Source organism: Macaca thibetana, chromosome 2 (genome assembly GCF_024542745.1).
Source record: "Macaca thibetana thibetana isolate TM-01 chromosome 2, ASM2454274v1, whole genome shotgun sequence".
Classification (NCBI taxonomy): domain Eukaryota; kingdom Metazoa; phylum Chordata; class Mammalia; order Primates; family Cercopithecidae; genus Macaca; species Macaca thibetana.
The window spans coordinates 150,549,113-150,684,963 of NC_065579.1; the positions used below are offsets into that span (position 1 = coordinate 150,549,113).

General features: G+C 39.5%; 2 protein-coding genes across 7 annotated transcripts; both read left to right on the forward strand.

The window, feature by feature from the left end:
- Positions 1–1,233: 1,233 nt before the first annotated feature.
- Positions 1,234–13,144, forward strand: LOC126949158 (ropporin-1-like). The gene is made up of 5 exons (XM_050781783.1): positions 1,234–1,488; positions 4,893–5,007; positions 6,335–6,496; positions 11,707–11,882; positions 12,721–13,144. The coding sequence occupies exons 1-5, from the start codon at positions 1,373–1,375 to the stop codon at positions 12,785–12,787; spliced, it is 636 nt and encodes a 211-aa protein (XP_050637740.1). The 5' UTR covers positions 1,234–1,372; the 3' UTR covers positions 12,788–13,144.
- A 6,803-nt stretch (positions 13,145–19,947) lies between these two features.
- CCDC14 (coiled-coil domain containing 14) lies at positions 19,948–91,593 on the forward strand. Of its 6 annotated transcripts, none has more exons than XR_007723590.1 (14): positions 19,960–20,176; positions 24,496–24,551; positions 24,866–24,938; positions 25,178–25,247; positions 25,333–25,455; positions 38,376–38,612; positions 38,723–38,817; positions 40,222–40,738; positions 43,325–43,466; positions 54,915–54,997; positions 57,486–57,704; positions 57,778–57,910; positions 75,889–75,957; positions 80,140–80,225. XR_007723590.1 is itself a non-coding variant. In XM_050781619.1 (14 exons), the coding sequence occupies exons 1-14, from the start codon at positions 20,003–20,005 to the stop codon at positions 91,302–91,304; spliced, it is 2,142 nt and encodes a 713-aa protein (XP_050637576.1). In that variant the 5' UTR covers positions 19,960–20,002; the 3' UTR covers positions 91,305–91,593. The 6 variants fall into 6 exon arrangements, 4 of the variants coding, with proteins under 4 accessions (XP_050637574.1, XP_050637576.1, XP_050637577.1 ...); XR_007723589.1 differs by having other exon boundaries at positions 75,889–79,862; positions 80,140–80,223; XM_050781619.1 differs by lacking the exon at positions 75,889–75,957 and adding an exon at positions 91,282–91,593 and having other exon boundaries at positions 80,140–80,336.
- Positions 91,594–135,851: the final 44,258 nt, after the last annotated feature.

Here is a 135,851-nt window from a genome sequence, read left to right on the forward strand (position 1 = left end):
TTTCTAATACTTTGCAAAGTCTAAAATTAATCATTATTTTATCCTCTTTTTCCTCCAAATAAAAGAATATAAATAAAGTAAAAGGTCATGAAGTCCCACCAACCTAAGACGACTTTAGTTTCTTGTCTTGGAATTTCCCAGCCGTGCTGGTGCTGGTATACATTGAAAACTTAGAACTAGTCCGCGGCTACAAACTCCTGGGGGACTGTCTCTCTCCTGACTAGAAGCAGCAATGCAGACAGGTTTCTTTGCTGCTTACCCCCGCCTGTAGGCAGATATTTTCAGCCACACCTTTTCCGGCTGAGGGTGGAGTCCCTGGGTGGGTCTCAAGTTTAGGTCAGAAGGGGAGTCCTTAGTCCAGACATTGCCTTTCGTGAGCCCAATCCTTGGTCTCTACCCACCCTCCCTGGCCATTTATCTCAAGGCTTCAAGTTCCTGCCATCTACATTTGCCCAGATGAGCCCTAGGTTCTGCATTTGCCCAGCACTGCGGGTTCCACTTTACTCACCTCATTGGCCACTGGAAGATTTCTCTCACTTCACTGCAAGCCCAGCAAGGCAATGTGAAAGGCTTGTACTGAGATTTGTCTGGCCTCTAGGTGATTTGAAGAGGGACAGCTTTTTAGCATATCTAATCTGTCCCTTTCTCTACTAAAAGCAGACAAAAATCTTTTGATCTGTTGTTTATTTGTGGAGGGAATTGTATACACTTTATGGATTTTCATGTTTTGTTTCAATTTGTCCTGGAACTTTTTAAGAGAAAAATGTACGAATTTTCCGCTTGACAATTAGAGTGGAAAAGAACACTTATATATATATATATATAAAAGCAGTTATAAAGAGAGACGCTCATCAAACGGCTGTTTAATGATAATTTTTATGTGGAAATGGCCTAATGTCAATTCACAGAGGGTTCAGAGTAAATTTTGCTACAATTCTTACCCAGCTAATAAGAGCTGGACGACATGGAAGGATGTTCATTATATAGTTTTGAGTAAATAAGCTGTTTTGTATAATCTTATTTTTTTATTTTACAAACATATATATTTATACTGAAAAATTCTGGAAGGAGACATCCAATATTTTGGGGTGATATCATTAGGGAATTTTTTTGCTGACCTCCACTTTTTAAATGAACAAGGCTGTGTAATTTTTTATGTAAAGGACATAAGTATTTACAACAAAAAGTAGGGGTTAGCAGACGGCTTTCTAACCTTGGCGTTGTGTAAGCATAGAATGCGTTTGTCTTGCAGAGTCCCCAAAATTGAATGTCAAACAGAGGCTGGGTGACCTTCTGTCCAGGATTGCTCTCATCGTATGAGTCGAAGTTTTCATCTTAGGGATTTTTCTTCTGAGAATAGGCCAACCAATCAATGGCTCAGACAGATAAGCCAACATGCATCCCGCCGGAGCTGCCGAAGATGCTGAAGGAGTTTGCCAAAGCCGCCATTCGGGCGCAGCCGCAGGACCTCATCCAGTGGGCAGCCGAGTACGTGCTCCTTTCTCGCCTTCACCCCTTGGAGGACAGCCGGAGAGAGAGGGTCCTGGAAAACCGCAGAGGTTGCCATGGCTGCAGCCAGGGGGTCGGGACTAACTGGCATCATCTTTGTTTTAGCTCTGGCATTGCTTTGATGCTTTAAAATCCACACATAAATATTACATCTAGCGGGGGTGAGGATGGGATGCCTCCCCTAAGCGAGCCAGATTGAGCAGTAGGACGCCAGGTCAATAGCCTGTGTCCTGGGGCAAGCAGCAAGAGTTAAGTGACCGCCTCACACCAGCGTATGCACACCCACCTCCTCCCTGCTCTCCTTTTCCCAGTCCCGGTGGAAAGAAGGGCTGGGAATCTCCGAAGCTTAATCTGCCTTTCTTCGTTCTCCTGTCTCACCTCTAGATGGCAGCAGTGCAGCCGGGGGAGGGACGCGACAGCCCTGGGTGGATGGGGTGGGACCAGTCCAGCTAGTTCACTCCTTTAAGGAGACACTTCATCCCCTGTGTTAAAACTCTTACTTGGACCCAACCAAAGACGCTTTGTATCTTGTCTTTGAGGAAATTGTTATTTTCTTTAGTGTTTCTCTGAACTGATTTGTTCTGCCAACCTAAAGATGTCCGCACAGTACCCATTGCATTCTGGAGAAAGGCCAAGCAGAGTGATGGGGTCCCCAGGCATGGCTGAAAACAGTGTGCCTCAAACACGCGGGCCTTCTTTCAGGAGAGACCTCCAGAGGCTGCTCAGTAGATGGAGCTCACACAACAATCGCTGCGGGCCGGGATTGAAGCAGCTTTGCACAGAAAGCCTCTCAGCTATGAAATTGCTCCTTAGACAAACTTGCCTGCTTGAAACTGGGGAACCAGGACTTGAGACAGGAGCTGGAGGATAACTAGACCTCTCGGACCATTTTCAGGCTATTTTTACTGTTTTATGATTCCCTGCTTAGGAGGCTCTCAGTAGGAAGGGGAGAGAGTGAGAGAGGCCGTTGAGAGACAGCCAGTGAGTTGGGGAAGGGAAGATGTCCTCAGCCTGAGGTTGTGAGCGGGTGTACTGTGCAGATGGTGGGGAGAGTGTGGACACCTTTGAGAAGACACAAAATGTCATCTAAGAGGGGTCTTTCGGAGTCTCTGGGCCAGTGCTGTGCTCCCGGGCTGGATTAGGATGCAGCTTTTACAACTGGAAGGAAAATAGACCAGGGGTGCTCATAAAAAGAAACATAAATGGCGGTTGCTTCGCCTAGTAATGAGCCCTGTTTAGTTTTCCATTCTAAATTTTATATATTGCCTCTAAGATTGAACTTTAGCATCAGAAGACTAATTTATTTTGGCATAGTCAGATAGACAGACTTTATCTTATACATTCGTTTCAAACCAATTTTATTGTCCTTGTGCTGCTGTTTTATAATAAGCAAGATGACATTGCTTAGTACTGTCCCTGAAATTTATGGAAGAAGGCATTCACTATTGTAGCCTGCTCGCTCTCATATTGTATCATGTGCTATAATTTTTTAGACATCCATGAAAACTTAGTTTGTAGTTTAACCACAATGAAAAAGGAGGGCATGACCTAAGAGCCCCCTCCTTTCTATCCAGATGTGAAAAGCACCGCTCAGATGGTTGTATGTGACTTACTTAAAACCTGTACCATTTTAGAGAATAAAACTCTACGAAGTATTTCCAAGACAAAATACGTATTTAATCCATTGCAAGTAAGAATTTCACTATACATGTGTTGTCAACGAAGAAACCTCTTACCAGGCATCGGCAGGACATATACTTATTTGTCCTCTGGTAGGCATGTGTTACAACACAAATTTGCAATCTCTGTGTATAAGTATAACCATGGACCTGATCACTTGCAAATGAAGCTCAATACCCCAAAGAACGAAATCCATGATTACAGCTTTATTTCCATGTTGTCTAACCAACCCCACAAGAAGTCCAGAGAGGTTGGTGCTGAGTGTTACTCTACCTGGGCAGCACTTCTGTAGAATGAGGTGCTGTGTGTCTCTGTCCCTCCCATTTATACCACCCAAGTCTGGTTATAAAGCCTGAGGCCACACCCCGCTCCTGCTGTCACATTGCACCCACACCCCACCCACCCCAACACTGATCTGTGTGCAGAGATTTCTCATGCACGTTGTTAAATGTGGCCTTAACGTTTTTCTTCTGCCCTTCCTGCTGATGACCTCCAAGGGGTGACTGGCAGTTACTGCTTTAGTCCATGTAGCTTTAGCTCTGCCTGGCTATGTGGCTCAGAGACAGGCAATGGTTAGCCCATCATTGTATGGCTTGACCCTAAAATGGACTTTTACTAAATTCCCTTTATATTTATTTACGTACAACCTGGATCTGGAGGAAGTAATGGAGGGAAAAAAGCAGGGAGGGACAGAAATTTGTGGCTCATGGATCATCAATAACCAGGCTTTGATGGAGACAGACGCTGCCATACAGCATTGGTGACCCACATGTCAGCGGCTCATGTCCGTTCCCTGCTGCAGGCAGCCTCTTTTCATCTTATGCCAATCCTGAAACAGAACCCAGTACTTGTTCCACAATGCCCCAGAACAAAGTCCACTCCACAAAATATTGAGGAGCAGGCAGATTTTACTGAAAATTTTGAGGGAAGATGGAGAAACAGTTTTATTTCACAGTCACCATATAGCTTCAGATTGTCTCAAACCTTCTTTGGCTTGTCTTCTCTCCTGAGCCTTGCACGGTGCCCTGACAACCCTCTCTCCCTTCCCTCTTGAAGCTCCAAGCCTCACTACCTCTGGCCAGAAACCCTTCCTGATTCACCCCTAGGACACTTCCATCTCTTCCCCTTCCCTCCTTTTTTGTTTCTTCAGAGATGGGGGTCCCACTCTGTCACCCAGTCTGGAGTGTGGTGGCACAATTATAGTTCACTGCAGCCTCAAACTCCTGGGCTCAAGTGCTCTTCCAGCCTTAGCCTCTGGAGTCGCTGGATTACAGGCCCTAGACACCATTCCTGTGCTGTCTTCCCCTTTCTTTTTAGTTCTCTTCCAACTTCTCTTCCCAAGATTGTATATACATGTGTAATATACATCTGCGTGTATAAAACATTCAGAGATGACTGAAAAAGAAACCTGAACCCAGTATGCTCCAGGGAATTGCATACCCAAACTTTTCTTGGTTCTTCCTCATCCTTAGAGAAGAACAAAGCTTTTTTTCTCTAAGCATTCTCTGTGCCCTAAGTGGAGAGTAACACATTCAGGCTTTTCCCATGTGTAAGTGAACTAAACACAATGACACATAGAAGCCACTTCACAAAGCTTCCTTTCTCTACCTCCTTCCCTCAGAAAAAGGGGGAAGGATTGCTAGAACAGCCAGAGGCCACTGGATATAGGATGCTCCTCCTACTCTCTGACTTTTTTCTTGTAGTTATTTTGAGGCCCTATGTAGAGAGATGCCTCCGGTGAGAGAGCGGTCTGAGCAAGCTGCTTTGTGTAACTGGACAGAGCTAACACCTGAGCTGTTAAAGGTCCTGCATTCTCAGGTAAGGGCCCTGCTGCAGCATTGAGGGGAATGTAGCACAGTGTTGAGGGTGGGTGGGTACAGATGAAAGCCCTCTGTTCTCTTGCCAGTCAGTTGACCACTTAGCACCACCCTAAAATACACTAAACCGTGGACTGAAAGTAAATCTTCCCTTGGGGAAATGGGAATAATTTTGAAATAGGCTGTAGGCTGAGTCATTGGTGGGGTCATCCCAGGTTTCCTTGAAGCTGGCAGAATGTACAGGGGCTCAATGCAATGCTAATCTCGTCTCTCCAGAAAAGTGCAGGTCCTCAGTCACTCGACAGTGTCTCCCTTACTGATCAAGACCATAATATGATGCCAATCACAGTTTGGGGAAGGGCATATTTCAGCTCCCCAGCTATCCCAGGTCCAGACACAGCTTTTAGCTTTTAGGGAGAGGCTGTGAGCCTCTTCACAGCCACATCATCCTGGGAGCTGCCTGGAGAATGAATGCATGAGGAGGGTCCGGTTGGAGAAAGTTTGTGGTTTGGCCAATTCCCAGGAAATACGGTTGAGCACCACCATACCCTGCTTTATGATCCAGGACAGAGAGGTTAGGGGATTTAGGACTGGTGCGGCTGACTACCTTGGTGCCAGAGGCTTAGCATTTCGCTGGAATCAGAGGGTCAGGAAAGGTGGTGGAGCACTTCATCAGGGGCATCTGTGCTCTTGTTGCATTGGTGGCCAACGACCGGTCACCTTCCCTCCTTTTATCCACCAAGTACCTTGTGCAGTGAACATGACAGAGCTCTAACGTACCTGGGATCAAGCAACATAAGGCGTCCAGACCAAATCCCCGTGGGTCAGCCACATACCCCGTATCATTCCGGGGAAAGCATGAGGGATGCGCTTGAGGTCTAGAGCTAAGAACTCAGTGCAATCTGGAAGAAAGAGACCTATGTCTTGTTTTAATTTTACCATTAATTAGTGGTCTGAGGTAAGCCCTCTACCCCCTGGTTTTGTTTTCAGGCTGTTCTATCTGTCATATAAGGAATAAAACAATTTAGGAATACAATAGCAGATAAAAGCTATTGTCACCAGAAATTAAAATGTAATATGAATGTATATCTTTTGCATAATTCTGACACCTAAAGTTTAACAATTAATAAATTATATTTCAGCATGCTCTTCACTAGGATTTGCGAAGATAATTGCCACACAGAGCCATCTTGTACCTTCCTAACACCCCCTCCCGCCCCTTGCCATGTGCTGGGAGATGTGGACCTGGCCTGGGGGCGGGGTGTTTCTCAGGGCCTTGTCTCAACTTCTCCCACATCTCCGTGTTGTGTCTGTCCCCTGCCCTGCAGGTTGCTGGGAGACTGATCGTCCATGCAGAGGAGCTGGCCCAGATGTGGAAAGTGGTGAATCTTCCAGCAGATCTGTTTAATAGTGTGATGAATGTGGGTCGCTTCACGGAGGAGATCGAGTGGCTGAAGTTTTTAGCCCTTGCTTGCAGCGCTCTGGGAGTTGTAAGTTAGCTTGACTGTTTTGTTCCTGAGGGGGCAATCTCCCTCCGGGCCTGGAAGGGCAGTGGATCTATACACGTGGTCAACTCTCCAGGGCTGATGATAAACATGCCTCTTCTCGCCTTGGCCTTCTCCTCTCTAAAGCAAAGTCATTTCTGTGCTCGTCAGGCAGAGGCAGGGGCTGGGAGGGGCAGAGGGAGACACCGTCAGGCTCTGGGGAGAGTTGACTACAGTGTAGCTCTTGGATTATTTATGAATATTGCCCTCAGATTTGTTTTCACTCCACTCCCTCCATTCACATTCCCAGAGACAGCCAAGAGCCGGCTGCAGAAAAAGACTTCCAGACACCTAGAATATATATCAATAGACACTTTTTAAAGGGGGTACAATCTTATAGAAAACTATGTAATAAACAGAATTGGATGCGAAACTCAGACATAAGAAAGCAAAAAAAAAAAAAAAAAAAAAAAAAAGAGAGATGAGGCTGTTTCTGAATTTAGTCATGACATCTCCATGGATGCAGGATGTTCATACAGATTTATGCCTTTTCCAAATTTGACTTGTTTGATATTGGAAAAGCAATTTTACTGGTTTGAAGCCAAAGATGCTGAAAGCAGTTTATATGTATAGATATTTAAAGCTTGGGTATCTTATATTGGACTTACATTGTTAAACATTGTTAAAGTAACTTAAAATGAATCAAAAACATGATTTTTTAAAAGAATCCCTGAGATACATACAAGTTTGAAAATTATTGAGAAAATAATTGCGTCTGCCAAAACCGAATGGTATGAAAAGGTAGTCTGAATCATTCAGCATATCTAAACATAATCTTGTTCTTCTCAAATATGCTTGGAATACATATTTGACAGTTTTATTTCTGAGAAAATTTAGTGGAAATATTGTAGTCCAACTTTTCCTATAGGTTCCCCTACAGCCTTCATCATAATCACTTCTTTAGAGAGAAGCAAACAAGAGGACATTTGTGGCTCTTTTTTTCTTCATTTTCCTTTATAGCATTTATTACTGAATAAATCACTATCCTCCAAGGAGGAAAGAAAAGTAAGCAGCAGAGGCCTATGAGTTGTCAATCAAGACTGGGGAAAATCACAAATGGGAAGATAAAAAATGGACATATTTTATTAAATTCTCATAGGGTTACAGATTTTTTCACACCACATTTTGAGACATTTTGGGGTGAAAATGTACCTTTAAAATTTTATCTGTAGTTAATTCGGATCTTCTTGGTCTATCCCACCCACAAAGGGTCAAATAAGAAAATAAATAAATTCAATCCAATCCTGAAATTTTAGTCTGATGTGGTAACTGAAACAGCCTAAAGATAAATTTCCCAGTATCTCAGGTTTTTCCTCACCACGCTCTCTTCTCCAAGATGGCAGTTGAATGTAGATGGAAAGAAGTGACTCTAGGACCACAGAGCAGTCAAGTGAAGGGTTTCCCACAGCCCTCAGTCTTCTCTGGCATCTCTGGTCTCCATGGCAATGCCTGTCTGTCTGGTTGCTAGCTGCTTGCAGCTTAAGTTTTTGGTCTCGTCTCTCCCAGACTGGTGAAAGGCTGACGATGCCTCCCCCACCGGCTCATTTCAGTTCTCGATGGTGTCGAGGGCCTCCTTGAGTTTCTGCCAGGCCATCCTATCTGCTCCCTGGCTCTGGTGGTCTACTTCACAGCCCCTCACCAGTGTGTGATGTGTCTGAGGCCTTCCCGTATCCCCATACCTCAGAGTAACAAAGAATGACTTTGGAAAGTCAGATTCCAAACCTCCCTCTGTTTGGTCCACTGTGTAGATGCGAAGTTTCCTCTGATGTACCTGCCTCCCAAACTGGAGAAGGGGAAACCACGAGGTGAATTGTATCTTTCTACTTCCCTTCTAAAACAAGGAGGTGGGATTCAGTGTTCCATGAGGTTCATCTACCTCTGACATCCTGTGATTCTATCCCCACTTCTCTGCTTCCTCTGAGACACCCTCAGGCCTACCTCTGAATAACAGTGAGCTCCTCCAATTCTAAGAGGCCTTGACATATCTGATTTTGTTCTGCATCATCCCCATGTCAAAGAACCCCTAGAGGTAAAGTCAGCCTGGAGGTTAAGTCTGTAAATAAGGGGTACCCTATGAAACCAGTAATCAATACCCTTATATTCATTTCTATCATGCTGGACTGTTTCTGGGATCTTAAATGTGGGGCTAGTCAGTGGTATGGTGTGAATGTTTGTGTCCTCCCAAAATTCATAAATTGAAACCTCAACTTCCAAGGTGATGGCCTTAAAAGTAGGGCCTCTGGGAGTTGATTGGGTCACGAGGGTGGAGCCCTCATGAATGGGATTAGTGCCGTTATAAAAGTTGCCCCTCCACCAACTGAGGACACATAGAAAGCATCATTCATGAGGAACACGCCCTCACCAGAGAGCAAATCTGTTGGGTCCTTGGTCTTGGACTTCCCAGACTCCAAAACTGTGAGCAAAAATTTATGTTGTTTATAAATTACCCAGTCTAAGGTATTTTGTTATAGCTGAGACTAAGTCAGGGGTTACCATCTGGTGGAGACCTTGCATCCTAGTTAATTCATATATCCTTAGAGGCAAGCCCAGAATTTCTCTTTCCTTTGCAAATTCAACAGCAAGACAGGATCTCTATGCCATTCAGAAAAGCCAGTTTGTTCCTTGTAGAAGAGTCTAGTAACAGGAATTTTTACTCCAGTAGGTAATAGGTACATTTACTCCATCTTGAGCTCTCTGCGTCTAATACTCATTATTCAGAATGCGATGGCATGCAGACCTGCATTCCTCCTCCCTTCAGCACTCCTTCTTCTGGACTGGCCTATGCCACCTCCTGTTCCACTGAATTTTTAAATATCCACTGATTATTAAAAAAAGAAAGAGATCACGTATGTAGAAAATAATCATGTTCACTGGAAGGAATGACATATTTTGTTAGCAAACGATTTACATTTGAAGGCTTTCACCTCTAACTTTGAAAATGAAGCTCGCAAGATGCTTAAAGATTATGTCTGTGAAGCAGATCCCAAAAAAATATTGTGCAAGAGAATGAAGATCTGTTTACTTTAGATTTATGTCAGTTTACCAAATAGCTCCAGTCCAAAGAGTTATTTATCCACTCATCCATTTATTAAATCTTTAAAAATACTTAAAAATCTTATGAGGCAATAGAATTTGAAGGTTTGTTGTTTGAATAATCAATAAAAAATGATGCATAAGGCTGAAAGACCCTACGTTAGTTTGTTAGGGCTGCCATGACTTGGTGGCTTGAACAACAGAAATTTGTTGTCTCTCAGTTCTGGAGGACAGAGGTTCTGGGAACAAGCTGTCAGCAGGATTGCTTTGTTCTGAGGTGTTTCTCCTTCTCTTAAAAATGGCCAGCTTCTCGAACTGTGTCCCTCTGTGCCTGCATATCTGGTGGCTCTCTCTTTATGTCCTAACTCCTGTTCTTATAGAGACACCCTACTGACTTCATTTTAACTTATCTTTTTGAAGGTCGTATGTTCAAACGGAATCGCATTCTCCAGTTCTGGGGTTAAGGCTTCGACATATGAATTTTAGGGGGAACAATTCAGCCCATACCAGCACCCCATGGGAGAGGGCAACAGAACAAAGCATTAGGGGTGCAGAGGGTTGTTTTTGTTTGCTTGTTTGCTTTTTTACAGAAACGGGTGAGCTGTGGGTGGAAATTATAAAGTTCAGAGTGTGCTCGCAAATCTACCCCAAACCATTCTCTTACTCACATGCATGACTTACCATCCTCCTAGACAGCCTCATGTATACTAGTTAGCCCATGCCTGCCCTCCCACCCACTCTGAATTAAGTGGAAGTGCCTAGAAGATGCAGTGTTTCACAGCGATTTCCATGAGAGGATCCCCAGGGGCAGGGGAGAGGAAAGGAAGGTGGCCTACCTCAAACTCAGTTTTTTTTGACATTGTGTGGTTTATTGAAAATTTTGTTTCAGAAAATAACAATGCTTATTAAATGTAAAGAAACAAATTCTAATATTAACTCAATTAAAATTAATAATTATTACAAATTATGTTTAAATTACTTGCCATCAAGTCAAACTATCACTCAAGGAAGAGTTTATTCACATCCTCAGTACCTCAGTACCTCCTGACATAGATTACACTCCTGGATAACACACACCCTAGTACCTCCTGACATAGATTACACTCCTGGGTAACACACACCACAGTTAGAGAAGCCCCATCTAGGCAATCATTCTGTTCTGGGAGAGGATGAGAGAAGAACAGCAAACATCAACTGCTAAGGCAGGACAAGTCTCCGCTACTAATCATGTGGGAAGAAGCAGCTGCTTTTTCACTCCCCCTAAGGACTCAGGACTGATCATTCACTGATCCCTAGAAGGGTGTGTCAGGATGATCTGTACATCATCAGTTTCAGTAAACCACCAAGATCTGTATGCTGACCTTCATTTCACAACTCTTTCGCTTGTAATATTTATTCAAAGGGTGGGTTTATTTAACGACATGAGATTAGTTCTGAGCATGCTCCTTTAATGTTCAAGTTTCATTGTAAGGATGGTTTGCTTCTGTAGTAACCCCTCTATTAAAATTCCTGGACTCATTGTCAACCAATATTTCCCCTACAATATAAGGGTTAGTATTATGTAATATTAAATAAAGCACTAGGTGATTCTATTTAGATGGGCCCAGATGCTTTAGAGGAGTGTTTATCTTGATGTTCAAGAACATTTTTCCAGTATCTTCCTGGGTCTCTATTTTTATGGGGAAATTACCCTTCTCTCTACTGTGTCATTGCCACAAGTATCTTGCTGGATTATATGGGCTAGACCATTTATCTCAACTGTTTAAAGATTGGAAGGTAATAATAATAATTCTAACTATATAGAAAGCAAATCAACTTCCCTCCTTTAGTGAGGTTTTTTGGGCTAAAGTAATAAATATCTTAAAGTACTCAGGAATTTATAAATTTAATTCCTCGAGTAGTCTTCTAACAAAGAAAGAAAAAAATAAAGATACCCAATACTTAATTTTTTTAGAATGAATTAGTGACATTTGAATGTAAAAATTTCAAGCTTTCTAGAATCTTAAATTGTTCCCACTTCATTTTATAGAGGAATATTTTTGTTTTCTTTCTTGTATCTCAATGGATCTCAGGAATATTGCCTGGAAGAGTAACTTTCTCCTCATTTTATGTAACTTTTATAGACTATTACCAAAACTCTCAAGATATTGTGTGAGGTCTTATCATGTGACCATAATGGCGGGTCGCCCCGGATCCCATTCAGCACCTTCCAGTTTCTCTACACGTATATTGCCGAAGTGGATGGGGAGATCTCTGCATCACACGTCAGCAGGATGCTAAACTACATTGAACAGGAAGTGTAAGTTAACTTTTACCCATTGGAGGTGAAAGAATACCAGGAAAACAAATCTAGCAGGCCAAGATAGAGATTATTGTATTATACTGCTCTGGAAATAGAAAAGTATTTTGAGAAACATGAAATATGGATCTGAAAGAAAAGGGGGAAGGGAAGGAGAAGAGGAAGGAAAAGAATGATATAGGACAATAATTCTTTGAGTCCTTCTGAGACTAGCAGTAGTGGCAGCAGCACCTGAGAACATGTTAGAAATGCAGAATCTCAGGCTACACCCTGGACCTATGGAATCATAAACTCTAGGGGTGGAGCCCAGGAATCTGTGTCTTTATAAGCCCCCCAGTAACTCTGACTCACGCTTAGCTATGACCAGTGGAACCGAAGTGGAGGAGAAGGAGGAGGAGGAGGAGCAGGGTTAAAAGAAAAAGAGGGCTGGGCATGGTGGCTCACACCTGTAATCCTAGGGATGGCTTGAGCTCAGGAATTCAAGACCAGCCTGGGCAATATGGTGAAAACCCATCTTTACTAAAAATACAAAAATTAGCCGAGCATGGTGGTATGTGCCTGCACCAGTTAATTGGGAGAATGGCTTGAGCCCAGGAGGCAGAGGTTGCAGTGAGCCGAGATCGCACCAGTTACTCCAGCCTGAACGACAGAGCCAGACCCTGTCTCAGAAAACACACACACACACACACACACACACACACACACACACACACACACAAAGAGAGAGAGAAAAAGGAGCAACAGCAGAATTAATGTGAAATGAGAGAGTTATTTGTATATTGTCTTTCTAAGATTAACTGTCAGTGAACTAACTGCAGATATACCTTTTTCCAAACAGAATTGGGCCTGATGGTATAATCACGGTGAATGACTTTACCCAAAACCCCAGGGTTCGACTGGAGTAAAAGCACAATTTTTGCAATTTTAAAGGAAGATACAGAGATGATTGTACTTCAGAATGACTGAAACCCATATACCACCCCAAAATCAATTTTCTTGTACAACTGGTACACACTAATAAACAATTAAACATATGAAATCAGAAATGTGAGGAATTAAGATGTGAAATTGTTGGAACAAAACACCTTCGTTACCAGGAGATTAGTATTCTTCCCACGTGGACACTGAGTAAAAGTGGCTGACAAAGCATGGATAGAAAATGTATCTCCAATCAAAGCCAGACTGTCAGACTTTAAAAAGTAGTACGTTAACCAGACACAGTGTTGTTGTTCTGTGATTGTTAGGCATAATTTAGATGAGTGCCTTTTATATGGTCAATTGAAGTTTTTACCAGTTTATTTCTCCATTTGTTGGTACTGTGCTAGTCATTCATTCATCCTCTCACTCATCAATATTTATTGAGGTTAGCTATGTGCCAGGAATAGGGTTGCCAGAAAAAAATACAGGGCACCCAGTTAAATTTGAATCTCAGATAAACAACAAATATGTTTTGTTTTGGTTTTTGCTAAACCTGGCAACGTTCTAGGAACTATGCTGGCTTGTGAGCACATACAAATAAATAATATCAGAATTCTACCTTCAAGGAGCTCACAGTCTAACACTAAGACATGAACATAAATCACTTTCATGCAAATGGCCTTGAGAAGAACTAACAGTATTCCAGAAAGTGTCAATGTCAACGGATTTTTCTGAAACCATACACAGATGTCATAGAACCCACTAGAGAAAATCCCCTACATGAGCCTAAGACCTTCTGACAAGGTCTTAAAGATTTTCCTTTCTCGAAGGAAACAGACGAGATTAACAGGCTGTGATTATGGTTCTTAATATCAGGTGTGTCAAGGTCGCTGGGTCAGTCCCTTCTATTTGTAATACTATCCCCTCTTAAAAGTTGCTTTTGCTCAAAAATCATGTTATGTTATATGCATATATCTCGCTACATCAATTGAGGAGAAATTTGTCTATTAGTGTCTAAAGGTAAGAGGAGATTGTGATTGGATGTTACCATGGTCCTTGATTTCTGACTCGAGTGAAACAATAAAAGGGACTTAAACAGATTCTTCCCCCACAGCACTGGGCCGCACCTGCAGAGATGGGCAACAACTAATCCTACCTGCTGTCTACCTTCCTAGCCAAAGTGGCCGCTCATTTCTTTTTTTTTTTTTTTTAACTATAAGTTCTAGGGTACATGTGCACAATGTGCACGTTTGTTAATATGTATCTATGTGAGTGGCCCCTCATTTCTATCTGCTCTGGAACCTAAGGCTGTTTGAGAAGGCTGAAGCACTACAGGTGAAAACTGGCGCTGTAATTAATCAGGATTCGAGAATGAGTGAAACCCTTTAACCTGCCTCAGATTCTTGGTGTCTCTCAGTTTCTCTTTCACTGTGGCCGAATAACTGAAATATGGTCTTGTCTGCAAATAGAGAATAAAGGGGGACAGAGAGCCCCGTTTGACAGACTTTAAAATAACAAATTAGGTTCATACATGTAACAAAAGCAAGAGTCCTTTGTACATTTGGGAAAGCAGGTTGAAATCAGAAACTTAGTCTTGTTAGCCTTCAACATAATCCCTCAAGAGTGAGGCTAATGAAATTCCAATGATCAAAGAGTGTACTAGACACAGACATGAAGTTATTGGTGCTGTAGCTATCGGTGCTTACTGAGACGAAGCACAATTGGCGATACCATTGTTGCACTGCCAATTGCTCATCTTTTGAGCCACCACTTGGTGTGCGCCATCTTCCTCCTCTCCTGCCCTGGTTCACTGGGGCAATGCTTGCTCTAAGCTATTGATATTGCTATGCCACAGCTGCTCACTAGGGACACAGTATCTACAGCACATCTGCCAAATCAACCTGCTTCTGCAGTCACCCCAAGGATGGAAAACAGCTTTGTGCTTTGCCCTCTACCTGGGCTATGCTCTATTAACAATATTACAAATACTGTATTAATGATAATAGCCAACATTTATTAAGCACTTACCACATGTAAGCCACTGTGTATAGTGCTTTATACATTCTCTAATTTTTCCTTACAATATCATCTTATGAAGTCAGCGTCATTATCTCTAAGAAACAATCTTAGATAAGTTGTTCAATGTCACTGGTGAGAAATAATTTGAATCCAGATCTGTCTGACTCCAAATCTATGATGCCTTGTATATATCCTCAGTGCCTGTCTAGGTATGGGATTCCTCCCACCCCCCTACCTGAAATAATCCCTGAGACAGGGATTTACATGCAAATAGTTCATTTAGGAGGCGATCCCAGGAACAGTGGAACAGGGATAGGAAGAGTAAGATATTATAGTGATGGGAAGAAAGCTAATAAATGGTGTGTTATCTAGCCAGTTACCTCTATACCCCAATACTGCTGGGGAACTCTGGGAGACAGCATAGAACACATCTCAGAGTTATCCCAGTTGAAGGAGGAGGAAGCTCTTCATCCATCACTGGATAATCCTCACCTGTCATTGACTGAGGGCTTCTTCCAGGGGAATTAATGTTCTGCCTTTCCAGCTTGCCTCAGGTTGCTCCTTTTGCTCCAGAAAATAGGCTCTTGGCCAGGAAGTCATAGATGTTCACAATAACAAGCCACCCGCATCTGCTACACTGCCTTACAAATATTTTAATAAAACAAAATTTTAACATTTTAATCATTATTAATGTTTCTTTGGGTCAGGCACAAGTCTTCAGGGTCTGCAGGGCAATAAGTGACTGTCATTGTGCTGTATTAAAGTTCACATCTGACCCACAAACGTGGCACATTTTCCCCAACCATTTCTTCCTTGTGATCAGATCATTCCAAAGGGGGTCCCTTGATTCTTGCTGCCAACAGATCCTTGTCAGACCCATCCTACTGGCTTTCCTATCATAATGAGCAATATCTATAGAGTCCCAGCATGACCCCAGTTAAACTGTCAAATGAAGGCCCTTGTAACATATGGTTTGTATTTCTCCTTTAAAACAAATTTCAGGAAGCAATAAAATCAGGATTTTATAAAGCAAAAACATTGGGCTCTTTCTTTCCTAAATTAAGCTATTTTGATTAAAGTGAAGACTGCAGATACATAAGCTTCAGTGGGAAATGCAAAGATTATGGCTCAATTCCATTTTCTCTATGCTCCATGCCCTTCCTCTCCTTGATGCTATTCCATCAGGGACCTACCATCCCTAGTTAACCAACCACTTCCAGGATCACCAGGGCCCTGCAACAGAAGGAGCTGGACACCCCAGTGTGGAAGGCTGGTTTTGAATTAGGTTAGAATAGGAATCTTAACCTGAAATCCTTGGAGAGGCTCCTGAATGCCTCTGATAACATTATATATAAAACTATGTTTCCAAAATGTGCTCTTTAGCATTTTTCTGAAGAAAAAATTATAAAGCGTTGAGCAACTTCTCAAATTTGTATAATATCTCAAAAGGCGAAGAACCTTTGGGTTCAAAATAGCCCCAGAGAGCACTAAATGGCTTGAGGAGAGGCAATAACACAGTCTCTCAGATCTTTCCAAGTAAAACTGAGCTCACACTCCCAACATGAGACTTTTTATCTACAGCCTCTTACTTTTTGAATCTTAGGTCCTGGCCATAAATCTGTGTTTTTAGTTTAGATCTTCATGTACTTTCAACTTTGATCATTTCCTATAAACTGGAACATGGTCAAACCTGAACAGAGACTTTCACACTTCAGAGGTGAGCCAATTGGCAAAGTCATTGGTCCAATGTGCTGAATTATGAAAGACTGGACAGATAAGCAAAGTTGTGTATCCATGATACTAGAGGGACTAAACCTCCAGAACAAGCTCAAAGGGCTAGTCCTGGATAATCCTGAGCCTCAGACATTCAAGTAGCTGTCAGCCCCAATGCACCAAAGCAGTCCAAACAATGGTTGATTCATTGGTTTATTCAACAAATAATTAAGAAATTCCTACAAGTGCAAGGGATTGTGCTAGGCACTGGGGATACTGCTCTGAACAAGGTGAGGTCCCTGCTTTCATAGAGATTAAATTCTACTTAGGAAGACAGACATTACATAACTAAACACAAGTTACATTACATAACTAAACACAAGTTTATAATTGTGAGAAATGATGCTACTACATAGTAGCATGGGGCACGGGCACACAGTTAGTTTGCAGGGGCAAGATAGAGAAGCTTTCTTGAGGAATTAATTTCAGAGCAAGTTCGGAAGCCACAGGCAACTCAGAAAGGTGTATTTGCAGCCCACACGTCTTTGCCACGCTCCAGACTCAACTATCTGGTAGCCAACTTGACATCTTTTCTTGGATGATTCCAAAGTACTCCCTAACTTAACATATCCAAAAATGACTTTTCTGGTTTTTTTTTTTTTCATAAAAAAATGTTGGAGAGAAATGAGTTCATAAGCTTCCTTCCTAAATGCGGATCTCTCCCACCACCTGCCAAGATACAAAACCCAGAAACCAGGGTCAACAAATACCTTCCCACTGCCTTACTTTCCAACTCTATCACCAAGTGCTCTCCATTTTACCTCCTATGCATCTCTCAAATATGTCCTCTTCACCTTCCCTCACCACCACCTGCCTTAGGTCCCCTCATCCCCTCCCAGCTACCAATATATTTCATCTGGACTTCCTATCAATCTGGTCCTTACAGGAAACAGAAGACAATCTAGAGTTTTGAAGATAATTAAAAGGTTTACAGAATGGACAAGGAAAACAACAAGGGGGTTGAGGCACCCAGGGACTAGCAAACCATTATCACCCCTAAGACTGAAGGGACAAAGGGAAGGACATGTTTTATTAGAGTGTGAGAGGACTGGAGCTGCAGGGATTCCCCTGACGATGCAGAGGGCCAGTGCATCAGCCATATGGTGCTGAGATAGGAGGAATATCCTATTCTCTCCCTCTTCTATTGACTAAACAGAACCTGAAGCTGGAGGGCATGTCTGACTGATGTCAGTCCAAAGAGAGGGCAGAGAATGGATGCAGGAGGAGAGAACTTGTTTACACCCATACTTGCCTTTTCCCCAAGCAGCCTCTATGCTAGTGATTAGCAAACTTCTTCTGTAAAGGCCCAGACAGTAAATATTTTAGGTTTGGCAGGCTAGATGGTCTCTATCACAAATACTTAACTTTGGCAGTTGTAGCACAGATAATGTGTAAACACATTAGTGTGACTGTGTTCCAACAAAACTTTATAACACTGAGATGATTTTCAGGTAAGTTTTCACATCACAAAATATCATTCTTTTGACTTAAAAAAAAAAAAACTACTTGGAAATGCAAAAACTGTTCTCAGGCTGTATCCAAGAATGGCAGACTGAATTTAGCCAGGGACTGTAGATTTCGGATTCCTGCTCTACACTACAGCCATGGGTCTTTGTAAAACCCCAGTCAGTTCACTGTGCCCCCTGCCTGAACTTTTACATATTCCTAATGGCCTTAGGATAATAAGCCAAATCATGTAGCCTATGAGGACTGCATAGTCTGGCCCTACATACATTTCCATCCACACTTCAGCAGCAAGAGCCTCCCTGGGTTTCTCTTTCTCAACATCATGCTGTCTCCACATCTTTAGAATCCTCTGCTCTCCACTCTCTATCTAGCTCATTTGCAGATCTCAGTTCACTGCAACATTATTTATAATAGCAAATAACAAAATGAAACAGGGGGTGGGGGCATAATATTCCCAACACTAGGGAAATGAATCATGGAACACCAGGCAGCCATTTTATAATCGTAGATTAATGAGAAACAATATTGATTAGATATTAAGAGAAAATACTCATGTTAAAGTAATACCTATTATTTCATATTGCTGTAATACATTTATACATATATACATAGGTGGAAAAAATCTTGAAGGGAATGCACCAAGCTGTTCAGAGTGATAACTCATGGGCAATGAGGTTATGGGTTATTTTTCCTTTCTGCTGATCTCTATTTTCTAAAATAAATATGTATCAAGAAAAATCAAGATGAATTTTTAAAAATCAACTTAACTAAAAAAAAATCCTGAATTTCAGGTGAATATGTTAGAAAGTTATGAAGTTATGAGAGGGCTGGGGAAGGAAAGGAGAAGTTTTCACAGTTTGATCTAATTCAAAACTAAATCTGTGAAATACTTGTTTCCTAAAATCACTCAGGATAAGTGTGTGATATATTGGTGGACATATTTTAGTTCCTGGGCTTTGACATTAATGGTAACAGACATTTAAAGGGTAGCTCTTTTCTCCATTAAAAAGCAATGAGGGTGGGCGTGGTGGCTAACCACTGTAATTCCAGCACTTTGGGAGGCCAAGGCGGGCAGATCACCTGAGGTCAAGAGTTCGAGACCAGCCTAGCCAACATGGCAAAACCCTTTCTCTACTAAAAATACAAAAATTAGCCGCGTGTGGTGGCTTGCACCTGTAATACCAGCTACTAGGGACGCTGAGGCAGGAGAATCGCTGGAACCCAGGAGGCAGAGATTGCAGTGAACTGAGATTGCGCCACTGCCCTCCTGTCTGGGTGACAGTTGAAACGGAATAAACTGAGTTATCTCTCTTCAATTTGATTTAAATCATTAACCCCAAACCCAATGCCTTAAAAACCAATGACTAAAATCTTCATTAAACTGAGTGCACATGCCAATATTAAGAATGCTGTGTCATTCTTCATCAAAAGTAATTACCTCAACACAAGAGGAGACAAGTACGCATGCAAGTAAACCCCAAACCCCAACTAACGAACATCTGAGATCAGTGGCCACAGGGAATAACTCTGAAATTGTCATCACACTCAGGCAAAGATAACCCGGCGGTCTTATTTTTATAGAATATCAAGAACGAAATCATCCAAAAGGCACACGATGCCAAAATAAAAATAAAGAGCGAAAACCCAAAAAGTCGCGCGCAATTCCTTCTGAAACCTATCCGCCTCCTACCCCGACCCTTCCTCTGGTGCTGGCGGGTTCTCGTGCCTGTTTCCCCCACCGCAAGCCCTGGAACCGCACCGCTTAACTCTTTTCTTGGCGGCCCCGCCCCGGCCAGGCCTAGGCCCCGCCCCATTCGCCATCTATTGGCTTTTCCTACCCTCTGCCGGTGGGTGACGAGCCTGGAAGCCGGCGGGATCTATTGCGCACGCCCAAGGAGCTGGGCCTGGAGCAGGAGAAAGGGAGTGGAGGCGGGTCGCAGACTATGAAGCGCGGCGTTCGGCGGGATCCTTTCCGGAAGCGGAAGCTTGGCGGGCGGGCCAAGAAGGTCCGGGAGCCCACGGCGGTTAATTCTTCTTACCGTGAGGCTTCACTTGTTTCGGTCTGGGCTTCTCTGAGGCTGCGAGAGATGGTCAGGTCCGGATCTCGACCGGGCCAGGTGAGGGCTGAGGACCTGAGGAGTCCACTGTGGGGATGGCTCGAGGGACAGGGGGGTTTTCGGGCCAGGGACTTGTAAAACTATGCTCGAAAAGAGACAAAGACAATGAGGCGACATTAAAGTGCTGGGACAGAGGTGCAGGGAACACCTAATCTTCCCGTCGTAACACAGCCGCTCGGTCTCGATGTGTTTCTGTTTAAATTATCGTAGCCCGCCGGCTTTGGGGTAAGACCGGGGTTGGAGTCCCAGCCTTCGCCGCTGGCTCGAGTGACTTAAGCTTTCCTAGCTTCGGTCACCTGCAGTTTGAGAGTCTACTAGTTTTTACTTATCAGAACTTTCTATTCTTTAGCTGCAAAATAGGCAGAAATAAGCATAAAATCCTGTCTCAAAGAATTGAGAAGGTTAAATCAGAGAACCCGGTAAAAACATCGATCACACAGTTGGTAGACATACAACAACATTTAGTTCCCTTAAAAACTCGTAGTTTGCCACCATCTTGATAAACAGCAGCTAACATTTAGATAGGACTTATGTGGTAGATACTACTCTAAGTTATGTATTACATAAAGTAACTCATTTCATAGTCACAATATCCTTATGAGGTAAGTACTATTATCCCTATTTTATATATGAGGAAATTGAGGGCCGGAGGGTTCAAATAACTTAGCAGTTACACAGCTGTGGAAACAAGAATCAGACTCACAAAGCTGATGCCAGAGTCCATTCTTCTTTTAAACATTTTACTTAGTAGATGTATGACTTTGAACAAACTTTTCTGAAGTTTAGGTTCCCACCTCACAGAAATAATGATAACTCACAGGGTATGGATAAAGTGGAAATGAAAGACCTTAGCGCACTCTAAGTCATTCTACAAAGGCAGTTTTATCTTGTACTTGTTGGTAGGAGATATGACTACTAAGAAATGCTTGTATGTTTCTCAAATAGCAAAATTAAAAGTTTAGTGATAATAACCCAGTAGAAGTAAGTGTAAAATAAAGCAAACTGATTCTCCTGTATTGTGATTAGGACACTCCTTTTGGAGAGCAGCTTTGCAGTTTGTATCAAGGGTTATTAAATTACTAATAACCTTTCACCAAATAATTTTCCTTTTAATCCTAAATATGAAACGGCTGTTTTCAATAAATAGGCTTATTCCAGGTTTGTTTTCTTGATTGTGAAAAATAGGAAGCAAACCAAGACCATATTATATTATTTCCACTGAAGGAAATATTATACAACCATTAAAAATTTCTGAATATGAAAAAGATTTAAAAGTAGAAAACACAGGATTTAAAATTGCAAATATCTAGTTATTATGACTAAGTAAAAAATGCATATAAAAAAAGATTGGAAGCCCCGGTAGCAAAGAACACGTCTAGTACCTAGATCTTGGTTTCCAAGTACCACTGTCCACTAAGGAGTCCTGGCTTTTTGGAGAAATGACCAACTCCAGGGCTGAGCGGGGGAATTATAAGAAGAACTTGGATACATCAAACTGAAAAGCTTCTGCACAGTACAGGAAATGATTAATGGAGAGAAAAGGCAGTCTACAAAATGGGAGAAAATATTTCCAAGCCATGTGTCTGATAAATAATCCAAAATACATATAAGGAATTTCTATAACTCAAAAGCAGAACAACACATAACCTGGTTAAAAAATGAAAAAAGGATTTGAATAGACATTTCTCCAAAGAAGATGTGCAGATGGCCAACAGGTATATGAAAAGATGCTCAACGTCACTAATCATGAAGGAAATGCAAATTAAAACCACAATGAGCTATCACCTAACACCTGTTAGGATGACTTATTAAAAAAACAGAAACAAGTATTGGCAAGGATTTGGAAGAATTGGAACCCTTGTACACTGTCAATGGGAATGTAAAATGCTATAGCCGCTTTGGAAAACAATATGGAGATTCCTCACCAAATTAAAAATAGAACTATATCACCCAGCAATTCTACTTCTGGGAATTTATCCAAAAGAATTGAAATCAGGATATAGAAGAGATATTTGCACTCTCGTGTTCATTGCAGCACTATTCACAATAGCCAAAATGTGGGAACAACCCAAAAGTCTATCTACAGATGAATAGATAAAGAAAATATGGTATATACATGCAATGGACTATTATTCAGCCTTTAAAAAGAAGGAACTAACTGTCATATGCACCAACAGAGACGAACCTTGAAGACATTATGCTAAGTGAAATAAGCTAGTCACAGAAGGACAAATATTGCATTATTTTACTTATATAAAGTATCTAAAATAGTTAAAACTCATAGAAACAGAACGTGAGCGTGGATTGGGCATGAACCAGAGGGATTTTTGTTTTTTGTTTTGTTTTTTTTTTTTGTAAAGAGCAGTATTGGGATAATTGGCAACTTGCAAATAAGGTCTGAACATTAGATCAAAATTCTGTATCCATGTTAATTTCCTGGTTTTGATAATTATACTATGGTTATATTAGAGAATGACCTTGTTTTTAGGAAATATTTAGGAGTAAAGGAGTATTGTATCTGCAACTTAACTCTAACGGTTCAGGCAGAAAGTAATGCTGTGTATATATATTGAGAGAGAATATGGAAAACGTCCAGGGTCACAGAATCTGAAACATATATAGGGCTTCTTTGTACTATTATTTCATAATAGAAACTACAAAAAAAAAAATGAAAGGAATTGTTCCAATATGATAGTTACTGTTTCAAGGTGCTTTTATCATGGGTAATTTTCTTTACTAGATTTTCTATAATATAGCCTTGTGTATATTTTTTGGAGAAACACCATATATAACCTTACGTTATGCCAGACATGTACCTCAGACAGTGTACTTAAAAAAACATTTTTTTTTGAAAGAATAATTGTGGTAGTTGTTTTTGGACTCAATCCAGGGTACAGTATTACAGTGTCATGGCTTGGATTTGTTATTATGATTCCAGCCAGGACATCGACATAGATATACCAAAGGGAAAGACCCTGAGAGTGTGACACAGAGACCAGTGGAGTGATGTTCTCACTGCTGGCTTCATGACCCTCCATCATATTCCAAGTTATCTCAAGAAGTATAATTCTTACCAACCCAGTTTTTTAAAAATGTATTCTCAGTGACATTCTTAGAAGGATGGAACGCATATTCAAGCATGTAATAGAATGCCATGTAACTCCAGAAAGTTTGGTAGTTACTGCTCAAAGCTGTCTGGAGATGAAATATGTAAATATGTCAAGATAAATTGTAAATGAAACTGCCAACAGTGACTACATCTGGAGGGTGGAACGAGGAGGGAGTCAGGGACTTTCTTGTGTCTATTTAAAATTATTTTGAATAGAGATTATATTTATCTGATATAAAGTTATTAAGATATAAAATAGTATACCATGGAAAGTGTCCCTTCTCACTGTGTCCCCCAGATACTCAGTTTCCCTCCCCGGAGGCATCCATGATTAACTGTTTCTGGCATAACTCCCAAGATACCGGATGCATGTAAAAGCAAATGCTTATTTTTTTCCTCTTTTTCTACACAAAATGTTGTCCATTATGTCACTTTTAAAACAAAAAAATTTAAGAAAACAACAGTGGTATATGAATTTAAAAAGTAAGATTAAGACAATGAGATGTAGATAAAGAGAAAGGGCAGAATTCTTGCTGGTCTAATCAGGCATTCCAAAGAATGTACATAAAAGGAAGCAGAGTTAAAAACTCTGTTCTGTATCTTGAATTAACTTGTATGTTTCAAAGAATTTGGGAATATAGAACATATTTTGGGATTAGTATAGTCTGAACTTAGTGTAGTAGTTAATTCCGGTTTAAAATAATATCTCAATTTCCTTTTTACCTTAAACAGACTTAAGGAACAAATATATGTGTTGTTTGCTTGACATTTTACATAAAAGAAATTTAATATATGAATTGAATTGTAATTGTGGATTTTTAGGATAGATCACATTAATTAAAACAGTGAATAATATGGTACATACAATGGAATATTATTTGACCTCAAAAAGGAAGAAAAATTTTGACACGTGCTACAATATAGATGAAGCTTGAAGACATTATGCTAAGGGAAATAAGCCAGTCACAAAAGGACAAATATTGTATTATTCCAGTTATATAAAGTTTCTAGAGTAGTCAAATTCATAGAAGCTAGGTTGGTAGTTGTTAGGGTCAGGGGGAAGAGGGGATGGCAAGGTATTGTTTGATGGGTACAGAGTTTCAGTTTGAGAAGATGAATAAAAGAAAAAAATGACATTAAATTTTGTCAAGATAGCATATTGAAAATATAACAGAAAAATGTTTATCTGCTATAATATATTATGTCATAGGTGTTATCTTCAGGAAGGCACACTGGACCTGCTAAATTAACAAATGGAAAGAAAGCGTAAGTACTTATGAAGACGTTTACAACTTCAGATTTCAAGATGTTTTTCAGGTCTTTGGGCTGGATGACATGTTGTCTACCCCAGAAAATTAGGTAGGCCTCTACTGTCACAAGCTCTGGGGAACAACTTTTTATATCTACCCATGTTAATCATTTTAGTATTTAACAGTCTTTCTAATCTTCAAAATGTGTTTATAAATTCATCTTGTACATGGTTGGACAAGCTTTCTTGTCTTTGCTGGAAAGAAGATGACTGCTTACTAATGTATTTTGGGGAAAATATTTGTAAAAATATTAATGAGCTTGTTTTCCAGGACCTATTTAAGAAAAATATCACGTTTTAATGCAGATTCTGGCTATTCTCTCCATTCTGATTCAGAAAGTCAGGTAAGATTGAATAGATACAATACACACTATTTTAATTAGTTTTCAGATAGTAGCTAAAAAGTAGGAATAAAATGCAAAGTATTAATTGCTGTAAGGAAGTATGAAGTCTGTTGCTTTAAAGCATCTTTTCTACCAATAATAAATTGTAAATAAACAAATTTTAAAACTACATAATATATATTTTTTCCTACACTAACAGTTATATACAAGTGTATTCTAAATGGCTTTATTCCTTACAGGCGGAAACTGTACACGGGCTTGATGGTTGTGCTTCTTTGCTGAGGGACATTTTGAGAAATGAAGATTCAGGTTTATTTTTTAAAATTCTTTGCTGAACACCTTATCTCAATTAAGTCATTATTTTGATGTTAACACATTTTTGTTTTATTAATAGGTTCAGAAACAGCATATTTAGAAAACAGATCTAATTCTAGACCTTTAGAAAGCAAAAGATATGGATCAAAAAAGAAAAGACGTGAAAAACAGACTATTCCTTTGGTAGTCCAGAAAGAAACATGTAAGCCTTTTTTCTCTTAGTTATTTGAAGATAATCCTTAACTGTGGGTATTTTGATTAATTATCAGGATTATGCATTGACTTTCATTTTAATAATCAGTATTGGTTAGGTTTATGTGTGCTTATGCCTTTCTGTATTCAGCTTCTAATCACTGAGTAGTCCACTTTGCTTGCTATCATTTTCTCAAGAAGAAAAGTAGAAAAAGAGACTGTCTGAGTTTTGTAGGAGAAAAAGTTCAAACTCAGAATGACATTTGCGAAGTATATAGAGTTATCTTAATTTTCCCTGCCACTTGTTTTCATAGATAATCATAAATTGGTTGTATTTCAGGTATATACTTCTAGTAGTTGCTTTAAGATTATTATATTTATATGTGTGTGTGTGTATGTGTGTGTGTATATATATATATATATATATATGTCCTAAGTTAGTCAAGCCGAACTTGTCAAGCTTCACAGTTAGGATACATGGTACATAAGGAGGTAAAATTGGATCAATAAGGAAAGAGAGCCTGCTGCCGATTGATGGTGAATATAGCCAAGGGTACTTTACATCCTCACAGCTAACTTTTCCTAGTTTAGAACAAGAAAGTTTTGGTTATGTTGTCCCTTGGAGGCCTAGAGAACAAGATAGCCCATAATGAAGATGAAAAAGTCCACAATGGGAATTCAGATGGACGAGAATTAGACTAGCCAGTTCTATAGTTCAGGTGGGCCAGAAATGTCAGCACTGTAGGGCATGCTTAGATTCAGCTTGGCCAAGGAATGAAGTTTAGAAAGTCTTATAAGGCAGTATCCCTATATATTAAGAGATCAGGATTTAGGCAAGGAGGCTGAGAAAGTGTCAGTAGAGCATTCGTGGGACTAGAGGTTGATGTTTCAGATAGTCCCAAGGTAGAGAACTAAGGCAGGGGAAACGTAACTCATCTTGGAAGCCAGTAACAATAGCCTTATATTATCATGACCTGTACTATTCAAGATGGTAGCCACTGGCCACATGTGGCTATTCAGCACTTGAAATATGACTAGTACGACCAAGGAATTGAATTTTTAATGTTATTTAATTTAAATTAATTTACAATTAAATTTGAAAACTGTAATTGATCCAGTTATTATAAAACTTTTAAGTATGTTTGGAATAACTTGGGCATGTGAACCTACCTTTTCAAGTGTAAATTTTATTAAATCTGAATATAGACCAAGTATTTCTGATGAGAATTTAGCATCTAGATTGTGCTTTATGTAAAATATATGCTAGATTTAGAAGATTTAATACAAAATTTCGGTTATTATACACTGACATGTTAATATTTTGGATATATTGATTTAAATAAATATGAAAAGTAATTTTACCTATTTTATGTAGTTACTGGAAATTTTTTTTTTTGTATTTTGGTTCTATTCTTTTATTCTGTCAATCAGTCAATCAATCATCTATCTTTTTTTTTCCTTTTCTTCTGTAATTTTTTTTATTATTATTATACTTTAAGTTCTAGGGTACATGTGCATAACGTGCAGGTTTGTTACATATGTATACTTGTGCCATGTTGGTGTGCTGCACCCATCAACTCGTCATTTACATCAGGTATAACTCCCAGTGCAGTCCCTCCCCCCTCCCCCCTCCCCATGATAGGCCCCAGTGTGTGATGTTCCCCTTCCCAAGTCCAAATGATCTCATTGTTCAGTTCCCACCTATGAGTGAGAACATGCGGTGTTTGGTTTTCTGTTCTTGCGATAGTTTGCTGAGAATGATGGTTTCCAGCTGCATCCATGTCCCTACAAAGGACACAAACTCGTCCTTTTTTATGGCTGCATAGTATTCCATGGTGTATATGTGCCACATTTTCTTAATCCAGTCTGTCACTGATGGACATTTGGGTTGATTCCAAGTCTTTGCTATTGTGAATAGTGCTGCAATAAACATTCGTGTGCATGTGTCTTTATAGCAGCATGATTTATAATCCTTTGGGTATATACCCAGTAATGGGATGGCTGGGTCATATGGTACTTCTACTTCTAGATCCTTGAGGAATCGCCATCCTGTTTTCCACAGTGGTTGAACTAGTTTACAATCCCACCAACAGTGTAAAAGTGTTCCTATTTCTCCACATCCTCTCCAGCACCTGTTGTTTCCTGACTTTTTAATGATTGCCATTCTAACTGGTGTGAGATGGTATCTCATTGTGGTTTTGATTTGCATTTCTCTGATGGCCAGTGATGATGAGCATTTTTTCATGTGTCTATTGGCTGTATGAATGTCTTCTTTTGAGAAATGTCTGTTCATATCCTTTGCCCACTTTTTGATGGGGTTGTTTGTTTTTTTCTTGTAAATTTGTTTGAGTTCTTTGTAGGTTCTGGATATTAGCCCTTTGTCAGATGAGTAGATTGCAAAAATTTTCTCCCATTCTGTAGGTTGCCTGTTCACTCTGATGGTAGTTTCTTTTGCTGTGCAGAAGCTCTTCAGTTTAATTAGATCCCATTTGTCAATTTTGGCTTTTGTTGCCGTTGCTTTTGGTGTTTTAGACATGAAGTCCTTGCCCATGCCTATGTCCTGAATGGTATTACCTAGGTTTTCTTCTAGGGTTTTTATGGTTTTAGGTCTAACATTTAAGTCTCTAATCCATCTTAAATTAATTTTTGTATAAGGAGTAAGGAAAGGATCCAGTTTCAGCTTTGTACTTAACGGCTAGCCAGTTTTCCCAGCACCATTTATTAAATAGGGAATCCTTTCCCCATTTCTTGTTTTTCTCAGGTTTGTCAAAGATCAGATGGCTGTAGATGTGTGGTATTATTTCTGAGGACTCTGTTCTGTTCCATTGGTCTAGATCTCTGTTTTGGTACCAGTACCATGCTGTTTTGGTTACTGTAGCCTTGTAGTATAGTTTGAAGTCAGGTAGCATATGCCTCCAGCTTTGTTCTTTTGACTTAGGATTGTCTTGGCAATACGGGCTCTTTTTTGGTTCCATTTGAACTTTAAAGCAGTTTTTTCCAATTCTGTGAAGAAACTCATTGGTAGCTTGATGGGGATGGCATTGAATCTCTAAATTACCTTGGGCAGTATGGCCATTTTCACGATATTGATTCTTCCTATCCATGAGCATGGTATGTTCTTCCATTTGTTTGTGTCCTCTTTTATTTCACTGAGCAGTGGTTTGTAGTTCTCTTTGAAGAGGTCCTTTACATCCCTTGTAAGTTGGATTTCTAGGTATTTTATTCTCTTTGAAGCAATTGTGAATGGAAGTTCATTCATGATTTGGGTCTCTGTTTGTCTGTTGCTGATGTATAAGAATGCTTGTGATTTTTGCACATTACTTTTGTATCCTGAGACTTTGCTGAAGTTGCTTATCAGCTTAAGGAGATTTTGGGCTGAGATGATGGGGTTTTCTAAATATAGAATCATGTCATCTGCAAACAGGGACAATTTGACTTCTTCTTTTCCTAACTGAATACCCTTGATTTCTTTCTCTTGCCTGATTGCCCTAGCCAGAACTTCCAACACTGTGTTGAATAGAAGTGGTGAGAGAGGGCATCCCTGTCTTGTGCCAGTTTTCAAAGGGAATTTTTCCAGTTTTTGCCCATTCAGTATGATATTGGCTGTGGGTTTGTCATAAATAGCTCTTATGATTCTGAGATACGTTCCATCAGTACCGAATTTATTGAGCATTTTTAGCATGAAGGGCTGTTGAATTTTGTCAAAGGCCTTTTCTGCATCTATTGAGATAATCATGTGGTTTTTGTCTTTGGTTCTGTTTATATGCTGGATTACGTTTATTGATTTGCATATGTTGAACCAGCCTTGCATCCCAGGGGTGAAGCCCCCTTGATCATGGTGGATAAGCTTTTTGATGTGCTGCTGGATCCGGTTTGCCAGTATTTTATTGAGGATTTTTGCATCGATGTTCATCAGGGATATTGGTCTAAAATTTTCTTTTTTTGTTGTGTCTCTGCCAGGCTTTGGTATCAGGATGATGTTGGCCTCATAAAATGAGTTAGGGAGGATTCCCTCTCTTTCTGTTGATTGGAATAGTTTCAGAAGGAATGGCACCAGCTCCTCCTTGTACCTCTGGTAGAATTCAACTGTGAATCCATCTGGTCCTGGACTTTTTTTGGTTGGTAGGCTATTAATTATTGCCTCAATTTCAGAGCCTGCTGTTGGTCTATTCAGGGATTCAGCTTCTTCCTGGTTTAGTCTTGGGAGAGTGTAAATGTCCAGGAAATTATCCATTTCTTCTAGATTTTCTAGTTTATTTGCGTAGAGGTGTTTATAGTATTCTCTGATGGTAGTTTGTATTTCTGTGGGGTGAGTGGTGATATCCTCTTTATCATTTTTTATTGCGTCTATTTGATTCTTCTCTCTTTTCTTCTTTATTAGTCTTGCTAGCGGTCTATCAATTTTGTTGATCTTTTCAAAAAACTAACTCCTGGATTCATTGATTTTTTGGAGGGTTTTTTGTGTCTCTATCTCCTTCAGTTCTGCTCTGATCTTAGTTATTTCTTGCCTTCTGCTAGCTTTTGAATGTGTTTGCTCTTGCTTCTCTAGTTCTTTTAATTGTGATGTTACAGTGTCAATTTTAGATCTTTCCAGCTGTCTCTTGTGGGCATTTAGCGCTATAAATTTCCCTCTACACACTGCTTTAAATGTGTCCCAGAGATTCTGGTATGTTGTATCTTTGTTCTCATTGGTTTCAAAGAACATCTTTATTTCTGCCTTCATTTCGTTATGTACCCAGTAGTCATTCAGGAGCAGGTTATTCAGTTTCCATGTAGTTGAGCGGTTTTGATTGAGTTTCTTAGTCCTGAGTTCTAGTTTGATTGCACTGTGGTCTGAGAGACAGTTTGTTATAATTTCTGTTCTTGTACATTTGCTGAGGAGTGCTTTACTTCCAATTATGTGGTCAATTTTGGAATAAGTGTGATGTGGTGCTGAGAAGAATGTATATTCTGTTGATTTGGGGTGGAGAGTTCTGTAGATGTCTATTAGGTCCGCTTGCTGCAGAGATGAGTTCAATTCCTGGATATCCTTGTTAACTTTCTGTCTCGTTGATCTGTCTAATGTTGACAGTGGGGTGTTGAAATCTCCCATTATTATTGTATGGGAGTCTAAGTCTCTTTGTAAGTCTCTAAGGACTTGCTTTATGAATCTGGGTGCTCCTGTGTTGGGTGCATATATATTTAGGATCATTAGCTCTTCCTGTTGAATTGATCCCTTTACCATTATGTAATGGCCTTCTTTGTCTCTTTTGATCTTTGATGGTTTAAAGTCTGTTTTATCAGAGACTAGTATTGCAACCCCTGCTTTTTTTTGTTCTCCATTTGCTTGGTAGATCTTCCTCCATCCCTTTATTTTGAGCCTATGTATGTCTCTGCATGTGAGATGGGTCTCCTGAATACAGTAAACTGATGGGTCTTGACTCTTTATCCAGTTTGCCAGTCTGTGTCTTTTAATTGGACCATTTAGCCCATTTACAATTAAGGTTAGTATTGTTATGTGTGAACTTGATCCTGCCATTATATTAACTGGTTATTTTGCTCGTTAGTTGATGCAGTTTCTTCCTAGCCTTGATGGTCTTTACATTTTGGCATGTTTTTGCAATGGCTGGTACCAGTTGTTCCTTTCCATGTTTAGTGCTTCCTTCAGGGCCTCTTGTGAGGCAGGCCTGGTGGTGACAAAATCTCTAAGCATTTGCTTATCTGGAAAGGATTTTATTTCTCCTTCACTTATGAAACTTAGTTTGGCTGGATATGAAATTCTGGGTTGAAAATTCTTTTCTTTAAGAATGTTGAATATTGGGCCCCACTCTCTTCTGGCTTGTAGAGTTTCTGCCGAGAGATCTGCTATTAGTCTGATGGGCTTCCCTTTGTGGGTAACCTGACCTTTCTCTCTGGCTGCCCTTAAGATTTTTTCCTCCATTTCAACTTTGGTGAATCTGGCAATTATGTGTCTTGGAGTTGCTCTTCTCGAGGAGTATCTTTGTGGCGTTCTCTGTGTTTCCTGAATTTGAATGTTGGCCTGCCCTACTAGGTTGGGGAAGTTCTCCTGGATGATATCCTGAAGAGTGTTTTCCAACTTGGTTCCATTTTCCCCCTCACTTTCAGGCACCCCAATCAGACGTAGATTTGGTCTTTTTACCTAATCCCATACTTCTTGCAGGCCTTGTTCATTTCTTTTTCTTCTTTTTTCTTTAGATTTCTCTTCTCGCTTCATTTCATTTATTTGATCCTCAATTGCTGATACTCTTTCTTCCAGTTGATCAAGTCGGTTACTGAAACTTGTGCATTTGTCACGTATTTCTCGTGTCATGGTTTTCATCTCTGTCAGTTCATTTATGGCCTTCTCTGCATTAATTATTCTAGTTATCAATTCTTCCACTCTTTTTTCAAGATTTTTAGTTTCTTTGCACTGGGTACGTAATTCCTCCTTTAGCTCTGAGAAGTTTGATGGACTGAAGCCTTCTTCTCTCATCTTGTCAAAGTCATTCTCCATCCAGCTTTGATCCGTTGCTGGCGATGAGCTGCGTTCCTTTGCAGGGGGAGATGCACTCTTATTTTTTGAATTTCCAGCTTTTCTGCCCTGCTTTTTCCCCATCTTTGTGGTTTTTATCTGCCTCTGGTCTTTGATGATGGTGACGTACTGATGGGGTTTTGGTGTGGGTGTCCTTCCTGTTTGTTAGTTTTCCTTCTAATAGTCAGGACCCTCAGCTGTAGGTCTGTTGGAGATTGCTTGAGGTCCACTCCAGACCCTGTTTGCCTGGATATCAGCAGCAGAGGCTGCAGAAGATAGAATATTGCTGAACAGCGAGTGTACCTGTCTGATTCTTGCTTTGGAAGCTTCCTCTCAGGGGTGTACTCCACCGTTTGAGGTGTGGGGTGTCGGTCTGCCCCTAGTGGAGGATGTCTCCCAGTTAGGCTACTCAGGGGTCAGGGACCCGCTTGAGCAGGCAGTCTGTCTGTTCTCAGATCTCAGCCTCCGTGTTGGGAGATCCACTGCTCTCTTCAAAGCTGTCAGACAGAGTCGTTTGCATCTGCAGAGGTTTCTGCTGCTTTTTGTTGTTGTTGTTGTTGTTGTTGTTTAGCTGTGCCCTGTCCCCAGAGGTGGAGCCTACAGAGACGGGCAGGCCTCCTTGAGCTGCTGTGAGCTCCACTCAGTTCGAGCTTCCCAGCGGCTTTGTTTACCTACTTAAGCCTCAGCAATGGCGGGCACCCCTCCCCCAGCCTGGCTGCTGCCTTGCCATTAGATCGCAGACTGCTGTGCTAGCAATGAGGGAGGCTCCGTGGGCGTGGGACCCTCCCGGCCAGGTGTGGGATATAATCTCCTGGTGTGCCCGTTTGCTAAGACCCTTGGTAAAGCGCAGTATTGGGGTGGGAGTTACCCAATTTTCCAGGTGTTGTGTGTCTCAGTTCCTCTGGCTAGGAAAAGGGATTCCCTTCCGCCTTGCGCTTCGCAGGTGAGGCTCTTGCTGGTCGGGCTGCAGCAGCTGACCAGCACCGATTGTCTGGCACTCCCTAGTGAGATCAACCCAGTACCTCAGTTGAAAATGCAGAAATCACCTGTCTTCTGTGTCGCTTGCGCTGGGAGCTGGAGACTGGAGCTGTTCCTATTCGGCCATCTTGCTCCGCCGCAGTTACTGGAAATTTTAAGTTACATATATGGTTTGCATTATATTTCTATTGGATAGCATTGGTCTAAGCTCAGCACATTACAGCCAGTTTTTTAAGTAATGTTTAGTTATTTTATTTTGTAAATAAGATTTTACTAGAATGCAGCCAAGCTAATTTATTAATGTGTTTTTATTAGCTGTTTTTGTCCTGCAGTGGCAGAGTTGACTAGTTGTGACAGAGATCATCTGGCCTGCTGAACCTAAAATATTTATTTGACCTTTTAAGAAAAAGAGTGCTAAACCCTGGCCTTAACTCTTAAAGCAGAGGTCTTTTTATTGGGGCACAATTGAGAAAGAAAGGAGTGGTAGCAGTCTCCTTTTTGTCTGTAGGCAGGTTATTTCTTATCCAGGGCACCTTTCCTCGAGCAACTATTATTTGCAATGTATGTGACTGACAATGGGTGTCACAGTATCAGCTTATTGGACCCTGACTTAACTGCTTCTGTCAGTCAGAATTCCAACAAGAAACAGATGGCAGCACTCAAGTTGAGGTAATTCGAGGAGGGTTTATGTTTATTTACAAAGGGACTCATAAAGATATGAGTAGGGTATAGGAAAACCACAGGTTTTGCCTACTAGGTCGCACGAGCCTAGTGCTAGCAGCAGCAGCAGCAGAGCTGTTACCATCTCTAGACCATAAGGGATTAGGAGAGAGAAAGATTACTGAATCTAGAAAGAGATACTGTTTGTAGACTATGCTACCTTGAGAAGAGCAGTGAGCTTCATTGAAAGGACGAAGTCAGCCCAAGGTGGCCTCATAGAAGGGGAGCAGGAATAAGTGTATATCCTGACTTCATGCTTCTTCCTTTCCTTGATATGCCAAGACTCCCATTGGATTGAACCCAACTGAAGCCCTACTGATGTATATCAGGTCTGGGATTTGACTTTTACGAGCTAGTAAGCTAGTCTTACTGTGTCATGGATGCTAGCAGAAGACAAGACTACTGGATCAGAGACGAAGGACTTTATTACTCACAGCACAGGCAGCAGTATGTGCATCAGCATATTGTGTTGGTTCTTATTCACCCTAGTTCCCGTTGAGGTGATACGGTGGACCCATATGGATGCACAGGTTTAGGTTGCAGCTGAGGAACACTGAGCTTGGGGAATCGGTCACTTTGATAGTAAGCAGTAATCAAACCTGTGCTTGTCCCAGAGGGAAACCTTACCTCATCCTTCAAGGTTGCTCACTGCAAACACAACCCTGAGAAGTGGCCCAGGTAAGGAGTTCAGGTCAAAGCCTTGCTTTTTTGGTATATACAGCAAGACATATTGAAGGACTGTCTCTTTGCAGCCCATATAGATCAGCATTCCAGGGAGAGCAGGGTGAAAGACCAGTAGAGGTGGATTTGGATTGGCAGATGGAAGATTCTGGCTTTCTGAGTCCATAGCATTAAATTCTTATTTGGATTACAGCCGAATCAGCAGTTCTGGCCTGTGATCAGGGTGCAATATTCCTATTGTTGTTTCTCCCATATTTTCTTAATCTGAAGGAAGGACCTAGTTCCACAGGACAATCTTCTTTAGGGTTGCAATATTAGAAATTAGTTCCTAATTGTGTGTGTGTATGTGGTTGGCAGCTGTTAACCAATAATACAAGATTTTGCTCTGTTACCACAATGCTCAACAATACACAAAATCCAAGCTCATCACTTGTTCTGTTTACCATCTCTCTCCAAATGAGGTAATCATAAAGAACTTTAAGCAGTCTGTTACAGTATGTTAACTAGTATCCATGTATTATTTTACTTTTAACACACATTATCTTGCTATTTTGTGTTAACTGTCTTCTGGGGAATGGCCCCCTCATGTACTTTCTGAGACCTACCCAATCATTGAATGCCTATGGAGTTAGGTAAGCACACCATGATGCATTCTGGGAGTAAGGAGGCAGAGAAACCCTTCCAGAATTGTATTGAGCTTTTTTGAGAGTGCTCTGGCATTAAATAAAATACGTATTTTTTAAATAAGGAGCTTTTACATATGATAACTGTGTTGAATACTTTGATGATTTTGCTTTTAGTAATATATATTGCTGTCTTCATCTTGGGGAACTAAACCAACCACAGGCAAAAATCCTTTGAGCATTGATTGCACCTCATAAAGGCCAGGTGTTCTTACATCTTTCAATTGATAGTAGGCATCCAGTGGCTCTTACCTGCACTGGATGTGTGTTCTATATTCGAGTGGCAGGAATAACTTCCTGTCAGACAGTGCTTGCACAGCAGCTAGACTTCAGGGACTAAAAAAGTTTTGTGGACTGAGTAAATGAATACATTCCTTTCGTGAATTTTAGTTATCACCTGATATCACTTAAACATATTACCACACCAATAGCTAAAATTTTCATGTAGAGTGTGTTGGTGTAATTAACAAGAGCAAGAAAATATACTTCATTTGTATTGGCGTAATAACAGACTCATTTGGTCATTAGTTTTATTTTAAAATTGTGTAGTAGTCATATAACTGCAGTCTTTCCCTTACGGTTTCTAACTTGGATTGTTTGCTTTAAGACTTCATATTGTTAAGTAAAGTTACTCAACATTATCAGTAGAGTTTTGTGTGGACTTGAGTTTATAAAGGAGCAAAAGAAGTCATTTTAGTTCTAAGGCTTTGATTTTTAAGAAATAGGTTTGGAATTTATTAATTTATGTTAGTTGATGACATCTGCTGGCTGAGGCATAATGTAGCTCAGCTTTATTAGAGACCGTGAAAACCATGCCTTGAAAAGAAAGTAAATGAGAGCCTGATGCTGTGACCTGTGTGTGAAATCTGAGAATTCCTCAAACTAGCCAATTCTTAAGGACCAGAGGAAATCCAAGAGCAGAAGAAAAGACCCAGGAATCAAGAGGAAAGGACTTGTGGTATGCTAGATGGTCATGGGCTATGATCTCGCCCTCTATCATTTTAGATTTCAAAGTTAAAATATTTTAGAGGGCTTTTCCATTTGACTTATTATAAAATTGTATTTCCAGTAAGAAATAGTATTTGCTTTATAGAAGTTTATTAACCAGTTTTGTTTGAGCTGATCTGTTCAGATAGTGAAGGTAACTCTTATTACTCTTGATTTTAATAATCTCAGAGGGGACATGTTCAGAGGTTTATTACTGACATCAGATAGCATGATTTATGAATATGATATATTTGCTTGTCTATTGTAAGAGTGCAGCTATTTGGTGATATTTAACATTGAGTTTTTACTGTGTGCTAGATATTGATTTAAGAAATTTACAAGTGTTACTTCATTTACATCTCACAATAATCTTATAAAATAGGCATTATTACAATTTTTCTGATGAAGAAAAAGAGGTCAAGAGAAGTTAATTTGCCCAAGGTTACTCAGCTAATAAGTGTTAAAGCTTGTATTTAGGTCTGGAAAGTACATTCATAGGAATAGATCATCTCAAAAGGAAACATACCCCAAGTCAAAAGGAAAGCATCTGATATCTTCAGCCATTTTCATAGTCAAATATTAAGTATTTTTCTTTAATTTTTTTTTCTATTTTCACCGGTTATAGTATTTAATCTGCCTTTAACTTTTTCTGTTTTTGCTTTTACATGGAAGTTTTATGCTTTTAGTAATGTTTTTATTTTCAATAAACTGTATATTTGAGGGATTCTCTAGTTTTAAATTTTAAATTATTTTGTTTTTTTAAAAAATAAGGAATACTTTTCGTAACTAATTTTAAGGTACATAAATCTCAATAAACTTTTGCATATGTATACACCCCTGTAGCCACCACCTAGATCAAGATATAGAAAATTTTTAGCACCCTGCAGGGCTCCCTCCCTGTCAGTACCCTCACCATCACCTAGACCCTCATCCCTGTGTAACCATTTTCCTGACTTTTATTTCCATTTGTGACTTTTACCTGTTTGAGGACTTCTCTAAATGTGATTGAACACTATGCGCCCTTGTGTTTGACTACTTTCACTCAGCCTGATGCGCATTAAATATCCAGGTAGTTGTATATATATCAGTACTTTGTTGTTTTTTTAATGCTATATAGTATTCCAGCCTGTGAGTATACCACAGTTTATCCATTTCTGCTATTCATGGCTATTTGGTGTTTTCAGCTTTGGGCTACTGCAAATCAAGCTGCTGTGAACTGTCTTGTACATGTCTTTCAGTAGACATAAGCACTCATTTCTATTGGTGTATAACTGGGAGTGGAATTGTTATGTCATAGATATATGTATGTTTAGCTTTGGTAGGTGTGACAATTAGCCATATGTTTTTCTAAATTTGTTTTGTATACTGATAACCTATGATTTACCAGAATATTCTCATTTCTGTTAATAGTGTTTTAAAAAAACATTTGGGAAGGGGATCAAATTAGGGAAATAGATTTCAGATTGTTATACCAATCTATAGGTAGTGCTATGTAGAAAACTTTGTTATTTTTTACTTATTACTTTGTTAATACTTCATTAATTCTACCTTGTTCATAGACTAATACTAGGCTCTGTCAGATGAAATAATGAAGTACAGCCCTGCTTAAAGAAACTTACGGTTTAGTCAGAAAGGCAGGAGGATGAAAGATAAGCAATATAAGGCAGTGTGTCAGTGGCATATGATTTGTATAGACAATATGTGCTCTGGGGTGGTGAAGAGTAGTCACTAGACTGGAATGATTGGATTGCAAAAGGTTTCATGGAAGAAGGAAACTCAGATGAGCCTTGGTGAGTGGTTAGAATTGGATTGGAAGGAATGGTTCATCATGAACAATGTTATTGGAAGGTGAAAAAAGCTTGTTGGGTAACTAAATTGGCCTGGCTGAAATGAAAAATTTGAGTTGGGGGTGATGGGACAATAGTTGGAAAAGTAGGTTGTGGTCAAGCTTTGGAAAACTTTAAATGCCAGGCTAAGATTTTGTTTGTTTGATTGGTTTTGTTTTGTTTTTGAGGACCCAAAGCATCAGAATTGTACCAACTATTCTCTTTCCTATTCCATTTTCCCTTGACAACATGAACTGACGAGGAACAAGGTGAAGGAGTTTGATTGGACTTTAGGGATAATATAACTCCCTTAAAAGAAGTGTTAAAATTGAAGGAGAGATTTTACACATGGCAAGTAGCATAAAAAAATGGGAATTGTAAGAATTAGTATAGATGATTTTTGACTGGGGAAAGTGGTAAAGCCCTTCTATGAAGTATGTGATGAATTGTACTACTTCTGAGAGCCCTTTCTTCTCTTAAAATCTTACGGTAAGAATTTTTGAAGAATCATATTTCAAGAACTTTTTTTCTTTTTCCACATTAGCATCTTCAGATAATAAGAAACCGATACCTAATGAAGCTTCTGCTAGAAGTGAAAGAGACACATCAGACCTAGAACAAAATTGGTCATTGCAAGATCATTATAGAATGTATTCACCCATAATATACCAAGCCCTCTGTGAGCATGTGCAGACTCAGATGTCACTGATGAATGACTTGACTTCAAAGAACATCCCTAATGGAATTCCTGCTGTACCATGCCATGCTTTATCTCACGCTGGTGAGTATGAATGCTGTTTAAAAATCATAAGTGTAAGTTCTAATTAAATTGCTTGGTTATTGTATAAAAAGTAGGATATGTGATTGATTTTTTCTCCCTCTTACTTACAGAATCTCAGGCAACTCCTCATTCTAGTTATGGCTTATGTACCTCCACCCCAGTCTGGTCACCTCAGCGGCCACCCTGCCGTCCACAGGTTCATTCTGTGCGTACAGTTTGTATACTACATAAGTATTCACTTATAGCAGTCATTCGGGAAGGACTGTTGAATTTATTGATTGTAACTTAATGCACTAGGATTTAAAGATCAGTTGTTTATTTATTTATTTATTTATTTTTTGCTATAAAAGTTTTACCTATTTATGGCCAGGCACTGTGGCTCATGCCTGTAATCCCAGCCCTTTGGGAGGCCGAGGTGGGTGGATCACGAGGTCTGGAGTTCAACACCAGAGTGGCCAACGTGGTGAAACTCCATCTCTACTGAAAATACAGAAATTAGCTGGGTATGGTGGCACATGCCTGTAATCCCAGCTACTTGGGAGGCTGAGGCAGGAATTGCTTGAACCGGGACCGAGGAGGGGGAGTTAGCAGCGAGTGAGATCGTGCTACTGCACTCCGGTCTGGGCTACAGAGTGAGACTCTGTCTCAAAAAAAGAAAGAAAAGTTTTACCTATGTTTTAATGACAATAATGAAGAAGACAATAATGAAGGAGAAAGAGGGAAAGAGATCATTAGAGGGAAAGAGATCAGTAGGGGGAAAAAAAAATCAACCATACTGACCACCCAAGTACAACTCCTTTTAACACGCTGATAGAGTTCTTTCCAATCGTTTAATCATCTGTACAGGTTTTAGTTTCTGGTTTGTATTTGTTAACTTAGCTTTCCTTTTAAAATAAAGTTATAAGTAAACTTTATGCAGTCTTATATACTGCTTCTTTCACTTAATACTTTATTTAAAACATGTTTATTAATATATACCCTTTGTGAATTTTTAATAACTTGTTAATACTGTATTTTGTGGATATACCATAGTCTATGTAACTACTATATGGTTAGGAGTAGTAACCATATATTTGAGTTTGTTATAATTAGTATTATTATTAATAAGCAAGTTTCTAATATCAGAAACTTACTAATATTTTTAGCTTCAAAGTAAGTAAGTTGGATTTTTTCCTCAGTACAATAAAGATTCTTGTTTTTTAAAGCTTAGTTTACCCTGTAATATGGGAGCATTACAAGGCCATGACTAAAATAGACTGTTTACAAATACCACAGATGGTTTAAAAGCATCAAAAATTAGTCCACTTTGGGAAATTACATCATAAGAAAATTTAAGTTCAAACATACAATAAGCTTTTGCACAAACATATTTACAGAGATGTTTCAGCAGTGAAAAACTGGCTGTTACTTAAATGTCTAACCGTATGGGAGTAGTTATACAGACTACAGTATATCCTCAAAATATAGTAGTAACTACTTATTAAATATTCACAAAACAAATATATTAATAAACTTTTAATAAATATATTTCATATGTTTGAGTTTGTTGTAATTAATACCTACAAATGAGTGCTCATACTTCTGAAGACGTGTTTTTCTCTTTCTTCAGGAAGTTCAAACTGATGGTGACAGTCAGTTTGCATCACAAGATAAAACAGTTTCTACAACCTGTACTGATATTCTAAGGAATTCATTTAATACCAGTCCTGGAGTTCCATGTAGTCTGCCCAAAACTGACATATCAGCTGTTCCAACATTGCAGCAACTGGGCTTTGTTAATGGAATTCCGCCACAACAAGGAGTTCATAAGGAAACAGACCTACTAAAATGTTTTCAAACATATTTGTCTCTTTTTCGATCTCATGGAAAAGAAACACATCTGGACAGTCAGACACACCGAAGCCCTACTCAGTCACAACCAGCTTTCTTGGCCACTAATGAAGAAAAATGTGCCAGAGAGAAAATTAGAGAGACCACAAGTGAAAGAAAGGATTTAAACATACGTGTGCGAGATACAAAAACAGTCAAGGATGTACAGAAGGCAAAAAATGTGAATGAGACAGCTGAAAAAGTTAGAATTATAAAATATTTGTTGGGAGAGCTCAAGGCCCTGGTAGCAGAACAAGGTAGATGGGACTTATAATTTTCTGTAGTATGTATGGTGTTATACTAAATAGCAATGTCATATTATTTAGCTATCATTTAAATGGAGTTTGTGGTGTTTTCCATAGAACTGTGTTTTGAGCTAGTAAGAAAATGAGTTCTACTTACTGTATTCTTATTTTTTAAGGTTTTGATCCCTTCTTTCCTGTGGATTTCAAATGTGTTTGAGAATATCAAACATTCAGTGTTTTGCTTGCAAGTGTGTATTTATTCTACTAGGTAATAGACCTTGAAAAGATTCAACAAAGAGAACTTATACAGATAAAAATTTTAATTAGAGAACACCTATAAATGATTAACTTCCTGAGTAGACTGATTATTCTTTCTATTTTAAAAAGATGCAGAGAATTCCTTCCTGTCATTTCTTTAATAGCCAACTGTTAGGTTGTTTAACAAATCTCGCTTTGAGAAGTAACCCATACCTTCTTAATGCCCTTTTCAGTTTATTTTTAGGACTTTTTTTCTTAAGAGAAATGTTTCTGAGCCAGATTATATTCATTTGTTTCCATTCTGTATATGTATTCTATAGTAATGACTTTTGCTTGAAATGAGTTACAGTTTTGTCATCTTAGAAAACACAGTAATTGATTGTGGAAGCATTGATTGAATACCTAACGTTTGCAGACAAAAAATCTTAAAATGCTATATGAATGTAGCACCATTAAACCAAAGATTTAGTATATTAAAATTGCTGTGTTTTCAGCCTTCAACTTATTACCATTTTCACAATCAGATACATAATCATGGTAATAATAATACTATTGGCTGTCATTTATTGAACACTTACCATGTGCCCAGCACAGTGCTAAGTGTTTTATGTGCATTATCTCATTTAATCCTCCCAGCAGCCCTATGTGGTACTGTTACCACTCCCATTTTACTGATGAGGAAACTGAGACTTGGAGAAACAGTACCTCATTTAATCTTCTCACCAATCCTGTAAGGTACTGTTTTTACTGTTTTTATCTCCATTTAACCATGAAGAAACCAGGTTTCAAGAGTTAAGTAATTGAGATGCTGGTCAAAGGATACACGCTTTCAATTAGGTAGGAGGAATAAGTTAAAGAGATCTACTATATAACATTATAACTATAGTTAACAATATTTTATTAAAAATTACTGAGAGTAGATTTTAAGTGTTTTTGCTATAAAAAATGATAAATATGTGAGGTAATACATATGTTAATTAGCTCTATTTAACCATCCCAATGTATACATATTTCAAAACATATTGTACATGATAAATTTATACAATTTTTCTTTGTTGATTTAAATAAATAATTTTTTACAAAAAGATTAATTTGTTTTAAAAAAATGAGTTAAATACTTGACCAAGGTTATAGCTCCAGACAGTGGTGGAGCCCAGGTCCCAGCCTCCAAAGCCTATGAGTGAAACTGCTCTACGAAAGATTGGTAGAAGGCCAGCGCAGGGTCTCACAGCTGTAATCCCAGCACTTTGGGAGGCCGAGACAGGCAAATCACCTGAGGTCAAGAGTACAAGACCAACCTGGCCAACATGGTGAAACCCCATCTCTACAGAAATACAAAAGCCAGACATGATGGCTACTACCTGCAATCCCAGCGACTCAGGAGGCTGAGGCAGGAGAGTCGCTTGAACCCGGGAGGCAGAGGTTGCAGTGAGCCGAGATTGCACCACTGCACTCCAGCCTGGGCAACAGAGCGAGACTCCGTCTCTAAATAAATAAAAATTGGTAGAAGACTGCTTGATAATTGAACACAGTTGTTTACTGTGTATATGTACTTTTCATCAGGATGTTAAAATATCTGTGAAACTGAATACATTTTGTAACTTAGAATATACTTTCAACCTGTTGGTTATCAGATAATTAATAAATAATTTTAAGTACTTTTAGCCCATAGTAAATATGAATGGGAATGAGGGGCAAAGATAAAAGGCAAAAGAATTAATATCTGCCTTCCATGCCTGTGTCTGTTTGCAGTCTTCAAAAACATCCACTCTCCACAATTATTAACAACCCTTTGATGTCACATGAAATGAGATGTGGTGGCTTGTGTTCAATCTACTTTAGAAAATTAAATAATGAAACTATCTTAGCGGACCCTCACTCAATATTTTGCCATATTAACCCCCTAAAGTGAACTGTTTGCTTATGCTAGGATCAAAGGTTGTATTATAAATGTTAATACTATAACCAATTATAGGAAACCCTATAGCAATCATAGGAGTCCACTGTGGCCCTTGGTAAGTATGCACTAAGAAATTTGTGTAAGTCACATTCCTACTTGACTCCTGAACTAAAAAAAAAAAAAAAAATTCACTTATGTAATAATCCTGTGATTTAAGATTAATCTTTAGTTTACTGAACTTAATTTCTTTAGAATTCTGAGGAAGCAAATACCAGCAGCGTGAAAGAGAAAAATGGAACCTGTATAATAGATTTATAAATAATTGAGTTGAATTTATAACAAGAATGTACATACCTATATTTTCTTTTTTAGTAATATATACTAATAATCTTGTCCAAAAATATAATATTGATTTTACTCATTTCTGTTTCCTTTTATAGAGGATTCAGAAATTCAGAGGTTGGTTATAGAAATGGAGGCATGTATATCTGTACTTCCAGCAGTAAGTGGAAACACAGATATTCAAGTTGAGATAGCACTGGCCATGCAACCATTAAGAAGTGAGAATGCTCAGTTACGAAGGTAAGAATTGCTCTTGGAATATTTTTGTCTGTATGCAAAGATGTCTCCAGGCCAGAACAAAGGTGCCAAATGATAAACCTAGGACTTCATAAGTAAAATTGATTTGCTGTCTTACTGTATTTCTACTTTTCTTCCTCATTTTTCAGAGATTTCCAGCATTCTCCAGGTCTTCCTTTACTTCTGCCCCCTTGTACGTATTTTCTCCCACTTCCTTTACCCCTGTTGTCACTTGGTAGTGTGTAGGCAGGAAAATGAAGTACCTCTGTACGTTTATCAGACTAGTCTAAGTTATGCTGCAGGAACAAACTTCTAAATCTCATTTGCATAGCACAGCAAGTTTCTTTCTCATGCCAAGACTAACATGGATCATTGGTGGCTCTTTCATCCTGTGACTCAGGATCCAGACTCCCTCCATTTTATGAAGCCACTGTCTCAGTATGTGTTGTCCAGGAAAAAGAGAATGTGGATATGGCAACAGGGAGGAGTCTTACATCGCTCAACCCAGAAGTGATCATTTCGCTACCACTTATATTTTATAGGCTGAAACAAGGCACAAGGCCCTGCCTAATAGAAAGGTCTGGGACATTGTATTAAAAACAAACTGTTTTTCTTCTGCCCTCACACAACAATTGACACAGAACACTTCCATGACCAAATGTGTAGGGATTTCTCCCCACCAGCAAGCAAACAATCACTTCTGCAACAGACACCAGTTGGGTGTCCTCCAGTTCAATTCCAACACCGTCTACCTGGAAATAGTATCACATCCCACAGGTTGAGGGCCCAGTTCCACAAGACTGAGCTCTACTTCCAATGCCAATGACAAGCCCCAGGTTGTTTTGCCTGTGTTTCTGACTGACTGACTATAAATCGAAGTTCCCTTGACCTCCTTCCTTGGGTTCAGTTAATTTCCTAGAGTGGCTCACAGAACTCATGGAAACACTTAAGTTTACCACTTTATTATAAAGGATATTGTAAAGGATACAGATGAAGAGATGCAAAGGGCAAGGTATTGGAGAAAAGGCGTGGACCTTCTATGCCCTCGGTGGATGCACAACCCCCTAGTAACCACCATGTGTTTATCTGGAAGCTCTCCATACCCTGTCCTCTTGGGCCTTTTATGGAGGTTTCATTGGATAGTCATGGTTGAATCATGGACAACTGTGAAGAAATGTGATTTGACAAAAAGGGTACGATCTAATGCAAATAGATAGAGTGTGGAAACCCAAGAAGTTCTGTCCGTTCAAATTTTTTGGCCTCTCTGTGGAACATTCCTTTCTCCTCAGTTTGAGGCAGGTCCCCTTCGGAAATGGGGTTCTTATGACCTACAGACAGACAAGGTAGGTCAGAGAATTTCCTTATGGCCAGCAGTAAGAAAGGTGGGAGAAAATTAAAGTGTATTTTTAGTTCCTATGGCCTACCATGGGGAGGAAAAAGGAGCATGTGAAAGGATGGCAAGAGAAGATTAGAGGGAGAGATTCTGTTTTCTGAGGCCTGCTTCTGAGGCCTAAAGTACTTGAATATTAACAAATGACTGTCTTTCACCTTTATCACTGAAGCTGGTCTGAAGCTGCTTCAGGAACCAGGGACAAAAGGCCAAATACTTTAATAAAAGGTATGTTTTTGGTTTTGACTGCTTAACAAATAACAAAGGCTGTGGGCATTGACAGCCAGGAACTGTGAATGAAAACATATATATATGTATATGTATATGTATGTGCATATAAACATATATATGTATATGTATGTGTATATATACATATATGTGTGGTTATGTGTATATATGCATATATGTGTGTGTTTATGTGTATATATACATATGTGTGTGTATATATACGCAGTGACAAACATACATGCACACATACCGCACATTTATATACAATATGTATATATATAAAATAATGTCATAGATATATAATTTTTCCATACTTCTATACACCCAGGAAGGAAAGGAGAACCTTAGTAAGCACTAGTTTAGCCCCACCACACTTAGACATAGGAAAAAGTTAAATTCTTTGGTATTTTTTCTTTTGGTCATCTTAACTTGTTGGAATTACATTCTTAATTTGTTTAGGAAAGATGTAGACCAGGGATCTAATCTTGAAATAAGGAGGAATCACCCACATATTATCAATAATATCTTTGAATGTTTCAGTGATGACCATCAAGGCCAACACTTCAGTGTCTGTTTATTAATACACTTTGCAAAAAATTGGAGTCAGGTGCATCTGCAGCACTGCAATGCAAGTGTGCCCTGAGAGAGTGTTACAGCTGCATAAGCTATAGACATTCAGTAAGATAGGACCTGCAAGGATCTACACACATTTTTAAAGAAACTGGAAAGCAATTAAATAGTTGGAGCATGGCTAAAATATATATATCCGGAGCCTATGAGGCATGATAGCTAGTGAGATGCACTCGTTTAGGATTCTTTCTCCAGAGGTCATTATCCTGTAGATACTATGATACAAGATGGGGTTGCTGGGTTTAAGATCTAATATCGTCTTCAGTCTTGACCTAAGGAATTCCTATACCAGCATAAATTTTTAAAACCAAAAATGAGTAAATAATTAATGAACAGCAAATACTGCTAACATTTATTGAATGTTTTTTATATGCCAGACTATTGTCCTTGATATGTGTCACCTCTTTATATCTTCACAACAGCTTTGTGAAGTAGGTGCTCTTTACTTGCATTTACAGATGAGGAAATCAAGGCCACAAAGGGTTTATGTAACTTGCCCAAGGTTATACATCTAAGAAGTTAGACTCAAGACTTGAACCCAGGCAATTTGGTTTTAGAGTACAGTGATCTTAACTTGTAGACTTTTACACTGTCTCAGTTAGGAAGTAGAGATTTAATTATACCTCACTATTTAGGTGTATTTTGTGGAACATAGAATATATTGTAAGCCATTCAAAATAAGCATATTATTGAAAGGAATGACAATCAAATAATTGGTTTCTTAAATAAGGATACCAAAACTTAGTCTGAGAATATTTTATTTTAACATTGTTACCATGGAAAATATTAGTGGTTCTTATTTATTTCAGTTCCTTAGAACATTTTTAAATTGCCTTAGGGGCTAATTCGTAAGCCACTCAAGAAAATGAAGTTTACTGTTTTATGGGCCACCACTTGTTTCTAGTTTTTTTTTTTTTAAAGGTATTTGTTTGATGTCTGACCTAATTCTTCAACCGGCACCAGAGCTATTTGGCTGGCTGTCTTTACAGGACAAAGATTATATAGCATGCTATTGCCACTGTTGTTTACTTGACCTTCTAAGAGATGAAATAACTAAAAAATGAAGAATTTGTTAGGCATGTTCTTTTTAGTAGAATGAGGTTTCTGGCAGTAGTGTAGGAAATTTTGTGCCACTTTGGTAATTTATTTGGAAAGAATTACCCATTATCTCCATTACAAATAAAAATTGGAATACATTGGTTCATTCAAAAGTGTTTGTCATCATTTTCAATTTTTAAAAAAGTATTTTTTTTTTTCCTGTTTAGATGTTTGGAAACTACGTGTTTCTTTTTAACCACATCTTTTAGGACTTTCTTGCAGTTTATTGCCATCTTGTGGCTTAAAAAATAGCTAGATGCATCGTTTCTATGATATTTTGGCATTTTTGGCATTTAGGCTAGAGAGTTTTTAATGTGTCTTCTGACACAGTTGTTCAGCATTTAGCCTTTAGTTCAGCATTTAGTCCCCAACCTCTAAATGTCTGTAGTGCCATTAATTTTGACCACCAGAAGGCTTGGCACATTCCCAAATTTCCTGGATGGGAGTTTGGTGGGTATTAACCTCCAGTTAAGAGGCATTGAGCTAGAGAGTGCCAATAATTCATGACCACCTCCTGATATTAAACTCAACTATGAGACCATTATATAGCCACACAGAACATAAAAATGAAACGGGAGTGAATGGAAGGAGTCAAGGATGATGTTCAGATTCTGTCTTCATAATTTAACAAATGGTAACATAATTCTTGCAGATGGGAGCTACTAGAGGCAGAATAGATTTGTTTATTTCATATTGTTACCATTTTTTGAGTTAGGCAAGGTAATAGGAGAGCCTGTGAGTTAAGATTTAGACCTGCTGAGTTAGACCATATGGAGTATAGGAACAAGATGCAAGATGGAAATGTAGACTCGGGAGTTATTCTCTGAACATGTTTTTATTGAGCTTTTTGTATAGATCTGGCACTGTTGTAGACACTGGAGACAATTTCATTGAAAGTAAGTGATTTATTACCAGCATATAAGTAAGTGATATATTCACCAAGAAGGTAGAGTGTGTGAGCGCAGTGAAAGGTGAATTCGTGGGGAGTAACAACTTTTTCAGGAAACAACAGAAGATTAAAATTAGGAGAGTGACATCACAAAAGTCACAGGAAGAAGACAATTTATAGGAGAGATTTTGCATTGCATTAAAATAAACTGACAACAAGAACAAATGTAGGTTAAGAATAAATATCACAAGACAAATTACTCAAAGAACTTCAGAAAAACTTAAAACAGTGTTCCATAGTGTCAAGGAAATTAAAGATAATGGGATCTCTTACAGGGAGAAAGAGTGAGATTGAGACAAAATGCTCAAGAAAAAGAAGAACAGTGAGTTAAGTGAACTCAGAAAAATAAAAGAAAGCAAAAAAATTACAAAAATGAAAGCCCCATTAGAAACAAATGTAAGATAATTAATAAACAGACAAAGTCAGGGATATTGTAGTCCACTAGAACTTAAGTATTATGAAGCCTGAAATTTTTTGTTTTGTTGCTTTTTGGGTTTTTAGTTTTTCCCCCCAAGTCTTTCTGGTTTTTTTTTGTTTTGTTTTTTTGTTTTTTTTGAGACGGAGTCTCGCTCTGTCGCCCAGACTGGAGTGCAGTGGCCGGATCTCAGCTCACTGCAAGCTCCGCCTCCCGGGTTTACGCCATTCTCCTGCCTCAGCCTCCCGAGTAGCTGGGACTACAGGCGCCAGCCACCTCGCCTGGCTAGTTTTTTGTATTTTTTAGTAGAGACGGGGTTTCACTGTGTTAGCCAGGGTGGTCTCGATCTCCTGACCTCGTGATCTGCCCGTCTCGGCCTCCCAAAGTGCTGGGATTACAGGCTTGAGCCACCACGCCCGGCCGTCTTTCTGTTTTAATTGCTACTAAATTCATAGTTCAGTGTCTCCTAGTAACCTTAGCTTCTTCCTCTTCCTAAACCCTTTTAAAAATTTTTATATATTTTTATTATGGTAAAATATGTATAATACATACCTTTTTATTTTTAACCATTTGCAAGTGTACATTTCAGTGGCAATAAATAAATTCACAGTGTTCTGTAACCATCACCCCTATCTGTGACAAAACTTTTTCATCCTCAACATGAACTCTGTACCCATTAAACAGTAATTTTCTCTTCTTCCTTTTGTTACCTCCTGGTAAGTTCTTGTTTTTTGTTGTTTCTGTCTCTGAATTTGAGAAGGCTGAAATTTTGTCTCTTTAGAGTTTGCAGCTATATTTCTAGTGCTAGGAATTGTGCCTAGCACTCATTCTAACAAATATTTGTTAAATTGACTGAATGCATAGTAGATAAGCTTGAGGGAATCACACAAGGCAAAATAGAAAAAGAATGATCTAAAAATTATTATGAAGAAGATAATACATATGAAAAAGGAAATAGATATAAAATTGGTGTTCCTGAAAAAAGAGAACAGAACAAATGGATTAAAGACAAGAGATTTATCAATAACAAGAAAATTTTCTGATTGTACCACTTTATTCTAGCCTGGGAGACAGAGCAAGACCCTATCTCTAAGAAAAAAAAAGATCTTTGTCAGCAGATGAATAGGACGTAGAAGATCTCAGAAAAACCGTGCAAAATAATCAACACCAACACATATGCTGGTAAAGTTACTACACCCTAAGGATGAAAAAAGTTAATTTTTGGAGACACTCAAAAGAAACAGAAAATTACAAATGAAGAGAAACATTTTAGGCTATCTCCAGTCTCTTCACAGTGATTTTCATTGCCAAAGGATCATAGAATATCATTTACAAAGTTCTGAGGGAAAGAAAGTATGCCCCGAGAATCTCTAATGTGGTCTAGCTGTCCTTTTAGTGTCAAGGCAACAGTCATATTCTCAAGTGTGCAAGAACTTAGGAAGTTTAACAGCCTTGAACTCCTTTAAAAAACAAAACAAAAAACTTGAATGGCAAAGTCCAGTCAACCAAAAGAGGAATTCAAACAAAAGAGTAGACTGATGTGAACATTGAACCTATACGTAAAACTAAGACAACCTTGGAAATTATGGTTATAGATCAGAATGTGTTAGTAATTTTGACAATATGAATTCCAGACTCTGCATTTTTCATATCCTATTTCCTAAATTTTAGATTACTTAGGAGTAATATTTCTTGAAGTAAAGAAATATTTGCCTAAAGTTAATCAGTTTTGGTTTCGCTTGTTATTTTCTTTCCATTAAAATTATGTAATCCTAAATTCAATACATGGTATTTTTAAGTAGTATTTGTAATATCATCCTATTATTTTAAAATTCTTCTTAGATATATAAATATATATATTTTGTTTCTGTATATGCTGGAGAATGTATGAATGTTACCCAGCAAATAATGATTGTTATTTCTATTTAACAGTGTGCTAGAGGTTCTAACAAGTGCAGTAAGGCAAGAAGAAGAAATAAAAGCCAGTCACATTGGAAAGGAAAGAAGTAAAACTGTCTTGTTCACAGATGACATGATAATTCTTGTAGAAAACCCTATGGAATCTACAAAAAAAGCTGCTAGAGTTAATAAGAAAGATTAGCAAAGTTGCAGGATACAAGATCAATTGAATTTTTATGTATCAGCAATGAACAATTTGAAATTAAAATCAGTACTAGAGTCGCATCAAAAACATATGAACAATTTAGGGATAAATTTGAAAAATATGTAAGACCCGTACACTGAGAACTACAAAATATTGTTGTGAGAAATGAAAGATCAGTATAAGTGAGAGATAAACTAGATCCATAAATTTAAGACTTAAGATGTCACTTCTCCCCAAATTGATGTATAGATTTTATGTAATTAAAGTAAAAACCCAAGCATGCTGTTTTTAAATATTTAATTGAAGCTGATTCTAAAGTTACATGGAAATTCAAAGAATCTAAATACCCAAAACAGTATTGAGAAAGGAGAACCAAGTTGGTACTATTCAATTTCAAAACATAAAGGATTAGTATTCTAAGAGGTGTGGTGTAAAGGTGACAAATAGATCGTTGAAACAGAGTAGAGTATAGAAACAAATTCACACATAGAGATAGTGTTTTGCAAAGATATCAGAGAAATTCAGTGGCGAAAGAATATTCAATAAATAGTGCTGAAACAATGGGAGAATCATGTTTTTAAAAAATGAACCTCAACCTTTGCCTCATACAGTACACAAAGTTGACTTGAAATGAATCACAGATCTTAATATATAAACTAAAACTACAAAACTTCTAAAAGGAAACATAAGAGAAGATCTTAGGGATTTTGGAGTGGGAAAGATTTTAAAAATATAACACAAAAAATATAAACTAGAAAAAAATGAGTAAAGTGGACTTCATCAAAATTTAAAACTTTTGTTCTTCAAAAAGCACTTTTACTAAAAATGAAGCAACCAACAGACTGAGAGAAAATATTTGCAAAACATGTACCCGATATAGGACTTGTACTAGAATGTACAAAGAACTTAAGACAGTATAAATTTTTAAATATCAAGCTTAAAAATGGGCAAAATATTTGAACAGATACTTCACCAAATAAATGGATATCAAATATGAATATCAAATACGAACATGGAAAGAGGCTTATCAGTAATCATTAGGAAAGTGAAAATTAAAACCATGATGAATACCACTGCATACCATTAGAATGGCTAAAATTCAAAATTAGTAAATGTTAGGATGTGAAGGAATGGGAACTTTCACAATTAACTGGTGGGAATGTAAAATAATTTGAACACTTTGGAAAAAATGTTTGGCAGTTTCTTAGAAATTGAACGTATATCTAACATATGATCCAACCAGTCCACTCCTGGGTATGTAAGAGAAGTCAAAGCATATGTCCACACAAAAACTTGTTGATGAGTGTTCATAGGAAACAACCCAAATGTCTATCAATGGGTGAATGGATAAACAAATAGTGCTATAACCATACAGTAGAAAACTACTCAACAATAAAAGGATAGGAACTATTGATACATGCAACAGCATGGATGAATCCCACAATTCTTATGTTGAGTGAAAGAAGCCAGGCTAAAAGAGTATATATTCCATGATTCCATTTATATATAATTCTAGAATATGCAAACTAATCTATAAATAAGTGGTTATCTGGGAAGAGGGTTATGAAAAGGGCTATGAGGAAACTTTTGGGGATGATAAATATCTTTTTTGAAAAACTTTTAGGTTTGGGGGTACACGTGAAGGTTTGTTACATAGGTAAATGTGTCACAGGAGGTTTGTTGTACATATTATTACATCACCCATGTATTAAGCCCAGTACCCAATAGTTATACCTTCCCCTCCCTCCTACCACCCAGACCCCAGTGTCTGTTGTTTCCTTCTTTGTGTTAATAAGTTCTTATCATTTAGCTCCCACTTGTAAGTGAGAACGTGGTATTTGCTTTTGTTTCTGCATTAGTTTGCTAAGGATGATAGCCTCCAGTTCCCTTCATGTTCTTGCAAAAAAACATGATCACATTCTTTTTTATGGCTGCTGATGAATATTGTAATTGTGATGGTGATTTTACTACATCATATGGCAGAACATAAAATGACACACTTTAAATTTATGTAGTTTATAGTATGTCAGTTTTATCTCAAGCTATCTAAAAAAAAGAATGACTTGAATAAAAGAAATATTTGCCTGAATAGCAGCAGTTCTTCTTTTCCTTTTTTAAAATCCAGTATATTTAAATTTAGTACATAATATTTTAAAGTAGCATGTGTAACATCAGTTTTTAAAATATCCTTTTTTCTGTTTTTATCATGTATCATTTTAAATAGAATAATTTTTTAAAAAGCCTAGCCCTGAAAGCAGGGAATGAGAGGAATGAAAGTAGCTAGTTGTACAGTTAAGTTGGAGGGAATTTTTTTTAATATGGGAAGAGTTTTAATATATTTCTTGGCTTAGGCACATGAACTGGCAAAGAGGGAGAAACTGCAGATATAGAAGATAAAGGGAGTGGGATAGGAGCAGAGTCCTTGATGGTCTAGGAGGAGGGTGGGATGCAGGGCACAGATGAGGCTACTCACCCAGACTAGATGGAAAAAATGAGGGTTAGTACACATATGGATACACCCTGGGACCAAAGGATGACTGTGTTTATCCCCAAACCACATTATTTTTAGTGAAAAAGGAAAGTAAACAGTTGAGAAGAGGAAGGTAGGAATGAGAGGCTTGCAGTGAATTATTAGAAGTTTAGATTGGTTACATTTGAGAAGAGAATCTGACCAGGGACATACAAAAAGATTATCAAGGAAAGCTTCTGTTGTAAATGGGAAACCTTTAAAGAAAATCAGAATTTTATTAAAACAAAAATAAGCTCATATTATATTGTTGTTCTGGAACTTGCTTCTTTCACTTCATAATGTCTTGAAGATCTTTTCACATCAGTACAAATGGACCTCTTGCTCATTTTAATATCTGTGTATTAGTATTTCGTATATGGATGTACCATAATTTTTGTAACATTCAGTTGTTTCCAACTTGGCACTATTAAATAATTGCTGTTGTGAATATTCTTGTATATATCTATAAGGTTTGAGATGCTTTTGCATATGTAAAACTGTTTCTGATGCTCGACAACCTAGAAGTAGAATAATTTTGTCAGAGATTATGAACATTATACATTTTGTTGGACATTTCAAATTGCCATCCAGAATGGTTATACTGATATAATCACATGAATTGAGATAATTCATTTCCCTGTACTATCATCAGAAAGTGTTATTTCCTTTTATTTATGTCAATCCTGTGGCCAAAAAAATCTCCTTTTAAATTTGCAATTCTTCCTGTTAGTGAAGATGAACATTTTTATCATACGCTTATAGGCCGTTTCTATTTCTTATGTGAACTGCTCATTCTTATCGTTTGCCACTTTTTACTAGGTTGCCTTCCTTACTGATTTGTAGGAGTTCTTTAAATGTTATGGAGCCCTTGTCTATAACATATGTGCAGGTATTTTCTTTCAGGCTTTTAATTTTACAAGTTTCAAAATTTGATATGGTTAAATCTTTTGTTCTTTTCCTTGATGCTTGCTGGATATTGAGTTTCACTTAGAAATGCCTTCCCCACTTCAAGATTATGTAGATTTCCCCCTAAAACTTGTATAGTTGGGTTTTTAAAAAATATTTTATCACTTTAATCAACTCAAAATTAATACATGTGAGTGATGCAAGGTAGGGTACTATCATTTTAGATTCAGTATCAAAAATAAATATTTTAAGGCAAAATATTTTTAGGTAATTCTGGAAAGATAATAGAGGTAACTTTTTTCCCCAAAAGCGATAACTTCTTAGGAGTAAAGAAAACACTTTTTTATGTTTCTATTTGTGAAGCAGATACATATTGTGAAGTTCATTGTAACAGGGCAGATTGGTAGCCTGTTAATATTCTCGTTACTTAAGACCACTAACTTTTCCATCTAATAAAATTATTAGAAGCATAGATTTTGTTTCAGCATATGACAAACATCAGGGAGATAGATGTCTGATAGCAGTCAGTGCCCGTAGGTATTCTAGTTCATAGTAATAACAAATCTTTTAAAAAGTAGATGATTAACTACAATGATTAAAATACACAGAAAGACAATGAGAAACAGCAAGAGGAGGTAGAAAAGGAAAGAAATAGAAAAAAACCAACAAATCACTGAAGAGACAAAAAAGAGAAATTAACATTTTCCTTGTGAGGGGAGGTTTTTTTTTTTGAGGCAGGGTCTCGCTCTTTTGCCACGCTGGAATGCAGTGGCACGATCTCGCTCACTGCAACCTCTACCTTCCAGGTTCAAGCAATTCTCCTGCCTCAGCCTCCCAAGTAGCTGGGATTACAGGTACGTGCCACCTATTTTTAGTAGAGATGGGGTTTCGCCATGTTGGCCAGGCTGGTCTTGAACTCCTGACCTCAGGTGATCTGCCTGCCTCAATCCCCCAAAGTACTGAGATTACAGGCGTGAGCCACTGCGCCTGGCCCATGAGGGGAGGTGTTAGGTTGTTTCAGGCAACCTTAAAAATTATCTCAGGCCTCATAATAATAGTAGTATGGTTTTGTTATGTTTATTTAGTTTTTGTCTTTTGGGGATGCGACGGACTTCTGCCGCCTTAGTGGGTTTATGTTTTATCTTTTTTGATAGGCTATCACATGTATACTATTAAATTGGCTTGGGATTCTTGCATTCATAGTTCTTCATTGTTTCTTTAGGCAGTTGAGAATTTTGAACCAGCAACTCAGAGAACAAGAGAAAACTCATAAGCCATCTGGTGCTGTGGATTGCAACCTTGAATGTAAGTAAAAGAACTTTAAGTATTGATAAATTATTTGTGGCTCTGGAAATGTTGATAAAGAATTGAGCTTTTGTAATTACTTTGAGGGGATAAATTTAAAATATTGTAGAAACATAGGAAAATAAAAGATGCCATCACTTCCCAATAATATACACCTTTTTTTTTTTTTTTTTTTGAAAAACAGGAGTGTGTTTCCTTTTACATATCTTCTCTTCATATGTAATTGATGTATTTAACAAATACTTACTGAATACCTACTGTGTGCCAGGCACAAATAGAACTATATATGTACTTTTTCTTTTTTTAAAATGAGATCACACTGTATATACTTTTCCACAGTTTCTGTTTATTCACTTAACATATAGTGGATATTTTTGTCTATCAAAATACATAATTATGCATCTTTCTCTTTACGAATTACTTGGATATTCTGCTTATCCAGGTCTACCATAATATGGTCCTCTGCTAATAGTACTTTCCCCTTTTCCCAGTGCAAACAACATTGCAGTGAAAATCTTTGTATGTCTTCGTGCATATATGTCAGCTTTTTTGTTGGTTTGTTTGTTTTGAGATTTTTTTTGAGATGTTTGTTTGTTTTGTTTGTTTGTTCTGAGTCACTCTGTGACTCAGGCTGGAGTTCAGTGGTGCGATCTTGGCTCACTGCAAGCTCTGCCTCCCAGGTTCAAGCGAGTCTCTTCCCTCAGCCTCTCAAGTATCTGGGATTATAGGCACCTGCCACCACGCCTGGCTAATTTTTGTATTTTTATTAGAGACAGGGTTTCATCATGTTGGCCAGGCTGGTCTTGAACTCCTGACCTGAAGTGATCCATTCACCTCGGCCTCCCAAAGTGCTGGGATTACAGACAATGAGCCACCACCACACTTGGCCAGCATTTTTGTAGAATAGATGTATAGCAGTAGAATTGCTGAGCCAAAGGGTATGTACAGTTGTAATTGTGACAGATATTGCCAAATTGTCCTTAACGATCACAGAACTTAATAAAGAAACTATAATAGTACCAGAAGAAAAGATAAGAATTTGTATTTTTAAATTTTTTTGGTGGGGGGACTTTTCCTAAGCCTGTCAAAGACTCAAATGCCACAGAGGAACAGATTGATAAAATATGTCCCCAGAAACCTTTTTCAGTTTCTACATAGCAAAATTATAAATACATTCAAAACACATAAGCAAAATGGAGAAACAATATATGACACGATAAAGGCTTAATCTTCTTAATATATATCTTATAAAGCAATAAGAAAAAATATGATTACCCAACAGAATGAGCACTTTATAAAAGTGTTCAATTTCACCAGAGTGATTCAGAAGTTATCACTGTGTTTCCACTGTTAACCAAAGGTGAGGAGAGGGAGAGGGTAGGAGAGAGGAGGCCTAGAGGACAAGTGGGGAGATCAGTAGTTGCCACTTTAAATAGCTTCTGTTCTTTATATTATCTTATTGTTTCTTTGAGATCATTACTGTTTATAATTACTTGTTTGTTATCAGCTCTGTGAGAACAGGGACCATGTCTGTGCTATTCATCTCTGTATATTCAGATTCTAATACAATACCTCACACATAGTAAGCGTTCACTAAGCATGTAGTTGCTCAATAAATGGTACCATATACTTTTATCGCCTTGAAAAAGAACGTGATAGATCTGTGTGTTTGTATACAACAGTCTTAAGGCAGAAAAAGGCAACGTTAGAAATTGTGTATGGTGTGTGTACGTGTGTGTGTAGTGTAATTAATACCATATGTAAAAGTGTTTTCACAAAAGATATGAAAATTAATAGTGATTGTCTTGGAGACAGAGAGGAGGAGTGGGAGGGAGATTCTTCTTTGGGAATCATTTGGTATCGTTAATATTTTGTGGTGTTTGAATTTTTTTTTTTTTTGAGATGGAGTCTCGCTCTGTTGCCCATTCTGGGGTGTGGTGGTGCAATCTCGGCTCACTGAAAGCTCTGCCTCCTGGGTTCACGCCATTCTCCTGCCTCAGTCTCCCGAGTAGCTGGGACTACAGGCGCCCGCCACCACGCCCGGCTAATTTTTTTGTATTTTTAGTAGAGACGGGGTTTCACCGTGTTAACCAGGACGGTCTTCATCTCCTGACCTCGTGATCTGCCCACCTCAGCCTCCCAAAGTGCTGGGATTACAAGCGTAAGCCACCGCGCCTGGCCAGTATTTGAATTTTTTAACTTTGTACATGTATTCTTTCTTTTAAAAGGATTATGTATTCTGTCTTTTAAAAGGGTTAAAAAAATTCTTAAAATGTCAACTGGAGAAGAAAGGTATGATGTCTGCCAATCAGTTTTTAAAAATATATGTAGTATTTATGTAGAACTGCTCATGCAATTAATTGTTAAACAAAATCAATAAATTTCAGGCCTTTTTTTTTTTTTTTTTTTTTTTTAAGAAACAGGTATTTTTCCAAGTTTGTACTTTTTCAGTTTGGGAAACAACTATTTAATCTGTTTTGTCTTACAGTGTTTTCTCTTCAGTCATTGAATATGTCACTGCAAAATCAACTGGAGGAGTCACTAAAGAGCCAGGAGTTACTGCAGAGTAAAAATGAAGAGCTCTTAAAAGTGATTGAAAATCAGAAAGATGAAAACAAAAAATTTACTAGTATATTTAAAGACAAAGATCAAACTATACTTGAAAATAAACAGCAATATGATATTGAGATAACAAGAATAAAAATTGGTATGTATTTAGACAATAGTTATGGTCACATTTTTTAAAAGGAATAAGGAAACTGACACTTTTGTTGTTTTAGAATTGGAAGAAGCCTTAGTCAATGTGAGGAGCTCCCAGTTTAAGTTAGAAACTGCTGAAAAGGAAAACCAGATATTGGGGATAACGTTACGTCAGCGTGATGCTGAGGTGACTCGACTAAGAGAATTAACCAGGTAAAATTGACTTCTTTTGAATAACTCATGCCTTTTTTATTTTTAGATGTTTTTATAAACTTCAAAATAATGTCAGACCTGTTATCTCACCCATATCTTTTTCTCTTACTTTGCCATTGTTTTTGCTAATTTCTAATGATGTTTTCTTCTGTTCCAATTAAATTAGTTTAGAAATTTCAAATCTAGCTAAATGCTTTTTTTAAACCGTGTGAATCAGGGGTCCCTGATGAGAAGCTGAAGACTTGTATAGCAACACCGTGAAGCCCTCTGGTTCTGAAGCTAGAAAGATCTGACTAGAATCCCAGCTCTACCACATACTAGCTGAGTAGCTTTGAGCAAGCCATTTAACTTCTCTAAACCTCAGCTGTAAAGTAGGGACATGAATAGAATTGTCATGGGAAACTAAGAAATCATTCATGAAAAGTACTTAGCATGGTAAGCCCTCATGTCATATGATCTTGGGTAAGTCAGTTAGCCTCTTTCAGCCTTATTTCATCAGTTAAATGAGGGGGTTGGCAGTAGCCCTTAAGATCACTTCATTCCCTAACAGTATTTTTCTAAAATAAAATTAGCTCACTCAATTTTTCTATGATACTCACTTACAAAGTTCAGTTTTGAGATATTTGCTAAGAATTGGACTCTCAACTGCTTTTTTAAAGTTCTAGGAGAGAAGTCAGTTACCTTAGGCCTAAAGATCAGCAGATCTGACTTTGTCTTTGAATGATCCTAGAAGTTCCAAATATAAAATAATCTTGAATATAAAGTAATCTTCCTTGTGTTTCCAATGAACAGATCCATTTTGAATTTTAAACTTTCCCCCACATTTTCAATGATAAACTCGTAGGGAATCGGATGAAACAGTAATATGTAACATTTAATTTATTAATTTAGCTTTATAAATATATTTGAAATTAATAATCTGTTCACATGGAAATATTGCCCTTTTTCCACATTTACATTTCATAGGATGTTTGCATTCAAACTTTTATTTAACAATGGGAAAAGCAAGATACATTTTTTGTAATCATAGAATTATAATTGTTTAGGTTCTAGTCAGAGGTTCTGCATATTGGCTTATACCAGTCTTATTCAAAATAGAGTAATAGAATGTCCCTTCTTATGAAAGTCTTGGTAAGGTATCCCAAGGAACATGTGTCCTTTTTTCTGAGGCATAATTTCAGGGTGAGAACTTTGTTAGTGTCAGGTATTTATACTAAGAGAAACCAGTAAAAAAAAAAAGGCCACATATGGTGTGATTCCATTTATGCGAAATGTCCAGAATAGGCAAATTGACAGAGACACAAAGTAAATTAGTCATTGCCAGGGACTGGAGGAGCCGAGGGGTGTAGGATGAGAAGTGACTGCTAATGGGTAGTTTCATTTAGGAGTGATGAGATATTCTGAAATTAGATAGTAGTGACAGTTCTCAACTCTATGAATATACTAATAACCACCAAATTGTGCACTTAAAAGGAGTAGATTTTGTGGTATGTAAATTATACCTGTAGGGTGCAGTGGTTCATGCCTGTAACCCCAGCACTTTGGGAGGCTGAGGTGGGTGGATCGCCTGAGCCCAGGAGCTCAAGAGCAGCCTGGGCAACACAGCAAAACGCTGTCACTACAAAAAATACAAAAGTTAGCTGGGCATGGCTGGGCATGGCGGTGCATGCCTGTAGTCCCAGCTACTCGAGAGGCAGAAGTGGGAGGAGCCCAGGAGGTCAAAGCTGTGATGAGCCACTCTCGTGCCACTGCACTCCAACCTGGGCGACAGAGTAAGACCCTGTCTCAAAAAATAATAATAAAATAAATAGATTAAATAATATCTCAATAAACTGTTATTTTGTAAAAGGTGTATATGGTATACAGTCTGTTTAGAAAAGAAAAAGGAAGAAAAGAAAAAAATAGTCGACATGGTCAAGTGCCATGAGAGTTTGCTTAGGAGTTACTATGAGCATCTGCTTCATTCTGAGGGGCAGCTCTTAGCCCCAAGCAGAAAATCTGATGAAGTGGAGGATATAGTTCTCTGGTAGTTTTCTTTCCTTCTCAGAATCTTTTTCTTCATACTGCTAAATTCAGCTTTTTTGTGGATGTGATATCACAAGCTGATATCTTTTATAAACTACTTCAATTTTTTTCAAAGTTCTGTCTTTCCTGTATCATTTTATTTGTCCTCATCTATGGAGGGAAGATTTTAGTATCTGCATTTTCATAAATGGGCAAACTGAGGCCACGCAAATTAAGTATTAGTAGAATGTTAATAACAGAGCCGGGACTAGAACTCACGTCTGTTAATTTCTAGCCAGATGTTCCTCTTGCACATGGAATGGCTTTAGCCATGGTAATAACTCCATGCCTAATTTAGCCTAAGTAAACCTTATGATTTTTTACCTGGGAGGTACACGGATAAATGGATGGATTCATTTGTTTATTCAACAGACATTTATTTTGTATTATGTTCCAAATATATATGTGCGAAGCATACATAAAAATATTTAATTATTTTTGGTTGCTAAATATCCACATTGACAAGCGAAAAACTTCTTGTAGTGCTTTACTGACATATGTAGGAATATGTCTTTTATTTGTTTGTTTGTTTATTTATTTATTTTTGAGACATAGTCTCGCTTTGTCGCCCAGGCTGGAGTGCAGTGGTGCTATCTTGGCTCACTTCAAGCTCTGCCTCCTGGGTTCACACCATTCTCCTGCCTCAGCCTCCCCAATAGCTGGGACTACAGGTGCCCTCCACCACGCCTGGCTAATTTTTTTTTTTTTTTTTTTTTTTAAGTAGAGACGGGGTTTCACTGTGTTAGCCAGGATGGTCTCTATCTCCTGATCTCGTGATCCGCCCACCTCGGCCTCCCAAAGTGCTGGGATTACAGGCGTGAGCCACCGTGCCCGGCCAAATACGTCTTTTTTTTAGTAAATGCATGGCACATGTTGACAATACTATTCAACATGTGCCATGCATTTACTAAGAAAGTTGGTAACAAAAACATAAGAAAAATCTTTCAGAGTAACAGTATAACTTTCCTGGAAATTAGTAGAAATGGAAGCCCAAAGAAAAAAGGGACTTACCTGAGTTTCACAGCTAGTTAGTGTCTGAACTAGGACCAGAGCCAGGATTTTGGATTCCCTCTTCAGCTTTGCTTTCTGTTTTAAAGTGGACAGCTTTTCTCTGAATAAAGATGCCCCATTATTGAGGGATTCTTCTACCTGTGTTGGAGATACTTTTGTACCTGCTCATTCTTTCAAAATAACATGCAGTCTGCCCTTTCCATTGTTTATTCAGAATGAAAAAGTATAATTGGAGGCTTCTTTTTTTCCTTAACATTTATCCTAACAAAAGTATAGGAACTAAAAAAGTTCATTAATTCTTGCCTACTATTTGCCTTTAGAAAAGGCCCTGTGTAGAATATTAGATACAGACTTTTGCTCTCCTTTTCATAAGAATCAAGAATTTTCCTATCAGTTTTTTACATTTTTGTTAAGCATGTTTTTATGCTGGGCATAAATCCTGCCTCGTGACTACTAGCTCACCTGTCAGATTGACTGCACTCTTACGAATGATTGTAAAAACATGATGGGAAGGCTTAGCACAATATCTCATGTAGAGTTTAACACTATCCCTACATTTTCCAAAGATTTAGTAACAGCTTCAGAATTCTAAGTACATACATTGATGTCAGTTTTATACTTTTTTTTGTTTTGAGGCAGAATCTCACTCTGTCACCCAGGCTGGAGTACAGTGGTGCGATCACAGCTCACTGCCCCCTCAACCTCTCTAGCTCATGCAGTCTTCCCACTTCAGGCTCCCAAGTAGCTGGGACCACAGGCACATGCCACTGTGCCCAGGTTTTTTGTTGTTGTTGTTCTTTTTTTTACTTTTAGTAGAGACAAGGTCTTGCCATGCTGTCCCAGCTGGTCTTGAACTCCTGGGCTCAAGCAGTCCTCCCACCTTGGCCTCCCAAAGTGCTGGGATTACCAGCACACCCAGCCATTGTTTTATTCTTTAAATTAAGAAAAAAAAAAAAAGTCTCTGAGCTTAATTATATCTAAATTCATCCACATTGTTGATTCATAATTTCTTTGGTGACACTCTATGCAATTCAGTTGGTTAGGAACATCTCCAGTACTACAGGTGGGTTGCTGTGACCATTTTAATTTTACTTTGGGCATTAGAGTGTAAAGCACCAGCATCTGACAGTACAGATAACTCTACATGTTCTTCCACTCCTTCACTTTTCCCATAGTCACCTTAGTCAGATAGGCATATGGTTTTTGTATGTGTGTTTTAAATAATCTCTCAGAAAAGAGATTCTGTAAAATTTCTGAAGGTCCAAAGAAATACCACAAACCATCTTTCTTTTCCTTCTCCAACCTTTAATGATTTTAAATGTGCCTGTATCACTTTTTTTTCCAGATCTTTCTACAACATGTTATACAACCATTAAAATGTGAAGAAAATTAATATTTTAAATACTAATTTAAATAATATTTATATTTAAAAATATATAAATTAAATAATATATTTAATATTATCTAAGTAAATAAGTAGTGAATAGTTTCACAAAGCATTTTTATAAGTAGCCTAGAAAGGACCCTGCATTTGTTATGAAAGGGTGCCAATTTTCTAAGTATTAAAAATCATTGTATTTAGCTGAATTATGTATAATAGAAATACCAGTATATCCACTTGTCACTGTTTAGGTGCTCATATTCCTTCCTTTAAAATTTTAACGTTTTCGTATCTCTTTACTTACAGAAAGTTTTAATTTCAGAGATAGTGGTGAGTCATATTCTGTTTATACATCAGAAGATTAGTAATTGCTATTAATTTCCAGAAATTAAGCCTTTTTAAATGTCATTGTCCCTTCCTTCCTTTCTTCATCTCTGATTTTATCTATAGCAACAATAACTTTTTTTAAAAAAACTGGAAAGAAACCTCAATATAAGTATTCCTTTACTGAAAATAAACAAAAATAAAAATTTCAGTATGCAGTCTGATCAAATTAATTAGTGGGTCATTATTCATTACAGCATTCCTTTAAAGGTATGTTTCTCCAATATATTTTTGTGTTTTAGTAACAACTCATTAGCTTCTTTTAAAATTAATTGACAATATTTTAATTATATTTATGGGCTACAGTGATGTTTTGGTATATGTAAACAAGATGAAATAACTAAATCAAGCTAATAACATGTCCATCATCTCACTTACTGTATTTTGGAGTGAGACATTTGGAATTTACTTTTTTTTTTTTTAGCAATGTTGGATTATTATTAAGTATAGTCACCCTAGGCAAGGCATGGTGGCTCACGCCTGTAATCCCAACACTTTGGGAGGCCAAGACAGGCAGATCACCTGAGGTCAGGAGTTCGAGACCAGCCTGGCCAACATGGTAAATACTAAATTTTTTAGATATGACCTTGAAAGCACAGGTATCACAAACAAAAATAGACAAATGAAATCGTGTCAAACTAAAAGCCTTTTGCACAGCAAAGGGAACAATCTAACAGAGAACAATCTAAGAGACAAACCATGGTGTCTCTACTGAAAATACAAAAATTAGCCAGGCATGGTAGCAGGCGCCTGTAATCCCAGCTACTTGGAAGGCTGAGGCAGGAGTATGACTTGAACCTGGGAGGCAGAGGTTGCGGTGAGCTGAGATTGCACCACTGTACTCCAGCCTGGGCAACAGAACGAAACTCTGTCTAAAACAAAAAAAAAGTATAGTCACCCTACTGTTTAGTAGAACCCACAAACTTATTCCTTCTATGTAACTGAAACTTTGTACCCTTTGACTAACATCTCCCCATTTCCCATACCCTACCATCCACCACAATCCCAGTCTCTGGTAACCACTATTCTACTCTCTGCTTTTGTGAGTTCAACTTTTTTGTATTCCATATATAAGTGAGGTCATGCAGTATTTGTCTTTCTGTTCCTGGCTTATTTCACTTAGCATATGGATGTTCTCCAGGTTCACTCATGTTGCAAATGACAGACTTTCCCTTTTTTTTTCTTTTTTTTTTTTTTAAGGCCGAGTAGTATTCCAATATGTTTATATGCCACGTTTTCTATAAAGAAATTTTCATTCATTCATTGAAGGACTCTTAGGTTGATTCCATATCTTGGCTGTTGTGAATAATGCTACAATGCCTATACTCTGGGTGTGTGTGTATAGATAGTTGTGTGTGTGTGTGTATATATATTATATATACATATTATATATGTGTACATATACATGTGGATATGTACCTACACATGGGATTGCTGAATCATATGGTAATTCTATTTATACATTTTTGAGGAGCTTCCATACTGTTTACCATTGTGTCTATACTAATTTACATTCCTACCAACAATATACAAGGGTTTCCTTTTCTCCACATCTTCATCAACACTTGTTAGCTTTCATCTTTTTTGTAATAGCCATTCTGACTGGTGTGAGATGATACCTCATTGTGGTTTTAATTTGCATTTCCCTAATGTTGAGCATTTTTTCTTAATCATATTGGCCATTTAAATGGAGAAATGTCTGCTCAGGTCCTTTGGCCATTTTTTAATTATTTGCTTTTTTGCTATTGAGTTGTGTGAGTCCCTTATATATTTTGAATATTAACCCCTTATCAAGTATGTTTTGCAAATATTTCTTCCACACCATGGTTTGTCTCTTCACTCTGTTAGATTGTTCCCCTTGCTGTGCAAAAGCCTTTTAGTTTGATACGATTTCATTTGTCTATTTTTGTTTGTGATACCTGTGCTTTCAAGGTCATATCTAAAAAATTATTGCCTGGACCAGTGTTGTGGAGCTTTTCCCTCATGTTTTTTTTCTAGTAGTTTTACAGTTTCAGGTCTTGTATTTAAATCTTTAATCCATTTTGAGTATATTTTTGTATGCATTGTGAAATAACAATCCAATTCCATTCTTCTGTATGTGGATCTCCAGTTTTCCCATCACCATTTGTTGAAGAGACTTTTCCCCATTTTGTTTTCTTGTCACCTTTGTCAAAAATCAATTGGCCATAAATACATGGATTTATTTCTGTCCTGTTCCATTGATCAGCGTGTCTGTTTTTATGCCAGTTCATGCCGTTTTGATTTCAATTCCTTTAATATATTTTGAAATCAGGGAATGTGGTGCCCCCAGCTTTGTTCTTTTTACTTAAGATTTATTTGGCTTTTCGGGTTGTTTTTAAATGATTCTATATGAATTTTAGGATGGTTTATTCTATTTCTGTGAAAAGTGACACTGGAATTTTGATAGGAATTATGTTGAATTTGTAGGTCATTTTGGGTAGCATGAATATTCCAACAATATTATTTCTTCCAATCATGAGCACAGGATATCTTTCCATTTATTTGTGTTTTCTTGAATTTCTTTTATCAGTGTTTCATAGTTTTTAGTATATACTAATAATATTTAGTAAATACTAATTTTATATGTGCGTGTATATATATATATAGTTTACCTCCTTGGTTAAATTTTCACTAAAGTATTTTACTTTGTTTTTTGTTGCTTGTTTTTCTTAATTTCTTTTGGGTAGTTGTGAGTGTATAGAAATGTTACTGATTTTTTATATTGATTTTGTATCCTACAACTTTACTGAGTTTATCAGCAAACCAGTTTTTTGGTGTTTTGTATTTTCTGTGTATAAAATCATGTCAGCAAACAGAGACAATTTCATTTCTTCCTTTCTTATTATCTTCTGTTTTTTTTCTCTTGCCTAATTACTCTGGGTAAGATTTCCAGTACTATGTTGAAAATAAGTGGTGAGAGTGGGCTTTCTTACCTTATTCTTAGATCTTAGAGGAAAAACTTTCAACTTTTCAACATTGAGTATGATGTTAACTATGGATTTGTCATATATATGTCCTTTGTTGTGTTAAGGTACATTCCTTCTATACAGAATCTGTTGAGAGTTTTTTCATGAAAGAGTGTTGACATTTATCAAGTGCATTTTCTACATCTTTTGCGATGATCATATAGTTTTATATTCTTCATTCTGTTAATGTGGTATATCATATTCATTGGTTTTATATGTTGAACCATCCTTGCATCTCATTTATGAATCCCCTTTAATCATGGTGTATAATTCTTTTAATGTGTTGTTGAATTTGGTTTGCTAGTATTTTGTTAAGGGTTTTTTTTGTCTGTGTTCATCAGAGATATTGACCTGTAGTTTTCTTTTCTTGTAGTGTTCTTTTCTGGCTTTGTTATCAGAGTCATAATGGCCTTGTTCTTGGCCTTGTTCAGTGTTTTCTATGTAAAACAAGTTTGGAAAAATTCCCTCCACTTTGAATGTTTGGAAGAGTTTGAAAAGGATTGGAATTCTCAATCCTTCTTTAAATGTTCTTTAAATGTTGGTTAGAATTAAGCTATGAAGCCATCTTGTCCTGGGCTTTTCTTTGGTGGGAGACTTTATTAAGAACATTTAATATCCTTACTCTTTATTGATCTGCTCAGACTTTCTATTTCTTCATGATTCAAGTTTGGTAAGTTGTGTCTGTATAGAAATTTATCCATTTCTTCTGGGTTATATAATTCGTTGATGTATAATTGCTCATAGTAACTTATGATTCTTTGCATTGCTGTGTTATCTCTTTGCGTTGCTGTGTTATCAGTTGTAATATCTCCTTTTATTTCTGATTCATTTGAGTCTTCTCTCTCCTTTTCTTAGTCTAACGGTTTGTCAATTTTATTTCCCCAAAAAAACAAACTCAGTTTTGCTGATTTTTTCCTATTGTTTTTCTAGTCTCTATTTCATTTATTTCTTGCTCTGATCTTTGTTGATTTCTTCCTTCTGCTAATTTTGGGCTTAATTTGTTCTTCTTTTTCTAGTTCCTTAAGGTGTAATATTAGATTATTTGAGAGCTTTGTTTTTTGATACATTTATTGCTATAAATTTCCCTCTTAGAATTGCTTTTGCTGCATCCCATAAATGTTGTCATATTTTGTTTTCATTTTTGTTTGTCTCAAGGTATTATTTAATTATCCTTTTAATTTCTTCTTTGTCTCATTGGTTGTTCAGCAGCACGTTTCTTAATTTCCACATTTGTGAATTTTCCAAAATTTCTCTTGTTTATTGATACCTAGTTTCATGCCATTGGAATCAGAAGATACTTGATATGATTCCAGTCTCCTTAAATTTGTTAAGACTTATTTTATGGTCTAACATAATCTATCCTGAAGAATGTTCTGTGTGCGCGAGAGAAGAACGTGTACTCTGTTGCTGTAGGATAGAATGTTCTGTTATGTCTATGAGATCTGTTTGGTCTAAACCAAGCTTGTCCAACTCATGGCCCCTGAGCCGCATGCAGCCCAGAATGGGTTTGAATGTGGCTCAACACAAATTCATAAACTTTCTTAAAACATTATGAGATTTTTTTTTTTTTGACAAAATTTAAAGCTCATCAGCTGTCGTTAGTGTTAATGTATTTTATGTGTGGCCCAAGACAATTCTTCTTCCAGTGTGGCCCAGGGAAGGCAAAAGTTTGGACACCCCTGGTCTAAAGTGTAATTCGAGATGTTTCCTCATTGATTTTCCTTATTGATTTTATATCTAAATGTTAGAATTGTATCTAAATGTTTTCCTTATTGATTTTATATCTAAATGATCTGTACAATGTTGAGAGCCTGGTACTGAAATCCCTCACTCAGTCTGTCTGTCCCTTCAGCTCATTTAATAGTTGCTTTATTATTTAGTTGCTCCAATGTTGGGTGCATATATTCTTACAATTGCAGATTGACCCCTTTATCATTATATAGTGATCTTCTTTGCTTCCTTTTACAGTTTTTGACTTAAAGTCTGTTGTCTGATACGAGTATAGCTACCCCTGCTTTCTTGGTTTGCTTTCCTGTGGAATATATTTTTCCATCTCTTTACTTTCAGTCTATGTGTGTGCTTTACCTTAGAGTGAGCCTCATGTAAGCAGCATACAGTTTTTGATTCATTCACCCACTCTGTCTTTTGATTAGAGAATTTACTCTATTTACATTCAAGGTAATTGCTGATAGGCAAGGACTTGCTACTGCTATTTTGTAATTTATTTTGTAATTGTTCTGTAGATCCTTTCTTTCTCCCTCTGTTGCCTTCCTTGTGGTTTGATGGTTTTCTGTGATGGTATGCTTTGAATCCTTTTCATGTTTTGTGCAAATTCTGTAGGTTTTTGCTTTGTGGTTACTCTGAGGTTTACATAAAACATCTTATACTTAGGCTATTTTAAGCTGATAATAACTTTAATCACATGCAAAAACTACACTTTTACTCCCCTCTTCCACATTTTATGATTTTGATTTCAAAATTTACGTCTTTTTCTAATTTATATCGTGTAACTATAGTTGTTTTTAACAGTTTTGTCTTTTAACCCTCATATTAGAGATAAAATTGCTTTACATACCACCATTAAGGTACTAGAGTATTCCGAATATGATTATGTATTACTTATACCATTGAGTTTTATAATTGCATGTGTTTTATGGTATTAATTAGTGACCTTTTACTTCAGCTTAAATAATGTATTTTAGCAATTCTTGTAAGATAGGCCTACTGATGATGAACTCCCTTAGCATTTGTCTGGGAAAGTTTTTATTTCTCCCTCATTTCTGAAGGGCAGTTTTGCTGGATAAAGTATTCTTGGCTGACAGGTTATTTTTGTTGAGAAGTCCACTGTTAGTCATATTGGGGCTCCCTAGTGTGTGACGTTTACTATCTCTTGCTGCTTTGAATTTTAACAATTATCTTTGAATTTTAACGGTTCGGTTATGTCGTGTCTTGGTGAACTTCTCTTTAGGTTAAATTGGATTGGAGACCTCTGAGCTTCCTGTACCTGAATGTTGGTGTCTTTCCCTAGATTTGGAGAATTTTCAGCCATTATTTTCTTAAATATGCTTTCTGGCCATTTTTCTCTCTCTTTTTCTTCAGGCACTCCTGTTTCTCAGGTGGTGTCTCATAATACCTGTAGGCGTTGTTCATTCTTTTTCATTCTTTATTTCCTCTTCTGACTGGATAATTTTAAATGTTCTCTTTTCAGGCTCACTAATTCCTCTGCTTGATCAAGTATACTATTGAAGTATTTTATTGAATTTTTCAGTTTAAATACTGTATTTTTTTATCTATAAGATATCTATTTGATTTTAAAAATTTGTTTCTATTTCTTTGTCAAACTTACTGTTTTGTTTGTTGTTTTCCAAATTTCATTTAATTTTTTATCTGTATTGTCTTGTAGTTCCCTGAACATTTTAAAGAGAGGATTATTCTCAATTCTTTGTCTCTGATGTCATAGGTCTCATTTCTTTAGAGTCCATTATTGGTGCTTTATTACTTTCTTTTAGTGGTGTCATTTTTCTGATTCTTCATAATCCTTGTATCCTTGCATTGGTGTCTGTGCACTTGAAGAAGTGGCCACCTCTTCCAACTTTTGCAGGTTTCTGCCCTACCCCCCTCTCACCTGAGGTGAAGGGGATAGACCTTCACTGTTTAGCCTGCAATTCTGGATTAGCCATCTGGTAGTGACCATAGGCAGGCAGACCTTGTTGTTGGGTGCTCTAGCTGGGCTGCTACCTGTGCTTTGAGGTCAGTGGAGCTATTGGCTGTGCTCCATGGCCTTGTGAAACCAATGGCTATGCTCCATCAACCAGTGAGGCCACTGACTGGGTTCCAAGGTCAGGTGGAGCTGCCGGCTGGGCTCTGCAATCACCTTTGCTTGGGCAGGGTTGCAGGCTATATTCCCTGGCTGAGTGCTACTGCTGTTTAGAATCTAATTGGGTAGGGTTGCAGGCTGGGCTTCAATGGTGCTGGGTTTGCTGCCCAGCCACTCGTGACAGGCAGGGCCAGAGATTACTCCACGGTATGCAGTCACAGGTTTGCCTCCCTGCCTGGGCCTGGGCAGAACCTCAGGCTGGACTCCAAAGCAGAGTGGAGTCACTGCTTAACTGCTAAGATTGAGCAGGGCCAGTTACTGTGTTCTGCAGATATGCAGGCATGCAAGTTTGCCTCCTGGCCTCAGGAAACTATATGTACAGCTGTGAAGTTAGGTAGGGTCACTAGAGTCTGGCAGGGCCAGATGCGGACCTCCACAGATTTATGCTAATGCGCACTTGCTTCTGGGTCCGGGGAAGCCATAAGCAGAGTACTGAGGCTGGGTGGGGTTACCACTCGCCCTCTCAGTTCTTATGGGACCAGATGCTCTCTTCTACACTTAGGTGCCACCGCATACTTGCCTGCTGGCCTAGGAAAACTTTAAGCAGAGAATTGAGACTCTGCTTAAGGGTTGGGGAAGGCTTGGGTGTGATAGTGGTAGGGACTTGGTTTGGCCCTGCCAAACCTGTCAACTGTGCTTTCTGCAAAGCAGTGCTTTTGACTGGTCTCTCTGGTCTGGTGCTTCCATTGGCAGGAATGCAGAGTCATTGTCAAGATCTGTGCTGTAGCCACTATGAGCCCCATCCCCTTCTTTGTTTTTTGCTAACCCCGGATGGTCTAGCCCTGTAGGAACACGTGGGGTAATGCACAAGTGGGCTTCCTGAGAAGCATCCCGGAGTGCTGAGTCAGTTGAGTGTTCACCTCCAGCTTTCTTTTTCTGCGGTAGAAACTGTAGGCCCAGGGGACTCCTCCTGTGTGGTACTTAACTGGCTTGGAAAGAGGTGAAACTATTCCTTTTAACTGTGCCCAGCCTTCACTGATTTTTGAGACCATATATGATTCAATTTAAATAGACTAAACTCTTATTATAAAATAGGCTGGGCGTGGTGGTGGCTTATGCCTGTAATCTCAGCACTTTGGGAGGCCGAGGAGGGCAGATCACAAGGTCAGGAGATCGAGACCATCCTGGCTAACACGGTGAAACCCCTCTCTACTAAAAAATGCAAAAAAATTAGCCAGGAGTTGTGGCGGGTGCCTGTAGTCCCAGGTACTTGGGAGGCTGAGGCAGGAGAAAGGCATGAACCCAGGAGGTGGAGCTTGCAGTGAGCCGAGATCACGCCACTGCACTCCAGCCTGGATGACAGAGCAAGACTCTGTCTCAAAAAAAAAAAAAGGCTTTAATAGGACTACTGATAAAGGTTGCCATCAAACAAACACCCACTTAGACTGAAACCACGCTAAGTACTTTACCTTTATACCTTATTATTTTATCTTATTTAATCTTCAGTGTAGTTCAGAAATATCTTCATTTTACAGGTGAGGGACTTGAGATTCAGAAAGGTTAAAGACTTGCCCAAGGTCACAGCTAATGATGGCACTGGGATTTGATTCCATTTCTAACTTCAAACCTTGTGTGGTTTTCCTTATACACCCTTCCAGTACCTAGCTGTTGCTTATACCTATTATGCCAGATAATTATCTCTAACTATCCTTTTTTTCTAATATTGTACCCCCCCACACACACATACACACACAAACATATATAATGGAGGGAAATAATTTCTAACAGAATTCATAACAAATGAATAGTGTGTTTCCCTTTGTATCTTAGCCTACCTTTGTTAGGCCGGTTTTTTACTCTAGGGCTCAATTTGTAGTGCTGCTCAAGAATAAACCCTCTTGGCTGGTGGTGGCTCATGCCTGTAATCCCAGCACTTTGGGAGGCTCAGGCGGGCAGATCACTTGAGGCCAGGAGTTCAAGACCAACCTGGCCAACATCGTGAAACCCTGTCTCTACTAAAAATACAAAAATTAGCGTGGTATGGTGATGGCGCACATGTAATCCCAGCTACTCGGGAGGCTGAGGCGAGAGGATCACTTGAACCTGGGAGGCAGAAGTTGCAATGAGCTGAGATCATGTCACTGCACTCCAGCCTGGGTGACAGAATGGGACTCCATCTCAATAAAACAAAAGAAAAGAATAAAATATCTCCATACCTTAAAAAGAAATTCTGAGCCTCTATTTTTAGACATAGTGATAGATTTGATACAGACCAACATATTTTATCATTGTTATTTTAATTATATGCTCTTGCCAAAGCACATTCTGTGATTTTGTGCTTCTAGTCGCTTGTTTTCATATTGAGAACCGGACACTTCTCTCAAATCCCTTTTTTAAAGATGGAGGTATAGATAAGTGAATTAAAGAAACAGGTAAAAATAATAATAATTAGTGTTCTAAATTCTTCTTAACAGAACTTTACAGACTAGCATGGCAAAGCTTCTCTCCGATCTTAGTGTGGACAGTGCTCGCTGCAAGCCTGGGAATAATCTTACCAGATCACTCTTGAACATTCATGATAAACAACTTCAACATGACCCAGCTCCTGCTCACACTTCCATAATGAGTTATCTAAATAAGTTAGAAACAAATTACAGTTTTACACATTCAGAGCCACAGTCTACAATTAAAAATGAGGAAACCATAGAGCCAGACAAGCCCTATGAAAATGTTCCGTCCTCCAGAAGCCCTCAAAATAGTAACACTAGGGGCACGGAGGAAGTATCTGCACCTGGAATTATTTCTGCCCTTTCAAAACAAGATTCTGATGAAGGGAGCGAAACTATGGCTTTAATAGAAGATGAGCATAATTTGGATAATACAATTTACATTCCTTTTGCTAGAAGCACTTCTGAAAAGAAATCACCACTTTCTAAGAGACTGTCCCCTCAGCCACAGATAAGAGCAGCTACAACACAGCTAGTTAGCAACAGTGGACTTGCTGTCTCTGGAAAAGAAAATAAACTGTGTACACCTGTAGTCTGTTCCTCTTCAACAAAGGAAGCAGAAGATGCACCTGAAAAACTTTCCAGAGCATCTGATATGAAGGACACACAGCTCCTCAATAAAATAAAGGAAGCAATTGGTAAGATCCCTGCTGCCACCAAGGAGCCAGAGGAACAAACTGCATGTCATGGCCCATCAGGTTGTCTTAGCAACAGCCTTCAAGTGAAAGGCAATACTGTCTGTGACGGTAGTGTTTTCACTTCTGACTTGATGTCTGACTGGAGCATCTCTTCATTTTCAACGTTCACTTCTCGTGATGAACAAGACTTCAGAAATGGCCTTGCGGCATTAGATGCCAACATAGCTAGACTCCAGAAGTCTTTAAGGACTGGTCTTCTGGAGAAATGAATTCAGAAGAAAACTCATCGAGTGCTTCTTTTTAAAACTAGAACTTGACTATATTGAATGTGTATTTTTCTTTAGTGAAATGATGTTTTATATTATTAATTATGTGTGAAGTAATACATTGTACAAGTACTAATTGTATTGTTGGGATATATTGACACTGAGGAGCTTATAAAAAGTCATCTTAAGAAGTTGACAATTGCTACAAGAAGAAAGTTGTAGATAACTAGGAAATTACTGTGAGTAATGTTTTATTTCAGTACTTAGCAATTAGAGTTCTTTTATTAAGATGTATCTGCTGGATTAAGGGTACAGGTTGAAATAGTTCTGTGGTTGTCCTAAAAGATAATGGGAAAAGAATCTCTGGATGTAAGTTTTTCTGTTGAAACTGGAGGTGTTTTTTTTGTTTTTTTTTGTTTTTTTCTGTTTCAGTATACTTTTTTTTTTTTTTAATAGCAATGTGTTTTTATTAAACATGCTATGTGCCACAGGCTAGTGTTGTTGGTGAGATATATAAACATTTATTTAAAGAGAAAAGTTACCAGTATCTACACCTCTTAAAAAGCATTGATTGGTCTAAAAAATATATAGATAACATCCTAAGTTAACATATGGCTTCTTAAAACTTGGGCACTTTTATTTGTTTTTATTCCAAATTCATGTTTTAAGGCCTTTAAAGAATAGTCAGACTGATAAGTGCTAACAGATAAGCTATAGTTTGGGAAATTTGTGGGTTTTTTTAAAATAAGAAATGTTTATTTTTGTCCTTATATTTAAACATGATGGTATTTGTAAATCTTGGCATTGATTGTAATTCTACCTTTTTGGAATAACTTTTTTTCCAGCATGTTAGCTGATAATATTCTCTATTCTATAAATAATATGAAGTAGATTGATCTCTCTGCTTCTCTATACCACGACTTCTTAGCTCAGTATCATCTCCCTTCATGTAAGCAGCACATTTTAACTCTTAGGAAGCTGAATGTTGTGTTATCACTAATACTTTGTACAGGTCACCTGCCTACTCTAATTGTCTTTAGTACTTGGACAGGCTTTATCATTAAAGAGTGTTCTCCTAGGCCCAGAACCTGCTCGTGTTTTTTTGTTCGTTTCGGTTTTTTTTTTTTTTTTTTAGGTGTTAGTGCTATAGCATTTGAAGGACCCAGCTGTAGTCTCTTTGATATGTTCAGATTTTCCAGATAGAGATTTAAGTCTAAAAATTTATTAAGTGAATTCTAAACTATTTCACACAAGAGTCCATTAGCATCTTTAATTTTCTTTAGTATTTATGAATTAATTTATTGGCATCTTATTTTGAGGTAATAGGCCACAACTCTTTAACAAATAAGTTCAGAAATAAAAAATAATAAGAAAATTGTGTCATCTGTCTACTCTCAAATATTTAACTTATTCATATGCAAAAGTAGAATCTTAAGATTACATGGTAATACAAGAAGATAGTCCTATTTGGCCCTTAACGTGGAACAGGCATCCTTATATGCAAAGGAAATTTATAAACCCTTGTGGGTTTAATTAATTAGTGATTGTTATAATCAAATTAATAGTTTAAGAAGCAAATGAGACTAGAAATTTCTTCAGGGACCTTCAGCAGACGCTTAGTATTTGATGTAAGACATGCACATGAAATAGAAACATGAAAGAATTTGGTTAAATTTCAAGGTGGAATATGAACCTAGCACAATGGATGGAATAGATAGTGAGTTTTATAGAACTTTAGAACAGAAGGAAGCCAAGAGTAGAAGAGGACCTAGAAGAGACAACTTCATTTGGAAGAATACATAGGATTTGGGTAATCCTGTGAACAGCCTTAAATGTTTCCCCCTTAGAAAGTCAGTATCATCAAAATGTGGGGATTGAATTTAGTATATTAGGATGGTGGTAGACCAACCTGACTGAAACAGAGGTGGGGATGGGGTGGTAATAATAAATGAAAAACACACAATTAGAAGATTTGGATCAGTTGTGTGATGTCTTCAGCTCCAGGCTGAGGAGTATCCATTAAACATTAAGTCATTGGAGTATTTGGGTATCTGGTGGTGGTGGTTTTTGTTTTTTGTTTTCAATTGAGGATTACCAGGTGAAGTTGGGTATTCTTTTTTTTTTTTTTTTTTTTTTTTTTGAGACGGAGTCTTGCTCTGTCACCCAGGCTGGAGTGCAGTGGCTGGATCTCAGCTCACTGCAAGCTCCACCTCCCAGGTTTACGCCATTCTCCTGCCTCAGCCTCCCGAGTAGCGGGGACTACAGGCGCCCGCCATGTCGCCTGGCTAGTTTTTTGTATTTTTTAGTAGAGACGGGGTTTCACCGTGTTCGCCAGGATGGTCTTGATCTCCTGACCTCGTGATCCACCCGTCTCGGCCTCCCAAAGTGCTGGAATTACAGGCTTGAGCCACCGCGAAGTTGGGTATTCTTAAAATGTCATAGAGTGATGGTAAATAGGAAGGATTAGAGGAGGGAGAGACTGGAGACCATTTAGAAAACTGTTGCAGTAGTTCAGACATAATCCTGTGGCAATAGAAGTGAAAAAGGAGAGGCAAATTGAAAATTTTTCAATCAGCTGGGTGACTTAATAGGAACTAAAGAGGACAGAAAAATCAAAGATGACTCCAAGGTTTTCAGTTTAATCAGTTTGAGACACACTAAGCAGTGTCTAAAATGAAAAGTTAAGTTCCAAATTGTCTTCATTAGAATAAAAAGGGGAGGAGAGTGTCCATTCTCAGTCGTCTTTAGATCATCTCAGCAGGAGTCAGCATTACTGCCCCATCATAGTCTCCAAAAGGTCAGGCTGGTCCCAGATCCCAGCCCTCTCAGCCTTTTCAGATGTCCTAGAGTGCACAAAGCGTATTAGTAGATCTCCAGAGTATCTGCTAACCTCTGACACACTGAAATTCATGTCTCCTGATAGGTATTGAGCATGGAATGAGAACCATCCTATGGCATTTTGTCACTATTTTACTGTCTTTGATCTGTGGAGGTAATGTACAACCTTTTACAATGAATTTAGTATTTGTGAACACCATTGAGGATAAAAGGTAGAATCTGATGCTATTGGACCAACTGTAGAGATCCTAGGGACAGGGCTAAAGAACCAAAGAAGTACTTAGCACATGTTCTTCCCTTATTCCCACCACCCCTGGAGTTTAGTAAATCAGAAACCTTTGCTTTTCACTAATGGTGGCATTTTACTTGTCAAGTGCCTTAAAAGTGATAAAGGCCTGCTCCAACTACATGGAAAGTAGGGCAGCATTGTAAAACCTGCTTAGGTAAAAAGGGCGTGCAGCTTCATCACAGCTGACCAGGTAGGTATCTAGTGCTCACATTCCCTCAGCTAAAGACTCATTCACTCAATGAGTGAAATGAAAGCTCTAATGTGTGCCAGTTACATATTATAGGCTCTGAGAAGACAGCAATAAACAAGACAGACATTCTGTCTTTAAAGAGCTTATGATACAGTGGGACACAAGCCAAGTCCCACTGGACTTCAGTCATGTAGTAAGTTCTGTGAAGAAAATAAAGCAAGGTAAGGGAACAAAGAGTGATAACATTGGCTTAAGTTTTACCTACTAGGGTAACAGGCCCCTTCTCAAAAATAATATTTAAGGGTCCAGAATTTAAGCAACCACTAGGGAAAGTTGGGTTTGATTTGTAAGTTAACAGTCCCTTAATCATTTTTCAAATGTTAGTTCTAGACTTCCTTCTGCTCAGAATTGCTTAAACATGTGGGTTCTAAGACTATAGCATGCCTTAACACACACACACTACAAAGCCCCTTAACTTTTCTGGATGTATTAATATTAGCACTTGTAGAGAACTGGTCACTATTTAAAGCTGTTGTCTTGAGCTAACCCTCCCATAGAATTACCAGAGATGATAAGATCTTAGACTTCTGAAGGGTTTAAAAGTTAACTTTTTGAAAGGACTATAGAAATAACCTTACTGTTACACCCAAAGAAAAGAACTGTTCTACGGTGATACTACTAGATACCTACTACTAGAAGATTCCAAGCACACCAGGGGTATTCCTTTTGCCTGGACTGCCTTTTGCCCAAGCTCTTCCTGACAAATTTTTTTTTATTCTTGAAATCCACAGTACTACTTCTGTACCTTGTATATACTTCTAGTGATGCCTTTATCAGTTTACATATCAGCCTTTCCTACCCTCTACTCTTCTTGAGGACAGGGACCAGGATTGATTCATTTTCAACTGCCCTCATGACCCTTGGTGACTATCATATAGTTTGTACTTAATAACTGTTGTTGGACCTAACTAAATCTCTGCAGATGATCACCTAGGCATAACTTGATTTTCTGTTGGTGTTAAGTTCATGAAACAGCTTGCTGATAGCTTTATTACACACATCTAAGTTCCTAGCATTAGCCTCCCTGTGCCTTTTATTCTTTATTCAGTTACTAAGTTCTGAAACCAAATTCACTTACTGGCAAACATTTGCACACTGCTGCTTGTGCTGTGGAGAAGCCATAGATTCTTAAATATTTAGGATAGAAACTTCTTTTTAACCATGACACTGGTGCAGAGTAATCTATCCCACCAGCCTGCCTCACTAGTTTTTGGGAGGGATGAATGTCAGCAAAGCACTGGAAAACTGCAGGGCACTGTACAGTCTGTGACTTAGGACAATATTTAAAGAGTCTTCACCATCCTGCTTACCTTCTTCTGATGTCCGCCAGTTTGTCAGTGAGTCCCTTAAAATGTAAATCCAGAAATTAACTTCAGATGTGATCTGATCCAGGTGGACGACAGTTAGATTGTCATTTTCCTATAATCTTATAGTAGTTTTAAAGTGGACAAAGCTTGAGTTGGCTATCTTAGCCATCACGCTGCAGGTCACATTAGGGCTGTAGTTAGTTTCCCGATAATATTCACACTGTCATTCTTGGTGTTGAGTGGTACCATGTTAGGGCAGCTGGGGCAGGAAGTCATGGGAGGCTGTTTCCATCTAGCTAGACATGAGCATTTCCTCGAAGACTAAGACTAACTAGTTAAGTGGTCTCAGCTGCTTCTAAAAGAAGAGCTCAAGTTTACCACAAACTCAGTGCTTGCTCTCCTTGAAGTCAGGTCTGCTTTTAGAGACCATGAATAATGAAATATGAAAACTAGCATGTGGAAACTGAAACCAGACATATTTAAAGAAACTTGCTCAAGGCTGCACATCTAACACCTTAACCAGATGTTGTGATTCTCAGTTGCCTTTCTTCATTATGTTGTCTCCCTGATGACAGCTCAGTCTCATGACCACTTGAACCTTTGGGGCTCCAAATCTGTCACCAGAACCTAGCTCTATGCCATTCTGTCTCTACTAGCATGGTCTAATAATAAGGAATTCCCTCTGGGATTTATTATAAGGATTAAATAAAATTACATGTGAAAATATTTTGCAAACTACAAACATTAAGTGGATGATAATGATTACTAATTATGATTACTAATTACATGTAGTTGGTCTACGTGTATGTATGTGTGTGTACTATAATAGACACAAGGTTTTACTTTTGCTTTATTAAAGGTACACAGTGTTCTTAAAATCTGTTTAGCATGTGGCATAATGCTAGTAAAACAATTTCCCCACCTGTCACTTGGCCAATTCCACCAAAGTCATTACTAAAACTTGTTTTAAAGTAGATGGGTTTTTCTCCCATCAACACTGGCATTCAAAGTGAGCTCTGACATTTCCAGGACCCCAGCATTATCTTCTGCTCAGCCCAAGGGTAAGAGGGCTCATTTCTCCACAGAAATCTCAAAAAGACATGGAGAAGAACACAAACTGTCCAAGAGGAAAACTCAGTCCCTTTTGGAGCAAGAGACTTACGTTTGTTCAAATCTATAACAAGAAATGTTGTCAGCCGCTCAGTAGGGAGCACACGGCCAAGGTACATATTTTCATACCACCATCCTTTCCAGATTATTTTGCACTTGGCTGTGAACTCTAGGCCCAGAGTGGGGTAAGAGACCAGATTCAAATATTTTAAAAATAAGGAGCTCCAAAACAAGCAGAACAGACCGTCTTGGAGGGTAGTAGTTTGTTTGAGGTTTGGCAAGAAGAAAGTAGTAAAGGAAAAATAATTTTCAAACCCAGAGTCTCAATGGATTAAGATAAAATGAATCTTTTCTCTTTTTTTTTTTAGGTCAATCAATATGATTAGACTTGCCATCTTAGGATAGGGAGATGGAGCAATTGAAGATGAAACAAAAACTAGAGCAAATCAGTAAATCACATTTGAAAAAAATAGGTCTTCATTATTTAGAGCAGTGAGCTATATTCTAACATCATCTTTCCCCAACACAAAGCTTGTAATCGTTTCACTAGAGACTCAGTCCACCATCACCACCTCTTCCCTCCCCATATCCCAACCAGTCTACAAATCTGTCTGGTCAGATTTTTTAAATAATGACGACAAAACACTTAAAGCAACTTCTGTCAACTCCTAACATACCCAGAAAGGGTATGAGAATTTAAATTATAGTTTTGTATTATGTCTTTGGCCAAAATTGGAGAAAATGCCATGGTATATTATTGATTGGTATAAAACACTGAAACAGGCAATGATAAGTTGGTGGTTAAGTTCACTTGAATAACATGGTGCATTAGAAGAGCAAGAGCAGTGGATCGAGTCAGGTGACCTAGTGATTCCATCTTTATGTGTTATGTGACCTTCATTCATTTACAATTTATTAGCTGTCTGCTGTGTGCTACATACTGAGCATCTAAAGACAAGTAAGACAGTGTGCCTTTGAAGGGCCCAGAGCCCCAGTGACTCCCAAATGAGGCGATACGATCTCAAAGACTCACTCCAGCTCAAAATCCTAAATTTTCCAAGAAGAAAGATCACAACACCAAAGTAACTAGCCACGTGGCTCTGGTATGTCTTCCTACCACGTTGGTATCTTACAGAATTTTAGCTTTGGGTTGTGTTGCTCTTTGTTTTGTACTTTCTTTCCTTCTTTCTTTCATACTAATATCATGGGTGCTCTCCATATTTATTTTTCTTCTTATTTTAATTTCAAAGAGTATCTTTGTGTGGTAACTCTGAGGACTTGAACATTTTTATTTTACCCTCACATTTAAATTAAATAATTTACACTGGTTCTTAATGGGAAGATGGTAATGTAAAGTTGCCCCTTTTCCCCCTTTTGCAGAAACCAAGAAGAGTACAACTCCATTTGCAGGGGAAACAAGGAGAGAGCTCTAAAACCAAACCACAAAATAGCTAGAGGGACTGGAAAAGCAGGAGTTACCAAGCAGGAGTGCATAGGAGAAGAGTGGATGCCACAGCTCCAGATAGCAGAAAAGGCTAGCAGACTACATTTCTCGAAGACGAACAGTTTACCCAGAGGTGAAAGGGTTTTTTTTAAAAAATATTTTTTTATTGATGAGGTCTCGCTGTGTCACCCAGGGTGGAGTACAGTGACATGATCAAAGCTCACCGTAACCTCAAACTCCTGGGCTCAAGGCATCCTTCTGAATAGCTGAGATTACAAGAGTGTGCAACCAAGCCCACCTAATTTTTTTGCTTTTTCTTTTGTGTGTGTGTGTGTATGTGTGTGGAGACAGGGTTTTACCATCTTGCCCAGGCTGGTTTTGAACTCCTGGGCTCAAGCCATCCTCATTCTTTGGCCTCCCAATGTGCTGGGATCTCAGGTGTGAGCTACCATGCCCAGTCAGGAGAAGTTTTAAATCCTTGGTTTGTAACAGTGGGGAGAGGATCCACGGGCTTTACACAGATTGTGTGTTTGGAGACGGGGAGCATAGGTGCCTATTCCCAAGTGGAAGAATAAACACCAAACAAATTAATGTGTAAAACTCTGAATATTAAAGAAAATTCCAGTCCTCCTTACAAGCTTCCTACAAATAGCTGATCTAAGAAAACTTTCCTTAACTGCTTCAAAAAAAGTCATCAAGAAAGACCAGCAGAGGATCTGTAGTAAAGTATTTGTAGGAAATAGGGGAAATAAATAGGAAAATATGACTGTAAACTAAAACCACTTATCAGGAAAACATTGCCATCAAGTAGACAAAAGTTGTGACTAAGTATTTGGTCATGAATGTTTATAACCGAATGAAACAGGTATTTATTGGAAACCAAGAGTACTGAGCAGAGAAACCAGAGTGTAGGGCCAAGATGATTTGATAACAGAAGATGAAGCAGGAGTTGACAGAACTTAGGGAAAAGATGGAAGGACACATTACACCATCTCAGAAATGAAGGCAAAATTGAAAGTAAGTCAAAGTAAAATAGATTAAACATAATAGTTTTGATAAATTCTAGGTTCAAACTTGTCCTCCCTTCAGCACTTTACTTACTACACTAGTGCCTCCCAGCTCTAAGCATGGCTACTAAGAAATGTGTCATGGAGCAGATCCTTGTTGCTTTGTAGGTGACATAATTTTCCCCTCTAGAAACCTGTAGAATTTTCTGTGGCTTTGATCATCTTAAATTTCACTGTAATGGGTATGGGAGGTTTTGATCTTTAATGTCTCCTGTTAACGCTCTGTGAGTTGCCTAAACCAGTGGTCTTGCACATTTTTCTAGTTCTGGAAAACTTCAGTCATTATTTCTTTAAATATTTCCTCCTACTACTTTGTTTTTCTTTCTTCTATGATTTCTATTACACTTCCATTTGAAACTTTCATGTCTCGTAACTTTTTTTTTTTCATTTCCTTGTCTATTCTTAACTCTTCTGGAAGAAGTTTCCTGATGAGATCTTTCATTTCATTCATTGGTTTTTCAGCCATCCCCATTCTGCAAATCAATTCATGTGTTGAGTTCTTAATTTCAACTGTTTTATTGTTCATACAGTATGTTTTTTTGTAATTGCTTGTTCCTGCTTCATATTCTCAATACTTTCCCTTATCTTGTTAAATGTGTTTATTATGTATATTTTAAATTCAGGCCTGCCTGGTCCATTGATTCTGATACCTTTAGCATGGACTGTTAAGCATGTGCACGTGGTTTATATCATTATTTTCCCTTGTGAGTTTACATTATCTTGGGGAGTATCAGCTACCTGAACAGATAATGTATACCTAGGAAGGAAGACTGAAATCCAGAATCCAACTGAGACCCTTCTGATGAGTTATTGAGTGTATGTGATGTGGGGTGGTGGTTGTACTGATAGGAAATACTCCTTAGAGTGTTGACCTCTGTTACTTCAGTCTGGGTTTGATCATTCCCTGTTTCCTGTATCTTTTTTTTTTCCCCTCTACTCATTTTTCAAGAGCTTCTTCCCATAGGATTGGAACAGGGATTAGGCCTGCTCAGGGGTTCAGACATTCTTCTGCACCTGTTGTTACCCACTCTTCAAGCCCTGCCACAAGGCGACTCAAATACTCAGTAGCACTGGCCTGAGTACTGCTCTTCGGCCCCCCAGAAGTGAGAGTTGAGCAATGACTCATTCAGAACAATGTGGGGGAGAGAAGAAAATGCAGGGAGAATGATGTTCCCCAGTCCACCTTCTGCCTGGCCACCTTCTATTTTAGGCTGACATTTCCTATATACCCACTGGTAATCAATCATTTCCTGTCTCCCCAAAGGTTTCTTAGTAGTTTTGTGGTATATTCTGTTATCCATTATTAACTTGCCTGTCACTTTTGTAGCATTTGCATGGTGGGTTCTGAAAGACTAGCAACCCAGGTTCATTTGCCATCTTGTGCTCCCCACTAATGTGTAATGTTACCTCTGTGTCACTCACCCAGTTCCCCTTTATCTGTGGGTCTGTTTATTCTCTCTCTCTCTCTCTCATCTGTTTTACCTGTCTCTGTGCAATACCATACTTTTAATTACTGCAGATTTATAATGTCTTCATATCAGGTAAAATGATCCTTTCTCCCCCCATTCATCTTCAAAATTGTCTTTGTCTATGCTTGGGCCTTTACTCTTCTGTGTGAAGGACCAGTTGATCAAATTCTGTGATAAATTCTCTTGAGATTTTATTAGAATTGCTTAGAATTTATAGGTTAATTTGGAGAATTGCAATTTTTATTATATTGAAACCTCCAACCCTTTAGTATTGTATAATGCTCCATTTACTTACTCCATAAAAATCTTGTTAAACTTTTATAGAATTTATTCCTAAGTACCTGATAGCTTTTGTTACACTTGCACATCCCAGGGTTTTTTTTTTTTCCCACAATGAAAAGACCTTTAGTTTGTTCCTAATCACATAAAAGTAAATCCCCCCTGAAATCCCATCATCATGAGATTAATGAGTTGGTTATCCTTTTAAGCATTCTTTATACATACACATAAAAATACACAAGTAATTCTATATATATAGGATCATATCATGCTTGCTATTTTTTTCATCAACACCTTCTCTCACCACCTTCTCTCCTCATATTAGTCCCTTTCCCACGCCCTAGCCACACACCTGTAACCTATCATCATAACCTAATGGGTGACTGTCAGTGTTTTCTCCATGCTCATGAAGTCATCTAGGTCCATGATTTATATAGACTTCAGAGACAGCTGGTCATTGTTTCACAAAAATGGGATCATATTTAACTTTTCTATATTTTGATTTTCTGACTTAGAAATACCTTAGGAAAATCCCTCTAGATGACTAGGAAGTCATCTAGTATGGATCTAATTTATTCTCTTCAATGGCTAGTTAGTATTCCATGATATGGAAATATTATATAATGCATAATTCATTCAACTATTTTGTTCAGTTATATATAACGGAAAATAGCTACTTTAAGTAGAAAGAGATTTAACGTAGGGAATTTGGGACTTATGAAATCACTGGAGGTGCCCAAGTAGCAGGCTCTAGGCTGGGTCTCAAGGAATCATGCCCACAACAGTCCTACAGACCCTTCTCTCCAAGAGAACTGCCGTCTCTGTCACATTCCAGAAGCTGCTGTTCCAGCTGCTGGCTTCGGAACCACACTACCTTAGCTGCAACTTGAGGATCAGGAGGCTACCACAGGAACTTTTTACTCCGGACCTACAGTGTGTCTGTCAGATCTGCACTAGTGCATCTAGAAAGATTAAATCACAATCTAAAGTCCTAGCTTTGAGGGAGACTTGGAAATATGTCTTTAGCTTTCCAACCTCTGCAAAATAGAAAGACACACAAGAAAGGGGTTAACTAAACAGCGAGTGGGCCAGTCTACCAAATCTATTGCTGTGAGCATTCACTTTGTTTCCAGTTTGGGGTCTCCTATGAACGCTGTCACACAATTGCCATAAGACCTCATGTGTGTTTCCACTGCTATTTCTAAGGAATAGAATCCTAGGAGTAGAACTGCTGAACCAACAAATACACTTATTTTAAAATATAGATCTTGCCAAATTGCCTTCTAAAAAGGTTGTAACACTTTACACTTTTGCTATAAATGTGTGAAAATTTCCTTCATATATACCACCAGCAATAAGCAATAGATACTGTGGCTTGGCGTGTGTGTGTGTGTGTGTGTGTGTGTGTGTTTGAAAAATAATACTTTTTATTATGGAGAATTTCAAGCATGCACAAAAGAGGCAAACAGTCTAGTGAACTCCTGTGTGTCCATCAGCCAGCCCAATAACCATGGCCAAACCTGCCCCATCCAATTCCTTCTGTTTCATTTTGTTTTAAAGCACGTTCCTGATGCCTTATTATCTCATCCATAAATATAAGTATAAATGTATTTGTAAAACACAGAAATAGAAAACCAAACACTGCGTGTTCTCACTCATAAGTGGGAGTTGAATGATGAGAGCACATAGACACAGGGAGGGGAACATCACACACCAGGGCCTGTCAGGGGGTGGGGGGAAAGGAGAGAGAGCATTAAGACAAATACCTAATGCATGTGGAGCCTAAAACCTAGATGACGGGTTGATAGGTGCAGCAAACCACCATGGCACATGTATACCTATGTAACAAACCTGCACATTAAGCACATATATCCCAGAACTTGAAATAAATTTTTTTAAAAAAAAGATAAGCACAGGGGGCCGGGCGCGGTGGCTCAAGCCTGTAATCCCAGCACTTTGGGAGGCCGAGACGGGCGGATCACGAGGTCAAGAGATCGAGACCATCCTGGCGAACACGGTGAAACCCCATCTCTACTAAATAGTACAAAAAAAACTAGCTGGGCGAGGTGGCGGGCGCCTGTAGTCCCAGCTACTCGGGAGGCTGAGGCAGGAGAATGGCGTAAACCCGGGAGGCGGAGCTTGCAGTGAGCTGAGATCCGGCCACTGCACTCCAGCCTGGGCGACAGAGCGAGACTCCGTCTCAAAAAAAAAAAAAAAAAAAAAAAGATAAGCACAATATTATCATATCTAAAAAAATTAACAATAATTATTCATTAAATAGCTAGTGTTTACATCTTATTTGAGGTACACAAATTGCAATTGATTAGTCTTTTATGTCTCTTTTAACAAATTGTCTCCCCCGCCATATTCTTTTTCCCCCATATAATTTATTTGTTGAAGGAACCAAGTTTTTGGTGCTGTAAAGCTTCCCACAGTCTGAATTTTGCAAGTTGCATTTCTATGTTTTGGTGGAAGATTTTCCTCATCCTTATTGCCTATGAATTGTTAATGGAATCTAAGAACTTGATCAGATTCAGGTTTGATTTTTATGGCAAGAAGAATTTAAAAGGCAGTGACTGTTTCTGGATCAAGAGTCACACAATGTTTGGTTGTCTCTCTCCTTGTGATGTTAGCAACCATTGATGCTCAGTACCCAGACCTGTTAGTTCACTAGGATTGCAAAATGGTGACAGTCTAAATCTACTCTTTTTCATTTATAAGGTATACTGTCTATAAAGAAAAACTTTCTCACCTCTGCTATTTGGTTACCCAATAGTATAGTTCATATAAATAAAGCAGCATAAATGCTTGATTCTTTCCCATTATTTACCAGTTTTCGAAATAATGAATTGGTTCCTTAGCATCCTTTAATGGTGACTGTTTTTTTAAGTATCATTATGAAATAATGGATGGATTAAACTTCTTTGATGTGTTTCAATCCATTGCAGGTATGATTTTTATTGATACTTACATTGTCCCATGTTTGATCTTTGGAAGCTTTACTATGGCTGTTATTTATGTTTGCCAATGTGATGGGTATTGTGATTTTTTTGTTACTTTTATTTTTATTTCTCTGATTTCTAGTGAACTTGAATCATATTCATATGTTTGGCCTTTTGATACTACTCATTAGTAAGTTGTTTGTATCCTTTGCACAATTTTCTAATCAGTTGTGTCAGTTGTTGGTCATCATCTTATCAGTTTTTAAGGGTGCTTTGTATAGAAAGTGATCCTTTGTATGAATATAGTAGCACAAACATTTTTTCAGACATATTGACTGCTATTAACTTTGTTTATAGTACTATTTGCCATACCAAAAAAGTGATTTATAAAAGGCTGAGTATGCCTGTCTTTTATTCTATAGTTCTTGGTAAGGAAAGTCTCCCCAAACCATAGTGTGTACATATAATCCCCTGGATATTTTTCTTCAACTTAAAATTTTCTTTTTACATTTAACTCTTTAATATATTTGCATTTATTTTTGAATGTAGTTTAAGATGGCAGTTCAACACTTTCCTTTCAAGTGAGTAGCCAGTTGTGTCTGCATAGTGAAAAAAAAAAATAGTTCAACTTTTTTCCCATTGAACTACCACTCTGAAATACATTTAAAGAATAACTACAATGTAATCATTATTTATTCTGTTCCAGAAATATATTTTATATTCTTACTAATGCTATACTGAATTGAATTTATATATGTTATAGTATCACTGATATCTTAGTAAGCCCCCTGTATACTCTTTTTTTAATTTTAATTTTAATTTTTATTTTTGAGATGGAGTTTCTCTCTTGTTGTCTCTTGCTGGAGTGCAATGGCATGATCTTGGCTCACCACAACCTCCACCTCCTGGGTTCAAGTGATTCTCCTGCCTCGACGTCCCAAGTAGCTGGGACTACAGACACTTGCTACCATGCCCGGCTAATTTTTTGTATTTTTAGTAGAGACGGGGCTTCACTGTGTTAGCCAGGATGGTCTCAATCTCCTGACCTTATGATCTGCCCGCCTCAGCCTCCCAAAGTGCTGGAATTACAGGCATGAGCCACTGAGCCTGGCCTACTCTGTCTTCTTACATTTTTTGTAGTTTTACTAGCTATTCTTTGGCATTCTTTCTCTATATAAACTTTAGAATCATTTTATCTAATTCCAATAAAAACCCTATTGGAATTCTAATTGGAACTACATTAAATTAATATATTAAAATTTCTGGAATTAACAGTTTTATATTAAGTATTTTCTTCCAGGACATGATATGACTTTAAATCTATTCAAATATTTTGTGTCTTTTAATAGCTTTTCCCCAATTAAAAAAAAAATAAGCCTAGAGTTGATCTTGTTAAATTTATAAGTATTTAAAACTTTTGGCACTATGTTAATCTGAATAGATTTTTATTAGCAACATGAATTATTATGTAAACATAAGAAAGAACTTTCCAGATAGAATGTCCAGTCACTGGAATTTGTAACTGAGTTGAAGGCTCCCTCTCATATTACCAGGAAGGAAAAGTGGATATACACGTTTCTAAGACTGTTCAGTTGTGGTCTTGCTGAGAGATAGGGGGAAGGACCAGAGGAGTCCTGGAAGACCTACTCAGAAAAGGAATCTGGAATGTTGCCGTTTTAGGCAGCCTCCTAACGTCAGGCTTCTGTTAATGTGAGGGCTCTTGACTTAATTAGCTAGTTTTTCCAGTGGGTACATGGGTGTGTGCGAGACCATTAGAAAACATGCTGGGATATGGCCGGGCGCGGTGGCTCAAGCCTGTAATCCCAGCACTTTGGGAGGCCGAGGCGGGCGGATCACAGGGTCAGGAGATCGAGACCACAGTGAAACCCCGTCTCTACTAAAAATACAAAAAATTAGCCGGGCGCGGTGGCGGGCGCCTGTAGTCCCAGCTACTCAGGAGGCTGAGGCAGGAGAATGGCGGGAACCCGGGAGGCGGAGCTTGCAGTGAGCCGAGATTGCGCCACTGCACTCCAGCCTGGGCAACAGCCTGAGACTCCGTCTCAAAAAAAAAAAAAAAAAAGGAAACATGCTGGGATAATTCAGAGCAAAAAATTCCCAAAGTATTTCTTCTTTTTTCTTTCTCTCTTAAAAATTCCATTTTGTTGTTATATTGTTTGGTTGTTTTGTTTTTGCAATTAATAGCTTTTATTTCCACAGATAAGTCATGCAATAAATGTATTTCTTAATCCACATTGTGTCAAGCTCTCCATTTATTGCTTGGATATATAGAAAAATCCAGACCTAGTCCTTGTCCTCAAAGGCTTGCAGTCTATTTGAGGATACACAAATGGATTACTCAGTATGAGGCACATGTTATTGGAGCACAGAGGAGAGACATCTTAATCAACCTGGTGAGGTTCAGTCAATTTCACAGATAATGGATCATTCAAGCTTGGAAAAGACTAATGAGTCCTGAACTACCAAGGCGTGTTCAGAAAATAGTGAGGTGCTCCCATGGCTGGAGTTGACGTTACGATGAGTAACTACAGAAGAACCCAGAAAAAAGATGAGGAGTTTGGTCAGCTGCAGACGTTTACAGAGGAGACTTCCATTGACAGATTTATGTTGAAGAAAATCCTTCTATCAGGGGGCAAGACTGATGACAGGAAGCCCAGTTGGAAGGCTGCCACAATAGCCTAAGGGACAGGTAAGGCAAGTTACAGTGAGAACTGGGGAGGAGAGGAATTTGCCATCTGCATAGGTAGGAAATCTCATGGGCAACTGATGAGGCAAAGGGAATGCAAAAGGACCGAGGTTTCTAGCCAGGACTGCTGGATGCGTGTCAGTGTCGTTAACCTGGGAGCCAGGAAGCTGGGCAGATTTCCCGGGGACGAGGGGAAGAGGGCAATATTGGCCATGAATTCCAGGTGAAGAAGTCCGAAATCTGGGTACTCAGAAGAAATAGACTAGAGATTTACATTTGAGGATCACTGGTGGTATCTGAAACCATGTGAGGGCATGAGATGGGTTAGGAAGCATGCAGAGCTAGGGTGGAGTACTCAAGGCTTAGTTCATGTTCTCCTATACCAAAGCAGTTATCAAGGACAACTTAAGCTAGCAGATGAATGCTTTTTACAACAGAACTAAGAACCTCTAATAAGTTTTTAATTCAGAAGCTAAACTGATGAAACAATAAACATCTTAAAGTCAGAAAAGCTAATAAATGAGCTCTTTCCATTTATACTTCTACTCAAGTACTACTTGTTAAAATAACTTCTGACTTTGTTAATAAACAATTGTAAACATGAATGCAAAAAACTAGATGAAAATGTACTGGGGTCGCGGCATGGAGGGTGAGACCTGTAATCCCGGCACTTTGGGAGGCCAAGGAGGGCAGATCACTTGAGGTCAGGAGTTTGAGACCAGTCTGAGCAACATGGGGAGACCCAGTCTCTACAAAAAAAAAAAACAACCAAACAAACAAACAAACACCACAAAAATTAGCCGGGCATGGTGGCAGGCACCTGTAATCCCAGCTACTCAGGAGACTGAGGCATGAGAATCACTTGAACCCAGGAGGTGGAGGCTGCAGTGAGCCAAGATTGTGCCACTGCACTCCAATCTGGGTGACAGAGCAAGACCCTGTCTCAAAGAAAAAAAAAATGTACTGGGATATTCGCAAGTGCTGGATTCAACCTTAAGTTTTTCACTTCACACCTGCTTAGGATTCATCAGGTGTAGATAATCCGAACCGCCATGTCAATCTTCCACTCACCTATAGGTTCCCTTGGATTGCACCATGAAGGGGTGGCCTGCCCCTCCACACCTGTGGGTGTTTCTCGTTAGGTGGAACGAGAGACTTGAGAAAAGAAATAAGACACAGAGAAAAGCGAGGGCCCAGGGGACTGGCGCTCAGCTTACAGAGGACCCACGCTGGCACCGGCCTCTGAGTTCCCTTAGTATTTATAGATGATTATCTTTACCATCTTAAAGATAAGGGAGTGGCAGGACAATAGGATCGTTTTTAGGGAGGAAATTAGCAGTAAGACATAAGAACAAGGATCTCTGTGACATGAATAAGTTTAAAGGAAAATCCTGTGCCTTGAGATAAACCTTTTAGCAACATTGTTTCATCCTATCACATGGGGATAAACCTTGGACAATACCTAGCTTTTCTAGGAACAAAGACACACCCTGCACGCCCAAAATCCATTAAACCTTGAGTTACCACAGCACATGTCTCTTGCAAGGACAAGGTTGGGGGTAGGGTCACAGATTAACAGCATCTCAAATACAGAACAAAATGGAGTCTCTTATGTCTACTTCTTTCTATATAGACACAGTAACAGGCTGATCTCTCTTTCTTTTCCCCACAGCACCACCTCTCCAGCTGCCACTCATCATGTCTGCCTTGGCTGGGACCATGAGTCACAGCTCACAGTCTCTCCAACCTGGCACTGAATGAAGACTGCACAGATAGAGGTTACCAAAAAAGAGGCAATGCAGAATAATGGAAAGAATTTTAGCCCACCAGGGGCCAGAGAACAGAGTTTGGCATGGCGTGATTAAGTGATTGGTACTCCACAGAAAAGTGCTCACCATTTGTGGAACAATTATTCTGTGTCAAACACTCTGCTAATATGCTTTGCAATGTGCCCTCTTGTGCAACCCTCACAACAACCTTATGAAGTGGATGAGGTTTATTTATCTCATTTGTATCTGTTTTTTAACAATTAGGAAATTCAGGTTCAGAAGAAATTAAGTCACTTGTGCAAAGTCACATAGCTAGTTAATAACAAAGCTCCAGTGACTCAGATGTTAACACTATAGTCCCTCCACACAAACAATCTGAGGTAGAAATGCACAACTTATCCTCTACCTTCTACTTTGTCTTTTGCAAAACAAGGGATTTTTCATAGATGGTATCATCTGTCTATAGATTCTCATTCTGTAGGAAATTGAGTTTACAGAATTTGTATACATCAGAGGTCTTACATGTAAAATATCTCCAGATTTACTTTATACAGTAGATAGATTTCTCAGCCATGATTTGCATGTGTTCATTTTATCTGTAAATGTGGTCTTTGCTGTGCTGGGTTTTCAGATCGCTTCCCTCTCCTCTGCCCAGGTCGCCTGTTGTTCCTAAGATAAACCTCTACAGTGTGGTTAGAATGGAGGTATAGGGCTGTTGAGGGTAGCAAATGGAGAACCTATAGGTTTATAAAAGTAGAATATGAAGGAAGGATGACAGATAGAATGTAAAATAATAGAATGTAATCCCGAGTCCACATTTGTTGATGTTGTTATTTCTATTCTTTCAGACTTTTTTAAACTATGGATTTAAGTGTTCTGCAAAGTCTTACACAGAAGCCCAGTACAGTACATGAACTACAGAAAAGCAGAACTGCTCTGAACAAGGAAGAGGTGGGAGATCTGAATTCTGGTCCCAGCACCCACTTCATCAACTCCAGCTACCTCCTTGGAATCTGGGGTTCTGCAGCTTGAAATAATCAATTTGGATTTTAAACTTACTTGTAACATAATAATAATCACAGGAACTTTAAAATAATATTTTGTACTAAATTTTAGAATTATTATAATAAGTGATCTAATAAAACAGTCTTTTCCTGAAAGATGCCCAGTAAATTCTCAATAGAAGTTACTTAAGAAATTATAGGGTGTGGCTATGGGGAAGACAATAGATACATTTTATTTTCTACCTTGTACACTGTTTGTTTTCTTTCCCTTTTTCTTGCAGTTAGCATTTATATTTTTATGGTTAAAATATTAATTTAAACTTTTTTCAGGTTTTGATATTCTCATTAGTGGCTTTTTAATAAGAGAGACTCGGGTTGAAATCCCAATGCCATCACTTACCAGCTGTATGATTTTATCTCCTCTTAAATGCAGGTGGGAGGTGGGGAGTAATTATAGAATTTTGGGGTGCTGATCTAAAGTGATAACAATTGTAAAGACTTAGTACTTGGGTATGTAATACATTTTCCCTGCCCCTGCCCCTGCCCACATGACTTTTCTGTACTTTAAATTGCTACTATCTTATGTATTATCCTTATATAACAGGAAAAGTTAACCTTTGGTAAATACATAAGATAATAAGATTTAAAGAATAATACATAAGATAACAGGATTTAAAGTACAGAAAATCAGTGTACAGTGAATATTTATAGGAACAAATCTACAAATCATATTTTAAGGCTGGTATGTCTGTATTTTCATATGTTAATACTCCTGGTCAAGGAACTGATATTTTTTTAAGAAGATTTTAACCCTCTCCCACCCCCACCAGCGTCTAGTAACTACCATTCTACTATCTGCTTCTGTGAGTTCAACTTTTAAATATTCTACATGTAAGTGAGATCATGTGATATTTGTTTTTCTGTGCCTGCCTTATTTCATGTAACATAATGTCCTCTAGGTTCACCCCATGTTGTTGCAAATGAAGGATTTTCTTCTTTTTGAGATTGAATAGTTTTCCATTGTGTGTATATATACCATGTCTTAGTCTGTTTCTGTTGCTTATAATAGAATACCTAAAACTGGGTAATTTATAAATAAAAGGTATTCATTTATTATAGTGTGGAAGCTGAGAAGTCCAAGGTCAAGGGGCCTCATCTGGTGAGAGCCTTCTTGCTGGTGGGGTCTCTGCAGAGTCCCAGGGCAGTCCAGGGTATCACAGGGCAAGGGGGCTGAGCATGCTAGTTCTCTTCTTATAAAGCCACCACTCCCATGATAACCCATTAATCCATTAACCCATTAGTCTATTAATCGATGACCCAAACCCTTCTTAAAGACCGCATCTCTCAACACTGCCACACTGGCGATTAAATTTCAACATGAGTTTTGGAGAGGACAGATATTCAAACCGTAGCACCACATTTTATTTATTCATTTATTTGCTGATGGACACTTAGGTTGATTCCATATCTTGGCTACTGTGAATAATGCTGCAATGAGCATGGGAACGCAGCTATCTCTTCAACATAGTGATTTCATTTCTTTTGAATATATACACAGAAGTGGAACTGCTGGATCATATAGTAATTCTACTTTTAGTTTTTTGAAGGGCCTCCAAACTGTTTTCCATAATAGCTCTACCAATTTACATTCCCACCAACAGTGTATAAGGGTTCCCTTTTCTCCACAAGAGAGTAATCTCTAAACAAATAATTAGCCTTTAGAACACAAGAGCAAACTGAAGCACAATTGTCTAATATGCAAATTGTTTTGTTTTACCTAGGTTTTACCTAGGCTGTCAGTAGTTGTCTGGTCCCCACATCAGAATTACTGGGGAAACAAAAAAATTATTCCCCAGGCTTCATCCTAGACTAACTGAATCAATTTCTGGAGGTAAGACCCAGGTATACATGTTTTGTTTTGTTTTGTTTTGTTTTGTGTTTTGTTCTTTGTTTAAAGCTCTGCAAGTGAGTCCGTTGTGCAGCTAGACTTGAGAACCAGCAGGCTTTTAGCCTTAGCCTACCAATGCTGATCTAGGTAGATTTAGTACATTCATGAGCTAAGGTGAGCTAATATATTATTCAACACCCATGTAAGATTAATAAATTGTGACATCTTACCGTCTTTTCCTTCCCTTTCCTTCTCTTTTGGCTTATTTATTTATTTATTTATTTATTAACAAGGACCAAGCAGTGAAGGGGGCCAAGCCAGAGAAGGGATTCAGAGACAGGAAGGAAGTGCAGCGGATGTGCATAGACAGATGGGAGATCCAGGCTTGCAGAATAAACCTCTTGCAAAGGTAGTAAAAATAAATGGGCACCCCCTCCCCACCAAGCCACCAAGCCAAGGAAAATTTTCTACAACTAATGTCACTTTGGGGCAGTGGGGGCTAACTTACATTGTTTCAAAACGCCTAAGGAAACATAGTTTCTCACTGAAGGAGATTTATTTTGTCTTGACACACCAGACATTATGTGCTAGGTTTGTGTGTTTGCACCATGGTCTTCTTCAGGTATTTGTGCAGATCCTCTTTGTCTCTAGTCACTTGCCAGAGTTTAGGGGAACTGGTACAATCTAGCCCCCACTAACTCTTCAAACTGACCAGCTCAGGCTTTTTTTTAGAACGAGACTCCAAACTAAGGAGAAATTTTTAGAAGTAGAATAAAATGTATATAATAGGAAATGATACAAACCAACTTACAAAAATCAGTTGTATTTATGTATATTAGCAATAAATAATCTGAAAAAGAAATTAAGAAAGCAATTCAATTTTTAATAGCATCAAAAAGGATAAAATATTTAGGAATAAATTTAACCAAGGAGGTGAAAGACTTGTTCACTGAGAACTATAAAAGATTGCTAAAAAGAAATTAAAGAAGACATAAATAAATGAAAGACATTCTGTGTTTATGTATTGGAAGACAATAGTGTTATGATGACAATATTACCCAAAGTGATCTACAGATTCAATGCAATCCCTATTAAAATCCCAGTGTTTTTGCAGAAATAAAAGGAACCCATTCTAAAGCCCATATGGAACCTCAGAGAGCCCCCAATAGCTAAAACAATCTTGAAAAAGAACAACAAAATTGAAGGTTTCATATTTCCTGATTTTAAAACTTACTACAAAGCTACAGTAATCAAAACAGTGTGATCCTGGCATAAGGACAGATATATGGGCCAATGGAATGGAATGGAGAGTCCAGAAATAAACCCTTGCATTATATAGTCAGCTTATTTTCAACGAGGGTTGAAACCAATGGGTAAACAACAGTCTTTTCAACAAATGGTGGTGGAAAAACTGGATATTCACATGCAGAAGAATAAAGTTGGACCCTTACGTTATACCATGTACAAACATTAACTCAAGATGGATGAAAGACCTAAATTTAAGAGCTCAACTGTAAAACTCTTAGAAGAAAACATAGGGAAAATTTTTATGAAATATTGGATTTAGCAATAGTTTCTTCGGTATGACATCAATAACATAATCAACAAAACAACCTACAGAATGAGAGAAAATATTTGCTAATCATATATCTAGAAAAGGATTAATAGTCAGAATATATAAATAACCCTACAAGTTAATAACAAAACAACCGAATTTTAAAATGGGAAAAGGAATTTGATAGACATTTCTCCAAAGAAGATACTCAAAAACGATGCTCCACAATTTTAGTCATTAGGGTAATGCAAATCAAAATTACAATGGAATACCACTTTATACCTGCTAAATTGACTACTATCAAAAAATAGAAAATAATATATATTAATGAGGATGTGGAAAAACTGGAACCCTTGTGCATTGCTGGTGAGAATGTAAAATGGTACAGCCATTGAAACAGTTCAGTGGTTTCTCAAAAAAGTTAAAAAATAGACATTATATGACTCAGCAATTTCATTCCTAGGTATGTTTTATTTTAAAAAGAATTGAAAATGGTCAAACAATACTTGTATGCCAATATTCATATTATGCATTATTCATAGTAGCCAAAATGTAGAAACAACCCAAATGTCCATTAACAGATCAATGGATGAACAAAATATGCTAGATGTGAATATTACTCATCTATAAAAAATGAAGTTTTGATATATTCTACCTAGATAAACCTTGAATACATTATGCTAAATGAAATTAGACAAACACAAAAGGACAAATATTATATGATTACACTTATATGGGGTATCTAGAATACGCACATTGATAGAGACAGAAAGTAGAATAAAAGTTACCAGCTGTTAGAGGGAAGAGGGAATGGGAGATGTTGCTTAATGTGTACAAAGTTTCTGTTTGAGATTATGACAAAGGTCTGGAAATAGATAGTTACACAATGTGGTGAATGTACCTAATGTTACTAAATTGTACACTTTAAAAATGGTTAAAATTGGCTGGGCACAGTGGCTCATGCCTGTAATCCCAGGACTTTGGGAGGCCAAGGCAGGTGGATCATGAGGTCAGGTGATTGAGACCATCCTGGCTAACATGGTGAAACCCCATGTCTACTAAAAATACAAAAAATTAGCCAGGTGTGGTGGCACACACCTGTAGTCCCAGCTATTCAGGAGGCTGAGGCAGGAGAATCACTTGAAACTGGGAGGCAGAGGTTGCAGTGAGCCGAGATGGAGCCACTGCACACCAGCCTGAGTAACACAGCGACACTCCATCTCAAAAAAAAGTTAAAATTATACATTTTGGGTTATGTATATTTTGCTACAATAAAAAAGTGAAAAAATTAGCATGACAGGGATGAGTTGTGAAATGGTTTGAATTTGTGTCCCCACCCAAATCTCATGTCGAATTGGAGGAGGGGGCTGGTGGAAGGTGATTGGATAATGGGGGTGGATTTCCCCTGTGCTGTTCTTGTGAAAGTTTAGAAAATTTGCAGCCTGACCATATGGTAGTAAAGAAAAACCCATTTTCTTGACAGAAAGTCAAGCTGGCTGCAGAAATTTGCATAAGTAAAGTGGAGCCAAATATTAATAGTCAAGACAATGGAGAAAATGTCTCCAGAGCATTTCAGAGACCTTCATGGAAGCCCCTCCTACCACAGGCCTGAAGGCCTAGGAGGGGAAACTATTTCGTGGGCCAGGTCTAGGGCCCGGCTGCTCTGTGCAGCCTCAGGACATAGCACACTGCGTCCCAGCTGCTCCAGCTTCAGCTGTGACTAAAAGGGGCCAAGATACAGCTCAGATCATTGTTTCAGAGGGTGCAACCCCCAAGCCTTGGCAGCTTCCATGTGGTCTTGGGCCTGGGGGTGCACAGAAGGCAAGAGTTGAGTTTTTGGGAACTGATATGCTTTGGCTCTGTGTCCTCACCCAAATCTCATCTCATAGCTTTCATAATTCTCACACGTTGTGGGAGGGACCCAGTGGGAGATGATTGAATCATAGGGGCGGGTCTTTCCTGTGCATTTTTCATAATAGTTAGTGGGTCTCACGAGAGCTGATGATTTTAAAAATGGGAGTTTATCTGCACAAGTTCTCTCTTTGCCTGCTGCCATCCATGTAAGATGTGACTTGCTCCTCCTTGCCTTCTGTCATGATTGTGAGGCCTCCCCAGCCATGTGTAACTGTAAGTCCATTAAACCTCTCTTCCCAGTCTTGGGTATGTCTTTATCAGCATTGTGAAAATGGACTAATACAGTAAATTGGTAACAGTAGAGTGGGGTGCTGCTGAAAAGATACCTGAAAATGTGGAAGCAACTTTGGAACTGGGTAACAGGCAGAGGTTGGAACAGTTTGGAGGGCTCAGAAGAAGACAGGAAAATGTGGGAAAGTTTGGAACTCCCTAGAAACTTGTTAAATGGCTTTGACAAAAATACTGATAATAATATGGACAATGAAATCCAGGCTGAGGTGGTCTCAGATGGAGATGAGGAACTTGTTGGGAACTGGAGCAAAGGTGACTCTTGTTATGTTTTAGCAAAGAGACTGACAGCATTTTACCATAGCCCTAGAGATTTGTGGAACTTTGAACTTGAGAGAGACGATTTAGGGTATCTGGTGTAAGAAATTTCTAAGCAGCAAAGCAGTCAAGAGGTGACTTAGGTGCTGTTAAAGGCATTCAGTTTTAAAAGGGAGGCAGAGCATAAAAGTTCAGAAAATTTGCAGCCTGATAATGTGATAGAAGAGAAAATCCCATTTTCTGAGGAGAAATTCAAGCCTGCTGCAGAAATTTGCATAAGTAACAGGAACCGAATGTTAATCCCCATGACAATGGGTAAAATGTCTCCAGGCCACGTCAGATACCTTTGTGGCAGCCCCTCCCATCACAGGCCAGGAGGCCTAGAAGGAAAAAGTGGTTTCATGGACCAGGCCCAGGATCCCTGTGCTGTGTGCAGCCTGGGGATTAGGTGCCCTGTGTCCCAGCTGCTCCAGCTGTGGCTAAAAGGGCCAATATGGAGCTTGGGCTGTGGCTTCAGAGGGTGCAAGCCCAAAACCATGGCAGCTTCCACATGGTGTTGAACCTGCAGGTACACAGAAGTCAAGAATTTAGGTTTGGAAACCTCCACTTAGATTTCAGAGGATGTATGGAAACGCCTGGATGCCCAGGCAGAAGTTTCCTGCAGGGGCACAGCAGTCATGGAGAACCTCTGCTAGGGCAGTGCAGTAGGGAAATGTGAGGTCAGAGCCCCAGTGCAGAGTCCCTACTGGGGCACTGCCTAGTGGAGCTGTGAGAAGAGGGCCACTATCCTGCAGATCCCAGAATGGTAGATCCACTGACAGCTTGCACTGTTTGCCTGGAAAACCACAAACACTCAATGCCAGCCCATGAAAGCAGTCAAGAGGGAGGCTATATCCTGCAAAGCCACAGGGGCAGAGCTGCCCTCTTGCATCAGTGTGACCTGGATGTGAGACATGGAGTCAAAGGAAGACATTTTGGAGATTTAAGATTTGACTCCCCTGCTGGATTTTGGACTTGCATGGGGCTTGTAGCCCCTTTATTTTGGCCAATTTCTTTCATTTAGAGTGGCTGTATTTACCCAATGCCTGTACCTTCATGGTATCTAGGAAGTAACTAACTTGCTTTTGATCTTACAGGTTTATAGGTGGAAGGGACTTGCCTTATCTCAGATGAGACTTCAGACTGTGGACTTTTGAGTTAATGCTGAAATGATTGAAGACTTTGGAGGACTATTGGGAAGGCATGATTGGTTTCGAAATGTGAGGACATGAAATTTGGGAGAGGCCGGAGATGGAATAATATGGTTTGGCTCTGTGTCCCCACCCAAATCTCATCTTGTAGTGCCCATAATTCCCATGTGTTGTGAGAGGGACTTGGTGGGAGATGACTGAGTCATGGGGATGGGTCTTTCCTGTGCTGTTCTCATGATAGTGAATGGTCTCACAAGATGTGATGGTTTTAAAAACGGGAGTTTCTCTGCACAAGCACTCTCTCTGCCTGCTGCCATTCATGTAAGATGTGACTTGCTCCTCCTTGACTTCCGCCATGATTGTGAGGCCTCCCCAGCCAGGTGAAATTGTAAGTCCATTAAACCTCTTTTTTTTCCCAGTCTCAGGTATGTCTTTATCAGCAGCTTGAAAACGGACTAATACATGAACCTCCACCTAGATTTCAAAGGATGTATGGAAATGCCTGGATGTCCAGGCAGAAGTCTGCTACAGGGGCAGAGCCCTCATGGAGAACCTCCACTAGGGTAGTGTGGAGGGGAAATGTGGAGTTGGAGCCCCAACACAGAGTCCCCACTGGGGCACTGCCTAGTGGAGCTATGAGAAGAGGGCCACCATCCTTCAGACACCAGAATGGTAGATCCACTGATAGTTTGCACTGTGCACCTGGAAAAGCTGCAGGCACTCAATGCCAGTCTGTGAAAGCAGACATAGGGCCTGTACCCTGCAAAGCCACTGGGGTGGAGCTGCCCAAGGACTTGGAAGTCCATCCTTGCATTAGCATGTCCTGGATGTGAGACATGAATTCAAAAGAGATTATTTTAGACCTTTAAGATTTAATGACTTCCTTGCTGAGTTTTGGATTTGCATGAGGCCTATAGCCCCTTTATTTTGGCCCATTTCTCCCTTTTTTTTTTTTGAGATTGTGTCTCCCTCTGTTGCCCAGACAGGAGTGCAGTGTCATGATCTCAGCTCACTGCAGCCTCTGCCTCCTGAGTTCAAGCGATTCTTCTGCCTCAGCCTCCAAGTAGCTGGGATTACAGGCATGCACCACCACACCTGGCTAATTTTAAAAATATTTTTAGTAGAGACAGGGTTTCACCATGTTGCCCAGGCTGGTCTTGAACTCCTGACCTCAAGTAATCCACTTGCCTTGGCCTCCCAAATTGTTGGGATTTCAGGCATGAGCCACTGCACCTGGCTGCAATTTCTCCCTTTTGGAATGGGAGCATTTACCTAATGCCTATATCCCTTACTTGTCTCAGATGAGACTTTGAACTGTGGAGTTTTGAGTTAATGTTGAAATGAGTTAAGATTGGGAAATTGTAGAGAAGGGATCATTGTATTTTGCAGTGTGAGCAGGACATGAAATTTGAGAGGGGCTGGGGTGGAATTATATAGTTTGAATTTGTGTCCCCACCCAAATCTCATGTTGAATTGGAAGAGGGGTCTGGTGAGAAGTGATTAAATCATGGATGATGGGGGTGGATTTCCCCCTTGCTGTTCTCATGATAGTGAGTGAGTTCTCACAAGACCTGATGGTTTAAAAGTGTATGGCACTTCCCCCTGCACACTCTCTCTCTCCTGCCACTATATGAAGAAAGCGCTTGGTTCCTCTTCACCTTCACCTTCTGCCATGATTGTAAGTTTCCTGAGGACCCCCAGTCATCCTTCCTGTTAAGCCTAAGGAACTGTCAGTCAATTAAATCTCTTTTCTTCACAGATTACCCAGTTTCAGGTAGCTCTTTATAGCAGTGTGAAAACTGACTAATACAAGTTGAAAGAAAAAGAAGAGCCAGATAAAAGTGAGTGAGGGAAACAGAGCCAGGAAATCTCAGAAGTCCAGCCACCATATATATTTTTTGGCACTACTCAGAAACAACAAAAGGGAAAGCTTTGTGAAGTTTGAAAAACTGTCTGGACCAAACCTCCTTTTAAAAGTTCAAGAAAACAAAATTCATGTAAAAATGATCAACAAAAAAATACTAAGGTCAACTCTCATGTAAAGTTACTAGAAAAAAGTAAATAAAGATCATAATAACCTCTAGAAAGATATTCTCAAAAAAAAATTAAAGCTATAATGTCCTAGAAGAGCAAATACACATTGAGTGACATAAAACATGAAAGAACAATATACATTAGAGAAGCTCAGAAATTGGAACAGAACTCATAGAATAATTAAACATTTTAAAAAGCATTTGAGAAATAAAGATTAACCTATAAGGAACACAAGAACAAATAAATATAATTAATAAAAGCTTAAAAGAAAAGAAGGCAAAAAGGAGGGAAATTTATAAAATTAAAAATAAATGAAGAAAGAAAATTAAAAAGATTTAAGGGAAAGTGACAAATATTGAAGATAAAAGAGGTTCAACATGCAGATAACAGAAGTCTCTGGAGAAGCAATCTAAAGCAATCCAAAACAGAAAAAATATTTAAGACTGTAACTGAAGAAAATTTTCCTGAAATTAACAACATATATGCATTTGAAACTACATTTTGAAAGAAATACACACTGTTTACTTTCAGACTAGAATGACCAAGAGACATTCTAATAAAATTAGTGGATTTGAAAGAAAAAGATAGTTATTTGGGCATCTAGACAAAGTGAGAAGGTGCTGTCTACGAACCAGAAAGAGGCTCTCAACAGACACTGAATCTGTTGGAGCCTTGATCTCGGACTTCACAGCCCCCAGAACTGTAAGAAATAATGTTTCTTGTTTATAAGCCACTTATCTTCTCTGTGTGTATGTGTGTGTGTGTGTGTGTGTGTGTGTGTGTGTGTGTTTTGTCGTTGTTACAGAAACCCAATTGGACTAAGACACCAAGTAGTTTGTATCCAACAAAATTGACCTTCAAGTAAAATGGCATGAACAAACTGTAAGCAACATGCAAGAACTCAGAGCATATTCTTTCCATAAGCCCTTCCTAAGGAATCTAGTAGAGGACAAGCTTTGAGACAATCAAAATGACTAAAGATACACAAACATAAGGAACTAATGGTAAGCATTAAGTATATATTTGAGCTTTAATTAGGATTAGAATTGTAGAATTGTAAAACTAAGACTAAATTAGGATTAAATAGGAAGATTATGGTATAGAATGGCTATAGAAGCTGATAATTTAGATAGAGTATAACTATAAAAGATGGATAGCATATGCAAAAAAATTAACTGTTTTCAAGAATCAAAACTGATGATGGTAGTATTAATATTGTTATTCTGAGATTATTATTGTATGTTTAATGCAAACTAAAGCAAATTAGTAAATTGAGATATTCTAATTTCATCATCCCTTTTGTCCTTGAGAACCAGAATTCTCTACATGAAAGAAAGGATGTCCTAATGTAATATAGAATATGTTAAGTAAAAACTACAGTCCGGAAATTAAATTGGAAATAATATGTGTCAGGCCTCTGAGCCCAAGCCAAGTCATCGCATCCCCTGTGACTTGCACATATACACCCAGATGGCCTGAAGTAACTGAAGAATCACAAAAGAAGTGCACATGCCCTGCCCCGCCTTAACTGATGACATTCCACCACAAAAGAAGTGAAAATGGCCGGTCCTTGCCTTAAGCGATGACATTATCTTGTGCCTGGCTCATCCTGGCTCAAAAAGCTCCCCCACTGAGCACCTTGTGACTCCCACTCCTGCCCCCCAGAGAGCAACCCCCCTTTGACTGTAATTTTCCTTTAGCTACCCAAACCCTATAAAACGGCCCCACACTTATCTCCCTCTGCTGACTCTCTTTTCAGACTCAGCCCACCTGCACCCAGGTGAAATAAACAGCCATATTGCTCACACAAAGCCTGTTTGGTGGTCTCTTCACACGGACGCGCATGATAATATGAACTAATGAAAATATTACGAAGAATAATATTCCTCTAGAATATTAAAGAATGAAGTATTCTTTACTAGCTCTGCCTATTGAAAAAGCCTAGAGCACATGTACCCTAGAACTTAAAGTATAAAAAAACAAACAAAAAAAAAAGACAAAGCCTAGAAACAGTTCCCAACCTAGTAACAATGAATACCCCTAGTGCTCATATTGTTATCTTAAAATTTCAACAAAAGAAACTAGAGCTTCTGGCCTGGGGCAGTGGCTCTCGCCTGTAATCCCAGCACTTTGGGAGGCCAAGGAAGGCAGATTACAAGGACAATAGATGGAGACTATCCTGGCCAACATGATGAAACCCTGTCTCTACTAAAAATACAAAAATTAGCTGGGCATGGTGGCACGTGCCTGTAATCCCAGCTATTCGGGAGGCTGAGGCAGGAGAATCCCTCGAACCGGGGATTTGGAGGTTGCAGTGAGCTGAGATTGCGCCACTGCACTCTAGCCTGGTGACAGACTGAGACTCCATCTCAAAAAAAGGAAAAAACAAAAAAAAAAAACAAAAAAAAAACCAAATAGAACTTCTTGGAGAAATGGCTGATTCCAGGTTTGAGGCAGCAAATGTACAGATGTGCCTGGAACCTCTTGTCATATCAGATAGCAAGGAAGCTATCAAAGACTTCTAGAGTCTTTGAAGCTCTTTGCACACTACAGAGAGAGAGAGAGAGAAAGAGAGAGAGAGAAAAGACTACTAGAATTTTATCCAAAGGAGCCAGGAGCCATACTGAAGAAGTTCCTACTGGCCAAAGATGGGACAATTTGAGCTCTAATTTAGTAGATGGAAACCTATCACATATATTTAAATTCATGAATTTATAATGATATTAAAGAAATCTAAGAATGACAGAGAACCAATTCATTATCTTGAAAACTAGGTAAATTTTTTAAAAAAGCAGGTATTCATCGTGCCTTTCTATCTCAGGGTAATCAAATAGTAGATGAGAGGAAGCATCTCCTTATACACTTGTTGAACTAATAAATGAAAATTATTAGAATATCATGATTTTGCAACTTCAATTAATTAATGAATCTAGGAATTGAGCATCGACAGCTGCTAACCTCAAAAAAGAGCAAACACCAGACATCATAATCATGTACCTCTTGATGAAAAGAACACACAACCATGTATAATCTTACAACAGACATCAAACTTCAGTCTGAGGAAGACCCTGGATCAACCAACTTGCTGTCAATACAGAGGACCGAGAAACATGCTGAATTGCCTCATGAATGTGCAACCCCCAGACTCTGGAAAACCTCACAGATCAAGGTCTTAAGTTATTTAACAAATAATTGTAAGGAAAAGACTTAAAAGGCACATCAAATTAAAAAAAAAAAAAAAAAAAAAAAAAGAGTTAGGGGAGGGGTAAGGTGCACCCTTGGAAGATACCAAGAAAAAGGAAAGCAACAGAAGTGACTACATGAAAGTCAGGTTAGCAGTTACTTTTGGGAGGAGGGAGAAAGGGGGCTGTCATTAAGGTGGGGCACATGGAGAGGCTTCTGGGGTGGCTGGCAGAGTTCTATTTCTTGATCCAGGTGGTGATTACAAGGATGTTCCATTTATAATAATTCACTAGTCTATATATTTGTTTTTTTGTGTGTGTGTGTGGTTTTCTGTATTTATGTTTTATTTTACAATTTAAAAAATTGAAAAAACACTCCTTAACCTTCCGTAAACAGTTTTTTTTTAAAAAAAAACAAAAGAAGGTCCAAGTGAAGAGATCAAAAGCTATAAAATAGTTCATATTGGGTGCAAACTAAATATAAAGCAAGCCAAAACCCAAAACACCTCCTCTTCCTCCCCCTTTTTTTAATTTAAAGAACTTTGTAGGTATCTTCCAAACCAATGAGAGATTCTTAACACACACGAAGGGAGTATGTCAGAGGAACCGTGGGGCTGAGTTGCACCGCTGGAGGATGTCCTAAAAAACATCACATAGACAACCTTCCATCGCTAAAGCCTTAGCCCCATGTTTCCGCTGACATCTTCATTGTACAGATTAGAAAACTGAGGCCCAGAGACAGCCAGTGTCTCATGCACGCTCCCAAAGCTAGCATCAGCCCCCGACCTGAGGCCTAGGTCTCCCAATCTGCGACTAAGACACGCACCAAGACGGCACCGGCACGCTGACCGCCGCGTGCGAGGAGTAACTGGGGCGGTGCAGGGTAAGGGCGAGGGGGCCTCGGGTCTGACCCTCGGTTTGGCTGCGGATTCTCCGCTCCCGACTCCGAGGCAGAGGGCGGGTGGGAGTGGCGGGAAGGGCAGCAGGTCCACCCCCCGAGCGCTATGCAAATGTCATGCAAATCAGCACATGGGGGCTGGAGCCGGTGGTTTGAGTACTGACCCCGCAGCGCCGCGCTCTCACTCGCTCGCCCCAGCGCGCGTCCGCTCTCCGCACTCCCACATGCTCGCTCTCTCGCCCGTTCGCTCACCCCGCCCCGCCCTGCCTAGTCCCGGACGCGCCTTGCTGGCTCCCCGCGCCGCCCGGTAGGCAGCAGGGCGCTAAGCGAGCTCGGAGCCAGCGCAGTGCGCCTGCGGCCGGGGCGCCCCGCCGAGCGCCGGTGCCCCGGCTCCCGGGCCGCCTTCGCCGCGCGGGTGAGTGAGCCCGCCCCACGCTTTTGTCCAGGCGCAGGCCCTGGAAGTCAAGGCTCCGAGGGTGGGAGTTCTGGGTGGGGGCTGGGACCCCCACCGTCGGTGCCGCTCGACTCCCCTGCTGGAGAGGGGCCCCGGGGTGTGGCGAGGAGTCGGGGGCGTAAGGAGACGACCCCAGTGACGCCAGGCTGCACGAGTTTTCTTTTGGGGAGATGAAGTGCTTGGGGACAGTGATGCGATTGCCTCTCTAGGAATTATCCGAAGGGGGTGCCTTTGATTTGAGGGGCGGAGGAGAAGCGGACCCTTCTCCCAGCTCCCAGCCCCTCGCTGGAGGACTCGGTGACGGCCTCTGGGAAGGGGGTACCACGTGAAGGTCCTTCCAGCCCAAATGTGATTCCGGGAAGGTAGGGCGGGGAAGGCGGCCCGCGAGTGCCAAACCTGGCCATCCCAGTCGAAGCTGGGGCTCGGGCTTTGCAGACTTGTTCCTACTCCATATTCCTCACTTAAGCCCCTTGACTCGCTCTGCCTCCTTCGCGTTAACTGGGGTCCCACTGTTGAGGGACCTTGTTTGCCGATGATTGCAGCTGGAAAGTTTTGGATAAACTTCTCAGGAGATATGAGCTGTCAATGGTTGAGGTAGACCCCTCCCTGGAACTTATGGGACTAAAACCTTCAAGACCCAAAGGACTGAATTTCTAGGAGTGGCATTGAAGATGCGAAGATGGGCTGATGGGCAAATGGTTTCTAGGATTTTTTTTTTTTTTAGATTGGGGTGTGTGTGTGTGTCTGTTGGGGTGCGGGGTGCTTTCTATTTCATAACCAGATGAAGACCCAGCTCTGCTAGAGTCTAGAGGGAATAAAATTAGCTGTTGTGATTCAGGAAGCTGGGTGGGTGTAGGGAAACACCTGGGCAGTAGGCGTGGTGCCAGACCTCAGGCCGTTGGTTTTTACCATCTCTCCTCTCCCCATAAACCAGAGTATATGCGATGACCCCCCCAACCCCACAGCCTTTAAGAGCCTGCCCTGGAGCTGCATCCCCCTTCCAAGTGAGGCTGTATTCTTCCACCTGAATGGAATCCTTTTTGTCAAAATGCACTTGTCATTAAATTATTTCCAGATGGTGGGCTTAGGAGGACCATTTGGGGAACCCCACCCACACTTCAAAGAATCAGGAATGGACAATGCCAGTCTCTGGGAGAAGTGTAGGTGCGTCTGGTGACTTTATTAGGTTCCTACAAGGCATTTAGGGTTCTAAAAGAACTATCTGTTTTCTTTTAAATTCTTGACCTCCTTCTCTCTTCTGTGATTCTCTTAGTCTCTTCACCGCCTGCACACTGTGGGGCTGTGGAGGATGACGCTGCTGGCACCACAGTGCGCTAGGGCAGCATGGAATTTTCCTTCCTGCCCAGAGTGAGGTTACCCCTTTTACTTCCACTCTCAGTGGGCCAGGAGCCTTGGGCTGGGGCAAGTAGGAACCTGAGCAGTTGGTCCTGGGTCCGGAGTGGTTGGACTCTGGATGCTGGTTTGGGTAGTGGGTACTCTGGAGACATGCACAAGAGCTTTTTTGCCAAGATGTACAGGTCTGTCACATTGTTCACTGATGATGCAAAGGATGCTGAGCATCATCTGCAGCTAAACATGAGCTTGGAGAACCACCCCACAGTGGGGAAGCATTTATGCTGGTTCATCTCCCATGTTCAGTTTCTTTTGTGTAATAACTGGCTAGCTGAGGAGGAGGGTAGCTGCAGCCTTGTAGATGTTTCCTTGTCTTATTTTTATTTTTTATTCTGAGACAGGGTCTGGCTCCGTTGCCCAGGCTGGAGTATAGTGGCAGATCTCAGCTCACTGCAGCCTTGACCTACCAGGCTCAAGGAATTCTCCCACTTCAGCCTTCTGAGTAGCAGGGACTACAGGTTTGTGCCACCACACCTGGCTAGTTTTTTGGATTTTTTTGTAGAGACGGGGTCCCACCATGTTGCCCAAACTAGTCTAATGTGCTCAAGTGATCCGCCCACCTCTGCCTCCCAAAGTGCTGGGTTACAGGCATGAGCCACTGCACCCAGCCGGAGTAGCTGCCCTTTGTGTGAGGTTTGCCCACCCCTTCATCAGGGGCTGTTTCCCCAGGGGCCAGATCTTTAGAGAACATACACAGAGCAGACTAGGCCTTGGAATATTCCTACTCTAACTGGTAAGGCCAGGTGGCCCCACCTGCTGTCTGAACATGGTAGACAGACAGTTACAGTCACTGAAGAGTAGGGCCTCCTGGCTGGCAGGTGGGGGGGGTGGGGAGTCTGCTGAGAAGGCTTGTCAGAGAAGGAGGTGACCCAGATGTGGCAGAGGGGAGAGGCCTTTGAGTGCCAAGGGTGGGGAAAGGTTCTGGGTCTCTGGCTAGGGAGATATTTGCTGGCCTCAGAAGCATAGATTGTGAATGCACTGGGGTCACCATGTACTCAGTGTCTTTGAGAATGACCCCTTGCTTTTATCCTCAAAATAGAAGATGAGCCTAGAGTTTGAAACACAGCTAGTTGGCTTGTCTGTCTTTTAGGAAGTTCATAAGGTGGGGGTTTCAGAATGCAGCCTTGCTTGGGGATAGGGTTCAGTGTCCCATGAGTTTGGAGAGTCTCATTTAGTGTCTTTCTGAGAGCAATACTTCTTGGGAGTCTGGAAATATAAGCCTACTTGGAAGCCCTGCTGCATCTCTCGCAGCTCAAACCAACCCACAGAGGCTGGGAGATTGTTCATTCTTAAAAGCTTCCTGTCCTGTCTTCAGCAAATGTAGTAAAATTTAGAAACAACACTTAAAAAGTATCCTTTCCCAACAAAAGACAATGTTCTCACCCAACTTGGCCAACAGAGGGTGCATGCAGAGGACATGAGGTAGGGCCATTTGCATGGAAAATGTCCATGCGGATGCTCAGGCTTGAGCGGGATCTATTGGGTGACCTGAGTGCTCAGAATCAAGGAACGATCCAGTGGTGAGCCACAGTGGGACAGAGTGATGTCACTGTGATTAGCTCCCGTGCCATGTGACTTCTATCTCTTCTCCGTGCTCCCCCAGTCTCCTGCCCTACAAGCAGGCAGACTTGGCTGTGCAGGGCAGCAGTGCTGGTACAAGCCACGCCCCTCTCCCACCTGCGCCGTTCCGCAGATGGATTCTCTATTCTTTCTTGAGTTTTGGCTGTGCACTTTTCCATTCGTTTGATGCCAAGAGGTTGAGCAAATGCATTCCCCTCACAAACTCAAGGTGGGTAGACCTCCGTATTTGCACTGCAGGCCAGCAGGTGCATCCCTCCTCCTTGTTGCACGCACCTGGTGTGTGAGGGCTGCAGCCCCCATGAAATTTACTATGATAGCCAGCCCAGTGGGCTGGGGCAGGAGGAGAGCCAGCAAAAGTTGCTGCCTCATGGGCTGGAAGGTAAGGCTGTGTTTCCAGATGCTCACACCACCTTCTTTTCCCTGCCCTCCTGCTCACTGTACTTCAGTGTCTGAGGGTGAATGGGCACCCCAACTAGGGAGCTGTGGAAATTTTTGTGTAGATCCAGCTTCTCAGATTTCCCATGTTGTCCCCATCCCTTCTCTGTTGGTACTTCCATGCCCCCCTTCCACCCTCCCTTCCCCTCCTTCCCTGCGTCTTCAGTGCAGAGCCCTCTGGAGACAGAAAGCCCCTTTGGCGACAAAAGAAAAGGGATAAGGAGAGGATTTCCTTTTCTTTCAGACCTACTTCTTGATTTTTTCCCCTGGCTCTGGGCACTCAAATCTGATGCTAATTTGTTAAACCAGGACCTTATGGGTTACTTATCATAATCTTTGGGGGAACTGAACACCTGCAACTTGGGGCTTTTATAGTTGAGGATGTTGTTTACCTTTCTTTTTTTTTCAGAGATGAAGATTTCTGATGTATAGTAGCTCTCATTCAGGTTTCTGGCAGGAGGAGGCAGCCAAGCAGAATGTGATCTTTGGTGTTAAACTTGGGTTCAGTTCCACCCAGTTCATTCACTGGCTGGGTGTTCTTGGGCATAGGTTTTAACCTCTATGAGCTGACTTGAGTTTTGTCATCTGACAATGAGGGCGGTTATAAAAATTAAATGAATATGTTATAAATAGGCACAAAACAAAGAATAGCTTTTATTATATATACTGGGCAGTGTTCTCCAGGTCTATAGAATGACTTGTAAATCAACCAGCAGACGCTAATGATGTACCTACTTTCTATCGAGGTCTGTAGAGGATTATAAAACAAAGGTAATGTGCCTATGCTAAGAGACTGGGTGGGAAGCGAGAGAGCTAACACATATGAAGTAATTAGAAAACAGGGACAACAAGCAATTTCCAAGTTTCGTTAAGAGAATTAAAGGATGACAGTAAATTCAGGGGCTAGAGTGATGGGGGAAGGCCTCAAAGATGAGGAGGAGGAAGGGAGGGTGAGCATTTGCCAGGAGAGAGGAAGGCAGGAACATTTGGCTCCAGTGTCTGAAGGCTGTCAGCTCCTTCTTTGCTGGGCCCTGGCACAACACCTCTGACCCTGCAGTGCACTCCCAAACATGCAGGTGTGTTTGTCCTGAGGTTTATTTTGGGAGGGTTTTCATTCTGGCCCTCTGCTGCCAAGAATATTTCTGAAACATCAGAAATTGTTTTATTTTGTCTCGATCAAAAATATTAAGAGGCAATTGGGTGGCCAGAGTGAAAGCCCAGGCCCGTAGAAGACTTTTGGGTTTCTGGGGCTTTGTGTTCTCTTTTCATGCCTCATATATTGTGGCTCACTTCCTAGTTCTGGAATCACAGGGTATTAGGACTAAGAATCAAGTCCACCTGACCTTTGCATTGGACTGAAGAGGAAACTCTGGCCTAAGAAGCCAAGTGGTGGCTGGGTGTGGTGGCTCACGCCTGTATCCCAGCACTTTGGGAGGCTGAGGCAGGTGGATCACCTGAGGTCACGAGTTCAGGACCAGCCTGACCAACGTGGTGAAACCCCGTCTCTACTAAAAATCCCCAAATTATCTGGGCATGATGGTAGGCGCCTGTAATCCCAGCTACTCGGGAGGCCGGGGCAAGAGAATCAGCCAGAGTTCTCATCACTATCTATCCTGGTGGAGGATGGTGATAGCATGAGAAGGTGAACGGTCTGACTTAGGCAGGAAGAATGGATACACATTGGTTCCCTCATCTGCCCCACCTGCTTCTCTAGAGTCCTTGAAGGCTGTCCTCTTCAGTCTGAGGGTCCCATGGGGAGCAGGAGTGAATGCCCTTCCTTTATCTGCCTGTGATCACTGCCATCTGTCTGCTTCAGGGCCCCTGGATACTGAGTGCTGTTCCCCTTTCCTGGGGTTAGACTACATGGAATGTCATCTGAGGCTGTGGGAAACACCGGGAAGACGCCCCGGGTTTGGGGTCTAGCTCCAGCACTGTCTCCTGCTATGTGATGTGGTATCTCCACGTCTCAGATTGAGCACCTTTAAGTGGACAGAGAAGCCCCTCTCTACTCATCTGATGAGGCTGTAAGCAGATGAACATGTGCTCGGCAACCTGCGCTTGTGACGCGGTCATAAGGGTAGTGTCTTGCTAGGCAGTGTGCTCCTGGAGGTCACGGGCTGTGGTTCATCTGTATCCTTACTCATAGCCTGGTGCTTGACACACCACAGGTGCTCGGTACATGTGGGTAGAAGGACTGGCTAATGGGGTAAATGGAGGTGCTCAGAGAAGATTCTGAGGGATTTGCTGTCTGCCACTCCATGAGAAGGCACTTTCCACTCATTCACCTCACTTCAGTTATGTCTTCTATAGGGCTAGGTATAACCTCATTCTAACTTTTCTCCTGAGCTTCATGCATATTTCCGGCTAAGTACTGAGTCCATTCATAGAACATGACTCAAACAGATGTATTCCAAACCTTCCCCATTATCCAAGTTAAATTCCCATTTGGTATTTTCCTATTAGGTCAACAGGGTGATCATTTTCATAATCACTTGGTTGCTAATCTTGTAGAAACGAGTATGTTCACGAGGAAGCAGCAGGTGGTTTTAGAACATGCCTGGAGGAACACAGTTCCTACCTTGCAACCTGCCTCTGATTACTACCAAAAGCTCCTGCCTTCCCAGTAGTCACTCATGGTATACATGATACAATTAACACAGTTGCTACTGATGTTACCCAATAGCGTGTTTTAGGGAGTTCTCAGGCTTCTTGTTGCGATTGGGCAGCCACCTTGGGGCTCAGCTCCTCCCCTGTGGGCCTGCCGATTATCCCAGGTAGAGAAACACTTGGTTTTACTTTGATATTACTATTTTTTCCTGACCAGACTGTACTAGCTCACACTTTGAGTATTAACTGTGGCTTCTCTGTAGCCCAAATACATCATACACTTGATTGCTTTGTTGATCTAAAACATAGTCTGACTGCGTCACCACCTTCAGAAACCCCCGGTGGCTCCCTGTTTCACACAGAACAGCCTTAAGCCATTCACAGGCCTCTATAATCTGACCTCCAAGCCCAATCTCACAGCAGCCACCCCCACGCTCCTTGATCCCACTACATCCAGACTTCTTGTCTCAGCCCAATTTTTACTTTCCTGTGTCTCTGACTGTGACTGTGAGTTCATCCTCACCTGGAATATTCCTCACTTGCCTTTTTGATTTACAGATTCTTCTAGCCTTAAATATTTGTTCAGGGAATGAGTTAAGTTCCTAATGACTGTCAGATACTGCCCCCAGAGGCTGCCTCTGATCTTTTCAGCCTCAATGTCTCTAGAAATAACTCCCTGTAAAATTCTTTTTACAGAGACAAGTCATAAATTATTATGGTATGTTTTTATCATTTGTTTAATTTTTCTCATGCTAAAATTTTATATCTGTAACTATACTGAAAAAACATCAAGGGAAGAACATGTTAATGCCTCTGTTTCCTAATAGCAGTGGTTCCAGAACTGGCTGATAACAAAATCTCTTTGGGAACCTTGTTTGAAAAATAACCTATGGCTCCCCAGTCCCAGCCCAGACTGCTTTGGTGGGGTCAGGGAATCTCTGGTTTAACAATGCTTTCCAGGTGATTCTGATGTCAACCTGATTTGATTTTTCCTGGGTAATTCTTTCTATTATTTCTGTGATTTGTGTATTAGGAAAGATTTTTCAAAATTAACAGAAACCAAGTCAGGCCAGCTGAAGAGAAAAAATAACGGTAATAGCATGATAAAAGATGGATTCTCGTATTTTCTTTATTCCAGATTATAGGCAGTAAGATTCGTATCACTTTATAATCTCTCAGGAAAAAGCACTTCCTTTCATATAGACAATGTTAGAAAAGTTTCTAAATTACAATATACCTTTATTTTTGAAATTGCATACCAGTTTCTTCATCATTATAATCAAACTATGAAGATCCTCCTGAACTGTAATAATGTGATAACTGATATAATCTATCAGTGTTACATATGATTTCAAGGTGAAACGCTGTTTTCCATAATCTGTGCTCATGATTTTTGAATGTTGACGCATTCTTGCATTCCTGGAATAAACACTTAGTCATACTGTAGTTTTTTTTAATACCCTAGTGACTTTGATTTTCTAATATTTTGGTTTTTTTACATCTATAGTGAGATTGAACTATTAATTGTCTTTGCTTCCCTTAGCCAGTTTTGTATGTGCCCACAATTTTGACATTTTTGGCATCTTTAGGATTGGCAGAATAAGTCTGAGGAATATTAAAGTCTACCAGGGTTTTATCTACATTTTCTTTAGATTAAATTTTGAGTTCTGGCTTTTCTATAAGTAATATTGCTAAAAGTTAGATATATTTTTCTAAAAGTTAACTGGAAACTTTGAAAAAAATAAATATTCAATATCTACCTGATCATCTATTGCACATAAATCAGTCACACCAACTTTTCCTAGCTTCAGTGTATTCTGGTCTGGTAAATTTGGCAGTTTCTACTGCCTTTTGATTCCATTGTTTGACAAATGATTGGCATTTTCCCAGGTACACAATAACTTTTCTTTTGAATGCTGCATCATAATGGGTTTTCTTGAAGACTCTTTTTCTTTCTCATGTAAAAAAGTAGGTATAATTTATGTGCAGTAGAATTCACCCATTTTAATGTACAATTCCGAACAATTAGTACACAATTATGAGGAAGTTCAGTTCTGAATTTTGACAAATGTATATAGTCATATAGGCACCATCACATTTGAGATGCAGAACAGCTCCATCACCTCCCAGAATTGCCTTGTAAGCTTTGGTTGTCTGCTCTTCCACCACCTGCAGACCTTGGCAGTCACTGATCTGCTTTTTCTCCCTGTGTTCTTTCCTATTTCAGAATGTCGTATAAATGGAGTCATGGTTTGTAGGCTTTTTAGGGTGCCTGCTTTCACTTAGCATTAATGTGTTTGAGATTCATCCATGGTGGTGGGTATATCAATAGATAATTCATTTTTGTTGCCGAGTATTATTTCATTGTAAAGACATATCACTGTGTGTTTACCTGTTCCCCAGTTGAAGGACATTTGGGCTGTTTCCAGTTTCAGGTGATAATAAGCAATTCACTATCAATATTTGTGAACAGATTTTTATATGAATATAGATTTCATTTCACTTGGGTAAATATCGAGGATTGGGGTTTCTGGGAGGTATGTTAAATGTAATAGAATATCAAACTGTTCTCCAAAGTGGCTGTACCATTTTGCATTCCTGGTAGTAGTGTCTGAGGGTTATACTTTCCACATCTTTGTCAGCACTTGATATTGTCAGATTTTAAAAATTTTAGACATTCTAAAAGAATAGTTTTATCCTATTGTGTTTTTAATTTGAATTTCCTTAGTGACTACTAATGTCGAACATCTTTGTGCTTATTTGCCAAACATATCTTGTCTTTGGTGAAGTATCTGTTTAAGTCTTTTGCCCAAGTTTTATTGGATTGTTTGTTTCCTTGTGATTTAGATTTGAGAGTTCTTTATATGTTCTGGACATTAATCTTTCATTGGGTATATATTTGGCAGATCTTTTCTTGCTGTCTGTAGCTTGTCTTCTCATTGTCTTTAACAATGCCTGTTACTGCATAACAGAAGTCTTTAATTGTGATGAAATTCAATTTATCAGTTTTTAAAAATGTGTTATGCTTTTGTTGTTATATCTAAGAAATACTGACCTAATGTGGAGTCATTAAGATGTTCTCCAATGATTTCTTCGAGATGTTTTACAGTTTTAGGTTGTATATTTAGTTCTGATCCATTTTAAGTTAATTTTTATACATGAGTTAAGGTATTGATAGAGATTCTATTGTGCGTATGAATGTCCAATTGTGCTAGCACCACAGTGAAAAGATTATCCTCTTATTGAATTGTCTTTGTACCTTTGTTGAAAATCAGTTGAGCATGTATGTGTGATCTATTCTGAGTGTTCTGTCCCATTGATTTATGCATTTATTCTTTCAACAATACCACACTGTATTGATTATTGTAGCTTTATTGTAAGTTTTGAAGTAAGGAAATTTGAGCCCTTCGACCTAGTTCTTTATTTTCAAAATAGTTTTGGCTGTTACAGATTTTTCGGCCTGACATAAATTTTAGAATCGTCTTGTTAGCTTCTGCATAAATTCCTGATGGAAGTCTGTTGGTATTGCATTGACTCTATAAATCAGCTTGGAGAGAACTGACATCTTAACAATTTTGGGTTTTTGAGTACATAAATAGACTGTATTTCTCCATTTAGGTCATCTTTGATTTCCTTATGAATTTTTTTTTTTTTTTTTTTGAGACGGAGTCTCGCTCTGTCACCCAGGCTGGAGTGCAGTGGCCGGATCTCAGCTCACTGCAAGCTCCGCCTCCCGGGTTCACGCCATTCTCCAGCCTCAGCCTCCCGAGTAGCTGGGACTACAGGCGCCCGCCGCCTCGCCCGGCTAGTTTTTTTTTGTATTTCTTAATAGAGACGGGGTTTCACCGCGTTAGCCAGGATGGTCTCGATCTCCTGACCTCGTGATCCGCCCGTCTCGGCCTCCCAAAGTGCTGGGATTACAGGCTTGAGCCACCGCGCCCGGCCCTCCTTATGAATATTTTATAGTTTTTAGCATATAAATATTGAACATATTTTATCATGTTTATAGCTATCTATTTCATGTTTTGGTGTAATTTTTAATGGTACTTTTAGTAAAATTTTGTTTTCCAGTTGCTCATTGCTAGTATTTATAACTATAATTGATTTAGTATTTTAATGGATTTTTAAAAATTTTAAATCAAAATAAAGTACAGCAAAATATGTACTTGCAGAGTTTGAAAATCTAATGTGATTAGTAGCTAGCTAAATCTAATGTGTAACTTAAACAATTTAGAAGGCTGGGATATAGAATCAATTTTCAGTCCTCATCTGCTCTTAACTATTTTCCTGAGCTTTTTAATTATTTTTAAGCAATTGATTTTTGTTGGTTGACCTTATATCTTTTGACTTTTCTAAACTGACTTATTAGTTCTAGTAGCTTTTTTTTCTAGATTCTTTGAGATTTTCATCATAGATAATCATGTCATCTCTGAATAAAGACAGTTTTATTTATTCAATTCCAATTTCTTTGCCTTTATTTTTCTTGCTTATTGTGCTGGTTAGGATTTCCAGTATAATGTTAAACAGGAGTGGTGAAAACAGACATCATTGCCTTATTTCCAATCTTAGGAGGCAGGTATTGAGTCTCATATCATCTTATATGCATTAGTCATAGGTTTTTTGTAGATACTTTTTATCAGGTTGAGGAAGTTTCCTTCTAGTTTGCTTAGATTTTCTTTGTCTTTACTGTGAATGAATAATGATTTGTTCAAGTGCTTTTTATGGATCTATTGAGATGATCATATTTTTTTCTTTTGTCCATGAGTTGGCAAATTCTTTCACAAAGGGCAGTGTGAGAAAAATAAGAAATATATATTTGGTCTTTATTTTCAGTTTCTGGCATAGAGCTTCTAAAACCCTGGGAATTTCCTGAGTGAGAGGGGTGAGAGGAATGTCTTTGGTTATTCATAATAAGTCCCTTTCAACCATACCTGAGTTTATGCTGGTGAGGTGACTGTATAGCTTGGTGAGCCCCTATATAGCTTCTGGATGGGGGCTGATTGTCAGAGGAACCAACCATGTAATTAGAAGGTTGGAATTTTCAGCACACCCTGCGCCAACATATAGGGAGGGGAGAAGGACTGAACACGGAGTAAATCACTAAAGGCCAGTGATTTAATCGATTATGCCTATGTAACAGAGCCTCCACAAAAACTCCTAATTGAAGGGGTTTGGAGAGCTTTGGAATTGCCTAGGCACACTGAGATGCTGGCAAGCTGCTGGCAATGCCTGGAGAGGGCATGGAAGTCCCTCACCCCTTTTCACATACCTTGTCCTATGTATCTCTTCCATTTGGCTGTTCCTAGAATATTTATAATATTCTAGGACAGAACACTCAGAATAGATCACACATACATGCTCAACTGATTTTCAACAAAGGTACAAAGACAATTCAATAAGAGGATAATCTTTTCACTGTGGTGCTAGCACAATTGGACATTCATACGCACAATAGAATCTCTATCAATACCTTACCTCATGTATTCTGGCTGTTCCAGAATATTTATAACTGAATAAATATTCAGTTATTATTTTGCTGTAAATACTTCTCATTTGGATAATGTTTTACAGTTTACTTGTTTTCATACATTTTGCATTTAATCTTTGTCAATCTTTGTCAATCCTAGGTTGTATCCTGTAAAATAAACTGGTAAATATAAGGAAAGAGGGCTCTCAAGTTCTGTAAACCATTCTAACAAATTATCAAACCCAAGAAGGGGGTCATGGGAGTCTCTGACTTATCGTCAGTTGATCAGAAATATGAGGGGCCAAGGACTTGTGATCAGCATCTGAAATGAGGGCAGTCTTGGGGACTGAGCCCTTAAGCTGAAGGATCTACCACTAACTCAAGGTTGATAGTGTTAGCATTGAATTGGATTGCAAGACGCAGCTGGTGTCTAGAGAGAGACTTGGTTGGTATGAGGAAAAAAACTCCACGTAGCTGGGTGTCAGAAGTGTTCTGGGAGTTAAAAACGGGTCATAGTAGCCAGATACCAAATATTTTAGGCCTTGTGGGCCATAAGGTATTTTATTCAACTCTCTACTCAACTCTCATAAATCTCCTCTACTCAGTGATTCAGCTCTGCCATTGTAGCATGAAAGCAGCCATGGACAATAGATGGGTAAATGAATGGATGTGGCTGTGTTCCAGGAACCTGATAAAAACAGGCTGCAGATTGGATTTGGCCTGCTGGTCATAGTTTTCCCAGTCATAGTTTGCTGATCTCTGCATTAGTCTATTGATATGTGGAATTACAGGAATTGATTTTCAAATGTTTAACCAGCCTTACAGTCCCAGAATAAACTCCACTTGTGGTATATTATTACTCTTTTTATATATTGCTGGATTTGGTTCACTCAATTTCATTGAGGTTTTTTGTGTCTATATTCATGAAGGATATTGATCCAATGTCTTTGTCTGGTTTTGGTGTCAGGGTATATTTGTAGCCTTATGAGTTGGGAAGTGTTCCTTCCTCTTCTATTTTCTGGAAGAGTTTGCATAAAACTGCTGTTATTTATTCCTGAAAGTTTTGGTAGAACTTGCCAGTGACACCTGAGCCTGAAGTTGTTTTGTGGCATGATTTTCAATAGCAAATTAAATTCTTTAATAAATATAGGACTGTCCACGTTATTTGTTTCTTGAGTGATTTTTAGTAGGTTGTATCTTTGGGGTAATTTGTCTATTTAATCTAAAAGACAGAATATTTGTAAATGTTCATAACATTAACTTATTATCCTTTTAATTTCTTTAGGAATTGTAGTAATGTCTCGTTTTCTATTCCTGATATTTATAGTTTGTGTCTTCTCTTTTGCTGTTGGTCAATCTGGGCAGTGGTTTGTGAATTTTGTTAGTTCTTTCAAAGAACCAGCTGTTTGTTGGTTTCTTTGAGTTTTCTCAATGTTTTTTGTTTCCAAATTCATTGGTTTGTCTTTACTATATATTCTGCTTGTTTTGGGTTCAGTTGCTCTTCCTTTTCTAGTTTGCTTAGATCATTGATTTGAGGCCTTTCTTCTTTTCTGATAATTTCTAGGGTTCTCCTTTACTGGGACAATTGGGTGGGGAAAGGGGACATGGAGGTGTAGAACCAGTTTTCCTACCTCTAAACTTTTATTAGGAGAGCTTTAGTAAAAACCTTACCAGCAGGGAGCCCTGAAGCTTCTGCTTGGGGGTGGGAACAATGGGAAGGAAGCAAAGGGTAACACCATGGACTGTTTCTTTCATGGGAAGCAGTGGCCTGGTCTTCCCGCCCTGACAGTCTAGGACCCTAATGCTCATCTGCCTCCCAACATGGTCTGTAGAAAAGAGAGGAAAGGGAGTTGGAGTTGCTGCAGTTTTGTTGGATGAAAGGTTCTCTCCTAATAGTTTAGACCGGGAGCTGGTGGACTTTTTCTGTAAAGAAGCAGATACAGATAGTAAATATTTTCAACTTTGCAGGCTATACCATCTCTGTCACAGGTATTCATCTCTGCCATTGGAGCATGGAAGGAGCCGTAGGTAACATGTAAATGAATGGGCATGGATGTGTTTCAGTAAACTTTGGTTTACAAAAATAGACAATAAGCTGGATTTGGCCCATGGGCCATAGTTTGCCTACACCAGCGTTAGTCTGCTAATGTGGTGAATTACATTGATTGATTTTCAACTGTTCCAGACAAGTTGTATTCTTGAGATACATTCCACTTGGTTTAGAGCATCTGGTCTGTGCTGGCCCTGTCTTTGTTTCTCAGCTTGTGTTGTCACTGAGCCATGAGCTTCTCAGGGATAGGGCCACAATAGGGCCATCTCTGATCTTCTGTCAGGTATATGGTGGATGGCTAGTGAACCTTTGTGGCTGGGTGGAAACACCTGTACACTTCAGTGGTACACTGCTGCAGCTTCCTTTCTGGGTCTCCTCCGGGAGCCTAGAAGAAACGGAGGTTGTGTGGAGGAGTTGGGCTCAAGTGCTGTCACTGCAGGCCCCAGGCTGATCTTTCATTTTGAGACTATTTTAGAAATGTGACTCATGTTTGGTCTGTGAGGCGTTGCTTTCTAATTACTCTCTGTCCTTTTTCTGGGGGATGTGGTTGGCACCATAGCTGGCAGGCTCAGGAACTCAGGCCTCCAGGTGCCAGCCCAGTGCTGATTGACCCCTTTCCAGGACCATGGCTTTCTAGATCTTTTTATAGAGGAGTGTGCCTGTGTGTGGGGAGGGGCAGAGCAGGAGGGGTCAGGCCCTTCTGGTTCCTAAATGACCTTCATGCCTGTGGAGTGTGGACTAGATAGAGCCATGTAACAAGGCATGACAAACGGATTTTGCACAGGTAGACTTCATCGTTCATCTTAGCCACTTTTCCTAATTGATTGGGAGGGCTGGGTTGGCAGCTGATGGGAAGGGTCTGGAGCTAACAGACCTGGGTTTCAATCCCAGCTCAAGAACTTATTAGATGGGTGAATCTGGGCACATTATCTAACTACTCTGAACTTCAGTTCACTCCGTTATGAAATGGAGATGTAACAACCTCCCAGAATTGTTGCAAGGGGTATGTTAATTCCCTCACCTTCTCTCCTGGGCTGAGAGAGGTGAGCAGAGTGGTGGACAAGAGAAGTGCAAAACGACTTGAAAACATGATGGGGGAATCCATTTGGAGACTGGGATATGGAGAGGATGTGCAGGTCCCTTTTTCTGCCTAGACTATTTCTGAGCTGAAAGATGGGGAGGGGTGATTCAAGGGCCAAGTCTCTGATTCTGCTCTGGAGAGAGACCGCCAGGTCTGGATGATGCCTTAGGTTGTCTGGACCTCTTGTCTTTCATTGTTCAGCCCGGTTCACTGGGATAGGAACCTGGAGCTGTGCCAGTCCTGGTTTAGTGGAATCAGTTGTGTAATTGCCTTGGATTTAATGGGAAAATTTAAGACCTCTTGGACCTGTTGATAATAATAACCCTCCTTATGACCACCCAGTGTGGGAGGAGTGAGGAGAGTCACCTCCAACTGCCTTCAGAACACCCCCACCTTTTCATGTGTTCTGAGGTTTCTGCTTTCCTCTTGACAAGGTTCAAGACCCTCCTGCATAGCTGTTAGGGGATGAGGACCCTGCTTTCCTGCAGAGTCTGTGAGTTAAGGGCACTACTACTCTTAGGCTGCCCTGCTTATCCCAGACTGAGGCCTCATTGCCTTCTGAAACAATCAGACCAAGGCTTTTATTGGAGAGCTCATAAAACTTGTTAAGGATCAAGAACTAGATAAAGTTCCAATTTTGTCACCCTGAGATGATCTTGTATTATTGTACCTAAAAACAGTATTGAAACACAGATCTCATTGTGACACCCCTGGTTAAAAACAATGTTAATCGCCTGCTACGTAAAAGACAAAATTTCAACTATTCAACGTGGCATGTAAAGTAGGCTGCAATGAGGCCTGCCACATAAAATTATTCAGTTATTATTTTGCTGTAAATACTTCTCATTTGGGTAATGTTTTACAGTTTACTTGTTTTCATACATTTTGCATTTAATCTTTGTCAATCTTGCAATATTATTATTGTTCCCACTTTGTAGGTGATGGTCCAAAGCTTAGGGAAGTTAAAAGGAACTTGTCCAAGATCAGATGGCCACAATAAAGTCAAACTAAGCACAGGATATAAATTGTGCTCACTTGTTACTTCCTCACTGTATGACTTTGAACAAGTTTATTTATCTATAAAGAATCAGGGATAATACAACAAACTTGTAAAGTTTTTGTGAGGATTAGACGAGAGAATCCAAGCAAAGTGCTTGGGGGAATGCCTGGCACAAAGTAAGTGCTCAGAAAATGTTGGGTATTATTACGATACTCTATTTTAATTGTTCCACAATGAATGTTTTCAGTTTTTAATTCCACTATTATGAGTAACACTCTTATAATGATCTTTGTCCAAATAGTTTATTTTTTCTGTTGTATTATTTCCTTGTATTATATTCCCAGAAAAGCATTACTAGGTCAAAAGATACAATCCTCTTTTTTAGCCTTTGTTCCATTTTGCCAACTAGCCCTTTAGAAGGATGGTTCCCATTTAAAAGGCTGCTACTAGACCCATGGGAGTAAACTCTCTCCCATAGATGGTACTTCCATGCAACCTCTTAGCCCATCAGAGGGCCTATACCAGTCTTTTATCAGTCATTGAGGGTTATAATTACCACCTTCCAAAAAGACCAACAGATCCTAGACTGGTTGGAGCCAAATTTTATAAACTAGGTTGTACCTACAGCAAGACATAGGACCCGGCTAATCAGCAAACTGTACTAAAAACTCTAGAAATGGCTGACCTCTCAACTCACTTTCTGTAGGGCTCTGTGGGAGTCTCTGCATGTGCACAGCAGGTAGATATGAAGGAGTGGTGTTGGGGGAGGCAGGAGCTGCTTATGAGCTGTGGACCTGGGGATTGTAGGGAGGAAGACTGTATGGGAACCATGCGTGACTTCAGACTTTTTATGTAGGAGAGTGTATGCATTTGTTTGGGTTCCTGTAACAAAGTACCACAAGCCAGGTGACTCGAAACAATGGAAATTCATTTCCTCACAGTTCCAGAGGCTGGAAGTCTGAAATCAGGGGTTCAAACAGAGTCAAGCTTTCCTCTGATGGTTCTGAGAGGATCCTTCCTTGACTCTTCTGGCTTCTAGTGGCTGCCAGCAGTCCTTGGCATTCCTTGGTTGCATGTGTATCACTCCAGTCTCTGTGTCTATCTTCATATGGACTTCTCCCCTCTGTGTCAGTGTATGTTCACTTGATGTCCTCCCCTCTGTGTGTCTGCGTCCAATGCATCCAAATTTCCTCTTTTTTTTTTTTTTTGATACTAGTCATTGGATTAAATCCCACCCTAATTCAGTATGACTTCATCTTAACCTGATTATATTTGCAAAGGCCCTATTTCCAAACCAGGTCACATTCACAGGTACCAGAGGTTAGGACTTCAATAGGATTTTGGGGGGAACACAATTTAACCCATGACAGATGGACTGGGAAGAGAAAATGGAACATGTCCATTTTTCATGTCACAGACTACACTGTGGATGAGGCTATTGGTGGAGAAAATTATGGACAGTGGTAGTGTCACTGGTGGGAATGCTGGACAGTTGTCTGGGGCCAGTGCTGCTTCTGTTCTTGGCCTCCCCAGCCCCACTTAACCTAAGGATTTGTCACAAAACTAGTAACTGATAAGTATTAGGTGCTTCTAGCAGGGATGATGCAGCCACAGAAGAAAGAGCTTAGCCACCGAGGGAAAGGGATGTTCTAGGAGCCAGTGGGGAGTCATAGAAATAACACAGGACTGGGCAGACATGCAGATCTCAGGTTAAGTCTCAGGCTACCTGGAACACCATAGCCTCAGTTTCCCCATTGGAGGGTGAGGAGGGAGGGACTGCATAGCTTCTGACATCCCTTTCTGTCTGGCATTATATAATTGTAACTGGAGAGGTAACATTTTAGAGACACCCAAGCTCCTTGACCCTAAGGGCTGTCCTCAGGTCTGTCTGGGTAACCAGGTGTGAGCAGCTGATACGGCTGGGTACTGGGGAGGGGACAATGTGGTATTTCCCATCCCAGGTCTTTCCAACAAGACTTTATTCAAGTCACCTCTCCATGAGGCCTTCCCTGGCCACCCTCTCTAAAATTTCAATCTTATCCTGATAGTTCATGTCCCCTCTTTCAGTTTTATTTTTTCTCTTATATTTATCCCCTTTCCAACATGGTTTACATTTTATGTATTTTCCTCACTAATTGTCTGTTTTTCCCACTAAACAGTAAGCTCCTTGAGGGCAAGGATTTTTATCCAATTCTAAAATAGTGCCTGTCACATACCAGGCACTCCATACATATTTGCTGAACGAACGAAGGTGTGGTAAACTTGATAAATGGGGTGAACATTTAAAGGGGGTGTACCAGTTATAGTCTTTGAGAGGTCTCAATCCTTCTTGGCTCCAGCCCTCTAGCCAAGACTGCCCGGGGTCCTGCCATAAGTAGCACCTGTTTCTGCAGGGTTTGTTCCAGTCATCCATTGCGGGGACAAAACTTCACCAAACAGTGGCATAAATAGTGGCATAAGACAACAATCATTTTGTTATGCTCTGGGGTTCTGTGGGTCAGGAATTTGAACAGGACATGGTGGGGATGGCTTGTGAGGACCTGAAAGACTGAGGTGACTCAAACAGCTAGTGGCTTGGATCATTTGGAGGCTTCTTCACTTACCATCTGGCTTCTAGACTGAGACAACTTGAAGGCTGGGCTCAGCTGGGATATGTGGAGCCAGAGTGCCTACATATGGCCTCTCCATGTGGCTTGGGTTTCCTCACATCATGGTGGCTGGGTTTCTGGAGCAAGTGTTCCCAGAAGGAGCATTCCATGAGAGCCAGGTGAGGACTCCCTGGTCTTTTATTACCTGCCCTCAGAAGTCACATGGTGTTGCTTTTTGCCGTACTGTATTGATCAAAGCAGCCATAAGCCTGCGCCTTGATAGGAGGAGTGTCAAAGATTTTGAGGCCAAGTTTTAAAACTGCCGCAGGAATCTTACCACTTTCTCACTAGTCCCAATCTAAAATTAACCTGAAGTAAAAATCTGCCACCTTCAGATCGGGACTTAATGGTGAATTATACTTGTTCTCTACCTCACTCTTCACTAATTGAGCTTCTTCAGGAAAGAGTCTGCCATGTTTATATTTTTTGAAGCACCTAGCACATCATCTGGCACACAATAGGTACTAAGCAAGTCGGAAAGCAAGTGAATGAATGCATGAACACAGGGAATGAGTGTTTTCTGTGACTGGCTTAGCACTGCTAAGTAGCTACGGGAAGACTTGGAACTCCTGTCTATTGAGGCCTAAGTTTTCTAGGCAGTTTTCATTCATATTCTGCACTGCTAAAAGCCATGGGTTAGGAATAGATTCCTGTGGAAGAGACATGATGAGTATGGAGATAGAAGTTGTATCGTATGTTAGGGAATACTGGTAATCTGGTTTGACTATAGTAAATAATTTCTGTATTTTCCTAGGACAATGGTAGAACAAGGCTAGAATGTAAGGGCCTTGTTGCAGGCCAGTGAGTATAGATATTATTCAGTAATGGACAGTCATCAAATATTGTTGAGCAGCAGAGTACATGTAATAGGAGCTGTGAACTAGGAAGATTGACCTGCCAGTGGCATTCAAAACAGATTGGAGTAGGGAACCCCAAAGATAGGCAAATCAGTGGATTTGAAATCCAGGTATGCAACCAGGGCCTAGACCAAGCTAGAAACTGCAAGAAAGCCATCAAGGGGAGGGATGTGAGTGATTGTGAGGTTAGCAGGTGTTTGGGGCCATGTGAGAGGTGACAAAAAAGAGAATGTAAAAGATGATGCAGCAATTGCATATATTTAGAGACGGAGTCTGTCACTCAAGTTAGAGTGCAGTGGTTGCAGTCGCGAACTCCTGAGCTCAAGCGATCTTCCTGCTTTTAGCTTCCTGAGTAACTGGAGCTACAGGCACATGCACCATGCCTCGCTATTTTTTTTACTTTTTGTAGACAGGGTCTCACTATGTTGCCCAGGCTGGTCTCAAGCTCCTGACCTCAAGCAATCCTCCTGCCTAAGCCTCCCAAAGCACCAGGAACACTCTTACATTTTAGGGACTAATTTCTATAATTTTGTTATAAAAATTTTCAAATATACAGCAAAGTTTAAACACATGTATCGTGAATACCTATATTCCCTCCACCTAGATTCTAAAGTTAACATTTTCCTGTGTTTGTTTTATCACCTATCTGTCCATCCTTCCATTGTCAATCAGTCCATCTTGTTTTTGTGATATGTTTAAGTCACAGACATTGGGAAATTGTACATGTTCCCCTAAATACTTAAGTTTGCATACCATTACCTTGAGTTGAATACTGTTGACATTATTTTTTCTTTTGAGGTAAAACTTATTTATAGTGAAATGAACAAATCTTAAGCATGCCACTGGATGACTTTGGACAAAAGCATGCACCTGTGCAACCCAAACCCCTTTCAAGATTTGGACATAACCATCATCCTGCAGGATTCCTTTGTATTTCTTTCCAATTTCTGTCTCCACTCTCCAGATGCAACCATTATTCTAATATTTAAGGCACAGATTTGTTTTGCCTCTCCTAGAACTTCAAATACATGAAATTGTGTGGTATATATTCTTTGGCTTAATGTTTCTTTCATTTGGCCTGTTTTTGAGATTTATCCATGTTGTTTTGTGTATCAATCCGTTCCTTTTAATTGCTGAAGAGTATTTCGTTTATGGCTATACCACAGTTTATTTATCCCATTTCCAGTTTTGGAGAAAAAGTTGTTTCCAGTTTGGCTATTCTGAATAAAACTGCTATGAATATTTTTGTATAGGTCTTTTTGGGTAGTCATATGTTTTCATTTCTCTTGGTAAATATATAGGAGTGGAATTGCTAGGTCATAAGATGAGTCTATGTTTAGTTTTGTTAGAAACTGCCAAAGTATCTGTTTCCACATTTATACATTATAATATATGATACGTTATACACTCCAATGTATCAGAGTCTAGTTGCTTCACATCCTTATCAACATTTGGTGTTGTCAGTCTTTTAAATTCTAGTTATTCTCATGGATTCTGCTATGGCAGTATCCTATTATGGTTGTAATTTGCATTTCCCTAATAATTAAGGATATTAAGCGCTATTATGTGCCTATTGACCATTTATGTATCTTTCTTTTTGAAGTGTTATTCAAATATTTCACCCATTTAAAAATTTGAATTGTCTTTTTATTATTGAGTTGTAGGAATTTTTTATTCTGAATACCAGTTCTTTATCAGATATGTGATTTGAAAATATGCTTTTCTAATTTATAGCTTGCCTATTCATTTTCTTTCTTAAAGCAGAAGTTTTACATTTTGATAAGGTCTAATTTATCTTTTTTTTTTTTTTTGGCAAGGCTATTTTTTTTTCTATGTCCAAAGAAACTTTTACCAACCCCCAAATTACCAAGATAATCACCGTGTGTTCATCTAGAAGCTTTATAGCTGTAGTTTTTATGTTTAGGTTTGTCATCCATCTCAAGTTAATTTTTGTGTATAGTGTGAAGTAGGGATCAAGATTTCTTTTGTTCTCCTGTGGATATCCAGTTGTTCTAGCCCCATTTGTTGCAAAAACACTTTCCTTTTTGTTAGGTACTGTTTTTATTCTCTTGCAGAAGAAGAAACTGAGACAGAGCTAGGTTAAGTAACCACACCTGGCAGAGACAGATCCAGGATTTGAACCCAGGCAGTCTGGATGCAGAGCCTGTATTTAAACCACTGTGTTATAATAACCCTTCTCACATGGATGACAGGTTTTCAACATGAATGCAGGCAGCTCAGTGTAAAGCCCTGGTAGGGAATTCAGGAAGCAGGGGAGTTCAGTTTGGGATTGAGCTGGGAGCCCATGGGATACCTGAGTGGGCACACTGGGTAGAGGATAGAAAAAAGAAGGGAAAAACTTGGAAGAACAAGTAGGGGAGAAGGGAGGTGGGGGCTGCTGAAAGGGGATGTTATTAAGCCTAACCTGGATTTCACCTTTTTTATTTAGCATCAGGGGATTGGTTCTCTATCATATCAATCCTGGTTTAGAAGAGTCATGAAATAGGCAAGATACAGCTAATCCAAATCTTTTGAATCTAGGTAGTAAGGGTGACATGAGCAAGAGTCATAAAGTCAGAGAAGATAAATAGATTAAGTAGAGGTAGGGAAAGTCAGCAAACTTCATGTTTAGGATGCCTACTCTCTGTTAGACAGACCTGGCTTCAGGTCTTAATCCAGACCTTGCAGCTTACTCTGTGATCTCAGGCAAGTGACTTCATTTCTGTGCCTCATTTTTCCTCATCTGTAAAATAGAGATAACACCAACCTGACTGAATTAAAATAAACAATGGATTTAGGGCACTTAGAATAGTATCTGGCACATACACTCAATAATGGTGTGCCAGCTATTTTAAGATTCAGTATTTTAAGAATGTGGTCAGGGCCCGGAATATAGTAGACCCTCAGGAAAGCTTGCTGAATACACAGATGAACTCCAGGGACACAGGATTCCCCAGCTAAAATTGTGTAACTGTGCAGTTTTAGCACAGATGGCCATAAAGTTAGAGTAAGAAGCTAGGAGCATGAGCTGAGCTGGTCTCTAAATACTCCAGGTGGTACAGGAGGCAGCCCAGACTGGTGATGCTGAACCAGCATGGCCTTAGAGCCTTCCTTAGGAAGGGCACTGACTGCTGGCTCAGATTCCAATGGAGCCCCCATGGTCCTGGAGCTCTGGAGTGGGCGGGGAAGGTGCTTCTGCTCTGAGTGAACAGAGAGCTCCCTGACAGCAAGCATGAGGATACTCCTGTCTGCGGAAGGGGTGGCACCTCCAGTGTGTTGTTGCCCAGATGGCCCACAGAAACCCATGTCTATCCCTGGTTTTGATGACTATGTCCTGAAAGATGCAGCCCCATTTCTAGAAAAGCCCATTTGAATGGAGTTTGTAGGATTGACATGTTGAGTCCAGTCCACTCTCCATATGGGCAGGAAGCAGAGTCAATTAAGCACTTGTCAAGTGCCTGCTGGGTACCTGTTGAGACTCTGTGCTGGGTTAGGACACTGTTTTCTTGCTGACCAGGAGCTCACAATGTAGTTAGTGAATGACACACACAAAGAGGTATATGGTACATGCCAGATGTAAATGGCCAAAGACAGCTTGGGCACAGTCATATGGATAAATGCTTTCTACAAGGGTTGTCACACTAATGCTAGACATTCAGGCCCTCTGGCGTCTACTCTAGTTGCAGTACCTTCTCCCTTCCAACAGTAGTAACCGATATTTGAGTGTTCACTGTGAGGGCAGCACTTTAGAACTGTTAACTAAGGTTCTCCTTATGATGACCCCATCAGGGGAGCTCTCTTAGTACCTCTGTGTTTGAGATGAGGGATCTGAAGGACAGACACCTACAGGCTTCTACAGGTGCATTGCTGGTGAGCGACGGTGCAGGGTGTGAACCCAGCTGTCTTGCTGCAGAGCTTACCTTGGTAGGCCCTCGGGGCTGCTTGGCTAGTTTCTCTTTCAAATATAGAGCAGGAAGGAGGATTATTGACATTTTCTTTCATGATCTCAACATGCAAGCACACAGTGTCCAAACAGTTTTTTTTGTTTTGTTTTGTTTTTTGTTTTTTTTGAGATGGAGTCTCACTCTGTCGCCCAGGCTAGAGTGCTGTGGTGCGATCTCAGCTCACTGCAAGCTCCGCTTTCCAGGTTCATGCTATTCTCCTGCCTCAGTCTCCTGAGTAGCTGAGACTACAGGCACCCTCCACCATGCCCGGCTAATGTTTTATATTTTTAGTATAAACGAGGTTTCACCATTTTAGCCAGGATGGTCTCGATCTCCTGATCTCGTGATCCGCCTGCCTCAGCCTGCCAAAGTGCTGGGATTGGAGGCATGAGCCACCGCGCCTGGCCCGTGTCCAACAAGTTTTTACCTAAATACGGCCTCCTGTACATTTTGCCCTGACACTGGCTCAGTTAAAATATTCTTAATTTCAGAAGAGGAGGCAACAAGACAGAACTACTGTGTTTATTGACCTATTTAGGCTGGCTCAGGGCACAGCTCTGAGGATGGGAGCACACTGAGTACTTTAACAATCCATGGCAAGGTGACAGCATCTTGGGCTCAGACACAAGAATTATTCTCAGACAGGGCTTTTTTCAGTGCCATAAATTTAAGCAGCTGGAATTCTTTTCCATCCCATTCAACCTCCTGAAGTAAAGAATTTTGCCTTTTATTGGGAAATCTGCATTTCATTGTATAGATAGAACACTATGTCCTTGGCTCCCTGATCTCTAGAGAAGCTAGGTCTTTATTTTATTCCAGGTTCTGGGTGTCATTAGGCTCAAATACCAGGAAGTCTCTTTCAGCATGAGAAGCTAGAGACACAGCAGTGCCCTGATCAAAGAATTCGAGAGGCCAGCTGTCCACCTGGTGCAACGCAGGCCTTGTACACAGGGTGTGGGGAAGAACTGCAGGTCTAGGAGACAGTGATGCTGGCTGCTTAGCAGCGTGGCTGCCCCTACGCCTCTGGTCTGTAGCTCTGTGCTGGGCCTGCTAGGGCATGAGTACTGCTCTGCTGTCTACAGAATCAAAGGAGGGTATTTTAACCAGCATAGCAGAAGGCATCATCCCAGTCACTGATGTCCTTCAAAATAACTTTCTTCAGAAAGTATGTACTTATGCTAGTGATGATGCCATTGCTCAAAATGTTTTTGGAATTTCACTTTTAGAATTGTGTTTAGTTTAGAATCATGCTTTTTTCCTTCCTTCTGAGGAGGAGTTTTTTTTTCTAACTGCATCTGAAAATATTAAAGAATCTATTGCTTAAAAATTTATATATGTATATAAACTTTTTTGTTTCTATTACCTAAAGGGGAAATTACTGGCAGCAATTTGATGCCCACACATTACCAGAAACAGATGATACCAGTCATTTAAACTTTCTAATACACGCTATCTCATTGTTAATTTGTGCTTACCACTACTGAGGTTGGGCATGTTTCCATGTATTTTGGCTATTTGTGAATTGTTTGTTCTTGTCCTTGGCTCATTTTTCTATTAAATGATTTGTCTTTTTCTCCTTGAGCTATGGAAGCTCTTCATATGATCGTAGTATATGGACAGTTCTTTTAATATCTTGTGTTATGATACAGCTTCATCTTTTGAACATAAAATAGACTTTTGGAAATGCATATCTTGTGACTGATTAAGTCAGGCTAAAGTGACTTCAGCAATGTTATTTCAGTACTCATGTCTGGAGGGACTTAAACCTTTCACGGACTTGGAGTCAGATGTAATCAGGAATAGACAGACTGTGTTGGAGGTGTGATTAGGATGAGTAATTGATTGACTCGTTGAGAAGCTGATGAAAACTTCATGTATACATACCTAAAACATTTTAACTTAAAACATAGAAACATTTGGTTGCCCAACTTTCACTGTGGGACCCAACTGGGTTTACTAATGGGAGCCTATGTTATCTTACTTGTTTGCTCTGTGCCTGTAAGGCAATTTTTACACATTCCAGTTTGAATCTTTTTAGTGTAGAATGGAATTTAGGCACTTTGAAAGCCATCAGAATGTAGAACTCTTTTAGTTTTTATAATTTTTCTGTTTTTTACAGTTGTCCCATCCAAACCGAATTCAATAGTAATTTTTTAAACAATTCATTTCTATCATTTAACTTTCACAGAAACAGATCTTTTATATTCACATTTAATCACTTCATATACTATTTAAATTATATGTAAATTTAGTCATTCCATTTCAATAATAAATACAATGGGCATAACCGGTTTTAGGGACAAGCCAGCTGACTCTTGGTAAGCACACAGCTCACCTGGAGGGGGCAGAAGTGTGCAGGTAGACTAGAGAACTCGAGAATGACCTCCTACCCCTGGGCATTCAGCATACTGTGGCATCAGTTGGTATCTTATGTAGGGGGAGTGGAAAGCAATGGCTAAAAGGGTGATCCTGGTCAGCAGAGGCTATTTTTCAGGGCTTCTGCTGTAACTAATATTTATTGGGTGACCACTATGTGACAAGTATGCTAAGTACTTTTTCTGCATTATTTCAAATGTTTGAGGATATTTAATCCTTATAGCATCCTTTGAGGTACAAGTACTGTTATCTCCATTTTTAGATGAGAAAGCCAAGGGAGAGGGAAGTTTTATGTTTACCTAAAACACATAGTCATTAGTAAGTGGCAGAGCCAGGATCTGAAACCAAGCACAGGCTGTACTCTAAACTGTTATAGAAATAGTTTCATAGTAAAAGCTGGAAAAGATGGATATAAAATCTGTAGGCATACATAAACAATGAGTTATAAGAGTTTGGGGGGGTGGGATTGTGACAGGTCAACACTGTATTTTAACTGATGAAAGGGCTATGCCCTTAGAACTCTCCATACATTGTCTTCTAAAGGATGCCTGTTGAGTTTGAGGTAACAGAAGGGTTCTTGATACACAATAGATGACCAGGGCATATTGATTTAATCTGGTTCTGGACTCTCCAACCAGAATTTCCAATAAGTATGTTAGCAAGGCTATCAGAAAGGAGTGAATTAGAGACTGTGTGGTGGTGTCTGAAGACTTGCATCAAATGCCTTAAGGCTTTGGGAGAGGCAAAGCCGAGATTGTGCCATTGCACTCCAGCTTGGGTAACAAGAGCAAAAAAACAAAACAAAACAAAACAAACAAACAAACAAAAAAAAAAAACAAAAACAAGGAAGGACACACAAATTAGTCAAGGCAGGAGCCTAGACCTCAGCCAGATATCATTTTTTAACCTACTGCTACATGGTCTAGACTCTATTTTGCCTTCTGGGGACTCACATAAACCATATGCAGTCATGAAATAACTCATAGAGGTGGATGGGATGTGTAAGATAGCTTATCTAAGAATGCTACAAACAAAGCAGGCAGGGCATTCTGGGAGAAGACAGATACAGGTAGTATCAAGTATGAAGAAACTATTCCAGGTAGCCCAGCAGCAGGTGCAGAGGAGAGGAGGCGTGTTGGTCACAGGATGTGTGAATCACAGGATATATGAGGACATGGCACTACATGAGACCAGTGAGTAGGTTAAAGGCCACAAAACAGCATTCCAGAGAATTCAGACTTCCTCCTAAGACTGTGGAAAACCATGGAAAGACTTTACATAGGGAAGTGGCAGATTTGCTTTTTAGAGAGATCCCTTGGTTGAAGTGGAGAATAACTTGGGGATAGGGAGCAAGGCAGGGGCTAGGTTAAAGGTAGGGGGACTAATTAGATTGTGTGATCAACTCAAGTGAAAAATGAGGCCCTAATAAAATTAGTTGTGGAGCTCATAAGTGGGAGTTGAAAAATGAGAACACACGGACACAGGGAGGGGAACAACACACACCAGGACCTGTCGGAGGGTTGGAGGAAAGGGGAGGGAGAGCATTAGGATAAATACCTAATTCACGTAGGGCTTAAAACCTAGATGATGGGCTCATAGGTGCAGCAAACCACCATGGTACATGTGTACCTGTGTAACTAACCTGCACATTCTGCACATGTATTCTGGAACTTAAAGTAAAATTTAAAAAATAAATAATTGTAGAGCTAAGTGTTACGGAAACTAGGATCAGATTACAGGTAGAGTGACAACGTCATCCTTGTTTGAGCAACAAGAGCACTGGATTTAGGTCAAGAGGACAGGGTTTTAGTTTCAGCCGTGCTGCTAATTAGCCAATGCCCCAGTCTCTCCGAGTCTTATTAAAATAGGGATGATATCCCCTGTCCAGCCTGTGTCCTAAGATCAAGTGAGGTCATGTTTGTACAGTTTACCCTTGAACAATGCAGGGATTAAGGGTGCCAGCCCCTGACTCCATACAGTGGAAGATCTGAGTATAACTTTTGGCTACCCAAAAACTTAACTACCAATAGCCTACAGCTGACTGTAAGCCTTACCAATAATATAAACAGTCACTTAACACACATTTTGTATGTTATATGTATTATATACTATATTCTTATAAAAAGTAAGCTGGAGAAAAGAAAATATTATTAAGAAAATCATAAGGAAGAGAAAATACATTTACAATACTTTACTTATTGATATCAAAAGTTTATGTTGCCTTTTTACTAGATGAATTGTCTGTCTGAAATAGTGGGCAGCTGCAGACCTCACTCAGTCTGTGGTACGTATCAAGCAATTCAGCTTTTCCTTGGAATGTCATGACTTTCCTCAGCATCACTGGGTGACACTTCATATGGGTCCTGTGGTGTCATTCAAGGTTGATGGTATTGCACTAACCATGATGAAAAAATACGTGAGCAACGTGAGAGGTCATTATTTACTGCAATACACAATTTACTGGAGAGATGAACTGCTCACATGGCATTTTAAATGGGCACTCACAATGCTTGAGCTTCCCACAATAGCAACAGGAGGTAGCTATGAAATTAGGACAGTAGTACAGTATGCACTACCGTTAGGATTTAATACTGCATCTTTATATTTGTTTATATTTCTCTGGGCTGCAAAAGGTACCATTTATAGGTGCATAAGTTTTCATCAATTTTAACTTTTTATAACTTTTTTATATTTTATGGTAGTAAATGATAAAGTAGACTAGTATTTACATGTATTTTAGGCATTCATAACATACCTAACTTCTTAATTTTTTTTTCAGTATTTCTAGGTTACATGATTTATTGGTGAAAAATTTCAAATTGTTGTACGTCTCCAAAAGATTTTTAAATATACTTATTGAAAAAATTCCCTGTAAGTGGATGCATGCAGTTCAAACCTGTGTTGTTTGAAGGTCAACTGTGAAAGCATTGAAAGAAGTGATATGGAGCCAGTTTGGCAGGAAGAGAGCTGTCAATATGGGTGAACAGATACATTTTAGTGAAAGCAGGCTGCTGTGTTTTGGATGTCCCCTCCAAAACTCATGTTGAAACTGGGTCCCCAGTGTGTCAGTGTTGACAGGTGGGGCTTTTGTGGGCTCTGCCTTCCTGAATGGGTAAATCCATTCATGGATTAATTTATTAATAGGTTAATGAATAGATTAATCGATTCCTGGATTAATGTGTTAATGGATTAATGGTTATCAAGGGAGGAGAACTGGTGGTGTTATAAGAAGAGGAGGAGAGCCTTGAGCTAGTATGGTCAGCATACTGCACTGCCTTAGGAATCTTGAGTCCCCACCAGCAGGAAGGTTCTTACCAGATGCAGCCTCTCGACCTTGGACTTCTCAGCCTCTGTAATTGTAAGAAATGCATTTCTTTCTTACTCCTTAGTTTCTGGTATTCTGTTATAAGCAACAGAAAATGGACTAAGAGGCCTATGGCTATCTCAGGCTGTCTGGGGACCTAAGAGAGAAAGGGAATGGGTGAAAGGTTAGAATCACATTTCTGAAAAACCTAGTCCTATTTTCCTTTCCTTAGTCCTCTCCTTAGTCCCCAGACCTCTCCCACTCTGGAGACCTCTCAGTTCTCCCAAGTTGCACTCTGCATTTTTCTGTCTGTGGTACCATCTTCAGGGCCAAGGACAATACCACAGGATCTGGGCACTATTGCAAGTGATAAACATAAGCTTGACAAGCAGATAACTCCCCAGAGCCTCTGTAGCAGGAGCAGCAGCAAGAAAACTACCAATCCTCAGGGCACTGAAGAGGGCCCAGAATCCAATACCAGTGGGTACCCAAAAGTCCTTTGTCCTTTGGTTTACATTATGCCAGTGGCTGAGAGTCATCAGGCTGTAGGCCCTGAGTGCAAGTGGGAGAGTTGAAGTGCAAGGGAAAATGAATATATACAGGCCAGGGTGACAGGCCCAGTGTAGGCTATTAGGCTGGATTTGCCCCAGGACTGAAAACTTAGTCAGGGCCATAGCCCGTGACACACAATTTTTTTTATACCAAAGATCAGATGTCCTCAGTTTGCGATATGGAAACAATTTGGGTTTGGGAGTCATATCTGAATTCAAGTCCAACCTGTATAACACTTTGAGAAATCACTGAACTTCTCTGAGCCTGTTTCCTATATTGAAAAATAAAGATAACATTGCCCGGTTTGTATGAGTAACTGATGTGAAGATTAGGTGCATATATAAAATGCACTGTAATACATAAAGAAGGTCCCCATTAAATAAAGGCTGTTGTTATTAAGAGGTACTCAGTAAATATTTGAATGGGTAATATAGTTAAATGGAAAACTGGCTGTGTTAAGGTTGACTTGGCAAAAGCAAAACCCAAAAGAGGCACACATATGAAATAACCCCTGGTGGTTAGCATTGAGATTGATGTGCCTCGTTCAACCTGGTACCCTGGTGAGATCAATTCTGGGCAGATCCCAGTGTATGCACAAACCAGAGGGTTGTAGTGGTGTGTTACAGAGGAAAATGTTCCAGTTGGGGACCAACTTTTTCCTTCCATACTCACAGGCAACCAAGGGTTCCTTTCCAAGTAAAGAGGAAGAAAAACTACTTAAGTGTCATAGGTTCTCCATTTGTTGATTCCAAACTAGGTGTTGTCCCTTTATATGTCCAGTAACTGAGTAAGGATAACATCACAAACACTGGAGACTCAGGTGCCCAGGCCCCGGTGTACAAAGTTTTGTTCTGGAAAAAATAGACTTGTAGTTTTGAGATATAAACAAATTTCAGTATTCACTGTTTCCTCTGTCGTCTCACTCTTTCTACCTGAAATGTTTACACTTGAATGAATGGAAAAGATTATATTAGTCTTTAAAATTCCTGACAAAGTCCTCTGCTCTAGGTGGCTTGATCAGTGATAACTTTGGTGTAAAAGGAGAAGGTCTCAAATCTCTAGGGCAGGTGGTGGTGGTGGCAAACAGCAGGATCGGGGTCTATTTGCTTTGGTTACTGTGCTTGTCTTTTGGAGTGAGAGGCTTTGGCAAAGTGACGATGCTTCTGAAGCACCAGTTAGGAATGGTTGGCATTCACAAATGATCTCCTCCTCATTTTTAAAAATTTTAATTTTGTTTTTATTTCTTAATTTCTCGTATTTTTTTAAGGACAGGGTCTCACTCTACCGCCAAGGCTAGAGCAGAGTAGAACAATCATAGCTCACTGTAGCCTCCAACTCCTGGGCTTGAGCAAACCTCCCACCTCAACCTCCTGAGTAGCTAGAACTACAGGCTCGCGCTCCAGCCTGGGTGACAGGATGAGGCCTCATCTCTTAAAAA

Coding starts and splice junctions, on each gene's coding strand:
- CCDC14 (XM_050781617.1), top strand. CDS start 20,003: ATGAAGCGCGGCGTTCGGCGGGATCCTTTCCGGAAGCGGAAGCTTGGC. Junction 24,939..25,177: donor ATTCTGATTCAGAAAGTCAG/GTAAGATTGAAT, acceptor TATTCCTTACAG/GCGGAAACTGTACACGGGCT. Junction 43,467..54,914: donor GAGAATGCTCAGTTACGAAG/GTAAGAATTGCT, acceptor TTGTTTCTTTAG/GCAGTTGAGAATTTTGAACC.
- LOC126949158 (XM_050781783.1), top strand. CDS start 1,373: ATGGCTCAGACAGATAAGCCAACATGCATCCCGCCGGAGCTGCCGAAG. Junction 1,489..4,892: donor CTCATCCAGTGGGCAGCCGA/GTACGTGCTCCT, acceptor TTTTTCTTGTAG/TTATTTTGAGGCCCTATGTA. Junction 5,008..6,334: donor TAAAGGTCCTGCATTCTCAG/GTAAGGGCCCTG, acceptor CCTGCCCTGCAG/GTTGCTGGGAGACTGATCGT.